Here is a 138,334-nt window from a genome sequence, read left to right as displayed (position 1 = left end):
ACTCTCACTGGAAACAGGTTTGACTTACTGCCGGCAATGCGGACCAAGCTCTGACACCGGTTGTACAGGGACCAAACAGCCCTTATCAGGGGGTCCGGTACCCCATACTCCTGGAGCACCCCCCACAGGATTCCCCAAGGGACACGGTCGAACGCCTTTTCCAAGTCCACAAAACACATGTAGACTGGTTGAGCAAACTTCCATGCACCCTCCAGGACTCTGCTAAGGGTGTAGAGCTGGTCCACTGTTCCTCCTGAATCCGAGGTTCGACTATTCGACGGACCCTCCTCTCCAGAACCCCCGAATAGACTTTTCCAGGGAGGCTGAGGAGTGTGATCCCTCTGTAGTTGGAACACACCCTCCGGTCCCCCTTCTTAAAGAGGGGGACCACCACCCCGGTCTGCCAATCCAGAGGCATTGTCTCTGATGTCCATGCGATGTTGCAGAGACATGTCAACCAAGACAGCCCTACAACATCCAGAGCCTTGAGAAACTCCGGGAGTATCTCATCCACCCCCGGGGCCCTGCCACCAAGGAGTTTTCTGACCACCTCGGTGACCTCAGTCCCAGAGATGGGGGAGCCCACCTCCGAGTCCCCAGGCTCTGCTTCCACATTGGAAGGCATGTTAGTGGGATTGAGGAGGTCTTCGAAGTACTCCCCCCACCGACCCACAACGTCCCGAGTTGAGGTCAGCAGCGCACCATCCCCACCATATACAGTGTTGACACTGCACTGCTTCCCCTCCTGAGACGCCGGACGGTGGACCAGAATCTCCTCGAAGCCGTTCGAAAGTCATTCTCCATGGCCTCCCCAAACTCCTCCCATGCCCGAGTTTTTGCCTCAGCAACCACAGAAGCCGCATTCCGCTTGGCCTGCCAGTACCTATTAGCTGCCTCCAGAGTCCCACAGGATAAAAGGGACCGGTAGGACTCCTTCTTCAGCTTGACAGCATCCCTCACCGCCGGTGTCCACCAACAGGTTCGGAGATTGCCGCCACGACAGGCACCGACCACCTTACGGCCACAGCTTCGGTCAGCCGCCTCAACGATAGAGGCACGGAACATGGCCCATTCGGACTCAATGTCCCCCACCTCCCTCGGGATGTGGTCGAAGTTCTGCCGGAAGTGGGAGTTGAAGCTACTTCTGACAGGGGGCTCTGCCAGACATTCCCAGCAGACCCTCACAACACGTTTGGGCCTACCAGGCCTGACCGGCATCCTCCCCCACCATTGAAGCCAACTCACCACCAGGTGGTGATCAGTTGACAGCTCAGTCCCTCTCTTCACCCGAGTGTCCAAGACATGTGGCCGCAAGTCCGACGACACGACCACAAAGTCGATCATTGAACTGAGGCCTAGGGTGTCCTGGTTCCAAGTGCACATATGAACACCCCTATGCTTGAACATGGTGTTCGTTATGGACAATCCGTGACAAGCACAGAAGTCCAATAACAAAACACCACTCGGGTTCAGATCGGGGGGGCCATTCCTCCCAATCACGCCCTTCCAGGTCTCACTGTCATTGCTCACATGAGCATTGAAGTCTCCCAGCAGTACGAGGGAGTCCCCAGAAGGTATGCCCTCTAGCACCCCCTCCAGGGATTCCAAAAAGGGTGGGTACTCCAAACTGCTATTCGGTGCATACGCACAAACAACAGTTAGGACCCGTCCCCCCACCCGAAGGCAGAGAGAGGCTACCCTGTCGTCCACCGGGGTAAACCACAATGTACAGGCTCCAAGTCACCCACACTTGCTCTGCGCCTCTCACCGGGGGCAACTCCAGAATGGTACAGAGTCCATCCCCTCTCAAGGAGATTGGTTCCAGATTCCAAGCTGTGCGTCGAGGTGAGCCCAACTATATCTAGCCGGAACCTCTCAACCTCGCACACAAGCTCAGGCTGCTTCCCCTTCAGAGAGGTGACATTCCACGTCCCAAGAACCAGCTTCTGTAGCCGAGGATCGGACCGCCAAGGTCCCCGCCTTCGGCCACCACCCAACTCACACTGCACCAGACCTCCTTGGCCCCTGCCATAGGTGGTGAGCCCATGGGAAGAGGGACCCAAGTTGCCTCTTCGGGCTGTGCCCGGCCAAGCCCCATGGGTGCAAGCCCGGCCACCAGGTGCTCACCATTGAGTCCCACCTCCAGGCCTGGCTCCAGAGGGGGGCCCGGTGAGCCGTGTCCGGGCGAGGGAAAACGTCGTCCAAATTTTTTATTCATCATAGGAGGTTGTGTTTATTATGATTATTATTATATTAGGAAAACATATATATATATATTTTGGCAAGCAGCTGGGGGTGATACCCAGCCAGGACGCCCAGAAAGACTGGAGGAGGGATTACACCTCCTCCAGACCATGAGAGGGCGACCGCCCTGGTGGCTTTGGGGACCACGGGAACAGAGCTTAGAAACTCAACCCTATAGGGGCCCGTGGTCACCGCCAGGGGGCGCCCCGATGCCTGAGGAGCGCTGGTCCTCGGCACTTCCGCCACACCCGGATGTGCTGGGGAGAAGCAGACCAGGGACACCCGGAGTGCTTCCGGGTGCACAGCCGGCACTTCCGCCACACCGGGGAGTGCCGGCAGGCACTCATTGGTAGGCACCTGGAGCACATCCGGGTGGGGATAAAAAGGGGCCGCCTCCCTCCATTCGATGTCTGGAGTCAGAGGACGGAGCTCGGAGGAGAGGAGTGAAGGCGGACCTAAAGAGAGAAAGGCATTGTGAGGCCTGGACTTTGGGGTGATTGGTGCTGAGGCACTAGGGTTGTGCGTGCTACACTTTATGTAAATAATAATGAATAAACGTGTGTTGGTGTTTGAACCTTCAGTGTCCACCTGGCTGTGTCTGGGCTGTTCCCCACAATATATATATATATTTATAGTAACATATGCCTGGACCACAGACAGACACCATGCCATTGTCACACAACACACCTTTATTTTTAGTTTTTCACAGCACACACAGTGCACCAATCCCCGCAGCACTCAGTCCCTTCTTCCTCTTTTCTAGCAGGCTCTCCTCCAAGCTCTGTCCAATGCTACAATTCCCAATCCCATTTTCTTAAAATCCCAGAGTGTAAAGAAACTCTATACCCTCAAGGCCTGCACTGATTTCCCAGCATAAAAAGAAACAGCTTGAGATGTGAAGAGATCTGATGAAGTGATTGGCCATAAATATGGTGAGGGGGCTCTCATTCCCAGTGACCTTGTGTACAAGAGAGCAGAGACAGACTGCTGTGTTACTTTACCGTGAGGAGTCACAGTAATGATTTACAGCTCTCTTTAATGTGGAGGGGTCCTTCTGTGACAGTAGGGGGTGGGGCAGGGCGGGGGTGGATTGGCGGGGTCTTGGTGATGGTTACAGGAGCCTGCTTTCAGTTCTTCTTGAGGTATCCAGACACATCATTCCTTTTATCTTTGGCAGTGGTCAGAGTCTCCATTTGGACGGTTTAAAGACCCCTAGGGAACAGGATACAGTTGAAACTCGCCAAACTGACATGATCTTTAAGTTATCTTTATATGAAAGTGTGCCATTTTTCAAATGATTAACAATTTTTCATTTTAAAGCTTTTTCATTCAAGCGTGGACCTTTGGTCAACCAACTATAATGAGATGGCTACTGTACACCCCAGTGAGATTTTTAAGTTCAGTAGAATTCAGCTTGTTCTTCACAAAAAGACTGACATGGTGGATTAGTGGTTAATGTCGGTGCGCCACATCCTATGTGACTTTGGTTCAATTCAGCTGATTTTAGTTTATTTCTTTAAGTGTGCTTAACAGTGCCCACCCTCATCAGCTTTTAAATTCCATTAAATTTACTCTATATCAAAAGATTGCCACCATGACTACATTTTACATGGTGCTCTTTACAAATAGGATGGCACAGTGGCATGGCAGTTATTGCTTTTCCCAACATTTACAAGGACCTGTATTCAATTAAATTAAATCTGTCTTAGTTTTATATAGTGATCATCACAACACAGTCCTCCCAGGTTGGATATAAATATTTGAATTGAATTGAATTTATTACGGTATATGTTTTTTATATCTCTGGATGAGAAAAAGGGGAAACTTAACTATTAGCTTACCAAAAAGGCTATAATCGATCAATTTATCATTTAGATGGTGCCCTGTCCATATTATTACCTCTAGATAGATAGATAGATGAGACATCTATCTATCTATCTATCTATCTATCTATCTATCTATCTATCTATCTATCTATCTATCTATCTATCTATCTATCTATCTATCTATCTATCTATCTATCTATCTATCTATCTATATGCAAGATGGATTCTCAAGATCTGATATGAGCTGGCCATGAATTTAATTCATTATAATTCAGCATTCTTCATAGCAGATTAATTCAGTTAATGAAAATTCAAAAAGTTCAGATAGTGGGCAAAAAAAAGCATCAGAGTCCCAGACTGTGCTAAAAGCTATAAGGCAAATAGTTCAAAAACTCTCAACTGACATCAGTTTGGAAAAATTAGATGTCTGGATACATGAAGACCCCAGGAGAACATAAAGCTTTCAGGATCAAAGGTCTTTTGTTTTGCCCCAAGCCTCCCAGGCAGTCTAACATGACATGGTATGATAAAGTGTCCAGCAGAGGTGATGCAGTCTGAAAGACGCCTTTTTGAAGTCTCTGCAATGCTGTTGTGTGTAAGAGGTGACTCCTCATCTCCCATCCATTATCAGGCTTGGCCAAGTTGTCAGCTCTCAGTAGAAGGGGATTTTCATGATGACCACACAGTGACAACCCCACTCTGGATCCAGGAGAAATCATATAAAGTCCACTCACTGCGTTAAGATCCATACACATTTAATACACTTCCATTTCTGGGAGGATTTTATTGATGAATCAGTATTTATTCACATAAAGGAGAAGTGCACATTAAGTCAGCTGACATATCTAAATTGGTCTTATATGTGTGAGAAGATGTAAGTGCCAAGGTTGCTCCTTTTCCTGCTCCTAATAGTGCCAGAAAGCATGCCAATTCCTCACCAAGTTACACTGGATTAAGTAAAGTCAGTAAATAGATAATAAATGTGACTGAGTGTTTTATTTGATACACTGGCACCCCTTCCAGGGTGAGTTCCTGCTTGGTATCCATTGCTGCCAGGATCATCCTTCCAGTTCTCTGAATCGGGTAACAAAGGTTTGGACATTAGATAAATGGATGAGATAACAGTCACCTCTTATAGGCTCGAATAATGCTTTGCTCCCGTTGCTGTTAAAACAGATTCCAGTCCTTCAAAGCCCTAAGTTTGGATTAAGTGGATTCAGTAGATACTTGGATGGAGTGCAAATGTGTAGCCTTTGATAGATCCGCATGCCTCCAGGCTGGTTTCTCCACTGTGTCTAGTGCCACCATGTTAGGCTTAGGCATCACATTTTAATGAACTACAAGGGGCTGGAAAATAAATCAGCAGTTGGACTTTGCTCAGTCATACGAACATAAAAAAAATCTGATAAATAAGCAGAGACCATTCAGTCCATGAAGCTTGCTTGTGTCCTCATCCAGATTTTTCTTAAAGGTTTTCAGGGTTTCTGCTTCATCTCCATGTCTCAGTAGTTTTTTCCAGATTCCCGCAATTCTTTGAGTAAAGATCCTGGCTTCAGTCTGAAATGTACTTCGCCTTAATATCCACTGGTGTCCTTGAGTATGGGATTCACCCTTAAGTTGAAAGAATTCTTTTAGATCTTCTTCATCAGTGCCTTTGAGAATTTTGAAGACCTGGATTAGGTCTCCACGCAGTCTCCTCTGCTCAACAGGCACAGTGGTGGATCTGAGGCTAAGGATCTAAAGGGGACCCTACTCTGCTGGGCCCTCGAGCAAGGCCCTTAACCTGCATTTGCTGTACAATGGCTGACCCTGTTCTCTGACCCCAAGGGGTTTGAGAAAGCTAACAAATTTGCAATACATGAAATTGTTTAAGACGAAATCAAGAACAAAATAAAGTTTTAATTCTCTGAGTTTGTCAGAGATGTCCTCAAGTCCTGGGATGCACTCGGTTGCTCTCCTCTGCACATCTTCAGGTGCTGCTACGTCTTTCTTGTAGTTTTGTACAAAAATACTCCAGATGTGATCTCACTAGTGTATTATATAGTCTAAGTGTAACAACCCTTGATTTATATTCAACAGTTTTAATGCTAAAATCTTACAGTTTATTTAGTTTTTTAATTGCTTCTGCATATTGCTTAGATGATGAAAATGCTGGGTGAACATTCACCCCTAAATCTTTTTCAGATGTTGTTTCCTGCATGACGCCATTTCCCGTCTTGTAATTATATTTGACATTCATTTTGCCCACCTGTAGCATTTTACACTTTTGTACATTAAACTGCATCTTCCAAGTGCTTGCCCAGTTCTGAAGCTCATCCAGGTCTTTTTGATTTTTTTTTTTTGCCATTCCTCCAGTTTTAGTGTCAACTGCTAATTTCGCCTGTTTATTAACTTTACCAGAATCAATGTTGTTAATACAAATCACAAACAGTAGCAGTCCAGGCTCACACCCCTGAGGGTCATTGTCTTTGCCTGCAACTGTGTCTCCTTGGGCAATATGGAGTAAAGAAGGGAATCACTGAACATTGGTGTTAGGAGATATGTCTTATAGGGTCAGTATCGCCACGTGTACAGCATACAGTGAGATTTTTTCTTGCTTGTGCCGATAAACCTGCACCACATCTCTACTCCCTAGCACCGCGTTTAGTGAGAAGAATTACCTTACAAAAGTTTTGTGTTCCTTGTATGAAAAATCCAGGAACATAATTGTCATTGTATATTGATAGCTGGTAATGTCATTTCATCTTTAGGATGGAATTCTCTCATGTTGATAATGTTTGCACCCATATTAGTCAGTCAGTCAGTATCCAACCTGCTCTATCCTAACACAGGGTCACGGGGGTCTGCTGGAACAAATCCCAGCCAACACAGAGCGCAAGGCAGGAACAAATCCCAGGCAGGGCGCCATCCCACAACAGGGCACACACACACACACACACCAAGCACACACTATTGACATGCACCTAACCTGCATGTCTTTGGACTGTGGGAGGAAACCAGAGCACCCGGAGGAAACCCACACATACACAGGGAGAAAAATGCAAACTCCATGCAGGGAGGACCCAGGAAGCAAACCCAGGTCTCCTTACTGCGAGGCAGCAGCACTACCACTGTGCTGCGCCACCGTGCTGCCCTGTACCCATATTACTTTTAGAGATATCCAGCATTTGGACTATGCGTGAAGTGCATCTGTTAATTCATGGTAACCACTGAACGCACATTTGTTCAGCTATTGGAGTACACACAGTGTGCACAGGTCTGAAGACAGCAGAGGTTCCCAGGCAATTGTCCAGGAAACGTCAAAGGCAGCAGCAGGCAAAGTGATGGACTTCTTCACCAGGCTGACAGCAGCAGGTAGTTTTCCTTTCTGCCACCTCTCCACATGATGGGAGTTCAGCTAGAGCAGGCCGTCAGTGAGGACGCAATCAGCAGATTTCCACAGAAAGCATCGGGTTGGTAAGCATACTCAGGGAAACTGGAGATTTATGTCATTAAAATAGCCATTTAAATGTAACGATGCACAGCCTGTTTCAGCTTAGCCCCACATGGGCTCAATGTCAGCTTCAATAAAGATCAGAGGCAATTCTTAAAAATGTTTGAAAAGGCAACCCCCCCAACCCAAATGAAGCCAGTTAGCCAGTAATTTGGGCAATCATCGTGTGATTTACAGCTCATTCAGAATGAAAAATGAAAGATATCAGAGGGGGGAAGGCAGGAGTCAATAGGGTTCAGGTGGGGGGTACATTTAAAGTAATATTCTCGAATCCAAATGAATCCAGTCCAGGGTGATAATGGATCAGAGACTATCCTGGCAGTATCAGAGCAGCACAGGTCTCACACACAAACACACACACAATTCCAATCTAGAATCACCAGTCGGATGAGAGCATTGTTAGGGATGAAGGAGGAAAACCTACACAGACACAGGGAGATCATGCCAGCTCCTCAGCACAACAGCCAAGTGAGGGACTCAAAACCAGTATGCTGGATCCACGGGGCTGCCACACTAAACCTTTGTAATAAGTATATAAGTTTAATATGTCACTGTGCTCTGTACAAAAAATATTTTATAAATCCACTCACATGTACAGCTAACACAAGGCCAGATTTAGCACATAGGGGCTCATCATTTAGAACTGCTAGGCAAACAATAGAAGACAAGAAAGGGACAACTGCGAAAATGGGCATTGTACTATTTCTGTGTGTCAGAGTCAGCATAACATTGGATCGTCTTTTCCTTGTTAGGAATGGCATGATTCACCTACGTGGGGGCCTGCACACGAAGAAAGAGTATAAAGCCTTGGAACATTGCCCGGCACACCTTTGAAGCAGATGGACGGATGGGAGATACCGTCATCCGATCCTGAAAATCCTTCCAGCGCAGTGAGGAAAATGGCAGACTCTATACACCGGGCTCCCACCTCAGTGACGGTCCTGTCGTGGCTTCCTCATCTGTTATGCTGCATAAATCGTCATTAAAGAAAGCTAAGTTATTTCTCCTATGTGATTTCTTACCGCCGTATCACTAAGGGAGGGGTATCGCCTTTTTATATCATATCTATATAGTTTCTGGTTGTGTAACATGCCGCAATTACAAAAGAACTTATTCCAACATGGGAGCTAGCGCCCCCTGCTGGATTCAACTCTGTGCAACAATGCCATTACCAGTGTGCATTTATCCAAGTCTTAAATGTAGCCAGAGATGTCAGAGGTGCTGGGCGCCATCGACCACATGAGGCTGTTCTGTTTCAGAGAGCTGGGAAAAGCTGCAAACTGATCATTACAGAGTTTTATTGAATCGATTATTATAGCCACCTTGAATCACACCCTTGAATTGAACCCGAACATCAAAGGCACCTGGTGCTTAGGTGACTCATAGGAATAAAAATGAAAAAAACACTTTTCTCTGTCTTGGGAAATTTTTCAGAATGCAACCTTTGATCTGCAGGGAACGGACCAAGTGTGTCATTAAAGCCGTTGAAAGAGCGCTGGGGAACTCTGTGGGCAGGTGGACTCAGAATGTAAATAAAAAGGCAGTTGGAGTTTGTGTTTTTTAAAGAGAAATCCTTAATGGGGTCCATTTTGGGGAGGTTGTGCCAAGTGTTGGCTTTTGTTTTTGAAACAGTGGCCCCAGAAGCTTTCCTCTCAGCTCATTGTGGCCTTTCACACAAACTGCACTGACTGTTAATCTCTGGAGACGCTGATGTTTGTACATCTGGTGCTGATTAGCTCTAATAAGCCAACGTAGAATACAATAACTGGGGGAGCCGCTCCAAAACAAAGCCCCCGTGGGCAACTTCTTGACGTTACAGACCATTTCTTTACTTGATTGGTGGTACTTCAAATGTGAAGATTGACACCGCTTCAATAAGCTATTCATGTCATTTTTTAAATTTTAGGCACCCAATGTACATCAAAATTCTTATATGCTGTGTTAATCCAGATATAATGATAAATGGGTCCATATGCAGTGTATTTGAGTGAATGAGACGGTGTTGCCCTGTGGCCAAGACACTGGACTTTAAATCATTTTCAGTCCCCCCACTAACTCACCATGTGACCACAAGCAAGTCACTTACACATAAAAAAATCATCCATAATACATAAGGTACATTTTAGCTGTCAAATACTGAAGTTCAAAATTGAATCATTTGAAGTGAAATAGAAGAATTTTATAGTCTGGAATAAATATGTATTCACCTCCTCTAAGTGTACTGAAGCCGAGGTGCAAATGTGTGCAAAAATGCAAAATGATTACCTCTGTAGAGCAAAATCTACTGAAAGCCAAAAGCTAATAGGTTTCTGTTGAGGTATAGACTAGGCCTTAACTGGAGTTGGGTGAGACGAGATGTTACACACCGCAGACAGACAGGTACACAGGTAGAGCTGGAAGGCACCATGTGAGAGTTAGCTAGTAGGGCTCTACTTGATTTGACCCAAGGGGAAGGTTAGCATTTTTTAATGATTGTTAATCTAGTAGTAGTAATAGTAGTATTGTAGCAGCCATCTTTATGCATAGTACAGTAATTCCTGTGATCAGGATAGGCAACATTCACTGACAATAACATTAACATCATTTATTTTCTGATCCTACTTGTTGAACTTCACAATCACAGAGGAGAAGCACAGCCTACCCCAGCAGCATTGGGCACAAGGCTGGAAACAATCTTGGAAGGAGTGCCAGTCCATCTGTAGGCATCACACTCACTCACACACACATTCACGTTCACTTGTTACAATTGTTTATATGGATTTTTTTTACTGTTAGAAAATAAACTGATTTGTGTCTTGCTCAGTTTGTACAAATTTTTAGTCTAGTGCCTTTCTGTACCGTCCATATAGTTACTTTCTAAAGTGAATACCATCACTATGCACTTTAAATTTAGACATCACGAGGCACTTTGAATTTAGAGACCGACACCAACATTGTTTGCAAACCCAAACCCGACACAGAGAGATTTGGACACAACTTCAGCACAACACACTTTTATTTCCAGGGGAAACACTTACCAAGTAACGTGTCATAGGAAAACACAGTTTACAAAGCACAAATAATACAGTCTACAGCACTTTCCTTCTCTTCTTTCTTTTCTCAGTTTGCCTCCACTCTTCCCCATAAACTTTGTCTTCTCCCTCCCAACATTGGCTCCCCAAATTAAATGAGACAGTCCTTTTATTCTGCACCCAGGAGTACTCCAGGTGGTCCATAGAATGATCCAGAAGCACTCCCAGGCACGCCGGAAGCCTGACGAATTAGGGCTCTCTGATTCCTGCATTACCCCAGGGCTGCACCTCTGGAACCCAGCAGGGCTGAGCCCACAAACTACAAGTCCCAGCATGCCCTGTGGGAATCCGAAGTGCTGTAGCAACCAAGGGGGGCTGCCACCTAGCACTCTGGGGGAGGTAATATCCTGTGCCTGTTTTCCCCCCTTGGTTCTTTCATTACCAAGGCGCCCCAACCAGGTAAGGGCCCTGGCCATCTGCCACAATGTTCATGTTGTTTGAAATTGTTAGGATCCATGTTAAACAACTTGAAATTACTTTGTTTTATTGTGCGTTTAACCACATTTGTATTTTGAGGCAGGTGCATTCTGTATTTTGTGAAAATTGTCATTTGTATTTTACCTGTAAACTTGTACACAGTGAACAGCACTACACCAAAATACATTAACATGGAAACAGAAGCCATTTTTCACAGTTGTAGCACAAGCTGATTTATATCCATATGTTATATAGTGCCTTTCTGCAGTGAGTGCCACTTTACAGTTAGGGCTACAGTCCAATTGTTTTTATGTCTTGTTACTATTGGAGCACAAGCTGATTTCTGATTTTCTAAATGTTATAAAAATCCTTTCTTGCGTATCTGTTTTTTTATATTGTTTATATGGCAGCTTTTAATAACATACAGTATACCATCCTAAGGCACTTTATATTTAATGAGATACATTTCAATTGTTTACAGATATTTTATAAAAAGTGAGCTCTAATTTATTAATTGTTCATTTTCATAATAAATGACTTGTGTCTCCATACTGAACACCATCTTGAAGCACTTTACAATTAACACAGCTGCAGAAGAGTTTTTTACGTCTTTTTTGGGCTGATTTGTAACTTGCTCAACCCGTCCGTCATTCCATTTTCACACCAGTATCAGGGTCTTGAAAGCCAGGAACCCACCAGTGACAAAGCCGCATCCATTCGTAGAATTTCACTCTCACGCCAGTTCAGATTTTAGACTTGATGTTTGGGACCAGTGCAGCACCATCTCTTATTTTATACAGCGCCTTTCTCTACCGTGCTTTACAGCACATTTTTTTAGATCTTTATCTCAACACCTGCTTAGGTGACTTGTTCAGGGTCACACGCTGAGTCAGTGGAGTGGTCTCAGCTCCCAGCCCCTAGGCCATACTTTTCACAATGAATGTTGACCTCTGACTCCATCATTTGCTGGGCCCTCTCTCCACCTTTTGGAACATTTGGGTGTTGTGTTTTTTTATTTGTATATGTGTTGTATATATAGCCTCTTACATGCAAAAGCTGGGTGTCAACACCAGTTGGTGAATACTTTGTTGACTTTATTTTGATTTTTGCTTCTTGCTGGAAAGCCTCATTATAGTAAAGAGACCTGAGGGAGGTTACGAAGATGGCGTTTGAAATTGGAGCCTTACTACTCATTTGCACTGTTGTATTCAACCCACACCTGAGGTCAGCTAACAATGGCAACGCGAATGAGACTTAAAACCCATGAGCTCATCCTGAACAGCCCAGGCATGGCGTGGGAAAAAATAGCAGCTGAGCTAGGCGGTCAGTATGGCCATGTGCAGTGGTCCTCAACTTCAGGCCTGGGGTACCACAGTATCTGCAGGCTTTTATTGCAGCCAGTTTCACAAATCAAAGGGTCAGACCTGTGTGCAACTGATCTAATTGTTTAATTAGCTGGTCCTTTGTCTTCTGTTATTTTGTATTCACAAAAGTGTGCTAGTTTGATATATACTTGTAAAAGAAATTCAGAAATTGGTATTTTTTACCGTAGCTGTAAATGCTCTTTTTTTGTCTTTCTTTTTTTTTTGTGGAGTTTGCTTTCTTAGTTGTGTCTGGATGCTGACAAACAGTGGAGACACAGGTGCAAATGAAACCGAATGCTTCAGTGCCATGTTCATTTGTGTGGTAATGAGTATGAAAAGAGTTCTTAACTCCCAAACCACCAAACCCCTGTCCCCCAGGACACCTGTCTTGCTCAGGCCATTGCTCACCCCTTCAGACAGCCCCTGGTGTAAAAGTTACTCACATGGACGGCTTCACGCATCTGTTAGGTCCTTATCTGGTGTCGGGGATCATTTGATTGGACGACTTCACACAGTGTTAATCTGGAGTGAAGGTCATTCAGATGTTCAGATCATGTAATAGTCAGCTTTTAATGTAAGGCTGAGGTCATTCATATGGACAGTTCAGCAGTAATTGTAAGGAGAGTTAAAAGCTCACCCCAAAAGACAGGAAGAATAGAAACAGGCCAGGATATGAAAGGAAAATGAAGCTGTAAAGCAGTAAAATTGTCAGAAAAGATTCCAAAAGGCCACAACCAGGAGGACAGGAACGAATCCTATCAACAACTTAAGGATAAGAAGCAGAAGATGAAGTCAACGATCAAAGCAAAAATTCCTGACTATGTTAAATCCTTTCCCTATATAAGCTAACACAAGCAAGATTTTATTGTGTTCATATACTGTATATAAGAATTACCTATAAATGCCTTGAAATCACTTCAGTTGTTTGTTTTTTGTATGACACCGCCTGATCTACTGGTACAAGAAACCTGTACGCCACCATAATTCATTTGGAATAAAGCAATCATTATGTGATGATTGCAGAATTCTGAACTTGGTGAAGAAGAACCCCTTCACAACATTTAGCCAGACCACGAACGCTCTCTGGGAGGTACACCTATCATTGACAAAGTCTACAATCAAGAGAAGACTTCATGAAAGTAATGACAGAAGGTTTACCACAAGGTGCAAACCACCGGTAAACCTCAAGCATAGGAAGTACAGATTAGACTTTGCCAGAAAACATTTTTTAAAAGCCTACTCAGTTCTGGAACTATTTTCTTTGGACAAAGGAAACTAAGAACTATACAGTATGTACCAATATGTTGGAAAGAGAAGATTATGGAGAAGAGAAGAAACGGCTCATGATCTGATGAATCTGAGAAACATGGTGGAGGCAGTGTTATAGCATTATCATGAATGGCTGTGAATGGAAGTCAGTTGCTGGTGTTTATTGATGATAAGGCTGCTGGCAGAAGTAGCAGGATGAATTATGAAGTCAACAGGGCTGCACTGTCTGCTCAGATTCAGCCAAATCCTACAAAACTGATAGGATGAAGCTTCACAGTACAGGTGGACAATGAGCCAAAACATACTGTGACAGCAAACCATGTGCTTTTCAGGGCAAAGGAGTAGAATATTCTTCAATGGCCAAGTCAATCAAGTGACCTCAAGCCACCTGGACATACATTTCAATTGCTGAAGACAAAACTGAAGGGAGAAAGTCCAACACACAAGCAGCAACTGAAGGCAGCTGCAGTACAGGCCTGGCAAAGCATCACAAGGTAGGAACCCAGAAGTTGGTGATGGCCATGGACTCAGATTTCAAGCAGTCATTGACAGTAATGGATTTTCAACTAAATATTGAAAATGATCATTATATTTATGATTATGTTAGTTTGTCCAAATACTTTAGAGCCCCTGAAAATAGGGGGACCATGTATAAAAATGATTGCCATTTCTAAATGGCTCATACAATATTTTTGTTAAACTCATTGAATTAAAGCTGGAAGTCTACAATTCAATCATATCTTGATTGCTTTGTTTGAAATCCATCATGTTGGCATACAGAGCCAAAATTATGAAACTGAGTCACTGTCCAAATTCATATGGGTCTGACTGTATGAAATACTGTTCAACTCGTCTTTATGTCTCGTTTTGCAAAATGTTGAGTCTTTTGGGGTTCCATCCCATTTTTGACCCTCTAGACCTGACAAATGCTCATTTTAGGCCATTTTGGACCACATTTTCTGCAGGAAATTACTCCCTTATGATAAAGAGTAAACCATTAGGTGTCTTCACTAAAAATGATCAGGTGGACTTGAAGCTGTACAGGCTACATCAATTGACCCCAGGAGTTAATTCAATAATGGGATATGAAGGGTCAAAGTAACTTCTTTTCAAAAAACTTTGAAAAAAATGGGGATTGTTGATACAGGCATGTGGAGTGTAATTTTGTGCTATTTGATCACGAGTATGATAAGATTTTGGAAATATGACTCTTTATTGGTGGTCCTAGTCTTTCTAGAGCCATCCCAATATGCTTAAACTCCTCTCTTTGTGGTAGTACTTCCTCAACAATCTGGAGAGGGCACTCCACACTTTTCTGGACCATAATCCTTAGATCTGGAGGTGCTGATTCTCATCTTGACCACTTCAATAAAAATAAACAAGACCAAACAAAATAAATTCATTACTTAATGTCATTGTCATTCAGACGATCAGTTCATGAATTTCTCCATTCTTAATTTTATTTCAGAGTCATTCAGATAAACATCTTTATGCAGAAGTTACTCCATATCTGGCTGTTTGGTATGTCAGTCTTGCCTAGTGCAGTTGCTGATCTTATCAGTGGACCATGTCAATTCACATGACTGAAAATCGCTGGACATGTCACATTTTGTGGCCAAGTGCTTAACTTCCAGGACAGCCATGCTCGCTGTTTTTGTGACAGCCAATATTGTGCTGCCTGAGAGAGCTGGCACTATACAAAAGGTTAACAGGCATGGTAAGTTCAGACACAATCTCAGCCCTTCTCTGTCCCATTCTGTCGTGTTACATAAAACCTGAGATATCAGACAGATGAGTTGCTTTACTGCTTGTGAGGTCCAAAACACACAATTTCCTTATTCCTCACCCCTGCATCATATCCATTGAGCCTCTGGGTGAGTGTTCATTAGTTGTCAGTTCTCACACACACACAATTTTGATTTTGCCCAGGCGAATTGAAGTGACTTGCTGAGAAGGCCACATTATGCCACCACCTTCATGGGAACGCACCTCAGACTGCCACCAATTTACTAAGATTGTGTAAATGAAGGCTTCAACTGATAATTGCTGTTAAAGTCACGTAATGTGACATGACCTTTACATGGAGTAATAATGTGATCTGCATGTGTGTATAGTAGGGAATGGTAAACTAAAATTCACATATGATAAAGTGTTAAGAAGAAGTCTTCTTTTAAACAATTAGATTAGACAGTGCACCATATTGGGAGGTCGCTGAGGTACAGTGGTGAACATTTGCTAATGGTAGAAATTGACAATACACTACACGTTCACCATGGCATTGGAAAGATTTCTTCTAATTTATTCAACCAATGTATAAACCAGAGCAAACAAAACCCAGCTGGGTAGAAGAGCAGAGTTGAGCCATTTGATTCAGGGTGCCCACATTGTCCTAAACTAATTCCACTTTAGATAAGAATCATAACTAAAGTGGTCAGAAGTACAGCAATGCTAGCCAAAAGAAGTTCTGACAATCATACTTGCAATTACACAGTTGATCTCAGGTTGATGAGGACCCAGGACTTGAATTAGACATCATAATCATGATCCTCAGGCCTGATTTAGCCTACCACTATCTAAACATTTCCAAACGTCTTTTGTTTTATTTGAGTTCAAAGAACACACATTCTGTATGTCTCTTACCTTTCATGTAATGCAAAATGTGCTCCAAGAAGGAAACTAAAACATGACATTTAGACAGAGTGTCTCTGCTGACTGCCTTGGGTGGAACATCTGCAGGCAAATTCAGTGACCTCCCAGCACGCAGCTTGCCAAAAAGGCCTGAGTGTGACCTAATTACAGAGTGTTTATGTTCCCACGGAGTCTGGCAGACAACACTGCATCACCAGAACGTACATAGAGCCCCGGAGATGCAGACCACGCCATCTCTGTTTACTGGCCTTGCTCAGTTTCATCTTAACGCTGTTTACACAATGGGAACTGCAGGATTTAAGGGGATTTTCAGGGCCCTACCTGTAATTTGAGACCTGTCTGGCCAGCTCCATAAATTTCACCTTGACAATAAAAGCAAACTTTTCAAACAGCGGAGATCAACTGGATGCACAGCGATGGCTGTCATTAGTGATGGAGAGTATGGCCTTTGTGTTTTATTGAAGGTGATTAAAAGGTTACAGCTGAGTGGCTTGCACATATGTTAGGGTCTGAACAAATTATAAAAAGCAGCACCAAAACTTTAAATGTGTTTGCTGTCAGCACTCAATAATAAAATATACATACAGTACCATATAATAGCAGCCCTTGTCAGGATCAATTAAGGTTTAATTCATTTTAGCACTTCTCGATTATTTTTGTTACACATAGAATCTAAGCAATTTACCTTTGTTTATGTTTTATATTATTTCTGTTGTGTCTTTGAAGGTGACATCTGTCTTTGTGTTGCACTGGTTTCCTTTCACATTTGATAATTGGTGATGTGGTGGCCATCGTCTTACTTAGTTATGGGAGTTGCAGATTCTCATGTGTCTGCAGTCTGAATGAAATAAAAGATAGAACTCGTTTTCATTTAACGATTAAATAGGAAAATGCTAGGAATTTCACTTTTGCTCCAATTATTAGCTTTGAATTATTGTTATGTTATAGTTCATCCCTGGGTCAAGGGTCCTTTTTTATTTATTAATTTATTTAATTGTTTTTTGTGCATTGTTTTCTTATTTATGTTGCTGCCCCCTAATGCTGCAGGAATGCTTAGCATCACATATACTAGACGTCCATTCAAAGGGTTTATGTTCTGGGAAAGAAACTGGTTAGGCGCTAAGTGCTCTTAGTTGGGTAAGTATAGGCTGAATATCAAACACCATGCAACACTGATTTAAAAATCATCAGCACTTTTGTGCCAGATAGAATGTGATATTGCCAGCTTTAATATTTGACTGCAGTGTTAGGGGGTGCCCCCTAAGGCTCAACAATAAATGAACATTGTAGATAATGAATTGAACAAACTAACTTGTAATAATAACATAATACATAGAGTTAATACACAAACTACTTAGTAAAGAATAATATAATAGAGAAAAGGAGAAGACAAAAACATTCTTTGAAGCACAAATTAGAACAGAACACACAAAAAAAAAAACAATAAAATAAACAAATAAATTAAAAGAAAGGACACTTGAGACTGGGATGAGACTCTGACTATAACTTAAAAATTATGTTTTGTCCTTTAGGAAATTTATGACAATTGGTCAACTTCTGCTGTGACCAATCGCGATGCACTTTCGCTCTCTGGAAGCACACCTTCAGATAATTTAAAGCTTACCACTGTGGGATCAGCTGCAGACAGTAGCGTATAAAGCAGTTATCACGCAATATTTTGAGGCTTTAAAACCAGCTCACTTACATGCTGTACTGTTCTCTCTGTACTGTCCAGGTCACCTCCAGCTCTGCTCCAGCCATCGCTCCTGCCTCTCTTCAGCTGAACACTCCTCAGGAAGATGTCATTGAGTTCTTTTAATCTGAAGGGTTGCCACCGAAGAAAGACAGACAAGTGATACCAGAAGTGGGGTGTTGCCCAAATGGATCCTTAACAACAAACAGCAGCAATTGTAAAAAGCTGAGATTTGTAAAAAAAAAACTATTTTATAATATTTTCCTTTAGACAAAAAAGTCTTTAATTTTATAGCTCTAGAATATGAAATTTCACACCACGTTTGTATGAAAATGTGCCATAGAAATAAATGTTGTTTTTGTTGTTAATACACTGGCCTTTTTCTGCTCCAGTCAAAAATGTAAGTTTTCTTTATATATTTGAAGGTGATGAATCGAAATCTGCTCTAGCACATCCAGATTTTGAGAGAAGAATTGAAAAAAAAAACATTTTAGAGAAAGAACGCAGTATATTTAAAAAAAAATTTAGGAGCCCAAACTTTATTTTGATCAACAACTCTGCAACTGAAATAAAAGTGGTAGACATTCTGCACATTTAATATAAGCAACATTCACTATTGCCTGGTCAGCAAAATGAATGGATCAAACTAACTTTGCATATTTCTATAAAAACCATTTGAACACCATCTTCGTTTACCTCTAGACAATAAAAAGGAATTTTTCAAAATTAAATTCCTTGCTATTTTGAAGGAATAAGAAGAAAGTAAAAAAATAGTGATTGAAAGAAAAAAACATACAGCAAATATTTGATGTTGGGTTGTTTCCCAAATCAATAATGTTATGAATGAGGAAGACTGCCACTAATCAGTTTAAAATATGCTTCAAATAATATTGTGAGTATGAAAAATATTTATGCCATAGAGCAAACATAAAATTAACATTTAATTTTCGAACTGGCACTTTTCACTGAATCCAATATTTCACATAAATAGTTTGTGGTAAAGAAATTCCACTTTCAGAAATAGATTTAGCACACCTAAATCTGTAAAGTACACCGCTTTCTTTGTGTGGGAGGATTTTAGTGCAGATCAGCGTAATGAAAAAGAGAAAACTGTAAGCCAGAGAAAAAATCCTGGCTGAAACATGACAGCTGTAGGCAGCAGTGAAGTTCACTTAAGATTAGGGACGACACTGGGGATGGCGTATTTAATAAGCTTTACACTCTCTTTACACTGCTCTTATACAATATTTATTTTATTTCTTGTTCCTCTTCTCTTATATTACATTGTTTGCTTTCCTTTTATTATACATTCTTGCTTTTTGTTTTCTCCATTATGCTTTATGAGTCTATGAGAAATAATTCCTTGGGCTCTGACAGGAGAAACACTGAGAAACATTTCTGTTTCCAGATATTTCTAGTAAAAAGGAACAAAACTCCTAGTTAAACACTGATTAGTTTATTGTACAAAAATAATATTATCTCCAAATTATACACCCTCATACATGAAAAGGAAACAACTGCTGGACCCTGAACATGCTGGAGCACCACAGTCATTGACCTGCTCAACACTTTGTGCACCGAATAATCCTTTAATACTAGCTACTGTAAGTACAACATTATTCTTTGTGTATTGATTGCTTTTGGGTTTTTTTGGTTGAGGTCATTTTGACACCATAGTGATTTTGAAATTTGGGTCTATTCGTGGAACTAATACATCCTGCTGGACACAACTGTTGAACGAAAGTACATTACAGGTTTGTGCACAGCAAGCTATACCCGACTTTTCTTTTTTAAATCCTTATTTTCTCTTAATTCTCATCATGCATTATGCACATAAGGTAGAATACCCAAAAAAGAATTTGAATGTTTGACTCCTGGCACCCCAAATGGCTCTCCATGTATTTAACTACTCATGCACACCTAATTGAGCACTTCCTACCAGCAGCCATTCCAGTCCTTTTGTCCTAACCATTTAAATCTTTCTATAAAAACACATGAATGTGGCTTGGTCCTTTTTTTTTCATTGCTATTAGAAGGTAATGATGGATAGAGAAGTCAGCAGGACAGCAGCGCAGTACACAAAGTAAACAAAGGACCAACATCAAGATAAAAGGAACAAAACCAAAACTTGGAGTCACTAAACAGGCAAGATGGAAACCAGATGTTCACCAGACTGATTTGCGCTACGTTTATTTTTGTGAACGGCTTCCCCCAAGCTTGCAACTGTCCACTCTATAATGGATTGTTGTTATAAAGAAAGAAATCACACACCCCACAGAGAAATGGCATTTCATTGTACAAAATGCCAACCTCAATAAATACTGTAAACCAGTGGTTTCATTAGTACCCAATACTGACATTTAAAAGGCAAATAAACTAACATGAAATAAAATTAAGGTCACCTGGCTGGTAAGGATTTGGAGAAAGAGAGAGGTGATGGGCCTGGTAAGCCTTGTCTTCACAGTTATCTGGACACTGCCTTCCAGAGCCACTGTGGGCAAAGACCTGCTATGGAACGATATGCCATATGAGTAAAGTGCCCCAGAAATAAATAGACAAAGGAATCTTTCCCATCACAGGAATTCTTTTTCAGGAACCTGAGAATTTTTAGAAACTTAGGAACTTTTGCAGCCTTCCCACCATAGTAACTCATACCATTTGTAGTTCCTGGTACTTTTTTAGCTCCTACTCCAACGTATGTACATTTTGTTCAATCGGGAACTGTCATGGGTGGGGCTCAGATGATAATTGTGCTGACTGGATGACCACAAGTTTGGACTTAGGAGAGTTATCGGGGAAGATGGAGAACAAAAAGCTCAAATCACCCCCATGAATTCCAGATCTCTTTGAAGCAGTAAGGTGCATAGATCCCACCTGAACTCGCAACACTTCACACTACATCACTCTTCTTTTCACATTCACTAATTTTGCATAAAGGTTACAGTTTGTCTTGTTCTGTGGGAACACAACACACAAAATGGCCAAGGACCACAAGTGGTCCAGGGTCTACATCATACAGGACCTGATTGGTTCCAGAAAACAAAGTTTTAGCCTTTGAAAAACACCTAAACAGGAGGTTACTGGGTCCTGCTGGATGGTCTGGACTAGGACCACTACTGTTGCTTTTCAAGAGTAAATTGAAGCTTAAGAATGCAGGGTTACTTAGGAAGTTCTAGACAGACCGCTTCAGGGCATTCAAAAGGAGTGTGGGTGCAACTGTGAGGTGTGAAGTTTAAATGCTGCTCCTTTCTAATAACCCATTGAGATTTCAGTCAAGATGTTAAGGGTTGACATGTCAGAATTTAGGGTAATGGAACCCAAACAATTAATGGTGCCACCTTCAGCCATCTTGAAAACTACAAACTCTGCTAGAGTGCCCAATTAGAACAGAAGATGGAGAAAGTGAAGTGATTTGTGGAAATGAAAAATAAAATCAGGAATGAGAAAAGAAGGAACAATCCATCCATTCATCCTCTCAGCCCACATTATCCAGTCAAGGGAGCAGAAGCACATCTCAGCAGAAGTGTAAGAAAACATAAAAATATAAGAAGTCTTACAAATGTGAGGAAGCATAAAAATATAAAACTATTTGCAAACCTGAGGAGGCTGTTTAGTCCATCAAGCGCTGCTAGTTAGTTAAGAGCTGAGTTGTTCAATGTCTTCTCTAAATGTTTTTAAAATCTTCACTGTCTCCGCTTCACCCACACCACTTTGTATCTTATTCCTGATCACTGTGATCTTCTGTGTCAAGAAGTGTTGCCTGGTTTCCATCCATGCACTTCATCTTATATTACACTATATGTCCTTAAGAACTACCTAAGTCTACTGGAGCAGCCTAATTGATGCTTTGAGAATTTTGATGACAAGGATTAGGCCCCCATGAAGTATCCCTCGTTCAATGGGGTTAAAATATTTTGGTGCCATGCCATTCACTTCTTCATTCATCATTCTGTCCATTGTTTGTAAAACACCAAACCCTTCATTCAAGGGTCAAGAACCAAATAACCCAAAGTAGAATTTGAGAAGTAGATAGAGGGTTATAATATTCCACATTGTTTACATGTTTTGTTTTCTTTTTATGATTGTTTTTATTTCAATCAGGGGTGAGGTCATCTTGTTATCTGGTGACTAGGCCAGTTGCCATCATGTGCCTTAATGGCTTGTGGGTCCCTATTATTCAGACAACAATTGATTTTTCCCAGCTACTTCACAGAACCATCTTGTCTCTTAGTCACAAGTGTCTTTTTATAACACTTCACTCTATGGAGTACTTGGAGAACAGCTGAAGAAATGAGGTGAAAGTTGCACACAGTCACCCCATATTCATTTACACCAGGCCAATGCAGAGTCATCAATGCATCTAAAAGCTTGTGAAACCCAAAGGAAGGCTGGGAGAAGAGACGAAGCATGGAAACTGAAACTGGGTCTGTGTAGAGTGGTGGTATGCCATCATGCTACTCAATAATCCATCACGTCTTCAGTCATACAGAGCCTAATACAGGAGTGCCCATCATAAAGAACATTAGAATAAATAAAACCACAAATACAAGGTCATTCAATTGCAAGATAATTGATATTGGGCCTCTGAGAGGTGGCAGCCATGGTATTAATAAAATCAGTTCAGCATTCATTTTATTCAAAAACATCAGTACAGGCTTGTATAGAAAACAGCAGAATATTATACAAAATGTACTAGCAGTGCACTTCTTCTTGCTTAAAGGAACACTTCCTCCAGAAGTGATGTTATTCACCCCATGTGTTTCATAAAGAACGGACCTAAAAAGTTCATGATGCAATGGAGGTCTATGGAGATCAATGCTGCACCACAGCAAACATTATCCAAAAAGTCCATTGGTTAAAAATCTCACATTACTTGTGTTGCATAATCCACACATGCTCTCAACATGTAAAACACATGCAGATTTTGATAAAATATTGCTAAATAAATTCTTCTGAAATAATTAGCACCAGGCATAAACAAGGAAAACACTTCAGGTGGGATTGGACATTTTAATTGCAGAGCCACTTCTCTCCCTCATTCATTGGTCTTCTCAGACATTGGTCTGTCTGTTTCCGCCTGCTGTTGTGATCTGTATTATTACAGTTAATGGTTTTATGGGGTTTCCTGGTTGGATTTATACAATCTACATATTGATCTTTTGGTTTTAGAACTCAATGACAACAATTGTCTCATTAGTTTTTGTCTCGAGTGTAAATTGAGACAGTTCAAGAATTCACGTCACAATGCCATCTTTGAATCTAAAGTCCCTGTAGTTTTGGGGTGTTTGCCGTCTTCAGTTGTCATAGCACTCTCCCACAGTTCTGCAGATGTCAACGGGAGTTATGATTTAAAGGTCATTCCAAACACTTCCAAAGTATCTGAGTTTTTACAGAGAGTACTTACACTAATATCGTTCAATGCCCGTTGTTCTGTTTGACAGCTGTTTTTTTGCTCCCTTTTCTGACTACTGATTTTTAAATTACATTTCAGGTTTCTTTGAAAGACTGAATTAATTTTTGGATCTGACCTTAGCTTGTCTTTTGACTACACGTATCTCCAATTCGAAAGCTCAATCCCACGCAAGTTGCATTTCCTGTTTATGCTCGATGCTGATTTGTCTGGAAGCAAAAAATTCATGTGTTCTGGATCTTGTCAGCATACAACTGCATAACTGACATATGGATTAAACAGCACGAGTAATGTGAGATGGTTTTTCTCCATGGACGATTTTGATAATGTTTGCGGTAGTCCAGCAAATCACCATAGACCACCAATCTATCATAATTTTATCTCCATTCTCAAGTAAAACATGACAATTTTTTTTTGGTCATCACTACAAAACAGATTTAAATAAAATATAACTTTTGGCCATAGTATTGAATATAAATTCTGGCCCTAGCCACCAGGAGGCACCTCAAGATGTCTTCCTGCTCCAAACTGTCACACATGGTACACTTTCCATGTGTCTTAAGTGTAACAAGAGGGGAACATTCTGAGTGGAAGTATAGAACCATCATTATCTCTTTCATTTATATAATTTTTGATATATTTCCAGAGGGTGGCATCAGCTAAGGTCTACCAGGAGGACTGACAGAAATGGACAGATTGTTTCCAGATCCATAATATGTTATGCAGTGTTTAAGTTTTAGAAGAAGAAGCACTGAAACCATGTTTATGTTTATATTTTGTATTTCTCTTTGTGTAAACTGAAATATTTTGAACATTCTTATTTCATTGCAAACCAATCACATCTGCCCATGCAGTACAGTATATAGACACCTACTGTGTGTAGTCTGTGGAGCGCAGCTAAAACACATTTCCTTGTACTCTGACATACAATTGGTAATAATAATTAATAATAATTAATTACATTTATATAGCGCTTTTCTCAGTACTCAAAGCGCTATCCACACAGGGAGGAACCGAGAATCGAACCCACAATCTTCCACAGACTCCTTACTGCAAAGCAGCAGCACTACCACTGGTAAAACCAAGGTCTTCTTCATTTCACAGCAAAAAATCAACCTGATAACCTCTCCTGAGATCACAAGAGAGCCAAGCATTGTTTAGGCTGTGTATTTGCCTCTGGATCTGAAAAACAGCAAAATATTTGGAGGCAATATGGAGCAGAGCAGAACTAACAGTCTGACAGCTGTGGAAACAGTAATCAGATATATGGTGGGAAGATAAGGTCTGGGAGATTGCAGAGCCACTTCCTGACCCTGCCCCCCCTGTGCCCAGGAGCCGTGCCCCTTCCTGCCGGCTGGTGGCTTTGTGCACCTTTGGGATGTGTGTGTGTGCGGGGTTTGGCGGGGGTCAGAGAAAAGTAAACTTAAATCACAAGCAAGACTGTCAGTTAGTTTACCTTCTAGGGAGCCCGCTGGTCAAGGTAGGAGCAGAGAGAAGTCTTGATGTAAATATTCAGTGCACAACTTCCACAAGATCAGTGAGGTCAATTGAGACACAATTAAAAGCATTTACATCACACAAAATCCAAAAAGGGAAAGCTTAGACATCTACCTGTCCATTAACTAAATCTGGGGTAAGTCCACATGGGCATAAAAAGAATATGAAACATCTTTTGAGACATGAGCTGTGACTGACTGCTGTGATTGGATTGATAAAAAATGTGCAACTCTGTTGCAAATAAATGAAAAAGAATTAATAATATTTTATATAACTCATTACAATTCCTTCTTCATACACTTGCTTGTAATAAAATGGTTAATTTTACACAATATAAAGTGATAGAAGGGGCGGCATGGTGGTGCAGTGGTAGCGCTGCTGCCTTGCAGTTAGGAGACCTGGGTTCACCCCGAGTTTGTCTGGTTTTCCTCCGGGTGTTCCAGTATCCTCCCACAGTCCAAAGACATGCAGGTTAGGTGCATTGGCGATCCTAAATTGTCCCTAGTGTGTGCTTGGTGTGTGTGTGTGTGCCCTGTGGTGGGCTGGGATTGGCTCCAGCAGACCCCCGTGACCCTGTGTTAGGATGTAGTGGGTTAGAAAATGACTGACTAAATAGATAGATAGATAGATAGATAGATAGATAGATAGATAGATAGATAGATAGATAGATAGATAGATAGATAGATAGATAGATAGATAGATAGATAGATAGATAGATAGATAGATAGATAGATAGATAGATAGATAGATATGCTATTTTAGGCCCTCACACAAGCACAACTGCTTCTTCTTCTCCTCCCGACTCTGACCCTTCAAATGGATGTGAGGTGACTTCTTTCATACAAGACCCAAGAGTACATTCCCAGGATCATAGAATAGCCCATGGGGAGCATATCCTGGTCAAGCAGGAGCTCCACAACATAGGGAGAGCCCTCTGGTGGCAGCCAGGGACTTTGACAGGGTGGCCTTTTGAGACTGCAGGTCCCATGATATCGTGCAGGTGTGCAAACTGGGAGAAACACTACCACCTCCACTGTTGTGTCCAGTCACAACACCCCAACTGCCCGGAGTGGGATAGGAATCATTAGCCATCCCAGCTGGGTTGCTTCTTCCATTGTAGTGTTTTTTCCATTATGGCCTCCTGGCCAGGTAAGGTAACACTCTCTGGCCCAGTCGAGAGGCTACTACTTCTGTATTGCAATTCAAAATAGATATATAGTTAGAACAAACTGAAGGGCACAGTATAGTAGGCAGTGAGACAGATATGCATTTACTTTGTCCCTTCACCCATCTATTCCTTTTCTACAGGTTTATAAGAAGCCATGATGTATGCCTCTGACCAGTTAGAGGTTTGTTACGTTTGTTTGTTACGTACCCATTTTGTGTTTTATGGACTGATGCCACCTTCACAGTTTGTTCTTGCCATACCACAATGCAGCTGCCCCACAACTCTGCTTTATACGATGGATGGATTTATTAATAGATTCATATTTTATTGATAATATAAAGTATTCAACCTTTTTTGGAATTGGACAGCCTGTGCAACAGTGAACAGTATGTCAGTCTTCTAAGAACAGTCTTCTAAGAACAGGTGTTGTATTTTAAGTACTAAATAAAGAGAAGTAAAATATTTAGAGGCAAATATTGCATGCAACTGTACTGTAAATATCATTCATGCTAAAGATATGCATTATAATTAAATGCATCCGAATGTGATGCTTTTTAGTTTTATATAAAGGCACACAGTGTTATGCCTTGAAGTTTTTCTATGTGGTACTTTTCATTTTTGTACCTTCTAGAGACATGTTTCATTCCATTTATTACATATTATAAAGTTGAAATATGATGTTGTTAAACATTTTCAATGTTTTCAGCTGTTAGCAGTGGGATCTGGTGCCGCCACATGACCCCCGCACGTCCTGTCTTGTGATGTCGTCTTCCAGAGGTTGTTTAAGGTGGAGGTGCACTGAATCTTCCATCTGAGGTTTTGGATTCAACAAACACTCTTTTGATTTGTCATTAACAAAAATGATTTTCTGGCTGTCAGCTGTTTTGGTTCGGCCTACACATTGGTCTTTGTGATTTTGTTACTTGTTGCTGTAATCTGCTGGTTTTGACCTCATCTTATTTATTCTATTTCTTTATTCTCTGTTCATCTCCTTGTTCATTTTAAGATTTTTTGCCCGTCTTTTATTCACCTGTTGAGGTTCATGCAGTCAGATTAGATCAGCATTGTGCCTTACAGCTTTATCCTTATCTACTAGATGAGAACTTTACGTCACTGTTAACATTGTTGGTAAAGTCACCATGAGGATTTCTTTCAAATGTAACATTTGTTTCTAAGGCCATGAAGTCTACAGATGGCTGACCTCACAATGTGTTGGTTTAGACTCTCAGTCAAGTACAACTGTGGGGATAAAATGAAGTCACATCCCATTTAGAAGGGATCACTTGCCATAAACAGACTCCAAAGCCTTATTATGGCCTCCTAAGTAGATTACAGAGATTAGCACAGCCTAAAAACAAAAATCCTACGAAAGCAGATTATTACAGTAATGAGGTGCTAAATTGTTTAATTCCCTTGAGTTCTGCCTTTCTTGGAGAACAGGATGCTAACCGAATGTTTTTACACACCAACATTTTCTTTAGTAGGAATGAAAAGCAATATCCTGTCATCATGGTGGAATGTGAAGTCAGGAAAAAGCTCAAATCGCTTCTTTTTTTTCCTAACTTCAGGTAAACACAAAGTAAGAAAGAAACTGAGATGCACATGGGTATGGGGAGTGGACAAAATAATGGAAACACCTAACAATATATTAATGTCAAGAACCTAATGAGGAGTAGGGTCACACTTTAGCTTCTTGGAGTGCTGTCATTGAAGTCCTGAATCACTCATACTAGGATATTATACCATTACTCAAGAAGAAAGGCCTCCATTTCTTCAAGGGATAATGGATGCTTTTCACACTCTTCGCACCAGAACTTCTTACAGAGGTTCAATGATGCTTGGCTTTGGTGATTGGGAAAGTCATGGAAGGCATGTGAGTTAACCGTGGTGTTGTCTTAAGGCTTTTTCATCCTGGTGTAGGAAGAATGTTATGAAGGAACATTTCTGCAGCACAGAGTGCAATAGCTCCTGTTAAATAGCTTCATATTCCTTGGCTATTATAAGACCATGCAGAACAATCACTGGACCTAATGATTTCATTGAGCTGGCTCCCCATGCCATTACAGATCTTCCAGTAGTTGGCAACAAAAATTGTGGATTGAAATCATCCTTTGACTTTCTCCATGCACACAAACCTGCATGTAGTAAATAGGTTACAGATGACTTCTCCGACCATACTACATTTTTTGGAATTGCTTAGGGGTCCAGATGTTGTGCTCCCCAGCTTATGTGTTGTCCTTGGATGTAAGTGTTTTCTGAATGGCTGCACTGCCATAACGTTCAGCTTTATGAAGCTTATGATGTACTATTTTTTGCTGAGGCAGGATCACTGAGGTGTTAAATCAATTCTGGGGTCATTTTTGAGGCATTTGGCAACTGCCCTGTAGGTGACATTCAACTTGCAACTCCTGTTTCTCTTTCCATATATAATTTGTCCCTGTTTGGCAAGTAATTCTCTTATTTTACACCTTAAATAATTTTGTAATTTTTGTGGCGAATGCACTGAATACTTAGCCTCTTTGGAATTCTGGTAGTTACCAAAAGGTTGGTTTAAAAATTCACATAGTTACAATGAATCTATTGTGACTCACCTTTGCAATAACTGCTTTTGTAATTATGATTTATTGTAATTACTTTAACAATAAACTGCCTTTTCATGTGGTGTTTTTTCCATCTCCTTGAATTAAAGGATAATAATAATAATAATTCTTTGCATTTATATAGCGCTTTTCTCACTACTCAAAGCGCTCAGCAATTGCAGGTTAAGGACCTTGCTGAAGGGCCCAACAGAGCAGAGTCCCTATTGGCATTTACGGGATTCGAACCGGCAACCTTCCGATTGCCAGTGCAGATCCCTAGCCTCAGAGCCACCACTCCGCCTAATAGCTATATTTAATTATATAATACATGGGATTCTAAACTACTTGGACCCCTTCACTTTCTGCACACTTTATCGTGTTGTAGATTTAGTTTTAAATGATTACATTTTCCATTTTTGCCCATCAATCTACAATCCAAAACCATGTTGTTTTTTTTCCCTTCATTTTAATTGATTTGTTTTTTAAGACTCAGTCCTCTGAATCACTTCATTTTTTACATTAATAGCACCCAAAGAGAAATTAAATGTGAAGTGAGCCAAAAGATGACCGGCTAAGCTGGTATCTCAAACTCCAACCAGTTTCACTCCAAGCAGTTCCCTAATTAGAAGCCGATTCTTGTTGTTATTTCCATGGCTTGCTGGTGCTCTCATTCTGCCACAGCAGACATTTCCAAAATGGCTGATTTTGTCTTTTCTAAGACCACCGTCAAAATGTTTTATGGATCCGGGCAGATCAACATTACTGAGGCCTTCTCTTTTCTCTGTTTTCAAGTATTGTATAATGGACACAGGTTAGCTGATTGTGCATTGATTTGTTTTATATCTCTTTATTGGTTGGCTGTTAATTAAGGAAAATAAGAAACAACGAAGTAAGGAGTCTTAGTCTTATATGACAAGTCAATTAAAATTCAGGCAATATTAATTAGGAAAATGGTTTTGAGTGAAAGTCTGCAGCCCTTCAGGACTGGAGTTGGACATTCCTGCCCTACAAAAAAGTCAACTGCACGTCTTCCACACCAATTGTGGCTTCTCTACTTCCAACAACAAACCATTAAAACCAGCCTCAACAGAAAGCACGTGCCACTTGATGGACCATCGCTCTGGAGGGCACAGCTGTGAGCCCAACTGAGGGTTTTCTTTATGAAGAGTTGGAGTTTACCCTCCTGAGACCCTAAATGTTCTTATATTTTCTTTCCTTTATATTTTACAAAGAGAATCCATGAAAGAAAATTGGTCTTGGGTAGTAGTAACAGTGTACAGAGTGCAGTAAAAGTTTTACTTGAATGTCCAACCAACATGCAACACGTTGCCCCGTTCCAGCACATGAGAATGTATTCAAGTACATTAAGCCATTAATAAACGAGTAATTAACGGAAAACACAAATCCACTTATTTAGCCCTAGAACAATTATGCAGAATACAAGTAGAGCGCAAATTTCAGGGAAAGTCGGTTTTAGTTATAGTAAGCTTTAGGGTTGTATTTTAAAGAGTTATGGAGTCTGGATGGTCCCTGCAGTCTTTTATGAGGTAGAAAAAGCTTTGTTTCTAAAAGAAAGAATTGCATGAGGTACCCTGTCAACTGGATGCACATTGATTACAAGAAGAAGACATTGCTTTTATATAGCGCTTTTTAAGACACTCAAAGTGCTTTACATAGATGGTGGGAGATACTTCAGCCACCACCACCTGGATGATGCGATGGCAGCATTCTTGCACCAGTATGCTCACCAAACATTAGTTATTAGGTGGTGAAGGGGTAAAAGATAGCCAATAAGGGACAGGAGGTGATTGGGGACCAGAATGACCAGGCTGAGGTGGGCAATTTAGCCAAGACATTGAGAAACACTCTACTCTTTATGAGAAATGCAGAGGAATCTTTTATGACCACCGAGGGTCAGGACCTCAGTTTTACATCTCATCTGATGGACAATACCTCGGGCACTGGGATCCACACACAGATTATGGGGAAAGTGCCTCCTGCTGCCCTCGCCAATACCTCTTCAGTAAGATAAAGTCAGTAACATGGGAGTCTCACCTTGCAACATGGTATCAGAACTTATAGGTGCAGAGAATTATCTATTTATTCCACAATATAAAGTGACAAAGGTTATCATTTCAGTTTCATAAAGTAATAACAGACAGCTATTGAGACAGGAAATACAAATGTGGTAATCGTAAGTACTAGTAGTATTAATAGCACTAGTTGTTTTTTGTGTGGTTTCTCTCTGTAGTACTATTAGTTGTAGTAATAAAAGTAGTCTGCACTGTTATTATGTTATTTTTCACTATGTGATTATCCAATTCAAAAATTACTACATTGGCTACCAGTTACATCCAGAGCTAATTTTAAAATCCTTCTTTAGGTATAGAGTCTTAAATGGTACAACAGAATCTGAAAAACTCTTCTTCTTCTTTCGGCTGCTCCCGTCAGAGGTTGCCACAGCGGATCATCTTCTTTCATATCTTTTTGTCCTCCGCATCTTGTTCTGTTACACCCATCACCTGCATGTCCTCTCTCACCACATCCATAAACCTTCTCTTAGGCCTTCCTCTTTTCCTCTTCCCTGTCAGCTCTATACTTAGCACTCTTCTCCCAATATTCCCAGCATCTCTCCTCTGCACATGTCCAAAACAACGCAATCTCGCCTCTCTAACTTTGTCTCCCAACCATCCAACTTGAGCTGACCCTCTAATGTCCTCATTTCTAATCCTGTCCATCCTTGGCACACCCAGTGCAAATCTTAGCATCTTTAACTCTGCCACCTCCAGCTCTGTCTCCTGCTTTCTGGTCAGTGCCATGTCTCCAACCCATATAACACAGCTGGTCTCACTACCGTCCTGTAGAGACTCTAAAAGAAACAAATCAGAAAGAAGTAAAACATTAAGCAAATGGTCTGCCTACCAATATGAGACCCCACAAAGGTCTGACAATTTATCAATCAAGGAGGAAGACTCTTAATCTTACAGTAATATAGTGCAGGCTGTTCTTCTTGTTTTTAGACAATGCAGCAAGAATTTCAATGGGCTCCTGAGGAATCTTTCCATTGTTTTTCCCTTCTCAGTGACCTACACTGGCAGTTGCTGTTACTGCCAATTTAATAAAGTTCTTGGAACAGAAGACATGTCACCAAACATGAGGAACCCACTGTTCAGACTTTGTTTTATTACACTGCAGTATTTTCAGTGGGTTGGTTCATTGTGGAGTTCCCTTAGATCGGTTAAGAGGCTGGTTGACTAAATTCTTTTGGGGCTGTAATTTTAATTTTCTTCTGTTTATTGATATTTAAATTAAAAAGCTAGTGTGTGGACAAAAATAAATACATAGATAGATATGAGATTTGTAATAGAGAGCTAGCTAGATATGAAGTGAACTATATAATAGCTACCTAGATAGATGCTGTAGATATGACTTACATGATATGACACATAGATATGAATTCCATGTGGATCTATAGATAGATAGATAGATAGATAGATAGATAGATAGATAGATAGATAGATAGATAGATAGATAGATAGATAGATAGATAGATAGATAGATAGATAGATAGATAGATAGATAGATAGTGTCACACACATGCGATTCTGAGGCAGCCAACAAGCCCTAAGGTAAGGAAAACATCATGAGATGAAGGGTTATTGAAAGGTACTAACGTCTCTCTCTCTCTTCTCTCAGCCGCAAAGAAGACAAATAAAAACACACTTACCCGTTCCAGCACTCAAAATGGCCGTGGCTCCACTTCCGCTTCTGTACCCTATTAAGATGACGTCACTTCCTTTGCCATTACGAAGACGTCACATCCTTTGTTTCATTTCCTGTAGCCATTTTTGTTTTGTATAAATATCCCTGTTTCCTTGTATCTGGTGTCAGATGAATGTTTTTTGAACCCTTTTGTTTCATTTATTTATTTGACCTGTCCAACGGACAATATATGGGGCATTTCCCCAACACTTTGTTACGACTGGAGTCATTTTCTTCTATCACAATAGATAGATGTGAATGGCACTATATAACAGATAGATCCATTGTTAGATCCTGTAGATGTATTTTTATATCAGTACATTGCAGAATTGTGTATTCCTTCAAGTATAGCACAATTGTAATAATATATAACAAACTCCGAGTGTAACTGGAAGCTCACTTTAATAAGAACACATTGACCCAAACTGAATTCAATACACTGCTCATTGTTATTATAGAATCTTCTTTCTATAATTTTAGTGAAGTTTGCATTCTGGTCTAATTCTTTTTAGTGCAGTTTTGCAATTGGATTCCAGCACACTCAAAAAGCACATCGCTGCTTGGTTTTACACAAGATTGCCTTTTCAGGAAAGGCACTGTGAAGATTTCTAAAAGAAAAAGCCAGAAGTTTATAAATAGTCCCCTAGCAGCTGCCCAGAGATTATTCTGTCGCAACAAGAAACAGCAGAGATTTACTTATCACTTATAGGACTCTGCTGCACTCTTGTACTTCTTAATTCTTTTATCTTAAGTTTACACTTGCATTACAAGGTACTGATTCAAGTGGCCCAAGGCTCATAAAAGACTTTGTACATTACAGATATCTTATGTAAGTGTCATAGAAAATTACTTAGGGAGCCATTGAGCATAGAGTATAGCTGCCGGGAGGGTTTCTTTTCTTTACTGTGTAAATTCATTTTGTAGTGAAACATGCTGTCATGTATTCCTAGTTGAGAGTTACTGCAATTCTCAATAAAATATAACAAAAAACCTTTAATCAGAAGATGTTTTGGTAGAGAACTTATGACTCCAGCTAACTCGTGTATTTTTTTAATTGGATGGAACAACACGCCTTGTCCGTTCTTCACTTAAATTCACAGTACAGGGTTTACTGGAATACACATTTTCATTCATACACTCACTCACTCACGCTGGGCCAATTTAGATTTAACAATTCACTTCACTTGCATGCCCTTAAAATGGGGGAGAGAAACCCACTCAGAGATGAAGAGAACAGGCAGATGTGACACAGACAGTGCTTGGGTTCGATTCAGCTCAGATATCCAATCTAAGGTTGGTTTCTGCCTTGTGTCTGACAATGCTGAAGAAATGTTTTCTTGATACTTCAATGTTCTTAGTCGAAATTATAGGTGGACAAGAACAATTCTAATGGGGCTTAGTATTTACTGTACTTCTTTGTATAGAAAATAGTTTATTTTTGTTACTATTTTGCTGTTACCATTTCGCAAACACAATTTTTGTTTATTTTATGGACATCACTGTTTCATGGAAATGGTTTCAGGACATGGTTCCCAGTTGCTGGGGAGCAAGATTTCATGTGTCACAATGTCTGATGTCACCAATGTGACATGTTAAATGCCAGCACAACGGTCTTTTCATCTTCTGTGATTTGGATAACCTCTAACTTAAAGGAAACTTTTGGCTTTGTGTGTTGTTTTTTACTACTGTGGTTTTGAAATTCTAGCTTGACCCTTCGGCTACAAGTGTGACAACAGTTCTGGTTTTGGTGTTTGGTTTCTTTTTGTCTTTGCCATGATGAACCCTTTTCTGAAATTTACCTTGTCTTATTTCCCGGTCTTGTGTATTCATTCTTATCTCAGTGTTCAGGCCCTGGATACAAAATTGAATAAGCTTTGGACATTCTAATCCTGAAATACATTAAACTGGTTTGATCATGGATGGAAAACATCTATAATTTGGATGGTTAAATATCATTCTACATATTATTCTTTTAGTCATAACTTTCCTTAGTAATATGTTTGGTATACTGTATTGTGAAACAGAGGATCATACCTCCTCCTCTTCCTTCTCATTCACATTTGACAGTCAGGTTTGTCATTTTGACTCAGAAAGTAATTCAGATCTGCAAAGCCATAAAAAAAAATTAAAACTGAAACATAAATCTTGGAAATTTTTAAAATGTGTCTTCATATGATATTGGGAGCAGCTGAGATGGATGAGCTGAAAACTTCTTTCTCATTTGTAAAATTTCTTGCATTCTTATGCTTATTTCAATAATTAAAATGACATGTCAGGAAAAAAGAGGATAGCAGTGCTGTGTCACAGCTCCAGACTCATGGGTGCAAAGCACAGCTCTCTGCATGTATTTGGCATCTTTCTCCCTTTTCTGTGTATTTTCTTAGAGATGTCCAGTTTTCCACAACACCCTAAAGAAAAGCTTGTTGGACTGAGTGGTCACCTCTTATTTGTTAAATGTCTAATGTGCAGAATCTGAATTGTCAAAATGTGCATATGAACAGAAGTTTGCTCTTTGATGGACTTGTGTCCCATAAAGTTAGGATGTGGCAAATTAGGGCCAGTATTGAGGTGAAATCTACTTATATAATACGCTACCGTGGCTGCCCGTTTGTCCAGGATCTTAAATCACCTGTAGCTCGCAAACCATTTGACCTATTGATCTGAAATTTGGTACACATATACTATGTGGCATCTACTACACGCTTTCGGGGTGATGATTGACCTCCAAGGTTATTCCTCTTTTTATTTTTATTTTATTGTAGAATTAACTCTAAGCAGCAGCCAGCAGGGCGGCCATGTGGCACATGCGTACGGGCCATACCACCTTCACCATCACTTCCCCTACCTCTTCATATCTTAAATCATTCTTGAGGCAGATTGAAAGCTTAAGTGACAGCTTAAGTGAAAAATTAAAGAAAAAGTACTAAGTAATTGGAACACAAACACTGACTTCATCAGTTTTACTTCAAAAAGATGCCAACGAAAGAAGAGAAGAAGTGGGCAGCTAGGGTGGAGAACAGAAGATCTGCTCAGAAAGCAGCAAGCACATCAACCTCCAAGCAAATGAATGCTAAACGTACAGAAAAGAGTAGGAAAACTAGGAATGCTCAAGTCAAGTGTATTCACTGCAGTGTGCTGTTATTGGTAATTAAATAATTAGAATGTGGAGAATTTTGAAACTGAAAAATGCAACAATGACGACCCGTGCGATTGCAAACCTGTTTGCAAGACATGTTTGCAGGAAAGTGAGACAAAATAACACCTGAAACGCTTCATCGCTTGGTATCTTCAGTGCCAAAACATCTTTTAAGTGCTGTAAGAAGGAATCGCGACATTACAAAGTGGTGAATGCTTTACTGTCCTAACTTTTTTTGGTATGTGTTACAGGCCTGAAATGCAGGAATGGATGTATATTAACAAAAGAAATGAAGGAGGCCTGAGAAAAAAATGAAATATCTTGGTTTCATACTGTCTGCAATGAAATAAAAGTCAAAGTAAATTTAAGAATCACTGCGTTATTTTTATTTTTTATTTTTTTTGTATTTTCCATACTGTCCAGACTTTTTCTGATGTGGTGTTGTATAAATAAATTATCTAGATAGAAATATAATCAACAAGCTGGTTAAGTTTGCAGATGATACCAAGCAAGGTGGGATGTCAGATAATTTAGAATCCATTGAATCATTTCAGAGGGATTTTGATAGTAGTTTGGACTTGAACAAATTTGTAACAGATGAAATTCAACATAAATAAATGTAAGGTATCAGACGTAGGAAGCAAAAATGTTAAATTTAAGCATTACAGCACACTGGGGAGGTCTCACCTGGGGTACTGTGTGCAGGTTTGGGCTCCAAGCTACAAAAAGGACATAGCAGCATTAGAAAAAGTCCAATAAGAGTAACTAGGCTTATTCAAAGACTGCTGGGTATGAGTTACGAGGAAAGATTAAAGAAACTGAACCTTTTCAGTTTAAGCTAACTGAGATTAAGAGGTGACATATCTGAAATGTTTAAAATTCTGAAATTAATTAGTACAGTGGGTCAAGACTGTTATTTTAAAATGAGTTCAACGAGAACAATGTGCATTGTCACCAATGATAGACCCAAATTTTGAATTTTATTTGTAATGGTGATGGACAGATTGACAGACGAGATTAGACAGGAGCCCCATGGACTATGATGTTTGCTGATGACATTGTGATCTGTAGCGATAGTAGGGAGCGGGTTGAGGAGATATGCTCTAGAGAGGAGAGGAATAAAGGTCAGTAGGAACAAGACAGAATACATGTGTGTAAATGAGAGGGAGGTCAGTGGAATGGTGAGGATGCAGGGAGTAGAGTTGGCTAAGATGGATGAGTTTAAATACTTGGGATCAACAGTAAAGAGTAATGGGGATTGTGGAAGAGAGGTGATAAAGAGAGTGCAGGCAGGGTGGAATGGATGGAGAAGAGTGTCAGGAGTGATTTGAGACAGACGGGTATCAGCAAGAGTGAAAGGGAAGGTCTACAGGACGGTAGTGAGACCAGCTATGTTATATGGGTTGGAGACGGTGGCACTGACCAGAAAGCAGGAGACAGAGCTGCAGGTGGCAGAGTTAAAGATGTTAAGATTTGCATTGGGTGTGGGATGGAAATGAGGACATTAGAGGATCAGCTCAGGTGGGGCAGTTTGGAGACAAAGCCAGAGAAGTGAGGTGAGTTGGATTGGACATGTGCAGAGGAGAGATGCTGGTACACTGGGAGAAGAATGTTAAGGATCGAGCTGCCAGGCAAGTGGAACAGAGGAAGGCCTAAGAGGAGATGTATGGATGCGGTGAGAGAGGACATGTAGGTGGTCAGTGTGACAGAGAAAGTTGCAGAGGACAGGATGATATGGATAAAGATGATCCGCTGTGGTGACCCCTAACAGGAGCCATCGAAAGATGATGAAGAAGAAGAAGATCACTTGGTCAAGAACGCATGTGTTCTTTGCAGATTAGAATATTGCTTTTCTCTTTTCCATTCTTAATTTTTAGGCATATAAAGTAACTCATGTTAAAAAGTAGGTATTTTTAAATATATATATTTCTATGTACTTATTCCATGATGTTTTAGAGTTTGCATTATATTTAGCTCTTTAATATGTTCTGTTGATAGATGTATCACCACAATGGCCTTGCTAATTGATGTGAGCCATTTAAAAATGAGAGTTCTCAGCCACTGACTTTTACAAAATTGACGTTTTCTGTTACCTCACAGCGTAAAGCTTTTTCTCTACACTGGGGTTTTCAGCGTGTTTTGCTTGTCCTGCATGGAGTTTCCTTGTTCAAGCTTGTTGAAGTGTAATGTGGTTGAATTTCACACTGCTAGCACAGGTTTGCACCAGATGGGGATGATGACTCACTGCAGACACGAGTATGAAATTAGCTCCCCAGGGGAGAGGGGGGCCCAGGATATTGTCTGGTTTAAAAATAAAAAAGAAGTCACATTGGGGCTTCTGTATGAGTTATGTCTTTAAACCTTTGAGGAGCAGGCTCAATGTCAGTTTGGACAACAATGTTTCAGAGCAAAGAATTGTAACAGCGTAGATTTAAAAAGCACTGAAAGGAAGCAGAGTAAGCAGGCAGTTAAATTGAGGGCCAGGAGTTTCTGGTTACACATTCCAGCTCAATCTCCAGTATAAAGTGTGACCCCTGGGTACACATTACCTCCTTGCATTTTGCCAGATGCTAAAACAGTGGCCTGGTGGGAACAAAAAAATAAAAAAAAACACATTATCTTCTGTCCAGGCTTAACTAAAGCCTGCAATTTGATTTTCTATGTCTTATTTGTTTTCTAAATTAGAATGTGTGTTTGGCACTGAGCAAACATTCCAAGATGGTTAGAGATTAGAGGTGGCACAGCGCTCCTGAAAAGTGCATGATTGGCCCCACCCACTAGGTTATTTTTATATGGGACCACCCACTAAAAATCAATCGTGTAAATCTTCTTCAAAACTCATTACTGTAAGGGAATTGTTTCCGAGTTTGACGAAGTCTAACCTGTCAGCCCTGTGGCACAAAAGTCACGCTTGTCATGATAAAGTGAGTGAATCAAAATGAAATAATAATTTCTCTTGAAGTTCACTGGATTGTTAATATGAAATTTTAGTAGCACAATTAAGTGAGCACTAGGAAAATTCATGGTCAACAAACAAGAATTAATCTTTAAACAACAATAATTACAGCTATGGGAGCAACTAAAACTTATAAAAGGCAATGGTCAAAGTTAGCAATTGAAAAACGGCAACAACACTTGTGTCTGAGAATTGCCCATCCATGATGTGTACATGATGGTCAACACACCACAAAGTCAAAGAGCAGAACCCATAGGAACATTTTACTGCTCAAAGGCTGATTTTTAATGGCTCATGAGACTTAAAAGAAATTCTCACTTATATTTCATTTAAGAATCAACTTTGTCACAGATGTTTCTCCTAAAATTCCCCAGGAGACATCGCTTAAGACAAAAAGGAGACATGAGATACAATTGATGTAAATGGAGTCAAAATTGGAAATTTGGTTTGAAAAGCATATCAGAATTTTGTGAGATCTCAGGCTAGTCTTGTTTAAATCTCTTTCAAGACTTATTATTGCATTGATGCCTTTATCTCAGGTGACTTCCAACATCTGAGATATGATTGGTTACAATTCTTTTGTTTTTCTAATTGGAGTACAGGGAGATGAAGTGACTTTCTTGTGGTCATATGGTGTCAGTAGTAGGATCTAAACACACCACCTCAGGGTTTGAAGTTCAGAGTCTTGACCGTTACACCACACTATCTGCCTTTATTTCCTCAATGACTATGATCTAATTGGAGCACAGCAATATAAATTAGAGCAACTTTCATTAATCGGAAGCAAGAACTGAAGTTGTGTAATCATAGTAAAGTGTTTTATTACCACAAACAAATGTCCATACATTTCACCCTACAATACTGTATATTAGCAAGCACACAATGTGAAGACCCGACTTGGAAAATCTGAGCAGACTGTATGACTTTGCTGAGAACTCTGCTGAAACTCAAGAGGAGACCGTTGTGAGGACACCAGGGTATTTTTTGCTCAGCAGAAAAATCTAAGAAGCATACGACAAAAGAAAATGTCTCCTTTTTATTTTATTCTTATCTCACTATTAATATATAGATATTAAGGATATCTTTTTTTTGGATTTTTCATTCTTATGGGAAATTAACAATTTTTCCACAACAACACCAACAATAAATAAAAATGATGGTGTTATGATTAATTCTTGTATTTGTTCATTTCTGTTTACTGTTTCCAGTGCAGGTGTCTTTTTATGGGACAGGGGAGCTGGCCTTGCACCCAACACACCCCTCGTTTGCAGCCAGGTTTGGGATGGTTCATGATGGAGCTGTGATGTCTCCACAGACAGAAGTGTGTAGAAGAAGTTTACTGCCCTACTGCCCCATGTGCCAAACAATGCAGGAGGAACTAAGTGTGCTAAGTGTGTGATTTAGCCGTAGTAATTGTAGTCTTGTCACTTATACAGACATACAACACATTGTCACTTTCTGGTGCTATTATGAATAAATATGAATTCAAATCCATAAATTCATTCTAATAAAAAAAGACATGCTAGCTTACCAGATGTACCCCACACCCATGCTTCTGTACCACTTGTTCAGATATTCTCCCCATTATGGGAACCCTGTGGTAAAAAAACTGAGAAAAACTCCGGTATATGTGATTGTGTTGTTGATAATTAGGGTTAAATTATTTATTGTAAATTAGTTCCAGATTCTGTACATTGACCAAAAAAAAGAGCAATGGCTAAAAGAGATCAGGGCATGAAACACTGCCGGAAAACTCTAGCCAAAACGACACACTGGGAAGACTAATGTACCATTTGTCAAACACAAATACTAAAGTAATTGTTGTTAGGAATTTCTTTTATTCAAAACCAGGAATAAAAGAAAGTTGAAAAAGAGTTGTTTTTTTTAATGCAGTCTTGCATAACCAGGAAGTTTATACTTATCAATACATAAATTATCATCTATAAACTGGTACTTTCCATAAAAAAGAAAATAGCGTTGCTGGAAGACATGAACACTGTTTAACACCAAACTTTAAACTAAATTTAAATGACAGAATTGGATTCTGCATAGTAAAACAAAAAAACGGAATACATCTCAAATGCATTTGCACTACCGGTCCGCAGCCGTCTGACAGCCGGGCCGCGAGAGAACTGCCGGCAACGGCGACTCACTCAGACTTTTCAGAATGCTTGGCGGGCGGGGCTTTGCAGCGGCGCAGAGAGAGGAGAGAGACCGAGGTGAGAGAGTATTACAACAAAGTATTTTTATGGTCCCGACAGTTTCCCCATATGAGTCTATAGAAATCTCGTTACTACGAAGTACATTCAACAGATGCTTTCATTACAACGAAGTGACCTTGAAATGCTTGAACGAATCATCCACAGAGCAGTTAGATCTGTGGTCGCAGCTCACTTGTGCACATTTGCACAACGATCCCCAAACAGAAACATTGTAAAAAAAATCTTTCTTCGAACTTTCCTCGTACCGTTTTTTTTTTTTTTTTTTTGCTGTTTTTGTTTTCTGTGGTTTTCATTGATTCCTTTTGCTTATTGCTTGTCAATATTTGAAAAACATCCATTGGAATTTAACTCATTGTCACCCTCCTATAGAAACGGCAGACACGAAAAAAAGATTGCAGTGTTAATGTTTGTGATGTGCAATCTGTTGGAATGGCAAATGTAAAGCATATGTCTTTGTTATATGCAAAAAAAGAAGAAAAATCTCAGATTGCAAACGTATGCGAACTGCTTAATAACTTTAATAATAATAGAAATGTTATGTAAATTGTGTATAAAACTGCCCAAACCCAACGACCGGTCCGTGGAAAAATTTGCATCTCATAAAATGGTCCTTGCTGTCAAAAAGGTTGGGGACCACTGGGTTAGGTGAACTGGCATCACTGAATAGTGTGTGGGTTCTGTGCGCTTGCGTGTGTGTGTTCACCATGTGATGGACGGGTGCCCTGTCCGGAGGATTGTTCCTGCCTTGTGCCCTATGCTAGCTGGGATATTCTCCAGCCCTCTTCACCCCAGTGACCCTGTTCAGGATTAAGCGGGTTAGAAAATGACATGACAATCTGAATAGATGGAAACTGTCAAAAAGGCCTAAAGCCTCTCAGATACTACCAAGGCTTAAATTTGAAATTACAATAGAGGTTGCACTGAGTTGGAGCTTACCTCACACACAAGGGGATTTTAGTGGTCAAAGGGGAATGCAGAATGATTGTATCGAGAAATGTGTACCACTCATAAATACCATACTTATTTAAAGATGGCAACATGTAATACTGCTGGACAGGTACACTGAGATTTATTATGTAGTTGTTTTAACTTTGTCATCACATTCAGACCAGAAAGTAAAAATAACAAAGCTAATGCCGCCACTTGACAATGCAAGGTTACAGAATCTAAGGATAAACCGCTGCCTGTAATTCTCACACACAAAATCATAGCAGATGAGTTTTTTTGAGATGGAAAGGTTAGTGTTATGGGCTCAAGAAAATAATATTTCACCCAGAGAACTTGCTGATGGATTATTGCTCATTTTTTTGTCATTCATTGTTTATTATTCAGTATTGTCAGGAAATCCTTCCCTGCAGTTCAAATTCACTCCAGAAACAGAAAAAAATATTATCAGACATTTTTTGGAAGTCTACCCAATGCTGCCAGGATAGGCTGAGGCTCTGAAGCCCTGAGTAGGTTTAGGCAGAATTGAGAATGTCATGCTATCAGTGCCAATGCTAGGTTATTTTGTGCCCTTGACCAAGCTTATTAGTACGCCATCCAACTGTTTGGTAGCTCACCCGTGTGGCTGGGTTTTTCTTCCCCTTATGATCTGTGCCCTGGGTGAATGCCTAATTTGCCTTAACAGTGGTGCTGGCCCTGCATGCTATATTAAAATGAACCAGGATACCAAGGGCAGTGTTAAAGCAGGTGTTCTCTTTAATAACTGTATATACTCGCATTTAAGTTCTCCCCCGTGTAGTCAGGCTTGATTTTACCGCATTATTTTCAGTATTTTATAATGTCAGTCGTATAAGTCAAATGTGGAAAACTCAAGCTATTGGTCCAAGATATTATGATATGCTAACGTCCACCTGAGAGAGTAACCACGGAGCACACTGTCTTTTTTTTACTATGTATTGTGCCTATGTGACCACACGGTAATACCCGAACTATTCTGAAGCGACGTTTGCACTGTTTTGTGTTTTTAAGTACCTCATACCCTCATACACCTTTATCATAAGAGCATCCCTTATCTACAATGGAGCATTCGATCAGAAGAAAATATGAAGCTGGTTTTCAATTAAAAGTCATTGAAGTGGTGAAAGAAATTGGTAACTGTGCTGCTGCACCAAAGTTTGATGTGCTGAGAAACTGGTGTGACATTGGAGGAAGCAAAAAGATGTAAAAAAAAAATTTATGTCATATTTTTGAATGGGCGTTTAAGTCGGAGTCTGATTTTTCGGGTTTCAAGACCCAACTTATACATGAGTATATATGGTAGGCAAAATTTCTCAATTATTTTGCCATGGCAACCTTTACTCATTCCTAGCAACCTTACGGAACAGATGACCACGGAATTTATTAAAAATTTTTCCTTCCTCTCAGGGATATATACTGTATGACCAATTTAATAGTTATTGATCAATTTTCTAAGGCTGTCCATTTTATCCTATAAAATAAATTTCCCATGGCACTTGAATCAGCAAAAATGTTAATTTAAAACATAGGAGATTAAAGATTTTATTGATAAAAAAGGAAGATTTGAGAGAAACAGGGACAGAAGCCCAAAAGAAAGACCTAAAAGGGTAATCCTGCAAAAAAAATAACCAAAGCAAATCCAGTATCCAATAATCCAGATCAAAACAAAATCTAAAAGGAGTCTTTAACTGGACAAATTCAGTACGTACTTACAAATAAATCGTAAACCACAGACATTGTTAATGCAGAAGCAAGAGACCTTAGTCAACCAACTCAATGTAAAAGTTGAGCTGCTGTGTCAGGGGGCCGCATCCCCTGAGGCTCATAAATAAAGATATAACAACAAAAAAATTCAGACATGTCAGTAGGCTTTGTGCCCTGGCAGCTAAGTCACCCAAACTATTCTATAACATTTCAGTAATTATTTACTGCTCTGATGCTGGTCTTTCTGATTATAAAATAGGTCATTATGATAGCAATTGACAAGGAGAATTCATAATTAATTGCAGAATTACAGAATTTGAGGGTTCCTAGAGTGTCTCTTTCTCTTGCACGATTAGGCTCAAAAACTAATCAGCACATTGTCATAACATAACAGGTTTAAGTTTCGAGTTTGATATTTTTCTGTCCAGCCATTTTAGCTCTAGGCCATCCTCAAGAAACTGTGACACACAGACGCACACCGATCATCAAGATATCGATGTTTTCAGTATCAGGGGACTCTAAAGTATTGAGATCTGTTGAAAACTGGAGATCAAAATTTTTGACGAATCTAAAGCTTTCGCTCCTCCCCCAAAGATGATAGGTTATGGTGGGGGAGGGTGCAAAGCAAAAAACATTAATAATATAATATGGTGCGATCACTGCTGCCGGGGGATGTGGCCACCCTTCAAAAACCCACTCTTAAACAGTTTTTCAATGGGAAACAAACTAATTCTTACACTTCCTCCTTACGATGATTAGCTGCAGGCCTGCTGGCTTGCCACATGACGTGCTTTTCGTGCTGGGTTTCGAACATTTAAAAGACAGATCTGCGGCTATCCTGATGTCTTACTCTCCTGTCTCTGTTTCCCCAGACTCCCTCTGCTCTGTTCGCTCCTTCCAAGCCATTGTATCCCCTTGAAGAGGAAGACTTTGTGTTCTTTTGACCAGAAGTCTGGGCCGAGGCGTCAAGTTTAACAGCTGTTCCTTGTGTGGCTGGATCACTTCTGAAAAAGACTTGTATTTGTAATAAAGTTTCTACTCCTTGAAAATCCTCCTGCACTCTCCTGTGCAGCTTTGTGACACAAGTTTGACAAAAGATAAAAATAAAGAAGCAAAAGAAAATTCAATAAAAAGTTATGAAAAGGAAGAAAACAAAAAATCCAAAACAATTTTTACAAAATACTGTATATACTCGCGTATAAGTTGAGTCTTGAAACCCAAAAAATCGATCATAAAATCAGACCCGACTTAAACACTCATTCAAAAATGCGACACTTAATTTTTTTTTTACATCTTCTTGCCTCCTCCTCCAATCTCGCACCAGTTTCTCAGACACATCGAATTTTGTTGCAGCAGTGCAGTTACCAATTTCTTTCACCATTTCAACGACTTTTAATTGATAACCAGCTTCATATTTTCTTCTGATCGAATGCTCCATCGTAGATACGGGATGCTCTTATGATAAAGGTGTATGAGGCTATAAGATACAAAAAAACACAAAACAATGCAAACATCACTTTGGAATAATGTGGGTATTACTGTTTGGTCACATAGGCACAATACATTGAAAAAAAAGGCAGTGTGCGCCGTAGTTACTGTCTCAGGTGGGCATTAGCATATCATAAACTCTTGGACCAATAGCGTGAGTTTTCCACATTTGACTTATACGACTGACATTATAAAATACTGAAAATTATGCGGTAAAATCAAGCCCTGACTTATCTGCGGGAGAACTTAAATGCGAGTATATATGGTACAAAAAAAAAAAGGAGGAAAATACATTTGCTCCAGGGAACCATGAGAACTAGAAGAAAGTAATGCCACAGCAAAGTGGCTGTGGCAGCAGTTTCTTTTTACATAACCTTCAGATAAATGTGGCTCTAATAATCACAACACCTGAAGAATGTAAATGAATTAAACATCCCACCCCTGAAATCAAGGTACACAACAATTGGGTAAAAACAAAATGTGACATGTAATTCGCTGCCTTGCACCCAAAAGACGAGGCTGAGTCTACAGATTTCAGGAAAACCAGCTTTATTCAACTTGAAACAGGAGCAGCAAGGTCATTTATTGCAGTGGGAGCTACCACTCTATTACACACAGACACAGCAAATGGGCAGGGCTGGGGCCAGGTCGGTGGCCAAGTTATAGTGTTACCCGCATCACCCATTGGGTAAGGAGGCGGTGAGCTTGTCATTACCACTGTGGCACTGTAAACTTGTGAGGTGCTGTGAACCTGTGAGCTGCTGTGGACCTGCGGTTGCCTCGGCAATGGAGAAGCAGCTCTCGACAGACATTTCAGAGTGTCGTCCCATTGGGCAGGGTCTCAAAAAAGTTAAAAAATCTCACAACAACATAAAGCATAAAGGGAATAAGGACAGGGAAGAGGAGGAAAATGACAATCATAAGGAAAGTCTTAAACAGGGTGAGAAGCAAAAAAAGGTTTTTGACAGAGACAGTTTCTTCATCTTTGAGTTTAGTATTGCCCATTGAAATAGTTTTTCAATATCAAATCTTTACTGTTTCAACTCTTGCTTAGGTTTGTCTCTATACTTCTGCTATTTAGATTTCAAGTCCATATTGATTAGTATTATTTCTTGATAAAATGGTCACCACATTATTGAAGGTACACCATGAAAACAGTTCTGTTACCTCATTGCTGCCTGCAGACTTCTCATTATTTGTGTGGAGACCCTAGACGAGTCAATATCACATCAACACACCTGACCATTCCAATAGAATCCATCTGTGAAATGCAATCATTCATGATAATTTGTGGTGATAAGGCACAATATTGCGAGAAAACTGACAAGTGTTACAAAAGTAAACTGCCCATTGCCTTATAACACAAACTGTGTTCTCACAGTACGCCATTAAGAGCATCAAATCAATATGAGTAATATAACTTATTGGAATGGAATGATTTGGATACCCTAGAAAAAAAATTGCGGCCATGGAACGTGTGATTAGAGAATTCCAGCTGTCATCCCCTTTTCATTTTTGTACACTGCAAAATGCTCTCACATTCTCAGCAGTTCTCACCAATCTCTGCTACCACCAGCAGCCACAATTTGGCAGTGAACCATTCAGCTTAAAAGGTAGCAAATGAATAGCATGGCATAGTAAATCTTACAAAAGATATAAATACGTTGGGATAACAAACCAAAACATTATATTCTGCACAATTTTTTTACTTGCTGCATTCCAGCAGAAGAGAGAGACAGCAGTAAAAATAGTTAATTTGCTGACTGGTGGCTAAACTGACTTCCGGATATTGACAAACAGGCTATTCTGAGATATGTAATTTCCCTCATTTAAATTATGGTACATATGCATTATAATATACAATATAATTCTATATGTGATTGTTGGATACAGGCTGTTTCCCCTTGCAGTCAACTGGATTATTATTATTACTATATTATAAATTATGAACCTAATTGTACATCTTGCAGATGGACTCAGTTTAAAGAAACACAAGCTGATATCAGTTTCTTTATATTGTCAAAGCAATGGCATCCATTTGGAGAAACAGGCATGGTGGTAGCAGGAACACATGATTCAGAAATGCTTTGCTAAAATGCAGAAAGTATGGCATACTTTAAAGACTTTGCATGGGACTAAGCAGATAATGTGAACTAAAGTAAACATGGAGGGACCACTAGGGGCTAACCATTCATCTGAATCTTTCTCTTTTGACTACCTTTTGTTGACTAGAAAAATTCTTTGCACAATATTTAGTATCTGCTTGCCGATAATAATTGTACTGAGTTTAACCAATTGACCAACAATCTGTCTGTGAGGCCCCACTGCAGATTTTCTTGGTGGGGTTGACTCATCCAGTCTTTGCATATTACTAGGTACCCACAGTGTAGTCGATCTATTTAACCTAAAGCAGGGCATGGCTGGCCCTTTCACCTTAAACTGGCTTGCTGCTTATCCTGTCAGGGTGTCCACACATCCAAAGAAGACGGAGAAGTCGATTTAGACAAGGGTTGAATTAGGAATGCATGGTCAATTTCAGGACTCTTTCTAGAATGTGAATTGGAACTGGAATTTCATTTGAATGAAAGGAAACAGAATTTAACTCCAAAAACTTTCACAAAATTCCACATCTGAGACAATTTGTCTTGATTTGTTCAATCTCTCTGTTGCGCTGACTGCAGTTTGTGAGACTCAAGGAGTGTGTCTCTGATACAGATGTGAGAAACACTGGAGCACCACAAGGAACAGTCCTGTCTCCTTTTCTCTTCACTCTGTTCACTTCCAACTGTAAATATAACGCCAGGTCAGGTCACTTGCAGAAATTCTCAGATGACCCTGCACTTATGGGGTGTATTGATCAAGTGGATGAGACAGAGTTTAGGAGTCAGGTGTAGAACTTTGCTTCTTTGCTGCAAAGAGAACTGTTTGCAACTTAACATCAGCAAAACCAAGGGACTTTCACCACACCAAAGAGCCTCTATGTCCGGTCACTATTAAAGGAGTGAATATATAGTGGTCCATTCCTACAAGTACTTGGGGGGCCACATCAGTCACAGTTTGGACTGGTCTCATAACACAGAGGAACTATATATGAAAGGGTAGAGCAGGCTCTTTTTCCTTAATTCTTTCAATATGAAAAGTGACATCCTTCACATCTTCTATAACTCGGTAATGGCCAGTGTCATTTTCTATGCTGTGATGTGCTAAGCTGGTAACATCACTTCAAGAGAGGCCCACTGAATCAACAAGCTAATTAAAAGGGATGGCATAAGATGGGATTCACTCTTGACCCCCTGGGGGTTGTAGCAAAGGACAGAATTAAAACAAAACGGAGTGCCATTATGAACAATGTTGCACATCCTCTCTCTGACACAATAACACTGAGGACTTTTCAGAGTTTATCGAACTTTAATATGATGTTGTTAGATTTTCAGATTCTTATTCCGTTTTTAAATGATAAACTAAATAATATCAAGAACTCAGCAAGAGATTTAACACAACAGCTGTACAGGCTTTTAAATGTTTGAAGCGAGATGCAGATCATATGGCATGGAAGCAGCTGATCGAGCAAAGAGGAGGTAAAAAAAAAACTATTTGATTCCCATTGTATCACCGTTTAAGAGGGGGTTTTGGAGGAGCGACCGCATCCCCTTGGGGTGCGTTCAGCTCCCCTCTTTACAACATGAGCGGCAGAGACGCGAAGTGGCTGACAAGTGAAGCAAGCACAGAGAAACCCTGTAGTATATATATATATATATATATTGTGGAGGATGGCCAGGGTTCATGCCTGGCCAGGACATCCCTTCTACTTGTATTCCGGGGGAGCAGCCATGGACTCAATACCTCCCCCGGGTCGCTTGGTGGCAGCCTCCCTGGTTGATGCCTCAGTTTCCCACAGGGTTTCATGGGAGACGGAGTTCTTCCCAACCCTGTGGGGACCTGGGATGGCCGCCAGGGGGCGATACAGAGATGGTTAAGCCCAGCTGGTCTAATCATGGGCCCCACATGGGAATGCAATTGGGTACAGATGAGCAAGCACCAAGAGCACTCCCAGAAGGGCCATAAAAGAGGCCAGCAACCACCACTCAGGGCCAGAATCGGGAGGAAGAGAACGAGGTGCCTGAGAGGATTGCTGTTGCAAAAGGAAGGATTGCTGACATTATTAAAGGGGTACTTTGGGACTGTGTTATACCTGTGGGGTTCACAGGGAAGACGTGCCCCACAGGTGAAGAAAAAGATTTGTGTTGTGTTAAGTGCTTATGGGACTGTGTTGGGCCTGTGGGACACGGGGAAGACGTGCCCCACGGCTGAAGAAAAAATAAAGAGTTGTGTTCAATTTATACGTGCCTCAGTGTGAGTCTGTGCCGGGTCGGACGCTTATATAGCACCTTATTCACAATATATATATATATATATATATATATATATATATATAATATATGTGTATGTATGTATGTATACAGTCATATGAAAAAGTTTGGGAACCCCTTTTAATTCTTTGGATTTTTGTTTATCATTGACTGAGCTTTCAAAGTAGCAACTTTCTTTTAATATATGACATGCCTTATGGAAACAGTAGTATTTCAGCAGTAACATTAAGTTTATTGGATTAACAGAAAATTAGACAGGTGCATATATTTGGGCACCCCAACAGAGATATTACATCAATACTTAGTTGAGCCTTCTTTTGCAAATATAACAGCTTCTAGACACCTCCTATAGCCTTTGATGAGTGTCTGGATTCTGGATGGAGGTATTTTTGACCATTCTTCCATACAAAATCTCTCCAGTTCAGTTAAATTTGATGGTTGCCGGGCATGAACAGCCTGCTTCAAATCATCCCATAGATTTTTCGATGATATTCAAGTCAGGGGACTGTGACAGCCATTCTAGAACATTGTACTTCTCCCTCTGCATGAATGCCTTTGTAGATTTTGAACTGTGTTTTGGGTCATTGTCTTGTTGGATATCCAACCCCTGCATATCTTCAACTTTGTGACTGATGCTTGAACATTATCCTGAAGAAATTGTTGATATTGGGTTGAATTCATCCAACCCTCAACTTTAACAAGGCCTGTATCTTATATATAAATGTGTATGCGTGGAAGTGTGTGTGTCTGTCTGTCTGTCTGGCCTGGAAGTACGAGGTGGAGTCGGGGTAAGGGCTCCACCTCCAAAGAAACAGAAACTCAATTAACTGCTAATATGCAAGTGAGTCCAGCATGTTGGCAAAATGAAACCTCCAAAGAAAGTAACTCACTTAGCTGCTAATACAGAAGCGAGGCGAGCACATCGGCAAATTGAAGCCTCCTAGGAGAGAGATCCCCAGAGTAGTTCCTTTCAATTACCTGACATCTCTACATTTCAATTTTTCTGATGATTTCAATAGTTTCTAGGACCCTGAGCTTTTTACAGCACAGGCTTACACAGCTAGTATATACACACACACACACACTTTGGTCTGAACACTCGCCAGAATGACTAAAAAGAAGAAAAAAAAAATACATATGTAGTGTGATGACGGCTTAACTTTTATGACTAACTTGTGCAATGACAGAGCTGGTCCAATTTTTAATTTTTTAAACTGCTTTAATTATTGTATTCTTCATCTGTCCATTTTAAACCTTTTGTCTATTAAACCTTATTAAAACTAAATGAAATTGTCATCCATGATTTTCTTCTTATCTTATTAAACTTTCCTACTATTACCAATCCATAACAATATATTTTTGTTGCTTAATTATATTCATAATTTTGGTCACAGTACCTTGCCTTCCTGGAAAGAAGGTGCAATGTCAAATATGTTGTCTATCTATCTGGACATTTTATCTCACGCTTTGTTGAGTTTCTACAAGGTACCCTCACAGGTGGTGCAGTGTGTAGTGCTGCTGTTTTGCAGTAAGGAGATTGTGGGTTCACTTCCCGGGTCCTCCCTGTGTGGAGAGCGCTTTGAGTAGTGAGAAAGCGCTATACAAAATATAAAGAATTATTAAAGAAAGAATTATTAAAACTGGATATGAAACCAGTCAAGTATGCTGTGAGTTTGATAAATAACAGTGCAATGAATACCAAGGAACAACAATGATTTACAAACTCTTAAAAACAACAGGTCACGTGCCCTTCTATGGCTGTGCCTCTTTTGGTCTGCTGTCCCAGTCCTACATATGACTGTAGACACTCTTTCAATTGATCGTCTGAGCACAGAAATAACTGTGGACATGCCGGATCTCCAGTCCTACAGTTGATGCCACCTTCCTCAGACTAAAGTATATCAAAATGCTAAGTTGATGAGCCTTGAGAATAATTAATATTTTCCGTGAATGTGGACCCACACTTGCACTCAAATGTGGTAACTTACGGTCACGTCACATTGCACGACTTTCCCAAGGATGAGTCAGCAGGACACTACTGAGATTCAGTCTAACCAGTCTGCAACTCACTCCAACAAAATCAAATGATTTTTTCTTAAATTATACAGTATGTGTGGATTTGTGTGGATTGAGAGCTGAGAGCCAAAGAATGGCCACAAAGAAGTACAATGCATACAACTCAGTGACAAAGAATGAGGAACACAGGTGTTTTGGACATCACAAGCAGAAAAGAGTCTCGTCTTTCTGATGTCTCATGTTTTGTATTCCACAACAGAATGCAAGAAAACAAAAAATGGGCTGAGATGTGACTGTTCTCGTCAAACCTCTAAACCCTTCACACAAACACCATCGCTGTCAGGTAGCACATTTTTGATGGTCAGAACATGGAGTGAGCTTGCAATACTTTGGAAATGTAAAAACTGTGCTGGAAAGCCTTAATGCAGTCCTGTAATTTGACACATTCAGCAATTTTTACTCCTATAAATGGACATACTCAGGCAATAAGAACAACTGCAGAGTTAAAGTTTGATATCCCCTTGGACTACAAGTCCTGTAAGGTGACATCAGCTTTAGACATCAATTTTGATGACACACTCATCCGCAGAGACATCTGGGACACCTCCACAGTTTTGTGTTCGCTTGAATCTGCTTGTATGTGATGCAAATGACACCCACATCACGTACCCCTCCAAACAGAAACATGTATGTGCAAACTGTGCAACTAACCACAGACAGAACTGTAGTATGAAAAGAAAACCATATGCTTTGCGAGCTCGTGTAGGAGTGGGCACTTCACGTCTGCTGAAGGATGTGGGGGCCCACATTGTACCTCCAACTCTCTGTTCCCAGCTGCCATTCAATCAAGACAAATCTCTCATTTAGGAATGCAGGTTATTCAGACTTTGCATTAAAAAGAAATTTAAGTAACTAGAACCACATGCACTAAAGTAGTGAACCCCCTCAGTCTAATTTCAGGACGGTGGAGGGCAGGCGTTGAGGTAAATGGCCAAGCAGCCCTTACTGGCTGATATGATGTGCAGTCTTGAACAAGTGGCTGGGCAGTCTTAGGACATTTGTTTCATTTTCTTGATGCTAAGCAGTCAGTTGGGCCTATAGTCCGCATTCAATAGTTCACAAAATGCCATTCAGCTTGTCTAACTTTTTAGACTCACTAGTTTCAATCTGACATCTTCCCCATTTAAAAACCATAAAACAGCTGATATCACCGTCATCTCAATGTCTTATACAAGGAGCGAATTCACTTAAGAGAATTAGTGCTTTTTTTACCCCAGGTGTTTTATGTATACTAAGAAAGCTAAGCCATTGCTTTTTAGTTTTGCTTTCATCACTTCAACAGCAGTAAAAGCTGCAAAGAACAAAAAATGACCAATAAAATGTTCAAGCCGCTTCCCTAGAGGCTCGCTACACCAACGAGCGATCTCCGCAGTTGCCAGTGAAAACTCTTCATGGAAGCCGATCAGATTTATAGCCCCAGTTTGAAATTATTTACATTTGAATCCCTGTGTAAACTAATATCTGAAATCCCTAATGACTTCACCAAATTTAATAAAGGCCCAGGAGGAGGTCTTATGCGGGATACGCACCAGCGTTTGGTAATTGAAGTAGGAATTAAAGAGTAGACAGCCGTCTCTTCTCATTGGTTAGTGTTACTAGTGTCCAATCTTTTGGGAATTCCTAATAGCTTCCTCGAAGGCATCTATTAATTGTTAACATAAACCATAAATGTTAGCTGTCTAGTACTCCCAGCTTTAAAATATACATTTTAAACCGTATTACATGAAATTCAATAGAGTTCCGCACTTTTGGGACCTGAATTTGATTCCAAGCTTGGTCACTGTCCGTGTGGAGTTTGAACTCCAGCTCTGTGCTGGTGTTGGGTCTCTGAGTTCTCTGAATCCAATTCGCATTGTGAAGCTGGTAGGGTTTAGTCTTCCCAAGTACATGGATTGGTCCATAAGCCAGCGTGGGTGCCCATAAGTGTGCCAGGGTCTGTTACAGGGGCATAGCATTCATGCCTTGGATAGGCTTTGTCTCTCTAAGACCCTGAAACGTAAAAGTGGTTACAAAGAAGGAGTGGATTATGTATGGTCCATTGAGTGTTAAATGCATAAAATAAGCTTTACTTCCAAATTTGAGAAGCAGGTTTTGCAGATTGCACAGTCCAACCTAAAAGAAGCTAACACTTACATATTGACTGCACAGTGGAGTGAGTGGAATTGTAATCAGGAGATGTTGCTAAGTCCTGCGATTTCAAGCCAAGTGTCAGGACTAAAAAGACTAATCATTAAAAGTGCTTACGACATGTTTCAAGAATTAGTCAGTAAACAGCGCAGGAAAGTTTGGCAACCAGAAACAAAAAGGAATAAGAGCCAAAATTGTAAATCATAAATCACAGTCAAAAAGCAGGGCAAAAAAATTGTAGCCAGGAGCAGTTTTGGACAACCAGGAAGTGCACAATGCTGATCTTTATACCTTTGGCCAAGTGATGTCACGTGCCGTACACTTTCGGTTGACCTTACCTTGCAACAGCATAGGAGCCATAAGCATCTAACACACAAAACGGATGATGGCGCCTATACAAAAAACAACATAGCAGTGCTGGAAATTGCTTCTTTTTTTCAATACCATTAAAAATGTAAACAACACAAAATGTGCCCAGCTTATGGAGCAAAGTTCAAGAACCTGTTTATCAGCACAGTTTCGAAGTCTGATTCACTTTGTAACTCTTCGTATGTTACTTGCCATCGGAATTACATTTGTAGAGAATAATGTATTATGGTTGGGTGCGTTAAGGACAGACTCAAACAGGGTGAATTTTTGGGACACCAACCAGGTTGTCCCCTTTATTCGCTCAAAGACGTTCAAAAAATTAAACTAAACAGAATGTAAAAAATGCATCTTTATGCTTCCCCCCATCTGAAGTTTCTCAATATTAAGTTGGGTCTGGCTTGAAAAAGCTCCATCTCATGGCTTGCTCGGGCCAAATGTGACACCTTCTTCTGGGACACCCATGATTTATAGCGGTCATACTAGAAGGGGTGGGGCTAGGTGCCCTCAAGGGGCGCTTCCTCAGTACTAAAAAGGAAAAAAAGAGAAGAAAGTGTTAGTGACAGTGCACCCTCTCTTGTCTTGGTGGGCTGTTACACGCCTCGACAGAACCCGTGAGGGAGTCATTCGATGAACATGCGTGACAGTATGGAAAGGCACCATTTAAAGCAAGCTTGTTTGTTATTATTTCACATTGCCTACAGTATTTGCATATATGTTATCTAGTGCTGCTCTTACTTTTAAAGGATTTTGTGGTGGTGTTTGCTATAGGGATGTGTGATACAAAATGAAGCTTAGCTATTAATATTTCATAGTGGTTCTTTTTCATGTCTTTTATTTAATACACATCAGGATAAAGCAGGTATAGAAATTAGATGGATGGACATCTGTACTTGTAAATGTCCTTGAGGTGATGTCTACCATAGAAAGACATTGTACAAAATGAAAGCTGTTGGTTATTATTTTATATTGCCTGTTTTTTTGTATATTTTCTCTAACGCATTGAACACATTTTCATAGTATTAAGGACAACGCGGGTGGTGAAGTGGTAGCGCTGCTGCCTCACATTTAGGAGACCCGGGTTCACTTCCTGGATCCTCCCTGCGTGGAGTTTGCATGTTCTCCCTGTGTCTGTGTGGGTTTCCTCTGGGTGCTCTGGTTTCCTCTCACAGTCCAAAGACATGCAGGTTAGGTGCATTGGCAATCCTAAATTGTCCCGTGTGTGTGTGCCCTGCGGTGGGCTGGCGCCCAGCCCAGGGTTTGTTTCCTGCCTTGTGCCCTGCGTTGGCTGGGATTGGCTCCTGCAGACCCCCGTGACCCTGTAGTTTGGATATAGCGGGTTGGATGATGGATGGATGGATAAGGACAATGCAAATGCCAGATGTTTGCCAAAGCACACTGGCCCTTTGGTGACAGACCAGCACTTGGAACTTGCTTCATCCACAACTTTGTCTGCTGTTGACATGAACATGCTTGTTTATTTTCTTTTTTTGCTACAGTAGACATACATTCTTATCTGCCACTGGCTGGGTGGTCCTGCAGTAGCTGTGATAAGTGAGACACGTCTAATTTCAGACCCTAATTGCTTTGTGTCTGATGGGAGTATTGAACATGCAGATGGCCAGCGTATTTGTGAGGTAGAGGTTATCAGACAGCTAGTCATGATCCTCATGTTCTTTGGAGGTGATGGTGGCCAAGTGGATCACAGATTTGGACTTGAAAAGAGAGAGCCATGAGCTGAAAACCCACCCCTTTACCAATCTGTAACATGAATATGTAAAGAGCCATGCAATGAATTGGACTGGACGCTGATGGCAGGAATTCATCTCTCTTTGATTACCTGCTTTAATTAACAGCTAATGCACTGCTGTTTCCAGGATTTGTGCTCAATGTCTAGTCTGTCCTGATTGCTATTCTTTATAATGTGATCTTTATCGTCATATCGATATTGTCTGTTTTTTTACCTGCATTATTATCAATCTTTAATTTAATATTGTTTTTTGTATCAGTAAGGTGCTGCTGGAGTATGTGAATTTCCCCTTGGGATTAATAAAGTATCTATCTATCTATCTATCTATCTATCTATCTATCTATCTATCTATCTATCTATCTATCTATCTATCTATCTATCTATCTATCTATCTATCTATCTATCTATCTATCTATCTATCTATCTATCTATCTATCTGTAATTTATTACAATCTTGTCCAAACAAATGGTTTGTCTGTTGAACTGTTGATTCAGTTTCCATTATTCACCATATGCATAAAACCGGTATCCATCAATAAAGGCGCGCACATAAAGGCGACCTTCAAAAGGGCGACCTCAATTGGGCGCGGCGAATAAAAGCGCACATAAATAAAAGCGATCTTCAAAAGGGCGACCTCAATTGAGCGCCGAATAAAGGCGTGCGCAAATAAAGGCAAGCTTCAAAAGGACGACCTCAATTGAGCGCCGAATAAATGCGCGCGCAAATAAGTTTCTTAGCGATCACCTATGGGCCAGGGGTAACCTACATTCCAAATTTCAAGTCCCAAGTCCTCGTGGTTAGGGAGATTTTGTGATGAGTGAGTCAATGGTATTTTTCTTCTATACAATATATATGGATTAGACCAATAACATAGTTCACCATTAAAAGTATAGAAAATGTATATATGGATGCATGGCCTTGATTGGATGGATGGACAGATGGATGGACAGATGGATGGATGGACACATTTCTTACAAAGGTCCAGTACTGCATATTGCCTTATTTCTGGCGCTTCCATTGTACTCCCCGGTTCATCTGTGTCACTGTGCTGGATTACCAAAATCCTTGCAGCCCTTCAATGCATACTATGGGTTCTGAAAATAGCTGGATGGATGGGTGGGTGGATGGATGGATAGCCAAATAAAACAGGAGAATAACAACCAATCAGTCACAAAGAAATTATGAATTCACCTGTTTCTTTTTGATTTAAATGAACATTTTTAATCATTTAAGACTAACGCTCTTGATCCATATGAAGCCAGTTGTGTTAATAAAAAGAGATAACACAAGATGGAGGATTTAGGGGAGTGTGAGAGTGTTTGTGTGTGTGTGTGTGGGTGTTATTATTAACATGAGAGAATAATATCAGAAAATGATCCCTACACATATACCCTGTGGGGAAAAATAAGAGTTGTACCTAAAAAAGAATATTTAAAAAATTAATATGAACTTCAACATACTGAACAGTCGGTAAGAAATTATTCCAAAAGCAGAAGAAAGGAACAATGAGTTGTTCCAGGACGGTGTTGTTAATATTGAATAAAACCCATATGGTAGGCGAATGAAGCAGTTATGTGTCAAAACACAATGTCATAAAAATGTCAAAAGCTGTCCTGTGGTTTATCCAACCAAGAACTGGCCAACTGCTCCTCCAGGAGTCAATGATGTGTAAAAGCTGTTGAGCAGATTGCAGTTGATATCCCAGAATGTCACATACTCTGTCTGACACACTCCTGTCAGGGAAGGGCAGCATCCCTGGGAGATCAGGCATTGTTCTGTTGGAAGACAGCACCGAACAGGGATGGCAAAAGTTGTGTGATGAGTGACAGGATCTTTGTGATGTGTCATTGTATCGCAAACAACTTCTACTGCAGCCAATGGCGACCCCACATCTTGATAATTGCTGGATTGCACCAATGTCTGTGAATCTGTTAGTCATTCAACCCCAGTCCTGAGCAATCCATGTTGCTTAAACCCAAAACCAGTCCAGATATATTCAGCTGTCAAAGGCAGACGTCATAAAAACACATTATCTGGTGATGTACTGAGAAGGTCGAAGGTGTTGACATGTGTGCTGTGATGCTCTGCTGTGCTGCCTGCCAGTACTCCTGAGCTGTCTTGTCAATCCACTTCCTAGACTCTTCTCAATAAGACCGTGGGCTGTCCTGCAAAGTCTGTTGTCATCATTATCCCTATGTCACATTTACATGACCGAAATGTCTGCTACTGTATACTGTATGTCCAACAGACCACTGGACCTTAGGACAACCAAACAGCCAGTATCTATTGATTGGAAAGCAGCATTGAAGCTTTTCATGAGCTGTAATGACAGTGCAAGTGTTCTGAGTTCACGAAAGTGAATTGAACATTCAGGAATAATCATTAAAATATCTGGATCCCACTGCTTTGGCTGCAAATATTGCTTTGTCACTTACTGCATGAACACCTGAAAAGGTGCTGTCATGGGAGCCCACTAAAGGCATTTTTTAAAAATGTATTTTGAAATTTACTGTTATAGTGTTGTAGCTGTAGGTTTATACACTGTCTCTAAATCAGTCCTCAAAGCAATGGACAATATAAAAAATACACTGAATTAAGTTATGTGTAATATGCAATACACCAGACGTGTTTCACTGCAGTTCTTAGTGGTTTTGGACATATGACTAGTGTCACACACGTGCGCTTAGGAGGCAGTCAACAAGCCCAAAAGTGAGTGAAATATCACGAGACAAGGGGTTGATTTGCGGTACTAACGCCTCTCTCTCTCTCTCGTCAGACAAAAAAAAGAAAAATAATTCACGTTCCATACTTCCGGGTTCCAAAATGGCCACCCAGACGTCACTTCCAGCATCCCCTGATAACGCAGCTTCTGACTCTCATTTGATGACGATACCTCCGGTTCCATCTGATGACATCACTTCCTGCATTACATTACTTCGGGTCTCTCTTTAATGACATTGTATCCGTCCAACAGTTTCGGCGTCATCTCCTGCCAACTCATTTCTGTTCTCCATTTTCTTCATGTATAAAAAGCCAAATTTTCTGTTACATGGTATCAAGTGCTGTAAATGATTTTTGATCACAACTCAAGTCTATATGTTTTTCTTTTGTCCAACGGACATTATACGGGGACGGTCCCCAACTCTTTTCCTTTTGTGGAAGTGCTTTTTTTCAACTTATTACACTAGACAGAACATCATTACCCACAATCCTCAAAGTGCCGTCCTCTAGTTCTTAAAGAAAGTGAAACTTGCTGTTTGCAATATTAGTGTCTACAGTTGAACATTCATTCACTTGCGCTCCAAGTCTCTTGCTCATTCATTAATTAACAGATTCCTTATTTCAAATCATTTTTATTATTGCAGAGAGAACTCAGGCTCAATTTTTCCAACTGCCCGCTTGGTTTTTCTCCCGATATTCCTGTTTCCCCTCCACGTGCCAAAGCCTTGTAGGTTATGTTAACTGAAGACCCCAGACTGACCACTTTGCGTGAATGAGTGGGAGTGTGTGTGAGTGGGGTCTGTGCTACACTGGCGCAGAGTGCTGCCAGGAAATTTACCAGGTTAGTGAATGAAGCTGTTGATGGATGAAATTTGATTTAAAAAAAAAGCATGACTTCAGTGAAATTTGAGTTAATTGTTAGAAATATTTTGTATATTGCAATAGTGTTGAACAAGCTAACCTGTTCTGATACCATTTAGGGTTAGGCTAGGGAAAAGGGGGAGAATTGTCCTTACAAGGTCAAAAAGCTGGCACTTTCATCCCGTAATATAAAGTTTCAATTAATCTGCATTAACCCGTATTTCTATTATCATCCAAAAAAAAGAAACATTTTTCTACAAATAAATAACCTCAATTCAAATACCAATAAAAACTGCTTTCTTTAAAAAGGTCTCCATAAAATAAGGTTTTAGAAAAAGTGTGTAATAAATAATTTATAATAAAAACTTAAATAAATATTTAAAATTACCCTTTCATATCTATTCCTTAAAGCACCTTAATTTAAATACAGTTAATGTTTGAGGTTATAAATATATAAAAATAGTTTTAAATACTCCATTAAAAAAATAAATAAATAAATGAACAGGGATCTTAAAAAAATATAAACTACCAATTAAAATTAGGGTTCAAATCTAAAGGTATTACTGTAATTTAAGGCAGTGTTTCCCAAACTCGGTCCTGGTGAACCCCTGTGGCTGCAGGTTTTTGTTCCAACCAGCTTCTGTTTTTAATTGAACTCCTGGGCTAATTAAGTGAACTGATATTTCCCAAGTTCTGTGTTTAGGGAACAATATAGAAATTAGAAAACTAAGTTTGCTAAAAAAAAATATTAAAATATACCAAGCAGTTATATAGGAATAATGTATTTTTTTTCTTTTTAACAGTATATTCATCTTGATTTTTATTCTACTTTTCTAGGTCTTCTAATTGTTTAATTAATCCATTATTTACTAATTAGTGGGTCTGACTCTAAAGTAGTTGCAGCCTTTGATTATTCAGTGTTGTTTGCCTGGGTGTCTGATCTGCTCGTTTTAAATTGTCATTATTAAGATACAATGAAGGGGGAAAAACTGCACAGAGAAAGGGCAAAGTATAATGAAATCAACAAAAGAGAGTTAAGCAGTTAAATCTATAGCAAAAGCAGAAATATTTCTAACTGTCTTATAAATGTAAAAATCATGCTGCTGTGCTTTTCTGAATGTCGAAAAAAAAATCCCAGCTAATTAAATGAGATCAGTGCTATCAGGTATTGTCACTGATTAGGAATGTGGTTGGAACAAAAACCTGCAGCCACAGGGGTTCACCAGGACTGAGTTTGGGAAACACTGATTTAAGGTAAGGGGTATAAGATGGTGTTTCCAACATCAGGGCATAATAAATAATTTTAAGATCAGGCCTGGACTTACACAATCTTAACATAAGGGCCTTATTCCAAGAGGTTAAGATAAGGATTGTCGTAGATAACAGCAGTGTTTACAGCGTGGTCTACAAAAGGTCTTGTTGTAGGCTGGGTGTCCAATCTATGACTGGGCTCTGACTATAAGGGCCAAGTTTTGATGAGCCAATGGAGGACGAGCTGTGGTGGATCCTAACAATCTACTTAATCACAGTTATAATTTAATTTACACCGTTTAATTTTCCATTTTTATGTAGCTTTCCCATTTTCATTTAATATTTTGTTTAATGCATTCATCCATTAATTTCCTCAGTGGTCTACAGTCACAGTAAGCTGCTTATTCTGGCAGTAAAGATGTCTGTTCTGGCAGCTTTGGGTAGAAGGAAGGAATCAACAATAGACAGGATGCCAGTCCATCACATGGCTCATTCAAGCATCTATCACCCTAACTTTCCATCTCTGATAAGCCCAACATGGTCCACTTTTATATGTGGAAACCCACTAAACTACCCCAAGAAAGCCTCCATGGACATGGAAACTCTGCACGGAGAACAGTCAGGCTGGGATTTGACTAACCACTGTACCCTTTGTACCAAGCTAAATGAAATTTAGAGTGAGGCCATTATTGTGAATGGACTTTAATCCATCAAACCAGAAGGATGAAAGTGATCAGTGATCATCCAGCTACATCTAAGCACGTGTTCCATAAATTTACCAAACTCATTCAGTTTATGTTGTTAAGTATTGAGACATTTCTTCTTGGAATATATGAATAAAGAATAATTAAAAAGCATAAAAAGTCACTAAGTCCACACTGTACCCAATTAATAAGGGGCAGCTCAGTGGCACGGTGGTTAGCTCAAATCCCCGCGCCACCAATGTCTGGAAGGACTTGTACCCAGGTCTGTGAGGATAGGTTTTTATACAGGCCACAGCTGCAAGCTAGCTGAGGGTAAATTTCACGTAAATGTTCCAAACCGTATCCCTTTGAGAACAGTACAATATATGTTACGTAGCAGTGTGGTTGAACACATTGACAGCAGCACCACGGGGACCTATAAAAATGTCACCATTACGGGAGTGCGTTGTACAGGCCTAAGCAATGGACTGTAAACCACAGATTTAATGGATCACATTCCCACCACTCACTGTCACTACCCTGCCGGTGCTGTAATTGTAGAAAGAGGAGACATTTACCATTTACTTATATTATTACAGTTAGGAGCCTTATGGGACTAATGAACAATAAAGAAACATTGGAACCAGTCCATTGCAGGGCACATTAATGTGCACTCCCACACTCATTTATGTGGGGTGAATTTAGAGTCACCGTATGTGAGTGAGAATGCGATGGAGTAGCACCCCACCCAGGAGCTCAGTGCTGTTAGGAGAATTTCTAAACCTTATACATTAAAAAAGATGTCTCTTTAACCAAGCTTGGTGGACTATGAGATTTTCAAGAACATTTCTTTTCCATGTAGTTCACATGAACCCACCTGAGTACATCCTTGTTAGGAGCATTCATCTGTCACTGTCCCCTGTTTAAACCAACAGCTGGTAATTGCTGCTTTGTTACTGACATTAATCAACTGCTGACCTTTTCTATGTTACGGGCCAGTTGACAATTTTATCTGTGCAACAGGCCCGTAGCTAATTATTGTCTTGTAGACCTATGACTCAATACGTTTATCCTTTTCAGTAATGCGTTATGACAGGACTTACATTTGCCAATAATATACCGCCTACTATGAGCAACATCCCAGCATCCAGTGCAGGAATGGACTGGCTAAATTCGATAGAGAATTTAAAATAATAGACTATGATGACAAGAATTCTATTATAAGGTTATTACATACAAACCTTAGATATCCTGCGGCCTATCATTACGTGCGTGTGTGTGTATGTGTGTGTGTGTGTGTGTGAGACTACAGTCACCATGGAGAGCAGGAGCCTCTGTCTAGGAGAACTAAGTCAATGCTGCCATCTGCTGCTCATCAGCACTGTTTGTAAGACGACGCTTCTAGGAAACAAGAGTGAATCTGTGCGTGGTGAAGCAAACGGGCTTGCGTAAGAATGTTAGTATGAATAAACACAGCGCTGTTTAACCCAAATGGGGACAGACCCTGACAGAAATGTAACCCTGTAATTTACAAGCTGCAGCGTATTCATTGACAGGTTTTGACAGAGCTTCTGTCTATGCTTAGGCCCTAAGCAGTGCCAGTGCTAGGTTATTTTGCACCCTAGGCCAAGCTTATTAGTGTGCCAACTGACTGTTCGGTAGCTAACCCGTGTGGCTGAGTCCCCCGCCCAATGATCTGCGCTCTAGGCAAATGTCTAATTCACCTTAATGGTGACGCCAGCCCTGGCCTTAATGTCATATTTTTGTAATTCATTGTACCTCTAATTGACTAATTTTGAATATATTTATAGTGTCTTTCTCAAATCAAACAGAGAGGGCAGTAACTCAGACACTTTACTACAAACAAAGGGGCTGTTCCTTTGAAATAAGACATCCTGCCTAATAAAATGATCCCTGGATCTGTAGTTCAGATAATCTATACAAATTTGAGTGAGATGAAAAAATACTAATGATAGTATCAGAAGGAGGAAAGCATCATTCTGCACTAGTAAGGAACATAAACCCATTCCTTGTAATAAAATATGTTGCAAGATGGACATCATAATATTTTAGAAACAACAAAACAATGGCTACCTCTACATTAGAAAAGGACTGTAAGTACAAAGGCAGGGCCTCAGCCTCACAAGTGGGATTAGCCATGGATAACTGTAAAGGTGAAGACTATCAATTTAATCATGACTATAATTGGTGTCATTTTAGCCAATGTCAATAATTTTTAGCTGTTTGCAGTTCAAAATCATCTGTCCATTATAGGGTTGCTGACAGCCAATGCCTATCCTGACAGAACTGAGTGGAAAAGTGGAAAGACCCTAAACCGTGACATCAGTCTTCAGCCACTAGATAGATAGATAGATAGATAGATAGATAGATAGATAGATAGATAGATAGATAGATAGATAGATAGATAGATAGATAGATAGATAGATAGATAGAAACCCAGGTGACAGCCAGCCCAAACCCTGACACAGGTGCAAATAAAGGACGGTTTTTATTATAAATACCTCTAAAATGTTACACAAGCACAAAAACACTGGTTTCTCTCTCTCTCCCTTCAATAATTCTCTTACCACCGCACTGCCCTCCTCCAGTCAAGTGTTGTCTCTCTACCACACAGCTTCGACTCGCCTGATAATGAATAAGGGAGTGCGGCCCCTTTTATTACAGACCCGGAGTACTTCCGGTGCCAGGGCGATTGACCTCTGTTTTTCACAAACCTCTGGGTCACATGGAAGTCCATCAACATAGTAGGGAGCTTGTTTCCCTGCAACGCCGTCTTGCAGCACCCAATGACCCCAACAGGGCTTCCCTGTCAGACTACATTTCCCAGTATGCCCTGCTGACTTCCCACTGGGTGTGGATCTCTGGGACTGCTGCCATCTAGCATGCTGGGGGAATAAAAACTCTCCAGCAATATCTCTTCTTTTACAGGGGCTGTCCGTCCATCTCTTCCTTCTGGGTCTGCTTCCTGCCCATATGACATTTACAATAGATAGATAGATAGATAGATAGATAGATAGATAGATAGATAGATAGATAGATAGATAGATAGATAGATAGATAGATAGATAGATAGATAGATAGATAGATAGATAGATAGATAGATATGAAAGGCACTACATGATAGATAGATAGATAGATAGATAGATAGATAGATAGATAGATAGATAGATAGATAGATAGATAGATAGATAGATAGATAGATAACCTCTTCAAGTTTCAGCCCAGACCTCCAGCTGACTTGACTTTCTGCAGTCTCATCATGGATGTATGCTCGTCATATTTAGCGTAACTGTTTCAAAGGCAGATATCCTGTAATTTCCTTCTGATTTTCCTTTCCCAGGTTGGATTCTCAGCATTGCTACTGAAGATGTCATCCTCTTATCATCAGTCATGGTAAAGAATCTCAGCATGACTCTGGACTCACTTTTATTGATCAAATGATTTTCTTCAATAGCCCAATTATTTAGCTTCTATCTCTGTAATATTCAGGGATTTGACTCTTTATTAATAATTATGCCATGCAACTCCTTGTTCAGACACAGCAAACCTCCTTGCGACGGCATGTATGGATGTGCCATCCTGGAGTAGCTGGGCTATCTGTACAACCCGAATCGGCTGCAGGTACTGACCACCTCATGCTGCCAGTAGTGACAAGAATGCTAGCAAAACTCAAAACTAGAGAATAATCAGTCAGGAAAGATAAGGAGAGAGCAAATGCCTGTGACTACCACCTGCAAACCATTCCCTTTTTGGCGGTGTCTTGCTGTTGCCTCTCCTGTGTCCCTGTTGTCACTTCATTTGTACCAAAGCAGGTGAGATTGACTCACAATCGCTTTTGCTGTCTAACTGGACAGGTTGATATCCCTGAAGCTTCTTTGGCTTGGTGTTAGACTGGATGATTAAGTGTTCCCTTAATTTTTTGAGCAGTGTATATATACAGTAAATGTTCATCTATTGTATAATAAAATAAAGAATATGATCTTTATATGCCAGAAGGATTTAATTGTTTCCCAAATTAAGTTTCAGAAACTTGATAAAAGAAAATCTGAATGACACAATAAGTCCAGAAAGAACAGTAGGCCGTGTTGGCCTTGGGGCTTCTAAAAACACTAGAACTACAATGAAAGTAAAAACTTTTATTCACATTGAATCAACACATTCTTGCAATTTAATTTGAAATTTTAGTTAGTAGGATTTATTGTATAATTTACATGAATCAATAGTTTAACAGTTTTGTTTAATTGCAAACATATCACAATAAATAAAACACAAAAAACAACTAATCTCTCCTTCACTGAAAAAAAAATGACATCAGCATTTGATGAGTGGAGAGCACAGCAAAATTCTGAACCCAGAAAACATAAGCAGAGATTATCACTTCTTTCTTCTCACCTTTTTGTTTAAAGAACATACAGTATAATAATAAGTCATTCAAAAGTCAGGGTCAGCCGTTGAAGTCAAGAATATTGGATCAGTTGTTCAATATGTGGATCATCACAGGTGCGGTTTACCTGTAGGTTTACAGGGCGTTTCTTCATCTGCCTTATTTAATTCTGAGCCCCTTTATAGTTTTATTTCTGCAAACATCCATCCATTTTGTGAGCCCATTCATCCAACACAACTCTCCTCGTTTGATTAATATTGAGAAAACTACTCTGATTTTCTTCCTACATCCTACAGCTGTTAGATTAATTGGCAGCTCTACAATAGACCACTCTGATGGAGTGTGCCCTGTGGTGGGCTGCCAACATACCCAGCATTGGTTCCTGCATTTCAATTTAGTTCAAATTATTGTTCACTCATTACACCAATTTATAAGTAAAAATCTATACCAGGAAAGTGCTAAAACTTACAACATTCAAATGCGTAAACAAGCAGAGAAACAAATACACAATCATGGCGATATGAGTTCTAATTAATGAAAGAATTGACATATGACCAGCCGGCAACTGAGCACAGGAAAACAAATCCTCCAGTCGACAGTCTTTTGTCAAGTGTTGCTGAGATGGGCATCAGCAGTTGCAAAATGGATGGATGGGTGGATGAAGAGATTCAAGGATAACTTGATAAACTTTTTTTGGGACGCAAGGCAAAAAACATGAAGCACAAAACAACAGCTTAGGCCGACTCAGTGCTGCCACATATTTTGCACATTGATAATGCTAATTAAAATGATTTCTGCTTCAATTCGCTGTGAGAATCAATTGAAAATACTTTGAGGTATTGGTATTAGTTATACCAATAAGGATAACTATTTAAGGATGTTGCAAAATTCTTTGAGCTCATAATGGCCACCCAGCTAAACTGGACCATAACGTGTCAAAGTATTCCATCATTTTACTAATGGAAGCTGGTTATGCAATTTGCGGACACGTGTGTGCGCGCGTGTGTGTGTGTGTATGCGCATAACAACTTCTGTCTGTCACTCCTTTTTGTGTTATACTCTTTGCAAAATTTTTAAAGAAACAAACATTAAATCAAAATATAAAAGTAATTTATTCTTACTTGATATCAATTTGACACTTCCCCTTCTTTATCTCTGGTGTAATATATCATATCCATTATATAAAAAAAAAAAATAATTAAAGGAAAATCATCTCCAATTCTGAAACAACAACCATCAAAGTAGTCAATAATCTCTGCAGGCTCACACATTTATTGCATAAAATGTTTATGAGAAACAGAATTGGTGTGAACAACAGGGAGTTCTATCCAAATCAGTAATGTTAAGCAAGGCACATATAACACGTATATTTTTCACAGTGTGCCGCCTACGCTAATAAATTGGTACCCGGTTAGAAAGCCCTGCAATATTCGCCATGCTCTATGGAGGTAAATGTCTGTCCAACTGATTTCTCATTTACTTTTACTGCTACTGATGCCGCCAGGTAGCTTCTTATTAATGCTGGGATTTCTACATAAATCGAGGCCGTCAGAGTGCAGAGGAGCTTTAGAAGCTCTCCAATTTCATGCATTTGAATTTGTTATTTTATTTCGAATCTCAAAGACACCAAAAGAATGTAACTGCAGTTAAATGAAATGAAGATCACGTCATGCTGGAAACGGTGCCACTCACAAACGAGTGACCCAATCAATTGTGCTTCAGTTTGCATTTCTATTTTCCCATCTCCTGTTTTTTGCTTTTTTTTTAACCATTACTTCATTAATTCGCCATGCTTTTGTTTTTCAGCTCTGCTAGTTTGCTAGTCACGAAGTTCCACTTGAAGCCACTGTCCTCTGTGCCCTCCAGGGTCTTGTAATTGGTCGAATTGTTGGATTCCTCATGATGTCTCTCTTCTATGTCCTCTCTGCCTTCTTCAGCGTGGATTTCTTGATCATGACTTTCTTCGCCAGCCTTCATAGCAGATGCCTGCTGCCACTTCACAGCAAAGGTATCCCAGAATCCAGTGGACCTTTTTTCTACATGAGGCTCTTCCGGTTTAACTGCCAGAGGGCTGCAATGAGAGAAAAAGGTAAATTATAAGAGAATAACTTCCATGGGAGCAGCCTGTCCAGGGCTTCATCCAGCATTGTTTAGTCTTACTAACAGTGGATTTAGAAAGTATTCGGACACCGTCACTTTCAGCACACTTTATTGAGCTGTAAGTTTAATTTTAAATAGATAAATTTGCCTTTTTTTGCTAATCAATCTATACTTAATAACCCTTCATGACAGGTAAAACTGGTTTTCAGAAAGGTTTGTAAATTAATTAAAAATCAAAAACTGAAATCTCTTATTTATATAAGTATTCAGACCCTTAATTCAGTACTTTGCAAAAGCCCCTTTGCCAGCAATCCCAGCATCAAGTCTTCTTGGGTAAGTCGCTACAAGCTTTGAGCACCTGAATTTGGTCAGTTTCTCCCTTTCTTCCTGCCAGATCCCCTCAAGCTCTGTTACATTGGATGGGAAGTGTTTGTAAACTGTCATCTTCAGGTCTCTCCACAGATGTCCTGTGGGGTTTAAGGCTGGCCTCTGACTAAGCAACGCAAGGCAGGTTTTCTTCCAAGAAATTTGGCTGCATTTCTCCTTCCATCAATTCTGTCCAGATGAGCAGTGTCTGGGCTTTACCAAAACTTAGTGCTTAGACTTTGATTTTGTTTAATTAAAACAGAGAATCTTTTTCTCATGCTCCCAGAGTCAAGAGTGGCTTCTGTCTAGCCATTTTACTATAAACGCCTGATTGATGGAGTACTGGTGAGATGGTTGTCCTTCCAAAAGGTTCTCCTATCTCAGCAGAGGACTGAAGCTCTGTTAGAGTGACTATTGAGTTAACCTGGTCACCTCTTCAACAAAGGCCCTTCTTGCCCGGTCACTCAGTTTAGCTGGATGTCCAGCCCTTGGAAGCAGCCTGGTAGTTCTAAACTTCTTCCATTTCACAATCATTGAGGCCACTGTGCTCCTGGGAAAACTCCAGTCTTTGGAAATGGCTTTATCTCCTTGCCCTGATCTGTCCTTCTCCAGAATCTAATTGCAGAGATCTACAGAGAGTTCCTTGGACTTTCATGGCTCAGTTTTTGTCCTGACATGCAGTGTGAATTGTGGCACCTGATATACACAGGTAGATGTGTGACTTTCTAAACAATGACCAGTCAATTCAGTTTGCCACAGGTGGTCTTCAGTCAAGTTCTAGACACCTCTCAATGGTAATTAAAGCAATCAGGATTGTCTGACCACAATTTGGAGTACCATGGCCAATGTCAGAATACAAATAAGAGATTTCAGTCTTTGATTTTAAACAAACACGCAAGCCTTCCTGAAAACATGTTTGGGTTATTGCATGTAGATCGCAGGAACAATATGGCCACATTAAAATTACATTTATAAAACTAGGGGGCTCGCTTCGCTCGCCAACTCCGGGGCGAGTGATATTTGCTAGCCACTACGCGGCTCTGCCACTCGTGTATGGGGAAGCAGATGTACAATTTAAACAGATTGTTATTTTCATGGGAATTATTACATATGCATAATAGACCTAACTACTTTACATTACAGTGAGTAATTAACCATAGTAAAAAATAGCAAAACATAATAAATTTAAAGTAAATTATGTTTCATGTTGTGTTAGAGGTATTCATTGCGTTATACGTTTTCGTTCTGTTTGGCTTTGAAATTAACACGCAAATACTCTTTAAACTTACACTTTTACTGTAAAACTTCAGTAAAAACAATATTTGGAATTAACTTTTCTTCAAAATCGCACTGGATTTTGTTTCCGTCTTTGGAATTACATTGTGAAAATGCAATGTATAACTGCTCGTGAGTGAATATCCTTTCTTTCTCTCTAATAAATAAACCAACTTTTTCGAATGTTTGTCCCCGTGATTTGTTAATGGTCATAGCAAAAGCTATTCTAACGGGAAACTGTAAACATTTTAATACTAATGGGATATCAAGATCTCCTTTGGTGTCTAATGTTATCCGCGGAAGATGTACTACATTACCTTTCTTGTCTCCTGTTAAAATTTTACATGTCAGAATTGTTCGACTGATTTTGAATACAACTAATCTTGTCCTATTGCATAGCCCATCACTCAGATATAAATTACGCAATAACATTACGATACATTCTTCATTCAACAGTAATTCAGTCGATGTTAACAGTTGTAGATATTCTATGGGATATTGTAAGTTGATGTTTTCATCTTCCGCATGATCACCACCAACTGTTTCAGCATAGTCTGTTGATTCACATTTAACCAATTTGCTGTGTATCTGATTGATAATTTTCACATTAATTTGTTTGACTTCATCGTTTCTCGGTGCTAGGATTGCATGTGTACTAATTTCTTCTGTTGATAACCCATCGTGATGAAATTCTTCAATAAGATTTGGACATAATATGTCTTCTTTAATTGGGAAGTTAAAGAGAGGAAAACGTAAAAATTTATAAGAGCTGAGAGTGCATGAACTGTGTCTGACAAAAGCTTTCACACGAATGAGAGGTAAGAGTACAGTGGGCGTGGGCCATTAACCTGAAATGGTTGAGAGGAGGGCGGACTTGAAAAAACCTCTTGGCAATAGTCTCGTCTAATCTCAAGATTTTCTTTAATAATAGAGAGACAATAAAGTGTGTAGAAACTGAAGGGGTCTGAATACTTTTTGAATGCACTGTGTATTAATGTGAAAATGTATTAAAAGTCTTTAAAATTTTGTTTCAGAAATTTCTAAACATTTCAAAAAGCTTAAAGGGGGGTGGTCAATGTTTTTACATCATGTTAGTTTATTCCTTTTTACCTTCGATAAATGTCTGCCTGTGGGTAGTCTGTTACACGATGCATGGCAGACACAAATGGCTATGTGTCATTAGTACACATCACTGGTAGCACAATAAACCTTTTTATTTGCTTTAAATTTATGTTTCTAGGCTATCTATTTTCTCCACCATATCCATTTTGCTGGATCTTGTGCTCCTTTATCCTTCTTTTGTCTAGAGCAACAAAACAGAGAGCAAAATCCTCTTCACTGTCTTGGCTGTGTGATGAATGCAGTCTTCTGTACACTTTGATAAGGAAGGTAGCAGAGATGACACCAGAAGGGATGTTGATTCTCCTTACAAAACACATCCAGGTGTGCTTTTTTTCTTTTTCTTTTTTTTACCTTCTGTAAAATATCTAATGCAAGCCGAACTGTACAGCCTGGTGACCAACATTAAAGGAGAGATGGAGGGTGTAGGAGAATGGTGTGAAGGAGACAGAAAGAGAGTGGACAGAGGAAAGTATTTTACAGACCTGTTTAATCCAGTTTCATGGTTTTGATGCCTACACTGGCAAGAATGTGCCCTGAATTCAGTGCCAGTCCGTCACAGGGAACACTCATACATACACACTATCATAGTGGACTGATTTAGAATTGCCTATTAACCTAATACACATGAAATGTGGGAGAAAAATGGAGCATTCAGGAAAACCTCTAGGCAGACACAGAGAGAGATTGCTCAAGTTTCACCCAGTGAATGGGCCAGAATTTCACCCATACTTCCTGGAGGTATGCAATGTAGCAACGTGCTGGAGCAGAAAAGATGGCAGAGATAAACAGCATAGTTAGAGAGAAGAGAAGATGGCAACTATCCTGCGGTCAAATGGTAACAAAAAGGGGTATGTGACGATTGCGGAATTAGAAAAAGAAATCATGTCAGCTTGCTTTTGATCTGTCTTTAAATAATGCTGCACTGAGAAAGGGTGTTTCAAAATATTTCTTTATTTTAATTTCTATGACATCTCTTATAGCATGTTTTATGTGGAGCAGGGATTTCCAGTTTCACTCCTGATGTACTGTACACCTGTGTCTGCTGGTTTTTATTACAGCACTTTTACAATCAGTGCACCATTCGGACCTTGTATTAATCTCATTGTATAGTGAGCTGACATCTTTTTAATCTTTTATTCTAATAAAATTTGAAATATTGTTATTTTTGCCAAAGCGTTACATGCTTAAATTTCTCCTTGTCACTTTTAATTCAGTTTTTTCTATAGAGTTTACATCCTTTATTGCAGTGAATTCAGAAAGTATTTAGACCCTGCCACTTTTCCCACATTTTGTTATGTTGCAGCCTTGTTTCAAAATCATTTACATTCATTTTCTTCCCACATCAGGAAACACTCACTACATCAAAATGACAAAGCAAAAACAGGATTTTAGAAAATAGAATAAAATATAGAAAGTTGAAATCTCACATTCATACAAGTATTCTGACCCTTTCCTCTGTACCTTTTTTGAAGCACCTTTGGCAGCGATTCGTTTCAAGCTCTGTCAAGCTGGATGAACATCATCGGCAAACAGTTATTTTCAGTGATGCCTGATTGGGTTCAAGTCTGGGTTCTGGCTGGGAAACTCAAGGACATTGCCAGAGATGACCCTAAGAAGCCACTCCTTTGTTGTCTTTGCTTTGTTCCAGGGTCATAGTCCTGTTGGAAGGTGAACCTCTGACCCAGTCTGAGGTCCACAGCAGTTTTTTCATTGAAAATATCTCCATATTTTGCTCTGTTTCACCTTCCCTCAATCTTAACTAGTGTCCCAGTTCCTACTGCTGAAGAACAACCCCACAGCATGATGATGCCACCACCATGCTTCACCTACTATCACCATTGGAACACCTCTTTTCTCATGGCCTTTCTCCCACAATCGGGGCCATCTTAACAGCATTATAGGCCCCTGGGCAAAGCAGTGCACTGTGGCCCCTACCTACACAACCACTCACAGTAATAAAAATGTAAATAGTTGATAAAATGAAACATATATTTATTGTATTGGTACTTGGTACTTCCAACAAAATCATTGAGTAAACATTAAAAAACGTGCTGTACAGCAAAGATTAATCAACAAATCATAACATACATAGATTAGCAAGTGGCCCCTATACTTGTGGGGCACCCGGGCAACTGCCCAGCATGTCCATGCGTTAAGACGGCCCTGCCCACAATTGCTCAGTTTGGCTGGGTTACCAGCTCTCGGAAAAGTTGTGGTTGTTCCAAACTTCATCAGCTGAAGAATTATGAAACTTCAATGCTGCAGATATTTTTGTGGTCTTCCCCAGATCTGCGCCTTGACACAATCATGCCTCCAACCTCTGCTGTAAACTCCTTCAACCTCATGGCTTGGTTTTTGCTGTGATACACAAATGCTGGTCCTTGTATAGACAGGTGTGTGTGCCTTTTCTAGTCAGTTGAAATCAGTTGAATTGACCACATGTTGACTCCAAACAAGGTGTACAAACATCTCAATGATGATCAATATGAATGGGATGCATCTGAGAAATATATCAAGTGTCATAGCAAAGGATCTGAATACTTGTGTCAGTGTGAAGGTTCAGGTTTTTATATTTACTACATTTGCAAAAGCTTGTAAACTCCTATGCTTGTTTTATTATTCTGTGTTGCTTGATGTTCAGAATAAATAAAAATAAACTATTTTAGCCCAAGGCTGCAACCAGTGCCAGTTATAGGTCATTTTGCGCTCTAGGCCAAGCGTATTAGTGCACCAACCGACTGTTTGGTAGCCAACCCATGCAGCTGGGTCCCCCCCCCACTATGATCTGTACCATAGGTAAATGCCTAATTCGCCTTAATGGAGCCACTGGTCCTGGCTGCAACATGTGAAAAAAGTCAAGGGGTCTGAGTATTTTCCAAAGGCTTTGACAATACAATGTTAAATGGGGACAATTATTTCAGGGCAACATTCACTTGCCTGCTTATTTGCACGAGCAAGCAAGTGAAAATGGTGGTGACGTAACTTCTCCTCATTAGCATTCAATGCTGTTTGCACCAGCATCTCCACTGCTCACCACCAATCATCAGAATCGTAAGGTTGGGGAGCATGCACTGGTACTGCATGTAGCCATACCCACCACACAACGAAACAACTCGGGATCCTGGTTGGAAACCCCCTCAGGTAGACAAGCGGTCCAGTCCCACCCACCGGAAATGATCGTCTGTCTGCTACAGCCAGGTGTTTCATGGGTGTCCCCTTGGTCTGGGACAGCCACTCGGGTCCTCAACAATAAGGATCCTGTGAGCTGGATCACTCTCAGGGAATTGCGCCACATGGTTGTAGTGCCGTAACTGACGCTCTCTCACAATGCAGGTAATGTGCCTTATTCAGAACTCCATGAGCAACCACTCATTCGACGCAAAGTCAAACCAGAGGTACCCAAGGATTCTCTGAAGATACACAATACAGAAGGAGTCCAGTCTTCATCTCAGGTCACTGGATAGCGTCCATAACTCGCAACCATAGCAAGACAGGAAGCACCAGGACTCTAAAGACTTGGGCCTTCGTCCTTTTGTGGAGATATTGGGAGTGCTACACACCAGCGACCTCATAACTCCCCATGCCCTCTCAATCAGTCTACAGACTTCATAGGAAGAGTCACCAGAAACACAAATGTCACTACCAAGGTAAGTAAACTTCTCGACAAAGTCAACACTCTCTCCGCTGATAGACACACTGCTGATGGCTGTGCCTAAGAGGTCATTAAAGGCCTGGAAACTCTAAACTGGAAACTTTAACTTTAAACTCTAGCAAACTTAAAGAAATCAGCACAAGCAATGTGAGCATTTAAAGCTATGCCAAGTAATACAAATATTTATTATTTTCTTGAAATGTTTTGTCAGCCAGGTAACTATACAATAAGAGCAAATAAAAGTAAGAATGAGGTAACTGATTGGTTGAAATAAAAACCTGCAGCCATGGGTGCTCTCTATAACTAAACTTGAAAATGACTGATGTGGGGTGTTTTGATTTTGTAAATCATCCAAACAGGATCACTATGAAAGGGTAATAAAAATATAATAATTTATTTTAAAGGAAAGGAGGATTTTTGCTACTTGTATGATGTTTTTTGTAGTTTCAGCCTCCAAGAAGGACAAGTGTAAATAAACTTGTTGAAAGGAAATTAAAAAGAAAAGAGAGAATGAAGAGAAGATAGGAGAGGCTTACAGAAGATACAAATCTGTGTACTCACTGGTCAGCAGTGTGAGGTGAACTTTCTGACGCTAGCAACTTGTGTTCATCCTCCCGATTAAATAAGGAAGCCATGCTTTTCCAGCCCTTCGCTCCGGCTCCCTGCATCTGAGCACCAAAAAGACAAGGGTTATGAATTCTGAAGCATCCCTTTTATGAGTCAAAGGAACGACAACATTACAAATGGACTGCTGTGCCAACAAGGTATTGAAACACTAAAACAAAGTGAGCTGAAACAGCACAAAATAATGTGTTTTCCATTATTTCTCTATTTCACCCAATCCAGCTCAGAGTCACGAAAAGCTGAATGAGTCCAATAGCAGTCTCCATAAGGCAGCAGTCCATGTTAGTGCCCAACCCAAAGGCAAGACATGAATTCTTCAAAAAGACTTTGCTTGGGAATCAAATCAGATCCCAGGTGTTGTGAGGAAGCAACACGTTGTAATCTGTTTTACAAACTAACGGCGTCTCATTTTTACTTTGTTTTACTCTTGAAATTACTCTGAAGAGCCTTTCAATTGCAACTTGTCAGATAGCTCATTAGTGGCACAAGTGCGTTTTAAGACGTGCACTAATCGGTTTAATTATTTGTTTGCTTGCCAGCTAGTTAAGTGGCTGTAAAGTGCCTTTGCTATTCTGTGCTCCAGGGTCACATAATGGCAGGAGATGTGGAATCATAAAATCTTGCATTGTTACGAGGTAAACCGAAGGTAGGCTGTCATATAGGAGTTTCCTGTAAGAACCTGGTTGGTCCTCATTGATTTACAGCCATTAAATTATGTAGTTCCTCAATCCTCCCTTTCTTTATCATGTACTGTATTCTGTCTTGCTTTGTACAACATTCCATAATGTCGCTTGCTGTACAAGACTCTGTAAAATAAAGTTGGATTGATTGGAATGGTGTCTAATATAAAGGTACAGTATTTCTGCTTTTTTCTTACATTTTTTGTTCTTATCAACTACATTCAGACCTTTCCTAGCGACGATCCTTCAAATTCTAGAGTTGATTTGAACAACGGATAAGTTATTAAAATTGTGAAAAGAACTGGCTGGCATGTTGTGGACACCAAATGTTACCTTTTCAGTTTATAGCCTTTTTAAAGTTGTCTCAGGTAGCTGTATGATACCAGGCCCGTAGTATGCTGCTTGAACATTTGACCTTCACAATGTTTTCCCTGACTCTGTGCAAGGATTTCTTTGTAGAAATAAAATATTGATTGAACGCTTCTGGTGGCTCTTACCACATACCTGAATTATTTTCACTGGCGTAAATTATACATCTGTATATTTGTGATGAACTATTCATAGAAACATCACAATCTATCTCTTCTTGCTATCTCAAACTTTTTTAATAATTGTAATGCGAATTTCCCCTTGGGATTAATAAAGTTTAATCTAATCAACAGAAATCTGAAAAGAGGCATTATCAGTAACTTTAATAACGACAACAACAGTTTATTTCTGGTATAGCCCAAAATCACACGAGGAATGGTAGTCAATACTGGTACATAATGGTGCACTTCTGTCTGTTTCCTGAACCTGTTTTTATCCCAGATACAAAGAGAAACTACAGATATTTCACTGGATAATACAGGTTTTTTACTTTGTCACAGCTCTCCAGGCATGTCAGCCACCCAACCTGACACAGACAGATGCAGGAGGCACACTTATAAAGCACACATGACTTTCTTTTCTTCCCTTGTGGGAAATGTCTTCCCAAGCATAACACAGACCCAAAGCACAGCTAAACACAACACACAATTCTCTCTTCCTCTTTTCCTTTTCTCTCCTCCACTCCTCAGGTCAAGCTTTGTCTCCTTCCTCCCGACTCTGGCTCCCTGAGTAGTGACTGGTAGCTCCTTTCATAAGGCACCCCGGAAGTGCTCCAGGTGCTTGTTGTGGTGGAAGAGCTGCTCAGCAGCAGCTGTAGCACCCCCTGGTGGTGCCCCCAGATCCCAACAGGGCTATATCCAACTCCAACTCCCATAAAGCCTTGCGGGAGTCTGAGGCACCGCTGCCACCCAGGGGGGCTGCCATCTAGTGTTCCGGGGAGGTATGCTCTGTCCACACTTGCTCCCCCAGTCCTTCCAAGGAAGAGGCATCCCGGCTGGGCAAGGATCCCAGCTGTCTATGACAACTTTTTAATGTGTGATTTTGATCATCAATGTAATCACAGTTATAGTTCTTCAGTTGGTTATTAAAAGTCACAGATTATGTTTGATCTGAAATTTCTGTCCAACATGTCAGCGGTTCATTAAATATTTTCTACTGTTTGTTATTTTTGTAACAATTTACATTTACTTACTTACTGTAGCTGATGCCTTTATCCAAGGTGACTTGCAACATTTATGACACCAAGAGGGTACCGTGCATATGCATGAGGTTGTAAATGAAGAGTGTAGGAGAGTCAAAAGCAAGCAAGTTTAGTTGGGAGCGGTATACTAAAATGAATCATACTATATATGAATATTATACAAACTTACTCTTTTAAAGAAGGAATTCATTTTAATAGGCACTAACTGTATTTTTGAATCATTTGAACTTCTGTAATTCTCCAAATAGTCTTGATTTTATTGTCTATTTAATGAACCCAGCAGACAGTTTTAAAACGTAATTCCTTTCCCAGTTCCAATAAGAAAAATCAGTATTAAAGACAGCAAAGTAAGGGAGATTCCTACAGACAGATTCTCTTTTTTTTGTTCATATTTTAATTACATTAATATGATTCCATTATAATTATTTTTTAATAATTAATAAAATGTATTTTAATTTTCAGGATTTATGTTTTTAAATATTTTATTGTGTCTTACACAGTATACATGCACTATGTTTTATATAACAATTATATTTTTATAAACCTGCAGTTTAGTTGTATGTACTGTCACCAGTGCCGGATTAACCAATATGCACATGTAGCATATGCTACGGGCCCCGCAATTTCGGGGGCCCCCACATGGTGGACCCAATATTTAATAAAAAAGTGTAGCATTGAAAAACTGGTCTTTAAAAATATTATCTTTACGTTTTTAAACTGTAAATTTCTTACACAACAAAACTTTAGGGGCCCAATACATAAAATTCACATAAATATTATAAGATTCTTATTATAATCGAGAGTAAAATAATTATTTAGTCCGGTTTGAACTGTTCAGAATCTAAACTTCAGATGATGCAGACCAAAAGGGCCCCCAAATTTGAAATGTGCTACGGGCCCCCAAAGCTCTTAATCCGGCCCTGACTGTCACACACACACATTTCCGCTGTCTTGTAATGCTCCTCCTCTCCTTCCCTCTGTAGATCCAGTAACCAACATCTCACTGGCACATGACATCACTTCCAGTTCAGGAGCTCCTGGACCCGCCCCTTCTGCCTCACTGATTTCATAACTGGCACCACCACCATCTTTTTCTAGTCTAATGATAGACTCGCGTCTGGAAAGGCGTGTCTCTCAACACATGTTAAACTTGTGTTTATTATTTTGTCACATAATACACAGGGTTTGCCTAAGGATAGCCCAAACCTTTATCTTGTTCAGTACTTCCTTTACAGTATAAACAACTGTACAGCCATATACATACTGTTCAAATATCATAATTTCTGTGACATTTTCTATGCAGAATGTCAGACAAAATTATATAGTATTATTGTTATTTAATTGTTTGTATTTATGTGTATAAAGGTAGATTGTAGAAAGCGTTACAAAGGGAAAGTCTCAAAGCTGAGATCCAGACCTGGAATACAGTTTGCAGCACAAGTTCAATAAGGAAAACAGTAAAGAAATTAACACATCTGCATCTCCACAAAAGGTCCGCCTGCTTCCCTCCAACTGACCAGCATTGAACACCTCTGTTGAATCACATGACAGCTCAGCACTTAATATCCTGGTTGTGCCACCTGCCAATGCAGCAAACAACATCCCTGCTGCACCATCTGACAACACAGCGTTCCCAAACCCTGCTGATGTGCTCTCAACACTGGCTGCATGGCCAAAACTGGAGAGAAGACCACTCAGCCATTTCAACGAGTTTGTGTGCTGTTGCAAAGAATTGGAAGTGGCCTCTAGGACAGCGACTTTCAAGGGTGGGCTATGCAACGGTGCTGGACAAGTTCTGTCAGCTAGGGATGTGTCACCAAAAGAATGAGCTGCCATTACGTCATCAATAGCAGGAGCGCCTGAAAAAATGGCAACACAGTGACTGGTGCTTTTTCCAACTAGTGTGGTAGAAGGCAAACAGTCCTTTTAAAGATAGTGAGTCACCTCAAAGTAAAGAGCAGAGAATCCGCCTGTTGTGGCACTTGACACCTACACTACAATATTAACCACCTGCTACTTCTTCCTAACTGCAGTGGCATTGTGTGGTGATACTCTGCTCCCATTTCTCTTGGCATTTAATTGTGAGAGTTTTGGCTATTTTGACCATTTTATTTAATTTTGTCTGCTTCTTTGACTCTTGCTTAACTTTTAACATTGATTTTGGAATGAGATTTCTGGTGTTTTGCTTTCCAGATTTAGTTACAAGAGATTTAGTATTTTGATTTGTTTTTGCAAATTAAACTTTGTATTTTCTTACTTTTTTATCTGCATATTTATTTGCAAATGAAACTTCCCATCTGATTTTTTTATTTTTTTTTTAAATATAGTCTTAGGATGTTTTATTTCAGATTTTTTTTTTACATGTAAAGTTTGAATTTAGTTTTCCTCTTTAATTTAAAAAAATTAACCATAGTGATTAAAATTTGATGTGACCAGGTTTTGGTGGTTTTCTGTCTCAATGTCTCATGACAAAGAGGTTATTATGCCTAGGTGTTAATTTCTTATTCCTGCCTTGTTCCTGGCTCGAGCCTTTACCCTTTTTGATTTTTTTCTTTTTTCTTCTTATATACTCTGAGAAGTCAAGCAAAATGACCCCTTTTATTGGCCAACTGAACAGATAACAACATGCAAGCTTTCATTACATTTTGCCTGAAGAAGGGGTCTAAGCTGCCTTGAATGCTTGCATATTGTAGTCTGTTCAGTTAGCCAATGAAAGGGGTCATTTTGCTCCACTTCTCATTGCATCCATAATGGGTAACACAGTATAAGACCCTACTACTACTTCCTATATGCTGTAATTGATAAATATTATCAATTTTTGTAGACCTAAAAGTGATGGGGCTTTTTTAAAGAGCATTCACAAGCTACAAATATTCCGGCTGTAGTCACGGGGGGAAATGTAAAGTGCCTTTCTTATTTCTCTAACAGTAACATACAATACAGTATCAAACATCACCATAACATTACACACAAATTACAATGTAGCATAATTTACAGAAGGGCGGCACGGTGGCGCAGTGGTAGCGCTGCTGCCTCACAGTAAGGAGACCTGGGTTCGCTTCCCGGGTCCTCCCTGTGTGGAGTTTACATGTTCTCCCCGTATCTGCGTGGGTTTCCTCCCACAGTCCAAAGACATGCAGGTTAGGTGCATTGGCAATCTTAAACTGTCCCTTATGTGTGCTTGGTATGTGTGTGTGTGTGTGCCCTGTGGTGGGCTGGCTCTCTGCCCGGGTTTGTTTCCTGCCTTGCGCCCTGTGTTGGCTGGGATTGGCTCCCTGTGTTAGGATATAGCGGGTTGGATAATGGATGGATGGATAATTTACACAATAAATATGTAATACATAAGTGCATATGGACAATTTAGTAGAATCAACAGATATTTCTAAATTTCAAACTACTAATGGAGCAGGAAATGAAGAACTAAACAAATCAGAAAGCTAATCAATAAACACTGAACATGGTTTAGTGGAAGGCCATATATTAATAAGCACAATGCAGGTTGACAAGCAGACAGTATTAAAGTTGTAACATTCAACTTGGGCATGGCTGCCATTTGATGACCACAATACATTACTGTGAACCTACCACAAATTCCTCGTTGCTACCTTGGTTTTTAAGTAAATACATTTTGTAATGATTGGGATGTAGTCTGATTGGGGGGCAGATATTCATGAGCATTTGAAATGTTTCTGTTATGCATGGTGTATATTGTATCAGGGCTCCAGTTTGAGATTAAATTCAAATATTAATGAACCTTTCTTGTTTAGACAGCCTTAAAGTAGCCAGTTTATCTGGTGTTGAGGACATTATTGTCAACACAGAAATCAGACTTGAGTAGTGGTTGCAGTTTAGGCAGATAAGCACAGGGTTCAGCTAAATATCCTTCCTGAAGATAATCTGACGACCAGCACACAAACAAGGCTGAAGAAACACATACGTCCTGTGCAGAGTTTCGACACGATCAATGACAGCAGTACTTCAGCCAATCAATAATACTTAAGTCCTCAATGCTTCTAGTGCTTTTAAGATCAAAAAAGATAATGACCACAAAAAAAAACAAACATAATCATTAGGACAGAGTGGCACCAGTTTTCCAAACGTAGTCAATTTTGTTTGAAACTCATGGATCAAGAATCATAAACCTCATATTAAGGAAAAGAATATAAGTGGTTTCAAGACAAAAGAGCTGGCGGAGGACTTTAGGTGTGCCAAAGAGCCTCTGAGACCAGACACTATTTGGGGGGTGGGGGACGTGCAAGTGGTGCAGAGCTTCAAGTACCTGGGGGTCCTTATAAACACCAAACTCGATTGGTCTGACAACACAGTGGTGCTGTATAAGAAGAGCCAGAGCAGAATGCACTTGCTAAGGGGATTCGGGCCTTTTGATTTGTGCAGCAGGCTGCTGGAAATGTTCTACCAGTCCATAGTAGCCAGTGTGGTGTTCTATGCTGTAGTCTCCTGGGGAATCAACTTGAGCTCAGAAGGTGCACAATGTCTGAAGACACTGATCAAGAAAGCCTGCCCCATTATATGGTGAACTCTGGACACACTTGAAGTTGTTGTAGAAAAGAGAAGATGGTGGCAAAATTGAATACCATCATGAAAAATGCCCTCCATCCCCTCTTGGAGAACTTTTAGCCACAGGCTCAATCCACCACGGTATGCTAATAAGCACCTCTGGGGGTCTTTTCTGCCCCCTTCTATCCAGCAATTCAATGCTTCCACCTAATATACTCTTTCATTTTTATTTATTTATATTTACTGATTCATCGATTGGCTGTATTATCTGTCCTGTCAGTCTGTATTCTTGTTTTTTATGTTTTTGCTGCTGCAGGCATCTGAATTTCCCCATGGGATTAATGAAGTTTATCTAACCTAACATATTCTAATCTAAATTGCTGAAGTTCTGAGAAACTTCACTTCTCAACAGACATATAGTAACAGCCAGGCATGCCTGAAAGAAAACACACAATGGATATTCTGAGGGGACTTCAAGTCTCTGCTCTGATTATTACACTGTGAATTTAGGCATAATGGAACAAAATTACTTTTTTGATTTTAGTAATCTTCTGTTGGCTTTCTAATTAGAAAGTCCAGCTATCTGGATAGAACAAAACTGCAAACCGCTACAGCACCAATAAGATGTCTATAATTTATTGAAATTACTGCATCACAGTAGAATGATTTATAGAATTTAAGATGAATGTGGTAAACTGCCTAAATTTCACATATTTTTGTCCAGTTTAAAAATATCTATTTACCCTGACAAACAAGTTAGCAATTCCCATAATAATTTTTAATATATATATATATATATATTTTTACATGACATTACCTTCTCAAATCCACTTAATCCAGTTAGTCATGGGGGCCTAAACCAATCCTGGCAGTATCAACAGAAAGCAGGGTCCAGTTTTGGGCAGATGCCAGTGTATCAGAAGGTCTATTCAGCCACACCAATGCCCCATTTTAGAAATTGCCAGTTAACGTAATACACATATTTCTAAAACGTTGGAGGAAAAATTAAATACTCAGAAAAAAATCTATCCTGACACGCCAAGAACACTGAAGCTCAACAAAGATAACCAATGGGTATAGGACTGGTGGGGTGGCAGGACCCACCACTCTGCCACTTCCAAGTATTCTTAATTTTTTATTCCATTATTTATGTTATTAATTCATTTAGTTATTTAATTTTTTTTGTATTTTGAAATTCTGTAAGTTATAATAAAGAAAAAAATGATTGATGTTTTGTCAATTTGCTTGTCTCTTATTTAAATGTATGTGCAGTTTCTCCATTTCTACTTTATCTTGAAGGCACAAATGGTTAAAATTTAAAACATGTCTCACAATGTGATCCTTGATAAGTTTCTTCATAAAGTGTTACTTCCTTTAACTTTAGAAAAATGAATGTACTTACTGTGCAACAGGAGCAATGGATTCCAGGCAGCACATTACTTTACTATCACCTGATTGTGGGCTTTTGTGTATCAAAATTGTGAGGCATAGATGTACTGTAGTTGTACAGGTAATTCTAGACTAATGCAAAAAGACCCTAAATTAGAGACATAAAAATTAAAGTGTGACCAGTCTCTCTGTTTCAGAGGCACGCGCTTTATTTCAGAACTTGTAAGTACAGTAAAAGGAAGTTAGCGAAGAAAATTTCAAGATGATAAAATGGTGCCACCTACTGTCAGCTTTTGATATAACAACCTCACTGTGGTAAGGACGCTGTAGCTCGGTGCGAAATAATAAGCATCTACACCAGTGGTCTCAAAGTCCAATCCTGGAGGGCCTCGGTGGCTGCAACTTTTCATTCTAACCCTTTTCTTAATTAGTGACCTGTTTTTGATGCGAATTAACTTCTTTTGTATTCATTTTAATTGACTTGCTCTCGAAGGCTCAGACCCTTTAATTGTTTCTTTTTCCTTAATTAACAGCCAAATGATAATGAGATACAAAATGTGCCAAAACAGGACCAGCAAACTGTGTCCATCATACAACATCTGAAAATAAAGAAAGAATAAGGTCTCAGGAATGTTGATCTGCTCAGGTCCCCAAAACATTTTAACAGGGCTCATAGAAAAGTGAAAATCAACAATTTCTGAAATGTCTGCTATTGCACCACGAGAGTAGCAAGAAGCCATGAAATTAAAGAATGAGTTTAATTAACAACAAGACTTGGCACCTAATTAAGCAACTGGTTGGAGTGAAATTGGTTGGAGTTTGAGGCCCTGACTTAGTTGGTCTTCTGTTGTCTCCCTCACTTTACATTTCATTTCTGTTTGGGTGCCATTTAAGGAAAGAAATGAAGCAATTCAGAGGAACGTGAAGAAATTCAGGAGAACATATCTTCAAAAAGAAAGTCAATTAAAATGAATTCTCAAGAAGTTGATTAGCAGCCAAAACAGGTCACTAATTAAGAAAAGAGTTAGAATGAAAACCTGCAACCATTGTGGCCCTCCAGGACTAGAGTTTGAGACCACTGTTCTACACTTACTTTACAATCATCATTTCTGAATTCTTCTTTCCCTCTCATATTCCCCAAAACATGTATGTTAGGTTAACTGATGCGTCCAAGTGAGCTCCCGTGTGTGTGTGAGTGTGAATGTGTGCAGGACTCAACTGGCCAGGACTATTTGCTGCCTTAGTCACAGTGTTACTAGGATAGGCTTCAGCCTCCTCCAGCCCTAAATTGGACATTATGACTCATGTTATGTTTCAATACAAGGACATGGGCCTGACATGATACATTTGCATTTAGCATTAACAGACAGGCACAAGTAAATACTGTCATTTCAGAAAATGCTTTCTTTAATTTTATGGTGCCTAGAGACAAAAGACAATCAAAGCAAAAGCCCAAATCGTCTTCATATTAACACAAAGCAGCAAGGGCACTGATGTGCAGACATTTCCTATGCGCCTATTTTACATCATAAGCAACTGGTCTGCAAGAAAAGTTCATGATAAATGGTTTAGACAGGTTACTGCTGGAAGTTTACTGAAGGTAAATTTCACATAAATGTTACAAAACTCTTTCTGCTGAGAACTGTAAACACATGCAGTGCATCAGTGTGGCTGAAAACAGCACTGTAAGGAATTGTGAAAGTCTCACCAGTGTGGCAGGGCAATCTACAGTATAAAAGAGTTGGAGATGTGATGTGCCAAAACTCAGGAATACTTTTACCAATACAGTGTAACAAAGGTGCTATATAAACGCCTGACCCGTCACAGATGGACACGGGAGGCACATATAAAATAAAAAGACTTTTATTGTTCTTCACCTGTGGAGTAAGTCTTCCCTGTAAACCCCATAGGCACAACACAGTCCCCAGTGTACAAACACACAAAGTAAGCACACCACACTCCTTTCTTCCAGCACCACCACTCCTCCTCCATCTGACTCTGGTCACCGAGTGGTGGTTGCTGGCCCCTTTTATAGCCCACCCGGAAGCGCTCCAGGTGCTTGATCACCTGATTCCGGTTGCACTTATGGGTGAGGCTGAAGATTCGTCCAACCAGGCTCAGAGCCCCATGCAGCTGCCCCCTGGCAGCCACTCCAAATCCCAAAAGAGCTGTTGAGAACTCCATCCCCCATGGAGCCCTGCGGTAAGCTGAGGTACCACCGTCAGCCAGGGAGGCTGCCACCAAGCGTCCCGGGGGAGGTATTGAGCAGCCCATGGCTGCTCCCCCGGAACATATGTTGAAGGGGCATACAGACACGCCGGACTAACATTACAGAACATTTAAGAGATACGTTTAAAACCCCACTTTTTTAATTTGTCTTTTTATTATCTGTTTTAATAGAACATAATACGAGGTATTGCATACTTAAAAGATGTGCACTTGTCACTAACTACTATTTATCTCTGCTTTCTTTTTTGTTTTCATTTTTCTTGCTTCACTGCCACTTGGACAAAGCTTTTCATGTTGGGAAAGATATGGACAGCTACAACTATGACTGTGTCTCCATCAAGTCCTCCAGGATGGTGCATTGCAACAATAATAAATAACATTTTCACAATTATGGACTGCAGAATGACCAGGGGGCTGGGCGGCCTTTTGGCCATGGAATCCCTGCGGTTTATCTTCACCAACTTCTTGTCACCTGGAGCTTTGTTTTCCTGTCCCTGTCATTTGACCATAGCATACGTTATTAATCTGGACTGTGACTTTAGCTACTATAACTCTAGACTTAGAAAATGCTTAAAGTTTAAAGCAATTTAAGTTATGCTTATTTTTGTGATTAATTAATTAATTAACAAGCAGCAGCACCCAGCGTTGAAGGAGGTAAATAATTTTAAGGTCCGGTCCTTTTGTTTGATAGTCTGGCTTCACTTTGTTCTGGTGTTTCTTTTGCTCTGAGCCACTAGGTGGCACTGTACTTGAAAGTCATTGCAGTAAAAAGGAGAAAAAAAATCCCCCAAATGTACTCCCAGGGACAAAATTTTGGCTTCCAAAATAGTTTAGTTTTGTGTGTAAAAGTTTGTTGAGATTGGAGCAAGGGTGTGGAATTTCATAAAGAACAAACACACACACACACATTGATCTTTACATAGAAGACTAACCGTCCCCCACAGCTTCACCCGCGTATTAGTGAAATAGGACAGCGAGGAGGGCCCTGCCTAGCTCCCCACTCCTGACGTCATGCTTCCCCCTACCCTCGGCCAGCAGTCTCTGTCTGGGATTACCTAAAATATATCGCTCTTGCAAGTGAACTACAACCCCAATTCCAATGAAGTTGGGACGTTGTGTAAAACATAAATAAAAACAGAATACAATGATTTGCAAATCCTTTTCAACCTATATTCAATTGAATACACTACAAAGACAAGATATTGAATGTTCAAACTGATTAACTTTATTGTTGTTTTGCAAATCTTCACTCATTTTGAATCTGATGCCTGCATCAGCCCTTACTGAATTTAATTTTGACTGCTTGCTCACTGTGTGAGCCCGAGTTAATTATTTATCCTACCTGTGTCACAACTGCAGAAATAGTAGATATTTACAATTTACTTATATTTATACTCTTAATAACCCTTTGAAACTAATAAAAAATAAGTATACTGTCTAATTTTGAACTTGTCTGTCCAAATCAAATTTGCAGAAAACAGAAGCCCATTGATAAAATGGCACCTCAGGGCCATCTTAATGCATAGGCACAATGGGCACTGGCCGGGAGCCCCAGGAGCGTAGGGGCCCACGATGTTTCTGATGCCTATATCTGTTTCTGTTTTTCTATCAAAACAAGAGCCCAGTGCAATGCTTTGCCTGGGAGGCCTATGATGCTGGTAAGATGGTTCCTGATTCCTCATTCAGGTCTGGTTCCGTCTTGCATCCAGTGGTGCTGGGATTGGTGTCTACCTCCCATGATCCTGCCTTAGATGAAGTAGGTTGGAGAATGCTGATGCATATTATGTTATGTCAATTAACACTCTGAATGTGCCATCATACAGCCCAATAAATTAACACTGAAATCAATATGTGTAGAGTGTGTACAAATTGTGAGGTGTTTCATTGCATAGCTTTGAATCTTATAATGTGTTTTATTTTAACTATATTTTTAATGTGTATAGCATTCTGAGTTTGTCAATGAGAAATATATAAAAATAAATTGAATTTAGATGAATTATTTTATGCTTGAGTGTATATCCTTTTGGATGAAATTGTCAAGTGAGTAACTTTAACGTAACTGCTGTAGTCTTTTTTTCATTGCATACGTCATTACCTTACAATGTTCATCCTTCTCTGGTAGCTGATTTCTCCTAAATGGGGATGCGGATGTAAGCACACATTTTTAAAAGTTTAGAAATCCTTAATGCAACAGTTAAACAGCAAATAAATATGAATTACAGTATATTTAGTTTTGCATGTATTTTTAGACCCTGTACTTATAGTGCAATAACAACTTTATCGCAGTCAAGACTGTCAGACTTTACAAATATTATAAGGGAAAGGTGAGGAAGCCATTAAATCTGGAGATGCACAACTGACAGCAAACAGGATAAGCTTACTTTCTTGGCCAACTGGGACATCGTACTTGAGCCATCCTCAGCCTGAGATGGGGTTACAGCGGTCTGCTCCTCTTCCTAAAAAAACAAACAAACAAATTCATAAATCAATAAGCAAGCCATCTGTAATTCTGTTGGATGTTAATTTAAGGTTTCACCATGGCAAAGTTTAAATTACACTACATTGCTAATCTTTTTCATTATCCTCCTTTAACTCATTATCATCACTATGCTTGCCAATCTGAAAACACTACATGGGCTGCAACATCCCTTTTCACGCTTCACTTGCTCAAAGACGTCCTCCTTCTCTGACAGAAATTGGCTATCCCTGGAATAAAGACAACGGCTTACCATGGCAGGATAAGGGCAAATGGATTTCTTTAGACCTAAATTGAATTGGTGACCTGCATGGAGTGTTAATCCAGATACTGAAAATTCTCAAAAGTATTAATTCATTTGATCAGGCAGAACTTTTCCACTAAAATAATAAACCATGTACTATACATGGAAGTAAGTAGTATAAGGAGACAGTGGTTAGCACTGCTGCCTCACCACTCCAGCAAACCAGTATGGTTGCTGTCTCTGTGAGGTTTACGTGATTTTGTTTCCAAGTTTGGATTGGTTTTCCCTCACATCACAAATTCATGTAGGTTATAGCAACCGGTGAGTCAAAACTGGCCAAGTTTCAATGAGCAAATGTCTCATACCTGTATAATGTTAGTTCCAGACTTGTGCACTGTGCTGCTGATATTTGGTCTTCCCTATGATCCTTCATTGGATTGTGTAGGTTGAGAAAATGCATACACAGATGGATGAGAAGTAGATATGTTACAAAAGGAAAAGTAACAGAACCACCTCTTCTCACACAGGGTCATTGTTATGTGGAAAACAATTACAGGGCATGCATAGTAAAGGAATATGTTGACTAATTTCTTCTTAATCCTTAATTTTTATTTGTAGTAACAATATTCATTCTTGCATGTATTATAACTTGCTTTGTAATATGATGTGGTCTGCAGGGGTCACAAGAGCTGCCCAAACCTGATACAGACAGACATGACGTACAAGTTCCAAACACAACACATGTTTAGTTCTGTGGGAAACGCTTCCTTTTCATTCCCACAGCAGCACAGTACAATACAATACAAATCAACACAGCACTTGTTTGCCTTCTTCTCAGCTTTCTCTCTCAGACATCTTCACTGCTCCTCAGGCAAACTTTGTCTCTCTTCCTCCCAACTCCGGCTCCCTGAGCAGTGGCAGCTGGCTCCTTGTAAGATGCACTCCACGTGGCCCATTAGCATGTTCTGGACGACTACCAGGTGTGGCGGAAGCCTGACATAATAGGGTTCTGCAGCTTCCGCAGCTCCCCCGTCGGCACGCGCAGGGCTGCAGTGAATTCCAAATCCCAGTGTGCCCTGCAGGAATCAATGGTGCTACAGCAACCCAGGGTGGCTGCCTTCTAGCATTATGGGGGAGATAATGACCTGAACATGCTCTCTCCCCCGATCCATCCATCTACCTGGGATCCCAGGGCCCCTTCCATCCATGGCAATACCTTGGATAAAGGGATCTGATAAATAAATAAGAGATAGATAGATAGATAGATAGATAGATAGATAGATAGATAGATAGATAGATAGATAGATAGATAGATAGATAGATAGATAGATAGATAGATAGATAGATAGATAGATAGATAGATAGATCAGGTGCCCCAGGAAGAAGTTTAATGCTGCCTTTTGAGGTCATTTGAGTCTAGAGATGGGAGAAGAGTTTGTGGCAAATGTTCAAACATTGAGAGGAGGAGAGAATAGGACTGAGAGAAGGAAAGAGAGAGAGAGACAGGGAAAAGGAAGGAGACGCAGGCAAGTGGGCGAGCAATTCCACTACACACATTCTGGCAGCCATTTTTAGTCTGGTAACTGCCTTTGGGAAAATGGAACCTGTCAAGCTTGCTAAGAAAGGTTGTACTATTGGCAACATCTGTCATGTACCACCTGTCAGTGTTATGAAAGTAATGTCTTGAACTTCTAAGGCCATTCTAGCCTGTGTAATAGACACAGGATAGGTTCCAGTCCATTGACTGGCCAGGAGGCCAGAGGAAGAAAAAATCAGGAAGAAAGGAAGGATGTTCACTGTCAGACAACTCCTTACACTGGCATCCCCTGCTGGGACAGATTCAGGTTCCTTCCCCGGCCTGGAAACCGATACTATGGCAGAGTTTGTCAATTTGCTCCCTGGATACGCTAGATGGCAGCATCCCTGTGTTAGGATTCCCATGCAGACACCTGCAGGGCATGCTGGGACCTGTGGTCCTATGGGGCAGCCCTGATGGGTTCTGTGGGGGACGCCAGGAGGAGCTGCCAGGATTCATAATCCCTATTTTCGGGGACTTCTGTTTGACCTGGAAGTGCTTTCAGTGGGCTATGCCCCTAGCACCGGAAATACTCCTGGGTCATAGATAAAAAAAAAAGCTGCTCAGCCTCATCCAGGTGAGTTGTGGTTGGGCGTGGATGACTAACAGAGCTCACCTGGGTGGAGTCGAGGAGAGGAAAGAAAGAAAGAAAGAAAGAAAGAAAGAAAGAAAGAAAGAAAGAAAGAAAGAAAGAAAGAAAGAAAGAAAGAAAGAAAGCCATTATTACAAGTAAGCCTTTGTAAGATTATAATTGTATTATGCCTTGCATTTGTACCTGGGACTTGTGTCTGTGGTTTGGGCTACTGCAATGCCCCCTACTGGCTAAAACTAATATTATTGTTATTGTTATTCCATCCATCCATCCATCCATCCATCCATCCATCCATTATCCAACTCAATATATCCCAACACAGGGTTACGGGGTTCTGCTGGAGCCACTATTTTTATTAATCTTAATATGTATTTCTTTAATGTCATCACAGCTTTATTGTGTGATTCTTTTTTCCCCAGGTATTGTCATTTTAGATTCTGTTTTCATGGCTGTGGTCATATTGTTTTGGGAAATGTCTGCCATTTACCAATTAAATGTTGCCCACTGAAGTAGTAAATAGAAACTGTTACTCTGAGATTTATTGTTGCAAGGTAGAGGAAACCAGGAGATTGAAAGCAATGTAAAAAGCCAGGCAAAAAACATAGCCAGGGGATAAACAAGAAGTTTAAAGACCAGATCAGTCAAACAAAATCACATAAGATAAAAAAAAACAGAATCAAAGTAAAAAAATGACAGAGTCTTAGTAATATCTTGGATTTTTTTCCATTAACAATCACTGATGCAGAGTTTGTTTTTAGAAAACATCCATCCTGACAAGCTGCTGTCTGACACCTTTTTAAATAAGGGGAGGGGGGCGTCCAATGAAACGACGTTGTATTTATCATGTGACCAGAAATAGGCATAACAACAACTTTTAACATCATGGCTGCAGCCATCCAAAGAATGTTCCAGAACCATCCAAAAACAGGAGACAATGACGTCACCAGATAAGCAACAAAACAAATTAATAGACACAAATAAGCATGCACCTGTTCCAAAAAATGAAACAATGTTAAACAATTCTGAATGTCAAAAATGCAAATTTATCACAGCCATCACTATGCATGTCATTACTGCACACCTTATAAAAGATGGCAGCACCTGTCTCTCGACGTCCAAGCTTTGGACAAACATAACAACATTTCTTGTGGTGTTGTTAGGTCTATATACAATATCAACCTTCCATTTTAAACAAATTATTGAATGAAGACAGTCTTTAATAACAGCAAATACTGAAACAAATGCCCATGCCCATGACCAAATCATTGAAATGGACAACTGTCGAAGAAACCCATTCCAACACATTCTAGCAATATATCAGCTCAACTCTCAAAATTCTTGGTTATTTTTAAATGTAAAGATTAATTGCAAGATAGTGTTATTGTGAGCATGGCTTTAAATAATTGTGCACCAAATTATCCCTCCACTCAACTTCACGCATATTCTCCTTCCTGCTGTCTGTGCTCATCTAATTTGAGTAACTGGGAAATATACTATAGGAGAGTGTGTTCATTCTCCTTCAAAATTATATTATTCCACAAAAATAGATCATTACATGTTTTGGGTAAATAAACAGATTCCTCTTGGAAGTCTGTAATAATCTGTAGATAGATAGATAGATAGATAGATAGATAGATAGATAGATAGATAGATAGATAGATAGATAGATAGATAGATAGATAGATAGATAGATAGATATTTTATACATAAAATGAAATGAGCACATTCTTAGTGAACTGCAAGCATTATTAAGAATTATGTAGAATAAAAGAATAAATTGGATTTTGGAATGATAAGCTTCAAAATTCTCTGCTAATTTTGACTGTGTAATTCTTAACAAGATGAATAAAGAATATTTTTGGAAATAGAATCATATTACTCACTAACTTACAAATAAATGCATTTACTAGATAACTTTCGGCCTGACACATGACTATTTGCTGCCATTTTAACAGTACTGCGGTTTAGAAGAGATGCAGTTTCTTACCGGTGCAGTTGTTTCTTCTTCCTCCTCCTCTTCTTGGTCTGTGAATGTTTTCAGCACTTTGCTCTTGTATATTTTCCAGACAGAGGAATTCATTTTGTTCCTGTGCAATTAGCAGTTCTACAGCACCATCAACTATTCTTTTATTTATTTTGTACTTTCTTTTAGTTTGTTTTTGTCCAGATAAATTTTAAAAGTCAAAATGAGTTTGTGAAAATCTCCAAGAATGAAAAGTTGCTGTGTTAAATCCTCTTTGCTTTGAAGTTTGAGATATTCATTTTTTTTTATTTACCCTAATTAAGGAGATTGACGAAGCTGGAGGGGGGGGACTGTTGTGTTACCAGAGCCACAGCCGTGTGTCAGGTCAGCCCAGCATCTGTTCACGTACCTGCACTTTGCAGCAAGTCCATGTGATTGGCTACCTGAAATCCAGATCGTGTTTCACCATAAAAATTTAACCATCACTTTTCAGGCTTGGTGTCTATTGTTAGTCTGCCAAGCGAACTCATCTGGCAACTTAATCTGCAGGTGAGATCAACAGTTACCAAGGATCCTAGGGTAGTCCACCTTTTTTCAGGATCTTAAGTAAAATTGTAACCTATTTCTTCCTGTCTGTTGTGGCTCTCCAACAATATTTATGCCACAATACAGATGTATCAAGTTAAATGGAGTCTTGCAAATTCAAAACAGCATTAGGAATTCATCATCCATTGTGAATGAAAATGTAAATGTCATCTATGATAAAAAAAATTGAATTCCTAAAATTTCGTACATTGAACATCAGGTTTGAGTTAAGCACCCCCCAAAACATCCTGCTAATGATTTCCATTGATTTCAGTGGACATGTTAAATATCTTCAGTATAAAAAATATTAGAAATGTTGATATCCTGGGGTATCATGTATTTATAGAAAATAATGATTTCACAATTTTTTAATTTTCTTTATACCAGTGTAAGAAATAAGCAATAGTAGTGATGTTAATAAAGTCCCTTCACATACCAGTGTGGGTAAATAGCCAACAGGGAATGGCTTGGAGTGACCTCTAAGTCTATTGAATAGGAGATGGCACGTATAGAAAGAAACCAGTCACTAGGAGGAAGGCACTGAAGACGACAGACTTACTAAGTGACTATGGAAGAAAGGTAGAGGCCTGGCTGACTCTAAATTTACTCTAATTGCAGATGGCAGTACACGGCACCCACATGATGTGGATTCAGCTCTGTGTCCTGTGATGGGGAACACCGTAGGGGAACAACACCTATAATGACTGACCGTGGGGATCAATGACACAGAAAAACCTCTGTTGGGTGGGCTACAGGGCATTTTGGGACGTTTCTAGCTCTACAATGATTTGCAGGAATTGTTTAAGAAGTAGCCTGTAGCTGGAATATAAAGCCACTTCTGCACCAATGAGCTTTAAGTCAGGAGGTTATAGATATTTATAATATGTTTAGAGAGATGGATGGATGGATGGATGGATGGATGGATGGATGGATGGATGGAGAGCAAGAGATTGTAACAAGTGGTTCCATTGCAAAGATGTTCCAAGAGTGGAAGAGGCAGAAAAAGGACAAGGAACAAGGGAAGATGCCAGTGGGGGCTAAAGATGGAGAAAGAACAATCAGGCACTTTGTGAGCTGTGCTGCATGCTAGTGTGAGCAAAGAGCCATGTGAATGTAGAGGGTGCCCTGCAATTACTTACTCTGAGACCACTAGAAGGAAGGAAGGCTACATAGTTACTGAATTTCTCCAGCACCAAAAGGTGTAAGCAGAGGAGCAGGACTGTTTGCAACCTGCTAGTCGTTAGAAAATGTGTGCTGCTCTAAAGTGCTTCAGAGTTCCTGTGGGTCCTGAGGTTTGATTATAGCAGAGGAGCTCTAGGGGGCACTCTAACCTGGCAGTCATGGGATCTTGAAGGACAATCATTGCCTCTGACATTTAACTTTAGTCTGGTTAATTTGAAGACTGTTTTCTGTTATAGACTCATTGAGCCTGGAATCCAAAGGGAAGTCAAGGCGCATATCCATCTCATAGGGAGGATGTGTGGCCATAGAGAAAGAGTAAAATGGGAGTGAAAGAGAGCTGACAGGCAGAATGATATTGGGAAGACATATAAGGCACCAGCTCTTACAGAAAGAAAGGAACTGACACATTATACAGCCAAGCCTTGTGGAGCAGTGATTCCTGTGTTTGGTCATTTTTCTAGTTTTGTTCTTCCCTTTGATCATCCATCCCTTTGGTAGATTAAGCAAAAAAGGAAAAAGAAAACTATGTTTTAAAACATAGTTCTTGGTTTATTCTGTTCACAGTACCATTATCTATTTTGAAGTATTTCCTCCAGGAAAGGTGCGTATTTCCACAATGACAAATGAGCATGTCAACAACGACATTCTTATGTAATGACCTTGTTAGTTTTTACATCAGAACCTGATTAAGTATTACAGGGAGATTTTAAATTGATGGCTGAGACCGTGTTTTCCACTCTCAAATACAAGCTATTAGCTGATTGATGCTCTAATTGAACAGCCATGCAGTCACAGTGCATAAAGCTACTGTGAAGTCCAGTTGTTACTCTTTTATTGACCACAGGCTGAATTAGAAGCAGAAAAAGCAGTTGTTGTACAATCCAATCAGTGAAGACAGCACTCATATTAGGCTACTTCTATGAAGACTGCCTTTGAAAGATGAGCTGGTGATCACTTGAAAGACACTGAGCAAAGAGACAGATAAAAAGACAAACAAAGAGAGTGGCCTGAAGAAAACTTGCAGCTTTCAATGCCTCGCATTGTTGAGTGATTTTGTTTCAGTGAATAAGCTGGTAGTATCTTCAGTTCTTTTAGCACTGTCTTCTACTTTCCATTGAATTTATTTTTATTGGCTGTCCTATGCTAATCACATTTTGAAATGCTGCATATATGATTAGAAACTACCAGTCCTTCCTCGTGACATGTCCTCTCAATACTTGAAGAAGCATGTATGAATTTTTTTGGAGAAATCATTTTCTGTTTAGATCCAAAACTGTTATTTAACACTATGCCATGAAAGAACTTAAGCTGAAAACACGTAGCAATAACTTTATGTGTCAGAATGTGTGAAAATCCTTTGAATTGTATTCTCATTTTAACTGAGTATGGTTTGTCTTGCCGCAATTATTGACGTTAGCCGTTCACTAGTAGTCACATTGCGTGCCCAACCCAAGACACAAACGGCTCTCCTTGGGATAAACTCGAAGTTGCACACAAATGATATTAAGTCACAACACATTGAAAACTCACACGAAGGTCGAGTGATGTCCTCCCACCCGCTCTCTATATCCAGTGGCATGTGGAGAGCAAGGCCTCAAGTGAGAAGTTGAGCACCCCAACTGCATGTAGAGCTACATGAATCCTGCTCAGGCATGATGTTGAATTTTGAGGTTTTCTATAAATTTTTAATTTTTACAGTGTGGTTATAAATTTAAAGAAGTATGATAATATGAAATCCCTGAGATCTTTTTCAAAGACCTGTGTATATGGTCACTTTTATGTAATTAATCAATAACTATTACTAAATGTATTGACTTTTGAGTGCCTTTACATTTATTGCTTGGCAGATACTTTTATCTAAAGCGACTGACAAAAGAGGTAAACATAATTGAGCAACATTAGGCTAAGGCCAGTTTGTTCAGCAAGTGTAGTAGGATAGATCACAAAAGGTGATTGCTACATACCTAATAAATCTACAAACATAGATTAACAATCAATAAAACTTAATGTAACATCAAATCAACCAACAGCATGAAAGAATAGAGAGCAAAGTTTTTGTTTTTTTTTTCTCAATGAATTAGGCATTTACAGAACAGATGGGTTTTCATTTGCTTCTTAAATACCTTGAGGGAGTCACCAACTAGGAACTACACAGGAAAAGAGTCTGGATTGAGACTTGATACCACACAGACCTGAGTAGGTGAGAAGGAGTATAGGGCTTCATGAGTATATCCATTGTCACACACGTGTGCATGGGAGGCAGCTAAAATGCTCAAAAGAAGGTCATTCCCGGTCAGACCAGGGCGGGGCAGGGTGCACTAATCTTTTCTCTTATCTCTCCCCGCAGACCAAATGCAGGAAATTCCACATGGCTCCCATGATGTCACTTCTGGTTCCGCCCTAGAAGACGTCACCTGAAGACCAGCAGAAGAGCCCACCTCCTAATGAAGTAATTTCCACATCCCAAGTAGTCGCAGCCCAATGACCTCATTTCCAGTTCCGGTCCCAAGATCCCTCCTCTTTCTGTTTTTCAGATAAATATCCGCTATGTTTCGTAACCTGTTCAGTTCTGTTTTAAACTCTTGTCTGTAAAGACTGTTTCATCAAACTCTGCATCTGCAGCCACTTTCAGTTATATACGGAAAGCTGCCCCAAACCTTTTTGTTGTGTCAAGGCTTGATTATTTACCACACCATATACTCAGGTGCTGACCAAGTGACTAATCTGTAGGCAAGCCTCAGGGATCAGAACATAATGTGTGAGGTTACAGGGAGCTGATGTAGCGACCTGAAGAGAGGAGAGACAAGTGCCTGTCTTGGCTGGTTAAATATAAAATGTGCCGCTGAATTCTGGGCCATTTGCATCAGGTTGATACCACATGTGGGTACTCCTGCTAGAAGCAAGCTGCAGTAGTCCAGACGTGACAAGACCAAAGTCCGGACCAGAAGTTGTACTGCATATTTCGTCAGATAAGGTTTGATCTTGCATATGTTGTACAGCGTGAACTTGGCAGGTGTTAGCTTTAAGTTTCATATGCACTGTGAGGAGTTTGTTTTAATAATCTTTAAATACTTACACTTTCATAAAGTAAAACAGTTGCACTTACACCTGGAAATAATTGTCTAAACAGAGAGAAATTCATGCAAATCATTAGGTCTGCACGTCTGTTTCTTTCACAACCACCACTACAGAGAGGTGTGATAAGCCCACAACAGAAGAAATGAAGACAAACAAGGCCAGATCATACTGAAGTAATAATGGGTTAGGACAGTACTCCTACTACTCCCCACCAAGAAAGTTTCTGTGACTCGTTTGACCTTGTACAGATGATCTACACTGATTGTAATGTTTGGTTTTAAAAAGATCTTTTCATTGAAGATTTTAGTGATAGGAAATAAGTTATTGGGTATCCTTCTTGTTTAGTCTGAATCAGATAGGCATATGTCATGCACAAGTATTTTTAATTCCAAAACCATTGGACAAAACAAAACCTAAATTCAGATACTAAACCAGAAAATAAAGAAACAAAAAGTCAAATCAATAAAAGCCTAAATATCTTTTGCTTAGTGTTGAGGTTACATTTAAGCATATGTAATTTGAATCACAGCACTTAAATACCTAATACTTCTAAAAATATCCACTGATGTCAATAAAATGACATCACTTCTAGACATATGTGTGCTAGTGCGCATCAGGCTGATGTTCTCATGAAAAACGTCTGTGCAAAGAATAAATAGAAACAAAGCACATGTATAAATAACAAAACATCTGGCACTGTGTTTTATGACTTGCTATGTCAGATTCCAAGATGCTGCTGCCAGTCATATGGACAGTCAAGTACCTTTGAAAGTAGTTGAACTGTTGGTCATGTAAAATAAAGTGGTCAGTCCAGCTTGCTGCATGCTGGCAGTACAGAAGTAACTGGTCAGTGTTGATAATGATGGTTTTACAGAGGCTATCGTTTTCAATAGCCAAGGTCTGAGAGGCCCGAAAAAATAAAACTGCAGGAAGACTGGTGGATCATTCTTTCATCAGCACTTTCCACTGTTATTTATTTGGTGCACTACGCGGACTACTGAGTAAAGCCTCAGACCATGGTTCAACAACTCTCAGTGGTGGGACTCCATTCATGACATCTATTATGATGTTTGCCATTTACTACTCACCATCACTAACCTTATCTAGATATAGGTAGGGGTAAAGTAATCTTCACCATTTCCATCTAATGGATGAATCACATCAGATTCAAAAGTTGATACAGTGTGAACAATGCATATAACATATTTACAGAAAACAAGTGGTGACTCTTCTGATGATGGGAAAAGACCTTGCGACCCTTCATATCTTTTGCAGGCCTACCAGCTTCTATTTAGAAAAAGAACAACTTGTGGCTACCATTTTCTGGAAATACCCATCTGACCTTAGTACCCTTAAAAAGTTGTACCCCTGGACCTATCAATAACACAGGATGTGTGGGCCATTCTTGAGTAACAAGTACAGAGGGCTCAATGCCACCCAAGGTGCATTGCCAACCTGGATTCTTTGTATCTACTGTGATGTCTGCCATTTACTGCTCACAATCAGTATCTGTATCTGGATAGGTGTAAAGTAATCACCACTACTGTCTTATGGCTTAAGCACATCAGATTCAAAAGTGAGTGCAATGTGAACAATGTATACAATGACATATTTCCAGAAAACAAGTGGTGACCCTTGCGATGATAGAAGAAGACCTAGCCAACCTTCACATGGGAAATACGCTATATAAATAACAATATGTATTATTATTATATTATCATTTTTTGCTAGATTACCTGCCTCTATTTAGTAAAAGGACAACTTATGGCCACACATAGCTGCCATTTTCTGGAAATGCCCGTCTCACTTTACTAACCTTAAAAAGATCAGTTGTACCCCTGGACCAATCAAAACACAGGATGTGTGGACCATTCTTGTGTAAGAAGTACAGAGGGCTCGAAACCCTCCAAGGTGTATTGCTAACCTGGAGCCACAGCTGCTCAATGCTTGGTTAGATGTGCCACATGACACTATTTGCCACCTGTAAAACTTTTAGCCCAAATATTTAGCAACTACTAAAATCACCCACATGTAAACCAATTCTGGACCATTTGGTTTGGATTTCATTGCTACGGTTTTCCATTTGTTTCTTACTTATATGTCACTTCTTCTCTGTTTCAGACTTCATCTTAATTGTTATCAGGGTATATGGGTCCAATTGAACATTTGGTTCTTTAAAGCAGCAAGCACATTCTGTAGGCACTTGAAGGTAAGATTCAAAGGTAATGATGTGCCATTTTGGCTTCATTTTCTTTCATGGTCTTTTACAGACAGCAGAATATTCTGTTACAAGAGATCATTTTCTGAAAGGACTTTAAAGTACTTGAAGGAGGTCTCCTGTAGCCTTGTATCGCAGCAACAAGATCTAAAATAACCTCCGAAGGCTAAGTGGTTGTGGTAGGGCCAGACAACGTTAAAATTTCATTAGTTCTTATCAAACTCTTACATTGCATTTACCGAGCCTCCAGATTATTCTTTACTAGCAAAATACCTGCGCTTTGCAGCGGCGAAGTACTGCTTTAAAATTTTTATTAAGAAGAAAAGTACAGTAAACCTTTTTAAATTGAGGAAAAATACTGTATACCAATAATTATTTGTTAAGGATCTCTTTGTATACCACATTGTCAGTTCAGCCATTCGGCTGTAATATGACCAAGCTGTGCACTGAGTTTACTCTTGAGCATGCAATGTATAGTTGGCCAATCAAATCAATGCCAACCTTTTGTAGGGTCTGCCCCTAAGACTTATTAATTGTCATTGTGAAGTAGAGCCTTCCTGGAAATTGGAGGCGTTTGAATTGAAATGGGTTTCATCGATAACTTCGCATCCAGCTTTTGAGAGTTTAAACATTCATAAACATCAAAGTGTCCACTACTCAAATCGTCACCTGTGAATCTAAGATGTTTAAGAGGCATTGGCGGTTGTCCAAAGGTGTAAAATATTTGGCCATTTCGGTACACTTGAAAGCGACAACCGAACAATTCAGTGGCAGCCATCAACTCACATGCAGAACCATAGGTGAAGGGCTTAAGCATTTCACTCTTATAGCGCTCCTGTGTAGTATAATTATCTCCTGTACCGTCATCAGTCCACACCTTGAACCTGTCCCAGTCATTCAATACATAAGACACAATGTTCCTCCGGATATCAAGAGTGAGCCTGATATGGCCGTGTAATATGTAACACAGAGAATGGAAAAGGCAGTCGCCATCTCCGGACATGGAAACCACTCGGTAAGTGACAGTTCTTTGATCGATGGTGATCACCTTGATAGACATTTTAATGGGGGTACAGTTGGAACGATAAAGGAAATGGGTACCTGAACAATGTAAACTTAGTCTAAAATACCTACACAATAACTACAATCGTAATATCGTGGCAAAGTAAGGAAGGAAATAAAGAGACCAGAGCGACGAACGGCCTTATATAGGCAGGCAGGCAACTGTGTGGGAGGGGTGGGGATGGGGGACCCAACGCCGCCTCACATGGCGACCGAGCTGCAGGCTATGGACGTATATATGTACGAAAGTAGGATTCAGTTTGCGTTGGGAACCCGCGTACCAAATTTCTTGAAGATGAGCCCATAACTAACAAAGACCGTTGGAAAGTTCAATATGGCGGCTGACAGTGGCGTCATACCACCAAAATAAGTACGTAGATTGGTTTCGGCTAGCGCAGGGAAGCCGCCTACCAAATTTCATGAAGATGGGGCCATAAATAAGAAAGTTTAACATGGCGGATGTTGTCGACCGTTATGACACGTAGAATTTCGAAATGAAACTTGCTTAAGTTTTGTAAGTAAGCTGTAAGGATGAGCCTGCTAAATTTCAGCCTTCTACCTACACGGGAAGTTGGAGAATCAGTGATGAGTGAGTCAGTGGGGGCTTTGTCTTTTATTAGTATAGATCTAGAATTTAAATTTTCACAGAATTCAAAACACTTTCAGCCTCTAGGAGTGTTTACCAGTAACAGATGTCTACCATGATTGATTCTTTACTTTGTATTACACCTCTTCCCTGTGAGAACCATTGCCAGGTGTTTCTAAATCAAGCAAGAATTTAATATAATGTAATATTTCTTAATTTATATAACAAAAATAATTCAATATAAAACAACAAAAGGGAAATACTTCATATGGGAAAATGCAGTTCATATGATGCATAAATGAGAGAAATCGACACATTAGACAAAGCAGCAAAGGCAGCATTACTACCAGAGTTTTTATTTGGCTCCTCTCCACTGTCAGCCGGCCTTACCATCCTAAAGTGCTTTAAGAAATGTAATCTGTTTAAAAATGTATCATTCTTTTTAGGTTATATTTCCATTTTTGCCTTAATGTTAATCTATCCATTTAAATTTAGGTTATATTTCCATTTTTGCCTTACTGTTAATCAATCCAGCCATCCATTGCTTAACCTACTAATTTAATAAAGGGTCACAGTAAGCTGGTGCTTATCCCAATATTGGAACCAGTACTAGAGGGGGCATTAGCTCATCAGAGGGTACACTCAGTCACTGCAAGCCCAATAAGAGTTAACCTAACGCACACATTTTTGGGATGTTGATGAATCCTGAGGAGCAGCCACTAAGCTGGTGACGAATATTAATCTCTTATACTGGTAATAGACATGCAAAGTTGATTAGCAATGCTGCCTCACAGTTCTAGAGTGATGGCTTCATGCTCTGGCTTAGTCACTGTCTCTGTATAGTTGGCATATTCTTCCTATGTCAAGTTGGATTTTCTCTGGGTCTTCTAGTTTCCTTTTACATTCTAAAGACATGCATATTAACATAAATGGCAACCGTAATTTAGAATGAAAATGGGTACTGGCATAAACTTGCCTTCTTATTGACTGATGTCCCAAGCAGCATTAATTCACACAACCTACTCATCAAAACCTTTCACTCCAGGGGTGTGAAACTCAGTCCTTGGAGTACTACATGTTTTCACTCCAGTTAATTTCTTCATTGGTTTCTTATAGGTCAATTATAACTTGTGATGGAACACATTTTTATTTTTGCCCAATTTTAGTTTTACTTGCTTGCTGAGACTGAAAACTTTTAATTGCTTATATTTTCTTAATCTGTTGCTAATTTAACAATGAGGTGCAAATAACAATGGCTTTGGAAGTTGACCAAATAACATCTCATTTGCACTTGTATGTGTTTATCATTAAACATCTGTTTCAATAACGTGGAATTTTTTGTGTGAATGTTGCATACTATCTCTTTTCTTTCACAGATTTTTCTTTAGACAATCCCTTTTTTTTTATATCCGGTAACTCTAAAGGCCTTTGTGTTACACCAACTGGTGGGAGTGTGTCCTGCCAATTACTTATCCCCCATTCAACCTTTAATTCTGCCTTGAGCCTAATATTGCTTGGAAAGACTGCAGGACCAGATAACTATGAACTGGAATAAGTGGGTTTGAGAATGTTATGCTATCCTATATCAAAACAATCTCGATAAGAATGCGAAGAACTGAGAAGTAGTCAATAGAGCAACCTGATGAGAACCTCAGAAAGACAACTCTGTAAATACGAAGAGAAGTCTGAAGGCATGCCTTCAAATTATGAAACTGGCTGGAGTGAAAATTCACTGCTACTCTGATCTTCAGAGAACTGAATTTTTGACTATCTGCTCAACTAGTTAGAAGCTGCATAGCAGACACTTGGACGCCAGTTGTATTGGCAGTTGGGGCATGTCTTATATAAGGATTGTGTATTTATCCTGTGTTTGCAGTCACTACCAACTGGAATTCCTGCTTCCTCCAAAAGTCAAAAAGATGTGTCAGGTATGCTGTTGTTAACGTATGTATGAGTGTGCGCAGCATCCAGCTCCACCTTGGTTCCTGACATGTGTCTGTTGCTGGAAAGATAGAAAAAGAAAGTTCAGAAAATTAGGTTTTCATTCTTGCAGAATGTTTACTGGCCTTAAATTTAACAGTGTGTTCAGTGTTCTGAGTTGGTTTACAAAGAAAGGGCATTGCATAAAAATAGGTTTGAATTAAACCCATTTGTAATGTAGATATGGAACAAGAAAAAAAGCTTACTAGTTAGCCTATTCAAAAATTATTTTTCCTGTTTCTTTTAAGATGCAAAAAACAAGACCAATAATTTAGGTGTTGACTCAGTATTGGGCTGGTCATGAGTCAGTATATCTGAGCATGTTCTGGTACTCACTTGTGCCCTGTCCGATCTTGGTGTGCTGCTGTGCTAGGCTCCAGCTGCCAAACAGCCCTGTAATTTAATAATCAGGTTAAAAAAACTGAGAGATGAATCATAAATTAAGTAGATGCATACTTCCCTTTTAAGCTGGAGAAAACTACAACAAATTTTCTGTAACAGTGGCACAGATACCTAATACTGTATTGTTTTCACACAGTGTTTGGATTCTTCAGAATCCAAAAAGCATTGTTTCTAATATTTATGACAAAAAATACTTTGGATTTTACCCTCTTTACAGATTTTGACAGAAGTGGGTCCAAGAAGTATTATACTGGGAAAAGGTTTTAGGTATCAGGCCGGACATTGATTAGAATTTCTTCTTCACAACTAACTGAATGGATCCTGGGTTGAGATCCTGGTCTGGTCACTTATGCAATACGTTTCTACTCCCCTCCCAAAGACCAGCATCTTAGATTGATCAGTGATGTATCAGTCGAGTGTAAGTGCTGATCGATGCCTTGAACTTACTGTCACTGGATTCCAACCTCTTACAATGGAATAACCAGGTGCAAGACACAAGGGATGCATGTTACTGGAGTTACAAGTGATGGATATTATTACATGATACAGTTTAATAAAAACAGTAAATAGTTGCTTTTTACACGGTAACGATTATCTTAAATGAAATGCTTGATTTTAATGAATGTGAGGCCAGAAGGCTAAAAGAAGTCAATGCCAAGTATTCATCACCATTTCACTCCACGCTGAATAGATATAATTAAGTAATTAGCAACATGGTCCTTGATGCCGCTGTAAATAATTCAAAATGAGATTGGAAGCCTAACTGACCTTCTCCTTTTGAACACAACATACCTGCTCACTTACAATCACGTGCTAAAGATAAAAAGAAAAAATAACTTTCCAAATCATTCTTTCAATGTGGTATATACTACGTTATATTCCCTGGGAAAAAATATGTTTTCATGTAGAAATTTTATTCTTAACACACATAATAACCTGAATAATTTTTGCACGTCTGGCATAGTTAATGTGGGAGTTGTGTTACATTCTTCTGTAAAATACGCAATGCATAATTAATGTGAGCTTCGGGGTTGCTATACAATATTGAATGTTATAATGTGCCAGTCTATTTTAAAAGAAAGTCTCAAAAGAACTTCATGCAAAGGGCTTGTCTTTACTTTAATTCTGTATAGTACGGTCTGTTAAGCACTCGGCTAATTCCCAGATTTAAGCTTCCTTCAAACATGCTGCAAGTCAAATACACATTATCTGTCTATTTTCCTTCCAGATACCCTTATCAACAACAACAACATTAATTTATATAGCAGATTTTCATACAAATAATGTAGCTCAAAGTGCTTTACAAAACAAATCAAGGTATGTGATGGTCAAGCACATTTGTTTTATGAACTTGCTTTTCCTGTAAAGGATCATGGGGAGGTACAGCCTGTTGAATCACTCCATAAGGGAAGGCCAGCTCATCACTGGAAACACCAGGAAAGAGGGCATGACTTTGGACAGTGTGAGGAAACCCACACCAACAAATGGAAAATATGACTCCCCAGTATACTCTAGCAAGAAATCAGACTTCTGCACCACAGATTAAAGGCATTTATTTTCTACTTAATACTTATGCATACTGCATTTTGCTCTTGCAAATGAAACAGAGCTGTACCATTGGTAGTCTCTTTACACTTTGCATTTACAACTTCAAAGTATTAAACAAGGCTCAAGGTTTTTGATCATATTTCCACAAGAAAATTCAAAACTTGCCTTCTCAGTTGCATCCAACAAAAGAGAGTAAAAAAAAATTTTAAATAGAGACAACACATGTCAATTCCAACATTTTTGAATTTGAAACACATTTTTTGCTACTTCTAACAGTTTGATAATACGTTTTTAAGTAAAATGATTACATGATACATATGAAAAACATTACACTTCCAGAAACTTTTATTATCTTCAATATTCCATATTAAAATAATGCATGGCACTTGAAAGAAAGAAAGAAATTTGTGGAGAGGTTTGCATGTATCTTTAAAGTGACGATCCTCCCTGATTTACTGAAGATAAGTTCTGCGTGATAAGGATGTCTGTCATCAGTCGAGATCATTTCCAGTTTTTCCAACATTGCTCTCTGACAAACTCTTCATATATTTCAGCCCCAGTGAGTTTATTTGATTATTTAGTAATCTGCCAAAGCTTTTTTTTTTAATTTTGATTTGTCACACCATTAAACCAAGCAATGAAGCTGAAAGTGATGACAAACTGGATCACACTGTAATAAATGGACAACATGAGGCCATTGTCCACATTAAATAGTCCACTTTACAGTCTACAGAGGAGAATTGAGCACTGATTGGATTTACAGTAATGTGTTCATAAGAACGACTTATGAACAATTAAAAATTACTTCATGTTTTTTGCCTGGCACCTCCTGACTCGGCAGTATGAAAAAATCTCCACATAAGATATACCATTCAACTCGTCTTGATGTCTAGTTATGTAACGGTTCCCCCTATTTTTGGCCCTCTAGCCTCAAACATCCCTCATTTTCAGGCAATTGAAGGAACATAGTTCACATAAAAAATTATACCCTTATAATAAAGAGTAAACTAATAGGTGTCTTTTACAGAAATGATCAGAAGAACTTGAAGTTGTGCATACCACATCAACTGACCACAGGGGTTCAAAGTTACTTCTTTTCACAAAACTTTGAAAACCGCCTACCTCTAAGCTGGAAAAAATTTTGCTCAGTCTCAAAGACTCAGACAGCATTTCTGTAATATATAAAACTAGCCAACCCACAGCGTAGCATACACCGCATAATTATTTATTGATGGGTGAACACTTCCTGAACGACACAGTTGTCCAAATGGAGTGGGTTTGAGGATACGACTGTAAGTGAATGAAAGGATGGAACTCTGGATAGAGCAACATACAATTGCCCATGACTGAACACTGGTTTTGGCAGATACAGGCATATTGTTTTGAAAGTTTGTCCCTGTGCCTTATTAATTGTCATTGCAAAGGCCAATCTAACAGGAAATTGTCTGCGTGTAAAAGGCAAATTTGAATCTGATGGGGTCAGAGATATCCGGGGAATAAGGACAGTTTGTGAGGTAGGAGCTGCGATAGCTTTACACTCCAGTACATTGCGGTGAATGCTGGTAACAGTCAGTCTAGTGCCATCACAGAGACTTCTTGCTGGCATGAGGTTTCTGAGAAGCATGACGACTGAACCTATTTTACTTTTGAGTTTATGCAGAGGCATGCCAGTGGGAGAAGACTGTTAAGAAATTCTTCGGGGAATGAAACTTGATCTGCGGGATCATCTGTGACGATGGAGTTAACGCTGGTGAAAGTTACTTCGTCGGTAGGGATAAGTTTCAATACTTGTTCATTAAGGTGTAGCGAGTCTTCGTTGGTGACGCTTAATATAGCTCGCATACTGAGTTGTTCCGGAGTCACAGTTGAGAAGTCGATGTCGCCATATAGTTGTTGAATGGGATCAGAAATAAAAGGAAAACAATGTGAAGGTAATGAACGTGGGAGGAGTGTTAGAGTTGGCAGGCAGGGCTCTGTCGTGCGTATCCCATGACGTGGGTGTAGGATTAGAGTTGGCGGGCGGGGCTCTGTCTTGCGTGCGTGCATATCCCATGGTCAGGTGACTTGGTGGATTATATATAGAAAAGCAGCCAGAACCGAAAAGAACAATGAAAAGTCAACGTGGTTCAGAGGTGCATGTGGACTGTAGCAGAGATGAAAGCGACTGAGACGGTGTTTGGTGAGGTCTTGCGTGCTGGCACATGAGCAGGCAGTGTGCATGCCTCGAGAACGAGGGTGGACACGGAAGGAGGGTTAGAGTTGGCAGGTGGGGCTCTGTCGTGCGTATCCCATGACGCGGGAGGAGGGTTAGAGTTGGCGGGCGGGGCTCTGTCATGCGTATCCCATGGTCTTAGAGTTGGTGGGCGGGGCTCTGTGAGTTGGCGGGCGTGGCTCTGTTGTGCGTATTCCATGGTCTCTGTCTTGCGTGCCATGGTCGGCTGCTTAGTAAATTGTTGGTGGGCGGGGCTCTGTGAGTTGGTGGGCGTGGCTCTGTCTTGTGTCTTGCCTGCCATGGTCGGCTGCCTTGGTGAATTATATATATAGATTATTTTACAGTTCCCTCCCTTTCAAAGATCCAAGAGAACTGTGGGAAAAGGATCTCTTACTCAGTATTTCAGAAAAGGAGTGGAAAGTAGAAATGCACAGAATTCACTTGAGCTCTATATGCGCAAAGCATAGAATTATTCAACTTAAAATTATATATCGAGCATATCTCTCTCGTTTAAAATTGTCCAAAATTTTACCAGGGCACGATCCAACCTGTGAACGCTGCAATCAAGCTCCGGTCTCACTGGGTCACATATTTTGGGCCTGCACCAAATGAACATAATTTTGGACCAAAATCTTTAAATGCGGCGGCACGGTGGGTAGCGCTGCTGCCTCGCAGTTGGGAGATCTGGGGACCTGGGTTCGATTCCCGGGTCCTCCCTGCGTGGAGTTTGCATGTTCTCCCCGTGTCTGCGTGGGTTTCCTCCGGGCGCTCCGGTTTCCTCCCACATTCCAAAGACATGCAGGTTAGGTGGATTGGCGATTCTAAATTGGCCCTAGTGTGTGCTTGGTGTGTGGGTGTGTTTGTGTGTGTCCTGCGGTGGGTTGGCACCCTGCCTGGGATTGTTTCCTGCCTTGTGCCCTGTGTTGGCTGGGATTGGCTCCAGCAGACCCCCGTGACCCTGTGTTCGGATTCAGCGGGTTGGAAAATGGATGGATGGATGGATCTTTAAATGCCTTTCAGACAGCTTGGATGTCACAATCTCTCCTAATCCACTAACAGCTGTGTTTGTTGTACTCCCAGATGGACTTAAAGTGGAAAAGGACAAACAAACTGTGATTGTCTTTACTACACTATTGGCACGTAGACTTATCTTGCTCAATTGGAATAATCCTAACCCATCTCTGTTAAGTCAGCTGGTAACTGATGTTATATACTATTTGAAACTGGAAAAAATCAAATTCACACTTAGAAGATCTGTACAAAACTTTTTCAAAACCTGGCAGGATCTAATCAATAACATTTAGAATAAGCATTTAAATTGAGAAAGCAGGTTCTCTCCCCTCTTTTACTCCATTTATCTTTATTCATTTATTATTTTATCTGTTCATTTGTCTTTACTTCCATAAAGTCTTACACTGGTAGCCTAGCTCTCTATCTCAGGGGTGGGGGTTGATTTATTTCAAACCTTTTTTTCTTTTTGTAAAACTTGAGTTATGTGTATGGAATGTTGATTTTAATAAATTCAACAAAATTTTAAAAAAAAGAAAAACTGGAGATAGTAATACAGGTAAGTGGCATGTCGTTTTAAGTTGTTTCAAGGTTGCTGATCACAAATATATTTTTGATATTTGATTCTTCACTAGTGGTCCTTGCCCTCTAACAACAACTCCCAGAAGGTTTAAAATGTCAAATTTCAAAGATAAGTGAGTGGGGTATACTTTTAAACTACAATATTTCAAGGTCAGTGATCACAAATATGATGTTATTTTTGATCCTTTACTAGGGACCTAGCCCTCTACTAACCTCTAAAAGAGGATGAAAATGACACATTTGCATTACAATTGAAAATGTTTAGACATTATATATTTAAATTGAAGCACGCCCTGCCCGGGGTTTGTTTCCTGCCTTGCGCCCTGTGTTGGCTGGGATTGGCTCCAGCAGACCCCCGTGACCATGTATTTAGGATATAACGGGTTGGATAATGGATGGATGGATATTTGACACAACTATTCTTGTTTATTGCATACTTCTACATCATTAAGTAAATTAATACATTTCTCACGAACAGTACGAATTAAGGCGGCATATTCAAATTCAGAGTTTCATATTTTTTGTATTAATAGTCCAAATATTTTTTTCTCAGGTGGTTCCTTGGTTTTTATATTCAGTCATTATTTCTACCTCCTCCTCCTCCAGAACAATGATGTGTGAGCATGCAGATTTCTACCTCTTAAAGTCAAATATCACTTCTTTAGTCAAGTGTCAACAAATTTGTCGTTTATTTTTTGTTAAGTACTCAAATGAGAAGACTACAGAAAAAATATTTTGAGAATAAAGTTCAGCAGTGTGATTAATAATACAAACGTACAATTCTTTTAATCGCCTCTAGATGGCAGCAGCTGTTCGTTTTGGCTCACTGCAAACCATTTAAGCTCAGCTGCAATCCAATTCCATGTTTTAACTATTATGTGCTCAGGTGTTTAATTACAAAACAATCAAATTTTATAACTAATTTCGTAGGTTGGTGTGTCTGTGTTAATATATTGAATTTAGTAGGATTGATCCGCGTACTCTGTTAATAGTAAACCTAGCGCGGCCAAAAAAAAAAGATTGACAGCGGCATAAACCAATAGAATAGCTTTACCGACTAGCCGGCTCAGACCGCTCCAGTTTGCATTTAGGCTGAATGTTGGGAGACGTGCTGACTTTAATTTTAATTTGCTTGCTATTAGCACCCGGAGAAGAGTAACATCTCTACAGGTAAAGGCATATCACTGAGTAGTTAATGAGCGTCGTTCACGAGATGGGACACGACACAATATTTTATATGGTGATGTTAGAACAGACGCCCAGTCTGTCTTCGTCTCTGCCTTGTAATACAGTTAATATAAAATGGCCGAGCGGGCATACAGTTGATTCAAATGCAGTTGCCATACTCATTCTCCGTTGCAATGTAAGGTGCTAGACGCAAAAAACACCCAAAGGTATACAGATGCTTATCAGCTTCAAGTGAGCGTGTTTCCACCTTGGCCGCCTCCTACCGGAGGGGTACGACCATGGGGGGGGGGGGTCTCCTGCAGGGGTTACATAAACGGCCTGATGTTTCCAAATGTCTGGTTTGCTCAGTCGGTTACCAATGCAATAGTCACTTTAATAACAAGCAGAGGGCAGCCTTAGGGGTGTACGGGGCCTAGCTGACCAACCCCACGCGGGGCTGGTTACGTCAAACGCTGTTACCGGTATGTGTGGACTGTATAAATTTGCGCGCGAATTTAATAAAAATGATGTTAACATACACGATTTTCTAATTACAGTATTCAGTTAAATTTTGCAAGATAACACATCAGACTTTATCAAAATATAACGATATAATCAATTTAAAAAGTGCAATTCATAATTCGTGACAATACCACGACATTGCGAAATGCGATGTCATGCAGAAATTAGCAGGGCCGCTTCTAGAAAAGTACCCAAATTGCAAGTGTACTCTGAGTCTCGATATGAAGGATGTCATAGACGTAACTCACGTTGATGTCATGTCAGCCGCGTATCATTAGCGATACATGTTTTTGTGCATTAATATTCGGATTGTGGAATGTTTTCAAAGACGTACATATACGGAATTTGACCTTGATGACGGATTTTAAAAAAGAGTTCCTCTTAGAAGCATCTCAAATATGTGCAGTATACACTGGGGAATATAACTTGAAAAATCCGCTCGAACGGGGCACGCGGACCTCAAAAGCACCCCACTTCTCACCTTCAAACGCCGCTCTTGATAACAAGTGAATGAAACCAAAAAAGCTCATGAGTTTTTGTTGTCGATTATAATGGTTGATGGTTACAGATTAAAAGAAGACATTGCGGGGATTCACACACGCCGCAGCTCTCCTACCGGGCAGGTCACCTTTCTCTCGTTTGCCCCAATGGAAAGAATCCACCTCGCTGTACTTAAATGCTTGCAATTAGAAAGCGTTGCAGCTAACGCTGTAAGGCTGCCTGTTAGTAGTGCCGTGGTTAGTTCAATCAGATTACTGAATCTTGTTGTTAACGTCGCATTCGCTCAATAAAACGGTTTACTTGCAAGCAGCTTCGTTTGGACTGCTTGGCTGTCAATCTCTAAGTATTGCGCGACCGGAAGCTCAAATCCAGTCGGTGATTGGTTTGCTCCGAGTGTTTTTTGGGTGGGACTTTATTTCATGGAGCAACATTGAAAAACTGAGCGAGAGCGGCAGAAACGTAAAACGCGTGTACCAGAAGCCTTGTGATAGGTGCCATGTAGTGATGAGGTTTTCTGCTTATTAACCGTTTTTTGTCTTTCTTAGAAAGCAGATGTGACAGTGCTGCCATTTTTTTTAACTCGGATTAACGTCAAAGCTGCCACAAACGCTGAAAAAGGTTCACTCAGATGGTATTTTCGCAAGGTTTACAGCTGTAATTAATGTCTCTCGCGACTTTAACATCCTTCCATCCCTTTATTGTGGAACCCGCTTAATCCACTCGAATTACGCCGTGGAAAGCTGGGGTCTATCACAAACAACTGTAAACGCAAGGCAGGAAATAGCCATGGTCAGAATGTCAGTGTACAGCAGGGTGCGGTCATGTACACAGTCTAAAAATGTTCAGCAACATACGTGATTATACCGACATACTGGTTTTAAAATTCAATCGATTGATTAGATAGCGCGTCCACAAGACGGCGACACGTAGCTGAAATTTGAATTACAAAACAAAGGAAGTGCGGTGTATCAGTGATGAATGAAGTCCTGCAAAGAAAGCGAAAATTTAGCCAAAAGCATCCAGCTTACAATGCCAGTTTACGATGCCTGACTTTGTATTTCTTGCGACGAGATGGCGCCCCGTTCAGAGACCCTTCCTGACTTTCGCTTGCTGCCACTAGGATAGCCTCTGACTCCTTGAATTGAATTAAGCAGAATGGAGAATCTTCTTTCAGGATTTATTAGGATGTTTTTCGCAGACACCTTCATTCAAGTTGGATACTGTACCATTGTTTTATATGTGTGTTTTTATAGTTACAGCTCAGAGTAAACGTTAAACTAGTGACAGATCCTGAACCAACAGCCAAGTCCTCATACCTACACTGTATATGCGTTCAATTTGACCTTTGGATTTCTAGAATTTGATTTACTAGAAAAGCTTATTTTTTTGCACGTTATTCTAAAAAAGTTACATTTTCACATAGTATTCTCTTCACATATTATCTTTAACATTTCCATATGTGTACTCGGTGTTATAAAGATCTGTTAAAAAAAAATAAGATTTTGCAAATTTGGTTTCAGCCATTTTGTTTTTGTGCTGTTGTATTTGACAGTGCTATTGTACTGTAAGAAAACATTTTCTGGCACATTTTCTAGTTTTGCTAGTCAATTAAAATGCCTATATAATGCATGGAATAATACAAAGAATAATAAAAGTTGTACATGTTACCGGAGGTATTTATTTAATCTGTATATGCAGAAAGTTAACAGCAAGTAGGAATAATTTAGGACCCCTTTTGATTCTTTATTTTATTAATGTTTTTTTTTTGTTCTCTATACAAAATTATTTTTTCTGTTGCCTGTTTATTTTGTACTTTTTTGGTAAAGATTCATATAAGTGCTCGTTTATACATATATATGTAATGTATATGTATAGTGGTTACTGTATTTTTTGTTAGTTATTGGTGTCCGCTAAATGAGTTGCATAACCTTCTCTGACCAGGTCAGGGTAGTGGGGGACAGAGTCTATGCCTGCAGGAGTAGATGCAAAGTAGAAAGCAGTCCTGCATGCCATGCAGTCCATCACATGTCCCACTCGGGCACTTGTACACCGGGCTAATGAACCTGATGTGCATATGTTTGTGTCAGATGGGCATGCAGGGCATTGTCAAACCCAGGGAGTTGGATACATAATGTGGCAGCTCTGAGCACTGTACTACTGTACTGCCCCTGCAGATATAAAGATTTTTTGTTCTTTTAGTTTAATGGTAATAAGCCTGTGTTTAATATAAATCAATTGTCTGAACCTTCCTAATTTTATTGTAAGGTTTTTGGGAGTCAGAGCCTTTCTCAAAGCATCAAAGGCAAGGTAGTAACCAACCCTGGACAGGGCAACACTTCAGTCAAGTGTACAATGAATTGGGCACCCACATGAACTCAAACCAGGCTAGTTTGGAGTCGCCAAACAACACAGATTGCACCTCATTCAGAATGCTGGGAAAACTGGAGTACCTGGACAAACGCCCAGACAGATATGGGGGAGAAAAATGCAGACTTCACATAGAATGTGACCAGGATGAAATTCAGACCTACCAGTGCAAAATACTGTGACTGTTCTGCCCTTCATACAAAAGTGTGGCTACAAAGTGCTTTACAATCTGTAAAAGAAAAATTGAACATGTATAAGTATAAGTATAGTGGACAAATGTAGGTCTCTAATGGTAGAAATGATAAAATTAGCATCCAGTTAGAAAACATAATATGATCAGATGGCAGAGAGAAATGGAAATAAACACTCCCGCTAGTAATGATTTAGCCAACAGTAAACCTTTTGGGGTTCGAAGGCCAAAAAAAAATAATTCCTTTTATGCATATATGTAATAGACAAGTAGTATTGGGGAAAACAAGTGTAGATTTGTCATTCTGCAATGTTTAAGTGTATTTTTTTTAACTCTCAAGCACGGGTCTTAAGGATAGCAATTATAGTAAATGTTAACTAGATGTTGTGAAAAATTGTGTGGATTCCAAGCCAGCCAACACTCAGTACTCTAGACTTAAGATTAAGATCTTCCACATGACTTAAGTGGCTAATTATTTGGACCATTGGGAAGCCATGTACAGGTGCTGGTCATAAAATTAGAATATCATGACAAAGTTGATTTATTTCAGTAATTCCATTCAAAAAGTGAAACTTGTATATTAGATTCATTCATTACACACAGACTGATGTATTTCAAATGTTTATTTCTTTTAATGTTGATGATTATAACTGACAACTAATGAAAGTCCCAAATTCAGTATCACGGAAAATTAGAATATCAATTAAGACCAGTGCAAAAAAAGGATTTTTAGAAATGTTGGCCAACTGAAAGGTATGAACATGAAATGTATGAGCATGTACAGCACTCAATATTTAGTTGGGGCTCCTTTGGCCTGGATTACTGTAGCAATGCGGCGTGGCATGGAGTCGATCAGTCTGTGGCACTGCTCAGGTGTTATGAGAGCCCATGTTGCTCTGATAGTGGCCTTCAGCTCTTCTGAATTGTTGGGTCTGTCGTATTGCATCTTCCTCTTCACAATACCCCATAGATTTTCTATGGGGTTAAGGTCAGGCGAGTTTGCTGGCCAATCAAAAACAGGGATACCATGGTCCTTAAACCAGGTACTGGTAGCTTTGGCACTGTGTGCAGGTGCCAGGTCCTGTTGGAAAATTAAATCTGCATCTCCATAAAGTTCGTCAGCAGCAGGAAGCATGGAGTGCTCTAAAACTTCCTGGTAGATGGCTGCGTTGACCTTGGACCTCCGAAAACACAATGGACCAACACCAGCAGATGACATGGCACCCCAAACCATCACTGACTGTGGAAACTTTACACTGGACCTCACGCAACGTGGATTCTGTGCCTCTCCTCTCTTCCTCCAGACTCTGGGACCTTGATTTCCAAAGGAAATGCAAAATTTACTTTCATAAGAGAACATAACTTTGGACCACTCAGCAGCAGTCCAGTCCTTTTTGTCTTTAGCCCAGGTGAGACGCTTCTGACGCTGTCTCTTGTTCAAGAGTGGCTTGACACAAGGAATGCGACAGCTGAAACCCATGTCTTGCATACGTCTGTGCGTGGTGGTTCTTGAACCACTGACTCCAGCTGCAGTCCACTCTTTGTGAATCTCCCCCACATTTTTGAATGGGTTTTGTTTCACAATCCTCTCCAGGGTGCGGTTATCCCCATTGCTTGTACACTTTTTTCTACCACATCTTGTCCTTCCCTTCGCCTCTCTATTAATGTGTTTGGACACAGAGTTCTGTGAACAGCCAGCCTCTTTAGCAATGACCTTTTGTGTCTTGCCCTCCTTGTGCAAGGTGTCAATGGTCGTCTTTTGGACAACTGTCAAGTCAGCAGTCTTCCCCATGATTGTGTAGCCTACAGAACTAGACTGAGGGACAATTTAAAGGCTTTTGCAGGTGTTTTGAGTTAATTAGCTGATTAGAGTGTGGCACCAGGTGTCTTCAATATTGAACCTTTTCACAATATTCTAATTTTCCGAGATACTGAATTTGGGACTTTCATTAGTTGTCAGTTATAATCATCAACATTAAAAGAAATAAACATTTGAAATACATCAGTCTGTGTGTAATGAATGAATCTAATATACAAGTTTCACTTTTTGAATGGAATTACTGAAATAAATCAACTTTGTCATGATATTCTAATTTTATGACCAGCACCTGTATATACAAATTTAAAAACAGACAATATTCTGTATTGGTTAAGGTTATAAGAAGACTTGTTTTATACTTGGATTTATAACATGTTCTATATATAATAAAACCGCCCCCTTGGTTTAAATCCATTATTTTATACTATAATTGTGAATTGAGATCAAGAAATAAAGAATGGCATATATTTTTCCATTGTTATTACGTCTGTCTTATTTTTTCTTGTTTTACTCAACTAGGGTTAGAATACTTTAAGACTGAGGTGTAGTTTGGCTCTTCTACACGAGCCATGTTTCATCTGCAGTTCTTGCATTAAGGTATTTGGTAATGTCTTAAATGTTAAAAAATATTGATGTCTTGTTATCTTTTACTGCATATTTTTTTAAAGTAAGCCTAAAAATGTATTTAAAGTGAATCAAATGCAAAAGATTTTAGCAGATTGCCATATGCTTTAAAATTAATAGGCACTGTCACCCATTGCACATAGTGCAACAAGACATATGCAAAGATCAGCAGGTTTTTGTAATATATTACCTTAATGTAAACATGGAACAGATGCGCATCATTGTTCACTTTTTGTTCACATTAAGGAATTTTTTGATTAAGATTGTAAAAGATAAATTAAATTTATGTAACGTTAATAGTGGAATAAAAGTGATTCACGTATTAATGTTCAAGGAGCATTTTTAAAATGTGTTGCATTTCTGAACATAAGACAACAAAACTAAACATAGCAACACAAATCTATGTTTATTGAGACTCTCTGGTAAATGAATACAAACCTTTCAAAATCATCAATAAATTTTATATATCTGCAGGAGGATTGGCTCAGGTGAAGTTTAGCTAATGACAGACTTCTGTTACAACTGGAGGAACTTTGTAAATTTGTAATTTATTGACACTTGGAAGATACAAACATTGTGAGTACAATTTGCAGTTAAGACTGTCAGGCACAACTATAGAAGGCAAGTTGTAAGTGTAGTTTTTCCTTCTTTTTTTGCATTCTCAACAGTAACACAGTCTGGTGGCAAGTAATACTGTACAGGTGAACAAGTACCTTTAATACACTTTATATTGATGCGTCAAAGGGTGTAGCGCAATTATTACATAACTGTTTCAGGTATTTATTTAAAGGAAATGTCATACAAATAATAAGATGTCATTTTTTATCTAGCAATCATTACACAACATTAAATTTAGTGTCTTTTGTGCACACCACAAAACAAAGAAAGGTAGAGACGAGTATAAGCTTACATTACTCATGAGTTTATGTGGGAGAAATAAGGGCTGATTACATTTACATTAATTTTTTATTAATATTTCTATTATGAATATTTGTATTGTGTCTGTGCTTTGTCTGCTTATACCCTTTTAATATTGCTGATTCCACCTGGGCTATTCCTAATATTCCATAACATTATTGCAATGTTTAGGACAACTAACAATTGTGAAAGTTTATTTGATGTAAAAATAAGTTTGTAGGCTGTTTTGTGATGATATAAATATAGGGACTTAATAGTAGTTAATGGTCCTGTTCATTCATCTTAAAAGTAGTGAACAAATAAATTGTAAATTGCTTTGGATAAAAGTTTCTGCTAAGTGAATAAATATAACATTTAAATTAGTTCAAGGTCCCATCCTATTCTTTTAGTGATGAATACATAGAGCACATAAAAACACATTTACACTGTATACTTGTTCATCTGTGTGCAGTATATAAACTATCCATCCATCCATTTTCCAACCCGCTGAATCCGAACACAGGGTCACGGGGGTCTGCTGGAGCCAATCCCAGCCAACACAGGGCACAAGGCAGGAAACAATCTTGGGCAGGGTGCCAACCCACCGCAGGACACACACACAAACACACCCACACACCAAGCACACACTAGGGGCAATTTAGAAACGCCAATCCACCTAACCTGCATGTCTTTGGACTGTGGGAGGAAACCGGAGCGCCCGGAGGAAACCCACGCAGACACGGGGAGAACATGCAAACTCCACGCAGGGCGGACCCGGGAAGTGAACCCGGGTCCCCAGGTCTCCCAACTGCAAGGCAGCAGCGCTACCCACTGCGCCACCGTGCCGCCCGTATATAAACTATTTCCTTTCTTTTCAAAATAATATAAAGTTATATACCCCGTAATTAATATATTAAAGTAAAGCAATAATAAAGTCATTCGGATAAAATGTATTTTCAGCCGTTGGTTTTGTCTCCATTGTTCACATGATTCTGATCTACACAGACAACTCAACTTTTATTTGTATTTCCCTGGCTATGGTGATAACATATGAAATTAATAATGAAGGTGGAGATCAGCTTGAAGATAGACCTCAGGCTAAACTACTTGTCAAACATGTTAGATTTAGAAAGGTGAAATGTTAAACCAGAATTGGATTTGTATGTAAAGACACTTAATTGTCTCTTGAGGTGATATTTAAATTAGTCATCAAATCAAATCAAATTCGTACTTAGAGGATCTGTACAAAACATTTTCAAAACCTGGCAAGATCTAATCAATAATATTTTAGAATAAGCATTTAAATTGAGGAAGCAGGTTCTCTTCCCTCTTTTACTCCATTTATGTTTATTCATTTATTATTTTATCTCTTCATTTGTTTTTACTAGCATAAAGTTTTACACTGCTGGCCTAGCTCTCTTTCTCAGGGGTGGGGGTTGATTTTTTTCGAACCTTTTTTTTTTTTTTTTTGTAAAATTTGAGTTATGTGTATGGAATGTTATTTGATTTTAATAAATTCAATAAAATTAAAAAAAATAGTCATCTAATAAGTTTCATTTTTAAGTTAATTTGCTTGGTTTTGGTTTATGCAAACTGTTCTGGTTCACTGGTTAATACTAAAATAGTATATATGAGGTTTTAATGAGATTTAGGTGGTTTCCATTGTTAGAAGGGTTAGGCTTTCATTATGCTTATAAAGCAAATTAAACCTGGCATGTAAACCTTGTGTTAAAAGGTGTCAAAATCATTTCCAGTCAGTCAAGTTCCACTCCATCACACAGCACTACAGCTTAGAGCAACCAATTAGCAGCATCAGTCTCATTTATATTGGTAAATGACCCATGGGTTGGAAACTTCAGTAAAGTTTATTACTTCAGAACTTATGAGGAGAACATTGTTGCTGCTTTTATTTTTACATAAAACATCTGATCTTCTGTTTTTAACTGTTGGTTTTTGTGGTATACCTCTGTTATTCATATTTAAGGTACACTTGTGGAAACACTGAGAGACTGTTCACACCTACGTTATACTGTATGTTCTTGCTGTGTACCTTCGAAAACAAAAATCTGGTTTGGGGTGTCAGGTAGTAGTCTAAATATTCTGATCTATGTAAGTACCAAAAATATCAAAAATCAAAACCATCTCTCTTTTGACACAATTAAACATAGTATAAACATCAGCTCAGTACTGTAGACTGGACAGTGGTGAGGCTTCATCAAAGGGATGTGTGATTTCCATTACTCATAAATGGTAGAGAATTCCTAAAAATGATGTAGACTAAACCATCAAAAATGCATTAAATGAATTTTGGACATCTTTTAATTACCTGCAAGTTTCCTTTAAAATGGCGTTTTGAAAATTAAATTTATTGTCACATCTGGCATTTGTATGATGCACTCTAAACTTTTCCTACTCTTCATATTCTTTTCTACCGACAAAAAATAAAGCTGAAGCTAGATGATGTTTCGCGTTTTGAGTTAGGAACTTTAAAAAAGTTCAGGGCTATATGGGTTTTCTACCACATGCCAAAGAGTTGCTTTGAGGCTCTCTGACATAAAATTGTGCCTTTTAGAGTGAGTGTACGTATATGTATGATATACCCTGTGTTGGCTAGGCACTCTGTCCAAGAGTTGCTTTCTGCCTTGTAGTTTACGCTGCTGGTACAAACAAAGAACCACTGCAACTTCATACTGGGATGGGTGTCTTCAAACAATGAATAGATGGATTGGGTTTGAAAATGACAGGTGATTTCATATTCAGGATAAATTAATAACTTTAACCATGGTATTGTTTTTCCCACAAAAAAATTCTAATATTCCCAAAAAATATGTCTGAAAATAAATGGACTCCATGATATTAGAAGTTTAACAGAGAACTGTCCCCTCAGTGCCATGATGGATAAGGACAGCATAAGTGAGAATTCAGATTTCTTTTTACTGAAAACGGTAGACTCCTCTTGGTTAGCCCTTCCTATTATTAGATCTCCTGTCTAGACCATATCCAGAGGGTTCAAGACAAATATTCAAAACTTAAAAAGTTTGACCTGCTGCGATGTTGAACTCCCAGAATCACCCCTACGCCCCCGATGTTTAGTTTTTACTTTAGCAATCTTGATCTCTTTACCATTACAAGCATACTCCAACCTTTTAAAAAGCCTCCCATGCCTCCTCCATTTTGCAGCTAAGCTTGTTAATTAAGGTTCCTCTAAACCTAACAGCAGCCTCACAGCTGTACCACGACAGGAGTTAATATGGGAGGACATGTCTAACTGACAACACAGTCTTACATAAGACTTGACATTGCCATGCCCTTCCCCAAAATACATCCCACTTTTAGCACCTGCCTGCTTATTACAGGCTGCCTTACTACTGCCAGGGCTGTTTTGTTTTAAAGCACTTGAGATTTAGCACATTCCATTCTATTTTAAACATTTTATTGGACATCAAATTGCTTACTCCTGCCTATACTTGGTTTCTGAACTGTTAATTAAGTCAGGAGATGTTCTGAGAATGCCTGAAAAACTTAGCAGCAGATAGGCTTAGCAACAACAAATATTTTCAGACGACCTGAAATACACGTTCATTCTTCATGTTTTTATATTTACTAACACCTACAAAGGAAACAACAACCAAAAATGGTTTCAGTATTGTGTAAATGAATGACCCTTTATTTTGTATATGTTTCTACTACTAAAAATTAAGTCAAAACGTAGATGATGACATTGATTTCCTGCAGCTGGAATTATCTTGAGCCTCTTCTTCACTAACATACTTAGGAGGAACACCTTACAGTTTGAACTGATATGTTCAGCATTAAACAAGCTGATAGTCCAAAGTGTCTTTCTTGTTTACCTTTCAACATGCATATTTACTCTCTCCTTGCACTTTTTTCCTGCCTAAATTCTCAATGTAGTTGAATTGCTTATTTCCATGTTGACGTGCGGTAAAAAAAAAACAGCTGTTAGTACGTAATATGTCACAGTTTTTCCATTTCATTGCATGTCATTTCAGATATTAAATTTATTCTAACCCTTACAAGCTACAGTATAAGAAAAGTATAAATGAGCCCCACTTTATTCTTTATTGTATGTGGTATCCTTCACAGATGTCACAGCTTTAGAAAACTGTTTTTCTTTACATTTGTGTTGCAACCTTACATGCTAAAACCCATCATGTACAGCCTATATATGTGCCAGCTGTCTTGGCTTACCTGACGAGTGCATCAAAGTAAATACCAGTGATCCTTCTGGCATTTTTAACAGCAATGCTATTATTTGCAGGTGTGCTGAGAACTTGAGATCTGCCCAAGGTGAGAAGTGAGGCGATGACAAAATCGTAATGGCAGTTGTTTCAAGGAAGCTTTGACTAATGTGTATAGTAGAATCTTTTATGTTATTCAAACACAGACTCGGAGCATTCAATACTTTATTTTGGCTATATTTGTACTTTCATTAGATCAAAAAGTCAATTTAGACTGGCATGTTGTACTTTACAATGCAATAATCTGTGATGTTTACATTGACCCCCATCAGTTCCAGCTTCTTGGCAATTAAACTCCAAATGCTGAAATAGCCCACCCGCTGAGCAGCTCCGGATGGCCTATTTGAAGCATTAGTCTTGGCTTAGCCCTTGCTTTTTCCACATTGCTTTACAGTTTCTTAGTTAATTACTTTTTTAGTTTAATGTTAGCTAATTGGCTTTTCTAAGCAGAAGGAACAGAGATATGCTGTACCAATGTGCAATTGTATTAGTGAGGACATAAACTAAGACAGAATAAATTTACGATGAACTCAAAACTCTCTAAAAGTGGAATACTGTATGTGGCTTAAATGTTGTCACCTTTGCTGTAACAAAGTGTGTAACTTATGAACGGCATATGTGTCTTAGATGGGAATGGCTTTCAGTTGTTGAAAGAGAAGGGAAATCCAATTTGTTGTTCATGAATCAGCAACTAACACGGTTCTCCTCTCCTCAAGGAGATTTCTCCTGGCTTAACTCCACTAGTTGGCATTTAGAGCTGTTGGTAGACCCATTTAATTACATAGAAATATTAGAGCACGCTTTAGAATGTCTCTAACCCAGAGTAAGTAACTAAAAAAAGTAGTCCAGAAATATGAAAATGTATTTAGCACACAACGGTCAAGAAAGGGGTAGAAAAGAAGAACTGAAGTAGTAAAAGTTCTTCCTGCTTCACTGGGTCTATACAGTATCCCCATGTTAAATTCTGTGGCATCCCTATTTTTATGCTTTCCTATTTTAAAGTGAAGCATCTACTTCTTATTTCTAATGCTGTTTCTCCCTTATCAGGGAGCCGTTGTCATTACTCATTTCCTACATGTAAACTTGATGTGGCACTGGCAACACATTTATTTCACAATTCCCCCATGGTTTATTTTTGCTCCCAGCTCCAGATTTACTTTCTGGATGAGGCAGCTACATGGTGGCAAGTGTGTCCATTGTTTATCCAGGCGTCAAGATTCCACCAATCCCTAGTGACATCTCCATTACAGAGAGTAGTTATATGGGCTTCCTTGTAGTCCTCTGTGGCCTCACACCAGAAGAATCAGACACTTGTGACATTAGTTGAGCCATCATGCCTCTCATAAATAGGAAGCAGACTTGCTAACCATTATGGTCTGAAGGACCCCTGTCTATATTGGATGGTCTGGTAGCCTATACATACAGCATATCCATACAGGCAGCAAGAGGTCACCCTAGAGTACTGTTGCCTGAAAACCCCATCCATAATCGCAATAGTATGCCATGTTTATGTCCTGATTAGAAATGTTAATGATTTACTGTTGTTCGAATGCCTTATGTGTTTTTGCTTAAAAACATAGACATTAGTCACATTCTTCCACACTACTCCAGTATTTTTAGCCCCCGAAAACAGAGACTTTTGAAATTGATCTCCAGGGCAATATATTGTACTTCTGAAAATGCCAGCCCAGCGTTGCAATGTAAACAGGTGAAAACATATTCGGAAACACAGACTCTAATTGTGCTCTGATTTGTTTGTACTTATTATGTAGCCCTTTCCTGTTGGAGCCAGGTTGTATAACTTTCCAGTCAATTCATTAATGAGTTACAAATACTTAAGCTAAGATTCTAGAAAACAGAATAATTTTCTATCGGGGTACTACAGTAGCTGGTCATTGCTTTAAGGCCATGTCACATTACACAACTTTTCCAGTGATTTTCAGTCATAGCCTTCATTTACATCATGTAGGTGAGTCAGATGCTCCCATGAAAACAGTCATGTAATATGACATGCCCAGCAACTCACTCCAACTAGGCCACAACTTGCCCGGAGTCTCTAGTCATGGGGGCTAGGTTTATATGCATGAGAGCTAACATTGAATGAATGCTCATGCAGAAGTACAATGCATGTATGCAGTGACAAGAATTAACAGAATAGAAGTACATGTCTCTGATACGTCATGTTTTAGTTACCTCAACAGAACGGGAAAAAGAAAAAATGCAAAGATTGAGGCTGAACTTGCCATACCTGTTAACCCTTCATACAGCACTGGGTCTGTCAGGCATTACACGTCTAATGATTTTTCAGTCATGTAAATTGACAAGTTCTGTGAGATCAGCAACTGTAGTCTGCAAGTCTGACATACCCAACAACTTGAAGACTCGTAATGCGACATCGGCTTTAGAGCTCACTCTTCTTCATGATATTCATTGCCGGTTCCTGTTCTGTGTTTCACTTCTTCCTTGGTATCTGTCTTCAGTATTACCTATATTTTACTTTATGATATTTATTTAAGGAGAGGGTGACAGAAATTTTAAACTAAGATAATTATACTAAATTCATCATGGTGCTTGAAAGTGGTGATGTATTGCATGTTGATTACTACCTACAAGTAAGAATTTCAAAGTGCTCTCACAGAAATGATCCTTATTATGGTATCATGGAGGTATTTGTCCTGCTATTTTTATAGATCACCAGAATGTTGCACAGTTTCTTGGCATAGATAAAAGGGAGAGTTTTCCTGAAGGTTATATTTAAATTTGTATACATTATTAAATATCTATCTATCTATCTATCTATCTATCTATCTATCTATCTATCTATCTATCTATCTATCTATCTATCTATCTATCTATCTATCTATCTATCTATCTATCTATCTATCTATCTATCTATCTATCTGTCTCTGCCTGTCTGTCTGTCTGTCGGACATGTTGACTTTGAGCTTGGCTTGTAGTGGGCCACTGCGGTGGGTTGGCACCCTGCCCGGGATTGGTTCCTGCCTTGTGCCCTGTGTTGGCTGGGATTGGCTCCAGCAGACCCCCGTGACCCTGTGTTCAGATTCAGCGGGTTGAAAAATGGATGGATGGATGTAGTGGGCCATGACTTGCTGTATAATTCTGTTTGTGGTGATACATTACAGTGTATTTATAACAAAAACAACATATGCTGTTAAAAAAAGACAAGAGTGGATGGGACTAGTGTATCATCGCACTTTAGTCCATGAAAACTCAGAAGATGTTCTGTGACTTTGTACATTAATGTTCTGCTTGATCAGTTCCAGACTGTAGGCCCATCATAGACCAGTCATTGTGAGGTGTGGGTTGTTTTTCTTTTTTAACGGTGTTTCCCTATTCATATGGCATCCTTAACACTTGCCTTTCATGGAAACAAAAGCTAGTTTGTTCTAAAAGTTATGTGTTGCATTAAGAAAAAGCCATTCTGCATTTCTAAACTCAACAGCATGAAACAAGCTGTAGGGGAGCCTTACAGCAACACTTGTAAGTCATAATTAAAATTGTTCGGTATCAACATGTGAACACCAGTGTGAGAGAAAGTTATTGTTGCCTGGGGCAGAACAGTTTTGAATCTTGCCAACACCTACTCAAGCAAACACAAGCAAAAGCTTAGTGGCTGTAGCTGGGACACATATGATAAACTGGTCTTTGGAATGTTGCACAATGACATTTTCAAGCTACATTGAAGAACCTGTACGTGCTCTGCAATATGTGGTTAATATCCTGTTGATTCTCATCCACAAAAAAAAAACAGCAAAACTCTTACATTTATCAAACAGTCTCTGTAACATTTAATAACAGCAGTACGCTCTAACTTATTAATGAAAGTGTATAATTAGGAGTCCATACTAATCTGTGCTTCATTCAGAATTGGTGTCTGGCTTTGTGTCCAGTGCTGCTGGGATAGACACTGCTTACCTAAACTGGACAGGATAAGCAGATTAGAAAATAGATAAAGTCCAAAGAATGTATGGGAAATGTCATCTGTATTAAAAGCATAGAAGAAAACAAACTGTGGCTGAAAATAATTTAGCGTCTGCCCTTTTGCGGTGAGCTGTCTGGTGGTAGGTGTCCATTATGTGCAGCAGTCAAGTCCAGTTTGAGTTACCTGTCCCAAAATGACTAGATGGATGGACCAATTAATTTTATCAGACATTTGTAAGAATTATGAAAGTCAAAAATTAAAATATTTAGCACTGTTGCTTCACAGCTCCAGGAGACCAGGTTCAAATCCCAGCCAGGGCACTGTGTTGGTAGATTTTGGATGTTATTCAGCATCCGAATGTGTTTTCCTCTCATACACCTAAACAGATTTACAGGTTGGTAGAAGCGGCCCAAGAAGAATGAGTGTGGGTGCCTGTGAGTTTTCTCCACAATGGACTGGTTCCCCTGGCTTGTGTTGGTTACTTCCTAGACGTCAACACTTCCATTGTAGGCTCTGGCTCTCCATAAGGCCTAATTGGATTAACCTAGCTGAAATATGGATGAACCATTTAAAGAACAGGAACAATTCTAAGTGGTAGGGCTACTTAAGCGGGAGTTGGCAGTTTGCTGTATTAACAGCCCTGGCTAGAGCTGCTATTGAGGTGGCATCAAAAGTGTGTTTTAATAATGATGGATTTTAGCCTGAAAGAAATGACAGTAGATTGGTAGATGGGTGGATGGATGGGTAAAGTAAAGAGGAAATATGACATGAGCAGGCTACAAGAAATAGTCAGGTCTGCAGAAAAGTTCATTGGTATTAGTCTTCCCTCTTTATAGGACCTGTACTATTCCAGTGTCATCACCAGCCTGTCACATCCAGGCCAGAATCTCGTTGAACTTCTCCTATCTGCCAGATGTTATTGATTAAATTATGCCAGAATGAGCAGATATAAGAAGAGTTTCTTTCCACAGGCCATTTAGCTCATAAATGGTTAATTCAGCTCTCCCTTCACAAGTTCCCCCCAGAATATTGCACAATATTCTTACATACAGCTGCTACTTAACTCACTAGTCATTCAGTATTTCTTACAGTGCTTTGCTCTGTGTGGGTATATGCTTACACTCCTTTTTTGTATTTTCTTCAGGTGTGTACTTATCAATTGTGTGCATGTTTGTCATGTAACTATACATGGAGAGTCAAAAATAACACAATGGAATCAATTTCCTGCTATGCGTTTTATACATGTGATTCTAATTCTGAATACATATGATTTTGATGTTCACTTTTTTGACACCTAGGCTGATTATAACATTAGAGCCAAAGCCCTAAATCATTTTCTATCCATTGCTTGTATAAAGAGTTACAGCTTAAACGTAAAGTATGTTTGAAATATAACGTTGACATTTGATACACTGTTCCTTGCGTGGCAAATCAAGTTTTGGTGAGTGGGTGGGTTGGTGGCGTAGTGGTTTACATTGTCCTCTCTTTATCTTCAGGGTTTTCCTCCCATGTATCAAAGATATGTGCATTTGATTCAGCTGGGAAGCAGTCTCATGTGTGTGTCGTGTGATTCCATGGCTTCTCTCTCACTAAAGTTGATTTTTTCCTTGTGCCAAGCTAGAATTATAGGTCATGGCACCTGTGATATTGAAATAGATTAAGCAGAAGAGATGGTTGGCCTGTTTGAAAAAGAGCCTTTTGGAGGAAAAAGACAAATTATTAAGAATTTTAACAACAAACATAAAAACTTCCTCACATCACCCGCTAACTAGAATTAAATCTCAGTCCCATCACTATCTGTATGAAGTTTGCATATTCTTCACGTGTCTGCTTGACTGTTTTTTCTAAGCACTTGCTTTGCAAAAAAAAATTTGTATATAAATGAATTCTCCCTGTCTTGTACTGGCACCTGATCTACAATTCATTCAAACTATGGACCCCAGGGGGCGCCTGAAAGCACCCAACCCCAGACACAACCTCATAGACACAAGTCCTATTAAAATAAAGATATATTATTGCCAGTACTACCTTTCACAAAGGCTCCAGAAGTGCAAATAATATACATCTCCTCACGCTCTCTCTTGTCTTTCTCCTCCTCTCCACTTCCCAGGCGAGCTTCGTCCACTTCCACCTGACTCTGACTCACCCGTATGTGGCAGGGCGGTTCCTTTTGTCTTGGACCCGGGAGTACTTCCGGTGCCGAGGCATAGCCCAATGGAAGTACTTTCGGGTCATTCGGAAGTCCCACAAAGTAGGGATTAATCCCCTCAGCTCCCCCTGCTGGCCCACAGGGGAATCAACAAGGCAGCATCACAGAACTACAGGTTCCAGCATGCCCTACGGGTGTCCATGTAGGAATTGTAATCTAAGGGTGCTGCCACCCAGCATATGGGGAAGAGGATATTCAATAGTGTTCATTTCCCCCAATCCTGCCATTATGCTGGTCTCCTGGCCTGGTAATGTTTCTGGGTCCAACCCAGCCGGGATGCCAGTGTACCCACTTTATCATAGGCATCTTCTGCCTTTCCTCTAGGCAAGATAGGATGATCTTTGCCCTGCTTCTTGGTGGTGGCATCAGGCTGGCCTTCTGTCTGCTTAAGGAACCATACCCCTTCCCAGCTGAGACGCCCAACCATGTGTGTTGTCCATCACACAACCTTGTGTCCAATGCCACTACAATTGGCTCCAGGTCCCCATGCCACTCAAATTAGATTATTCTATTTCAATAAATGCATACAGTAATATGTAGGTATGTAAAAACAGCAGGATCAACACAAGCCCTTAAAACAATGCTACAGTGAGCCCGTCAGTTAAAGGCAGTGGACGTCCCATTTAAGTCCTTTCATTGCAGTCTGTCTTTATGCACGTCTGTGGGGAGGCTGAAAGATTTGTGGTATTATTTAATTTGACTACTCCATATTTAGTATGACTTTTATTGTTTGCCTTTATCCATCCATCCATCCAACTCTGGAGGACTGGAGGTGGTGACATCTATTTTTGAAGCTATTTTGACTCATGACTCAATTCATCCATTTTTCTTCAACCTTTTAAAGAACAGGAACAATACAAAGTGGTAGAACTACTTAAGCAGCAGTTGGCAGTTTGCTGTATTAACAGCCCTGGCCAATAATTCTACTGAAGTGGAATCAAAAGGACATCTTAATAATGGTGGATTTTAGCCTGAAAGAAATGATCATCTTGTACTGTGTTTTTCTCTGTTAGGATCCCCATGTCACACACATGATGTTGGAGAGCATCTAGAGAAGATTTCTTCCCTTCGTGCTGGGGTATAGCATGACCACATTTATGGTTGTCTTCTACTCTATACATGGCTGAAGAGAATACTTGGTACTGAGTGAGTTTTCTGTTGGTTTATTTTGTTTAATAAAACATTAATGAAGACGAGTGAAGTGGTGGGTGGCATAGACAGTTGGCTGGAGGCTGAGACATTTACTTCTGAAGCTATTTTACTCATGACTCAATTCACTCATTTTCCCTCAACCTTTTAAAGAATAGGAACAATTCTAAGTTGTAGAACTACTTAAGCAGCAGTTGGTAGTTAAGTACAAGGGCATGGATTAAGCAATAAAAGTTTACACAACATGAGCCTCAAGGGATAAGAAAGCTGATGGGTGAATTGGTAGCATGTTTCGAAGAAATTTGGGTGTTGTCCACCAGATTATCTCTTGGGTGTCAGCTGGTGTGCTATTCCTACTCCTGGATCATTACAAAACCTGCATTAAGGTCATTAATCAGGTGTCAACGCAGACATGTCAGCCCTGTTTGCAAGCAGGATCAGCAGAACTCCAGCTGAGACCTAAACAAGATCTGCTAGTTTGAAATACACATCTATAAGCACTAAGCTTTGCAATGTCTGTCCAGATTACCATCAATTAGACCACTGCTGCTTTGGCTGTATTGTTAGCTGCGAGAAGAATGAAAGCAATCCTAGTGTAACAGAGTTAAAGAGTGAGCCCGACATCTCTAATCCGCACTGAAGGAGAGTCAGTGGCTGCCCCTTCCTGAGCTCTTCCCTTAATTTAGCAGCTTAAGTCGCTTGTTTTTCAGCTGCGCTGATCAGTGTGAAATCACAGGTTCAAGTTCAGTTGGGAAACTGAACTGGTCTGAGTGCCATCTGAAGCTGAGATCTGTTACAATATTTTTATATCTGGACCATATACAAAATATTTACCACACTTCCTTGTTTTATACAGTACATTAGTAAAAGGAGAGCCACAGGGATTGAAACTGCTGCCTCAGAGCTCATGGGGCCAAGACACAAATCATAAAATGGATGCTAACAGTATGTATACCAAAGACAGGTTGTATGTGCTAGTCTAGTTGTTCTGCAATGAGTGAGAGTGGATGTGTGCCTACATGAATGTGCATTCTGTCTTTCAGGCCATTGGCCCCACAACTCTGAAATGGAAAAAAATATAGATGAAAACATGAATGGATTAGTAGAGAGGGAAGTCTCAGCATCAGCCAAGCTGTCATGATGTTTGAATACAGGGTAAAGCATGCCAATCAAGAAAACAAATCTGAATGAACAAGCATGTGTCAGCACGGTGTCCAGTATCTTTGTTTTTATTGAATCAGTTACAGATGTAACACAAATATTAACATAAAAATAGGCAGATAGGTAGAACTTGATTTGTGCCAAAAGGGGAATTTCACTTTTTACAGAAGCTCAAGAGATAATATAACAAACAACAACAGCAACCTCCGTCAAACACACACAAGAATTACAAAAAAGAAGAAAACGTCTGATTTGGCTAAAGATAAGAGGGCAGTCACAATGCACCATTTTGCAGGCTGTGATTGCTGCTGGAGAAAGATTGGCGTCCCAGAGCGTGATTCCTGGCCCAGATAGCATGCCACAATAAAGGAGAATGGAAGGACAGGCTTTATGACTGGATGGGAATAGGAATACTTACCCAGCTGGGAGGCCAGTACACTGGACAACAATAGCAAGTGGATACTGTATTCCCTGATATGCTAGGAGGCAGTATCCCTGGGATTCATGTTCCCTTTTGGATACCCACAGTGCATCATGGGAGTTGGAGTAGAGCCCTGTTGGGTTCCATGGGTGCTGCCATGGGGAGCTGCTGAGAAATATGGTCCCTACTTTGTGGGACTCCTGTCTGGCCCGGGGGTGCTTCAGACAGACCATACCCTAGTCAAAGACAAAAATAGCCGCTTCTCCATGGCCATGAGACACAGTGTTGGTAGGCAGAGGACTAAGCTCTTGGAACTGGTGGAAGGAGAGAGCAGAATTGCATATAACTGTGCTGTTGACTCTGTGGCTGTGCTGTACTGTTGATTGAAGTCTGTGAGTAGTAAAACAGACATGATTTGAACCCATGGTTGTGTAGAGTTTGATTGAGTCTAGGGTTTGGGTGTTCGGTGGTGCCCCCTGCTGATTACAAGATGTATTTGCCATATGTATGAAGGAGCCCCAGTAGCGTTTTTTGACACACTTCTGCTGAATAATGTATTAGCTGAAATTACCTAGAGAGGATGTGTGGCATTGTTCATAATGGATATTGGGTTTCTTAATACATAATAAAATAAAAGCACTTCCATATATATGGTACACTCACTGAGCAAATTATTAGCAACAGTATAATAATACTGGGTAGGGCCTCCTTTTACTCTCGGTATAGCCTCCATACGATATCAGAAACAACATCAGTAAAGTCAATTAGAAGAGGTTATAGTCGAAGCACAGGCCCTGGCCCTGCTGTCTTCATCTTTACTCTGTCCTCAGTCTGATTAGCACGTTTGAAATCCTTTTTCATAAGTTACCTCTGCTGTGGCTGCAACCTTCAGCGTTAACCTTTGTTACAGAACTCTATATAACGTGTACATTTTTCACTGCCTCTCCAGTGCACCTGGTGTCACTTTCATTTGCACCAACGCAGGTGAAGTTGATTCAAAATAACTTATGCTTCCCAACTGGACAGACTGATATCCGTGAAGCTTAACTGACTTGGTGATACACTGAGATGAGCAGTATGTATATAATAGGTTGGGGACAAAATGACACATTATAACAAAATAAACTGCTCAAAAAAATTAAAGGAACACTTTTTAATCAGAGTATAGCATCAAGTCAATGAAACTTCAGGGGTATTGATCTGGTCAGTTAAGTAGCAGAGGGAGTTGTTAATCAGTTTCAGCTGCTTTAGTGTTAATGAAATTAACCACAGAGGGGCAACAATGAGATGACCACCAAAGCAGGAATGGTTTAACAGGTGGAGGCCACTGACATTTTTCCCTCCTCATCTTTTCTGACTGTTTTTTCACTAGTTTTGCATTTGGCTACGGTCAGTGTCACTACTGGTAGCATGAGGCGATACCTGGACCCTACAGAGGTTGCACAGGTAGTCCAGCTTGTCCAGGAAGGCACATCAGTACGTTCCATTGCCAGAAGGTTTGCTGTGTCTCCCAGCACAGTCTCAAGGGTATAGAGGAGATTCCACGAGACAGGCAGTTACTGTAGGAGAGCTGAACAATGCCGTAGAAGGTCCTTAACCCATCAGCAGGACCGGTATCTACTCTTTTGGGCAAGGAGGAACAGGATGAGTACTGCCAGAGCCCTATAAAATAACCTCCAGCAGGCCAGTGGTGTGAATGTCTTTGAGCAAACAATCAGAAACAGACTTCATGAGGGTGGCCTGAGGGCCTGATGTTCTCTAGTAGGCTCTGTGCTCACTGCCTGCCTGGCACCGTGGAGCTCGATTGGCATTTGCCATAGAATACCAGAATTGGCAGATCCACCGCTTGCTTCCTGTGCTTTTCACAGATGAGAGCAGGTTCATCCTGAGCACATGTGACAGACGTGAAAAGGTCTGGAGAAGCCGTGGAGAATGTTATGCAGCCTGTAACATCATTCAGCATGTCTGGTTTGGTGAAGGGTTAGTGATGGTCTGGGGAGGCATATCCATGGAAGGACGCATAGACCTCTACAGGCTAGACAACGGCACCTTGACTACCGTTAGGCATCGGGATGAAATTCTTGGACCCATTGTCAGACCCTGTGCTGGTGCAGTGGGTCCTGTGTTCATCCTGGTGCACAAAAATGCCCGGCCTCAGGTGGCGAGAGTATGCAGGCAGTTCCTGGTGGATGAAGGAATTGATACCATTGACTGGCCCCCATGCTTGCCTGACCTAAATCCAATAGAACACCTCTGGGACATTATGTTTCTGTCCATCCAACGCCGCCAGGTTGCATCTCAGACTGTCCTGGAGCTCAGTGATGCCCTGCTCCAGATCTGGGAGGAGATCCTCCGGGACACCATCCGTTGTCTCATTAGGAGCATGCCCCGACATTGTCAGCCATGCATACAAGCACATGGGGGACATACAAACTACTGAGTACAATTTGGAGTTGCTGCAATGAAATTTCGGCAAAATGGACTAGCCTGCCGCATCATTTTTTCACTTTGATTTTCGGGGTGTCTGAATTCTGCCCTCTGTAGGTTGATAATTTTCATTTCCATCAAATGATGTGGCATCCTTTCATTCCTAACACATTACCCAGTCCATATCAATATGGATATCCAGCATGATTTTTTTTTCCCCATTGAGAGCTGATGTGTTGTCAAAAGTGTTCCTTTAATTTTTTTGAGCAGTTTATATGTAATATACAGTAACAGTCACAATGTTAGTAATCATTTAGAGAACTAAGGCTCGGCCACTTGCTTGTTGGTGCTGCCAAATTAAGCAGAGCTCAAAAACAGCTTTCAGGTCCTCCTTGTATCAACTGAAGATTCTCTTTGTTTTGTTGCAGATTTCCTCGCTTGGCTATTTTTTCATCTCGCAGTCCAGTGGTAGCACTTCACTCTAGATGTTCATTTGTCCTATAAGGATGTGCCCAGTCTATGGTGTTTCTGTATTTCATAACTATCTGCCCCAACACACTCCAGGGATTGTAAGGTTTTAGCCACTGACTGTCCTGAGTGCCCTGTTACAGACTTCGACTAGTAGGTAAAATACAGCAAGCATGAAAACATTTGCTGGCAACCTCTGAAAAGACTTCATTGAGCTTTGTGGCTGCTACTCCCTGGGGCTGTTCCTGAAGCTCCATCCATGGACTCATTCAGCTCACTTTTAAAGACTCACCTCTGCTGTCTTGTGTGTTGGTCTACTTGACTATAACTGTATGCCTGTATAAAGTGTATTTATCTATTTCTATTCCAACTCTGCTAATCCTGATTTTGCCATACTCGCCCTCAGGATGTTCATCTGTTATTCTTTACTTATGAACACTTCACTCTTTCAATGTAACGATTTTGAAATTTTTCGTATTTACTGTTCATTTTGAAATGTGTAATTTCTTACTGAGTAAATGATACACTCTACGAAGCATGCTGTATAAAATAAAGACTGATTGACTGAGAGGCTGTGACACCCAGCCAACTCCAAAGGACTGCAAAATGGGTAACAGATGGAGTGAATGATCGCTTTAAAGCACACATTCATTTTCTGAACCCAGTTTTTCAATGGTCATAGTGGCGGGAGGCCAAAGCCTGTTTTGATATAAGTTAGCCCTGGCTGTGACACCAGTTGTTTGTAGGACACCCTTAAATGCTCACTTATACCTGGTAAACTGATCTGGAAGAAAACCCATATGAGCTTTTGAAGACCGGGCATCTCCGACAGTCTGGAATCAAACAGGGTCAAAGTGCTGTAAGGTGGCAACACCAGACACACTCATTGTCACTACTGATCAAATGGTACCGAATAATAATATTCAGGGCCAGCACTTTATTATACAGTCAGTCAGTCAGTCATTGTCCAACCCGCTCTATCCTAACACAGGGTCACGGGGGTCTGCTGGTGCCAGTCCCAGCCACAAGGCAGGAACAAACCCCGGGCAGGGCGTCAGCCCACCGCAGGGCCCACACACACACCCACACACCAAGCACACACTAGGGACAATTTAGGACCGCCAATGCACCTAACCTGCATGTCTTTGGACTGTGGGAGGAAACCGGAGCACCTGGAGGAAACCCACACAGACACGGGGAGAACATGCAAACTCCACGCAGGGAGGACCCGGGAAGTGAACCCCGGTCTCCTAACTACGAGGCAGCAGCGCTACCACCGCGCCACCATGCCACCCCTTTATTATACAGTATTACTAAAATAGATTAATAAAACAAGGCAAATTTTAACCCCCTGTCCCCCCTCATCTTTATCCTAATTAAGCATGAACTGATACACTTAAACCACATATAATACATATTGTGAGGCAGGCTTCATAACACAATAGTCCCGCAATAATAATAACATATAATATTTTGGAAATTTTATTTGAAAATTGCTATAAAACAAACACACAAAATAGGCATTGTCAAAGAAATACAAAAGAGACACAAAAAGGTTTGGGGCAGCCTCCCAATATTCTTGAACCTGGCTACAAAATTTTGGTAAATTGATTGTACAATTGCGTACAGATTGGAGTCCAAAACAGAACTGACTGGTTGAGGTCAAGATGGTGGTTTTATAGCAAGGCAGAGAAAGTGATGTCATTGGGGCCGGGGCCGGAAGTGACATCATTGGGGTCGGGGTTTTGGATCAGGCCAGGCGGAATGTTTCATAAGTGGGCTGCAGTGGAAAGAGAGAAAGGATTAGCTCACTCTGCCACCCACTGGTCTGGCGTGGAATTACCCTCATTTGAGCCCGTTAGCTGCCTCTCATGCGCAAGTGTGTGATAGCATGAAAAACTATAAAGTGTACTTCAGGCACATTAAGCACAGTGTTAACGGCTTCCTCATCCAGTTGTGCTCTTATGCGGAGGAGCACTGCAGTCGTCGGGTAGAGGGGTCCTTTCATCATATTGGCTGGCCTACCACTGACTAAGCGGTGGAATGACCAGTATGGGGAGGCAGCTTGATGGCCGAGGTCTCCAGGACTGTGAACACATCAGAATCGTATTATGTGATATCATCTACTCATGCATTTTGCTCCATACCTATAATATTACTATTGTATTATCGTATTGTATTGAGTTATTGCTTGTGTTCTGTTCTGTGTAGTGTATTGTATTTATCCCCTTCTCTTTGACACCCACTGCATGCCCAACCTCCCTGGAAAGGGGTCTCTCTTTGAACTGCCTTTCCCGACATTTCTTCCATTTTTTTCCCTACAAGGGTTTTTTTCTTGTCTTCTTCGAGAGTCAAGGCTGGGGGGGGCTGTCAAAAGACAAGGCCTGTTAATGCCCAATGCGGCACTCCTTGTGCGATTTTGGACAATGCAAGAATAAATTGTATTGTGTTGTATTATGCTTTGCATAGAAGAGCCAAAGATGCAAGAGAAAATGTCCTGAGGAAGCCATTTAACACCATGCTTAATGTGCCTAAAGTACGTCTGTATGACAAACTTAGAGAAATGAAACAAGATAAATAGGCCTTAAAGAGATAAAGAAATACATTTAACACCAAAATGTAGATTCTTGCAACGGTGTTTGAAGTTCACTTTTTAGCATCTTATCCATTTTGATGGCTACAACGGCTGCTGTGAGCTCCAGTCTTGGAGTTGTGCCACTCTTGAACACATTTTTCACTGCTTTTGTTTGACCTCCCCCTCCTCCAAAACAATATTTTTATTGAGTTTAGTAATTGTGAAATTGAACATAAAATAAAAATGTGCTCGTTTCACTCATCCCAGACACTTTTCTAAGTAACTTGTCAGCTTTAAACAGTGTACTAAATGTCCTTATCTATCTTTTTAGTAAACACACACAGTACTAACTAAGAGGCATTTAACAGACATATTAAAAATATTCCAGAAATTAGAAAAACTTTACAAAATGTCAAATCAATACGTAGACAATGCGACATGTGAAAATCATGAATAATAATATCATGTGCGGCACTGTAGTTTTAGTTTCATGATGTTCATGCATTGTTTTGAGTCTTGCAAGCTCACAGTGTGGCACGATGAACTGCGCTGTGAGGAATTTGAAACTTTTAAAAGGAAAACATTTCTGAACATTTTGAAGGCAGAATATATATAAGGCACTGGATGTTTATGTAATTCTTATCTCTCATTTTTTGAATGTTTATTCTGTCATTTAAAACAATTCTGTCGCTTGTAAATGACACACTACCCAAAGTGCCGTCTGAGGCAATTGCCTGTTCGCCTCACCCCACGCTTAGGCCCTGACATTGATGAATTAAAGTGAATAATTTATTTTATAGACAGTGTCTTAGAAGACACGGGTTGACTGGCACCCCTGCCATGGTGGATTGTTCCTTACCTGGTCAGGAAGCCATGATAAAGGAAGGATATTGATGAACGGGCATCCCGATGGGTTGTTTAATGGTGCTTTTCCTGGTCAGGAGGCCATTATGAAAGGAGGACAGAGCGTGACTGCATAATTCCCCCAGTACACCAGGTGGCGGTGTCCCTCAGGTATGGATCCTGTTTGGACTCCCGCTTGGGAGTTATAGTTTTGCTGGGCAGCCCTGTTGGGGTTCTCAAGTGTCACTAGGGGGAGCTGCTGGAAGCAGGCTCCCCTGTTATGGAGAGATTCCACCCAACCCGGAAGTGCTTCAAGGAGGCAATCTTGTTATACCTAAAGTACTCCAGGTTTCATGTTGAAAAGCAGCAGTCAGAGTCGGGAGGAGGTGGACGTGGAAAAGGAGAGAAACAAAAAGAAATGGAACAGATTTGTTACTGATTTACCAGGTGATAAAAACCTGTAAAGTGTTTTTTGTTTACATAAAAATTTCTTTCCTTGAACCCGTGACTGTGTGGTTTGGTTGTCTCTGGGTATTTGGGGTGCAGACGCACTCCCCACAGTGCTGAAACACTGAAACTCACAAGAGCGGAATTTGGGGGTGGCAAGTGGGCCCCGTTTTTGAGGTCCGCGTGTCCTGTTCGAGCAGACTTGTCAAGTTATATTCTCCAGTATATATTGTAGAAGAATAATACTTCAAAGGACCACAAAAAAGAGTTGGGGACTGTCCCCGTATAACATCCAGTGGACAAGGAATGCAAGAAGTCAAATAAATTGCAGTTAAATTTCTTTACAGTCATTCGACAAGAACAGTACAGAATAATGGCGTTTATATACAGTAAAGATGGTGGATGGACATGAGTTGTCCGGATATGTCATTTGCTGTAAGCCAGAAGTGACGTCATGGTGAAGGCACCGGAAAGTGACGTCATGGTGGAAGTGCCGGAAGTGACATCATCAGGAAGGCACTGGAAGTGACGTCATGGTGAAAGCACCGGAAATGATGTGGTCTTGAGGAATCAAAGGCGGAAGTGACGGTTGGATGCCATCTTTGGAACCTGGAAGTTAGAAAGGTATTTTTAATTTTCTTCTTTTGGTCTGATGAGAGAGAGAGAGAGAGAGAGAAGCGTTAGTACCATAAATCAACCCGTTGTCTCGTGATATTTCACTCACCTCCAGGCTTGTTGACTGTCTCCTAAGCATGCGTGTGTGACAATATATATATATATATATATATATATATATATATATATATATATATATATATATATATATATGTATTTGAGATGCTTCTAAGAGGAACCCTTTTAAAATCCCTCTTCAAGGTCAAATTCCATACATGTACGTCTTTGAAAACATTCCATAGTCCACCTTCATCACCTGAAAAGGGTCGCCAGTATAATCCCTTCCTAAAATAGGTAGAGCCCATTAGTCGCTGGGTTGGCTTCTCCTATCTATAGAAAAAGACATTGCATCCAGATTAGACTACGAAGATGTCATCAATGACTCTTCCAATCAGAAGGCAAGAAATGTGGATTTTCGTCTCTGAACCTGGAAACCGGTAAGAGATTTCATGATGATACCTCTACGTCAATTTCACACTTCCTGTCAAAAAACACTGAAACTCACATTTTATTTGTAAGCCATAAACATGTCTGAATATTAGTGCACAAAAACATGTATCGCTAATGATAACCGTCTGACATGACATCAACGTGAGTTATAACTATGATATCTGCATATCGAGACTCAGAGTATACTTGCAATTTGGGTACTTTTCTAGAAAAAGCCCTGCTAACACCGCATCGCATTTCGCATGTCGTGGTATTGTCATGAATTATGAATTGCACTTTTTTAATAGATTATATCATTATATTTTGATAAAGTCTGCATGTTATCTTGCAAAAATTTAGCTGAATACTGTAATGAGAAAATCCAGTGTATGATAACATTACTTTTATTAAATTCGCTCGCAAGTTTATACAGTCCACACATACCGGTAACAGTGTTTGATGTAACCAGCCTCGCGTGGAGTTGGTCAGCCCCAGGCCCTGCACACCCCTAACGCTGCCTCTGCCCCACAGGTCACAACAGTCATACATTAGGATGTTGCCAGTATGCTGTTTTCAGGTTAGACAGTAAACGGCCATCTGTTACATAAGACCAAAGTTTACTTTGCATTCATATTGTGCCTAAATTATGACATTCACTTCCTTACGAATTGTTATAAGAGAAAAACACTAATGGCAAAATGTTCAAACAAAATGAAAAGCTCAGTATGTGTTTAAAAACAACATCTTTCTACTTTGACTGGTGGACACACATAAGCAAGACAGCAGAACTTGTGATGCCAGCCAGGTAACTCCGTTTAATGCATATGCCAAACAAAAGCATAAAGAGGTGCACTGTGGTACACCTGAAAAGGCAGCTAACCCAAAATCAGCTCACACAAC

At 39.9% G+C, this 138,334-nt stretch overlaps 1 protein-coding gene and 2 long non-coding RNA genes across 3 annotated transcripts; 2 read left to right on the top strand and 1 right to left on the bottom strand.

Annotated features, from left to right (window-relative positions):
- Nucleotides 1–65,346: 65,346 nt before the first annotated feature.
- LOC114664362 (uncharacterized protein C1orf232) lies at nt 65,347–92,378 on the bottom strand. Its single transcript, XM_028818448.2, has 4 exons — nt 91,923–92,378; nt 87,429–87,503; nt 74,599–74,705; nt 65,347–67,593 (listed from the first exon to the last, which is right to left on the bottom strand). The coding sequence occupies exons 1-4, from the start codon at nt 92,013–92,015 to the stop codon at nt 67,302–67,304; spliced, it is 567 nt and encodes a 188-aa protein (XP_028674281.1). The 5' UTR covers nt 92,016–92,378; the 3' UTR covers nt 65,347–67,301.
- Nucleotides 67,433–78,124, top strand: LOC127525896 (uncharacterized). Its single transcript, XR_007933510.1, has 3 exons — nt 67,433–67,530; nt 70,571–70,706; nt 77,895–78,124. It is a non-coding gene; the product is annotated as an uncharacterized LOC127525896 (long non-coding RNA).
- A 17,048-nt stretch (nt 92,379–109,426) lies between the features above and the next one.
- On the top strand, nt 109,427–132,996 carry LOC127525897 (uncharacterized). The gene is made up of 3 exons (XR_007933511.1): nt 109,427–109,511; nt 127,853–127,985; nt 132,426–132,996. It is a non-coding gene; the product is annotated as an uncharacterized LOC127525897 (long non-coding RNA).
- Nucleotides 132,997–138,334: the final 5,338 nt, after the last annotated feature.

This window comes from Erpetoichthys calabaricus, chromosome 14, assembly GCF_900747795.2.
Source record: "Erpetoichthys calabaricus chromosome 14, fErpCal1.3, whole genome shotgun sequence".
Classification (NCBI taxonomy): domain Eukaryota; kingdom Metazoa; phylum Chordata; class Cladistia; order Polypteriformes; family Polypteridae; genus Erpetoichthys; species Erpetoichthys calabaricus.
This window is presented reverse-complemented; position numbering and strand designations above follow the sequence as displayed.

Excerpts from the sequence above, each read along its gene's own strand:
- LOC114664362 (XM_028818448.2), bottom strand. The coding sequence starts at position 92,015 with ATGAATTCCTCTGTCTGGAAAATATACAAGAGCAAAGTGCTGAAAACA. Across the intron at positions 87,504-91,922 it reads AAGAAGAAACAACTGCACCG|GAAGAGGAGCAGACCGCTGT; the intron begins GTAAGAAACTGC and ends TTGTTTTTTTAG. Across the intron at positions 67,594-74,598 it reads TCACCTCACACTGCTGACCA|CCCTCTGGCAGTTAAACCGG; the intron begins GTGAGTACACAG and ends CTCTCATTGCAG.